The following is a 144,179-nucleotide window of genomic DNA, read 5'->3' on the forward strand; positions in this document are numbered from 1 at the left end:
ATGCTAGCATGCTAGTTAGCTATGGCGTCATAGGATATGGTGCCCTGGGCGGTTTTCACAGGAGAATACTGTACCAAGTTAGCTAGCTGAATAAACTAAGTTAGTCTATTCCTGGAAACCTTAAACTACTGTAGATTACAGCAATTATAATTTCTAAAGTGGAAGTTGGAAGAGTTGTATTTGAGTGTTTCAGTGAAAGGTTAGTGAGGGAGGCCTCGCTTCCCCAGATGTTTAGTTAATTTCATTCTGATCTCCTTTGCATTAGTGTAGCCTTTTCTGTAGCCTGCCAACTATGTGTCTGTCTATCCCTGTTCTCTCCTCTCCGCACAGGCCATACAAACGCCTCACACCGTGTGGCTGCTGCCTCTCTAACCTGGTGGTCCCTGCACGCACGACCCACGTGGAGTTCCAGGTCTCCGGCAGCCTCTGGAACTGCCGTTCTGCGGCCAACAAGGCAGAGTTCATCTCAGCCTATGCTACCCTCCAGTCCCTCGACTTCTTGGCGCTGACAGAAACATGGATTACCACAGAAAACACTGCTACTCCTACTGCTCTCTCCTCGTCTGACCATGTGTTCTCGCATACCCCGAGAGCATCTGGTCAGCGGGGCGGCACAGGAATCCTCATCTCTCCCAAGTGGACATTCTCTTTTTCTCCCCTGACGCATCTGTCTATCTCCTGATTTGAATTCCATGCTGTCACAGTCACTAGCCCATTCAAGCTTAACATCATTTATCGCCCTCTAGGTTCTCTTGGAGAGTTCATCAATGAGCTTGACGCCTTGATAAATTCCTTTCCTGAGGATGGCTCACCCCTCACAGTTCTGGGTGACTTTAACCTCCCTACGTCTACCTTTGACTCATTTCTCTCTGCCTCCTTCTTTCCACTCCTCTCCTCTTTTGACCTCACCCTCTCACCGTCTCCCCCTACTCACAAGGCAGGCAATACGCTTGACCTCATCTTTACTAGATGCTGTTCTTCTACTAATCTCACTGCAACTCCCCTCCAAGTCTCCGACCACTACTTTGTATCCTTTTCTCTCTCGCTCTCCTCCAACACTACTCACTCTGCCCCTACTCAGATGGTAATGCGCCGTCGCGACCTTCACTCTCTCTCTCCCGCTACTCTCTCCTCTTCCATCCTATCATCTCTTCCCTCTGCTCAATCCTTCTCCCTCCAATCTCCTGATTCTGCCTCCTCAACCCTCCTCTCCTCCCTTTCTGCATCTTTTGACTCTCTATGTCCCCTATCCTCCCGGCCGGCTCGGTCCTCCACTCCTGCTCCGTGGCTTGACGACTCATTGCGAGCTCACAGAACAGTGCTCCGGGCAGCTGAGCGGAAATGGAGAAAAACTAGAATCCCTGCCGACCTGTCATCTTTTCACTCCCTCCTCTCTACATTTTCTTCCTCTGTTTCTGCTGCTAAAGCCACTTTCTACCACTCTAAATTTCAAGCCTCTGCCTCTAACCCTAGGAAGCTCTTTGCCACCTTCTCCTCCCTGCTGAATCCTCCTCCTCCTCCCCCTCCCTCCTCCCTCTCTGTGGATGACTTCATCAACCATTTTGAAAATAAGGTTGACGAAATCCGATCCTCATTTATTAAGTCAAATGACACCGCTGGTCCTGCTCACACTGCCCTACCCTATGCTTTGACTTCTTTCTCCCCTCTCTCTCCAGATGAAATCTTGCGACTTGTGACGGCCGGCCGCCCAACAACCTGCCCGCTTGACCCTATCCCCTCCTCTCTTCTCCAGACCATTTCCGGAGACCTTCTCCCTTACCTCACCTCGATCATCAACTCATCCTTGACCACTGGCTATGTCCCTTCCGTCTTCAAGAGAGCACCCCTTCTCAAGAGTTGCACCCCTTCTCAAAAAACCTACACTTGATCCCTCCGATGTCAACAACTACAGACCAGTATCCCTTCTTTCTTTTCTCTCCAAAACTCTTGAGCGTGCTGTCTTTAGCCAACTCTCTTGCTATCTCTCTCAGAATGACCTTCTTGATCCAAACCAGTCAGGTTTCAAGACGGGTCATTCAACTGAGACTGCTCTTCTCTGTGTCACAGAGGCTCTCCGCACTGCTAAAGCTAACTCTCTCTCCTCTGCTCTCGTCCTTCTAGACCTATCTGCTGCCTTTGATACTGTGAACCATCAGATCCTCCTCTCCACCCTCTCCGAGTTGGGCATCTCCGGCGCAGCTCACTCTTGGATTGCATCCTACCTCACAGGTCGCTCCTACCAGGTGGCGTGGCGAGAATCTGTCTCCGCACCACGTGCTCTCACCACTGGTGTCCCCCAGGGCTCAGTTCTAGGCCCTCTCCTATTCTCTCTATACACCAAGTCACTTGGCTCTGTCATATCCTCACATGGTCTCTCCTATCATTGCTACGCAGACAACACACAATTAATCTTCTCCTTTCCCCCTTCTGATAACCAGGTGGCGAATCGCATCTCTGCATGTCTGGCAGACATATCAGTGTGGATGACGGATCACCCCCTCAAGCTGAACCTCGGCAAGACGGAGCTGCTCTTCCTCCATGATCTCGCCATCACGGTTGACAACTCCAATGTGTCCTCCTCCCAGAGTGCAAAGAACCTTGGCGTGACCCTGGACAACACCCTGTCGTTCTCCGCTAACATCAAAGCGGTGACCCGATCCTGTAGGTTAATGCTCTACAACATTCGCAGAGTACGACCCTACCTTACACAGGAAGCGGCACAGGTCCTAATCCAGGCACTTGTCATCTCCCGTCTGGATTACTGCAACTCGCTGTTGGCTGGGCTCCTTGCCTGTGCCATGAAACCCCTACAACTCATCCAGAACGCTGCACCCCGTCTGGTGTTCAACCTTCCCAAGTTCTCTCATGTCACCCCGCTCCTCCGCACACTCCACTGGCTTCCAGTTGAAGCCTGCATCTGCTACAAGACCATGGTGCTTGCCTACGGAGCTGTGAGGGGAACGGCACCTCCGTACCTTCAGGCTCTGATCAGTCCCTACACCCAAATGAGGGCAAAACTGTTCGCTGCTCTGGCACCCCAATGGTGGAACAAGCTCCCTCACGACGCCAGGACAGCGGAGTCACTCACCATTTTTCCGGAGACACTTGAAACCCCACCTCTTTAAGGAATACCTGGGATAGGATAAAATAAATCCTTCTACCCCCCCCCCCCCCCCCCCCCCACCAAAAAATATGTTTTGTTTTTATTTATATATATATATTGTAAAGTGGTTGTCCCACTGGCTATCATAAGGTGAATGCACCAATGTGTAAGTCGCTCTGGATAAGAGCGTCTGCTAAATGACGAAAATGTAAATGTAAATGTAAGTAAAGAGAGAGAGAGAGAGATAGAGTCGAAACAGCAGATCCAGGACAAGGTAGCATGACCGGTGAACAGGTCAGGGTTCCATAGCCACAGGCAGAAAAGCAGAGACTGGATCTGCAGCAGGACCAGGTGGATTGGGGACTGAGACAGCCAAGAGTCATCAGGCCAGGTAGTCCTGAGGCATGTAAACACCTTACTCTGCTTATCTTAATCGGCGTAAGGTCAAAATCGAAGTAAGCATATGACGATTAAAACACCTGGTTTCTGAGCAATCCTTTTGAATTATTAGCACACGTGAACGGCTTAATCGGCGTTCCAACTGTGTATTTCTCTGCGCATGTGCTAGCACCAGCGGAGCGAGCCTCTCTCTTTTGCGCGAGTGAAGTGTGTTCGGAACAACTGAATGTATGTGTCTTTTAGAAGTAGTTTTCACATACAAATTGTATATTACATTTACATTTTAGTCATTTAGCAGACGTATATGTCCGAACTCAGAATCAAATATGCTTCCCAAAAATAACATGTTCGCTGTAGTAGAACGTTTATTTTTATTGCCGATTTTCTACATTTTAGAGTGCCATTAGGTAGCCAGATTTCAGATGTGTCCATGTAAACAGAGATTATTAGGGAAATCTTTGTTCTTGCAATGCATGTAAACTTTTAATCAAACTATTATATTAATCTGACACTCCACAATAATCACATTTTTGTGTGCATGTAACCGCACCCAGTGATTGGTCAGAACCAGAGGGAATCATGTTGGATGACAACTTGCATCATAAAGAAGGAACGGATCAGAACAATGAAGTATTTAGTGATCTGTCAGAACCCGAGAGTGTCTATTTGACCTGCAACATTCTACAAGAGGAAAATGATCAAAATGGGTTGGTACCTCTTTAGGTGGCATGAAAATCTGAGCACCTGCATATCTCTTAGGGGTTGAGGTTGAAAATGTGAGCTTGAAATCGTACTAACATGTAGAATACACTATTCTATGAATGGAACACAATGGCGTCATTCAGAGTGAAAATTGAACTATTCTTGTCATTTGGTTTGTGATGGGCTAATTGTGCACTTTTTTCAGTGATGTGATTGTGAAGTCAGAGGATGAAGACGAGGATCCTGAGGTGCAGCCTTGCTCCTCTACCATGGCAGCTAATGGAACTGGGTCATTTAGAGCGAAAAAAATGAACTATTCTTCTCATTGGATTGCTGATAGGCTTTTTTATATTTTGAAGTGAAATAGTCAGAGGAGGAAGTCCAGGATACAGAAGCCCAGCCCGGCTCATTTACGTTTTTTGTCCTGGAACCCAAGGACTCTGTGCGTAAACGGCCAGCCCTCCTCCTCCTCCTCTCAGGCCAGGTCTTGCTCTCCACAGAAGAGCAGAAGTCTTTCCGCCCCGAATTCTAATCCTTCTGTTTATGATCATTCTTTGCCACACAGATTAGAATTGCGTGGGAAAAGGAAAATAATCATTTTCTCCTCTGCTAACAGTGCAGTTGAGCATGTGTGGAAGACAGAAAGGGACACTGATGCGGTTCCCAAACAATTGGGGTTCATTCCAGCCAGGCCGCCTGGGGTGCAGCTGGACCCTACCCACTGGGCACAGATGTCAGTTCAACGTCTAGTTTTGATTTACATTTGGTTGAGTTGTCAACTAATGTGAATTCAATGTGAAATCCCAAAACAATTTCACCATGTCACTGGGTTTGGGTTAAAAGTTGGGTGAAAAAAATAGGAAATCCAATTAGTTTCCCACATTGATTCAACGTCATCACATAGATTTTTGGGGTTGAAATTACATGGAAACAACACTGATTCAACCCATTTTTGCTTATTCAATCTGTTCTTCAGTGAACAGACCATGAGGATCTTATGTGACAACACCAACAAACAAGCGAGAGCGAGAAAATACGCCTGGACGGGCATCACTGTTCCAGAGTTGTACAAATTCCTAGGGCTTCTGTTCTACATGTCTGTGGTCAAGTTGAAACGTATGAGAGACTACTGGAAAGTGAACCGCGTTTTCTCCCTGTCCTATCCAGGGACAGTCATGTCCAGGAATAGATTCCAAATGTTGCTAGTGAACATTCACATGACCGACCCCGAGAAAGACTGTGTCAAGGATGCAAAAAGGCGAACACCTGAGTATGACAGCCTTTGATGGGTGCCATGCAGATTGCAAGTTGAGCGTATTACCATCCTTACAGAAATCTGTCCATCGATGAGCAAATGGTGGCATCCACGGCTAAATCTCAAAAGCCTCAGTGCATGAAGGCAAAGCTAGTCAAGTGTGGCTTCAAGCTCTTGGTGTTGGCTGACTCCAGCAATGGCTAAACTATTGACTTCAGTGCGTACACTAAAAAGTCAAACTTCTCCTCTGGCAACGGACACGCCTACGACGCTGTCATGAGTGTCATTCAGCCTTCCTACTTGGGCACTGGTTACCATCTCTACTGTGACAATTTCTACACAAGTCCAAACCTGTTCCAGGATTTATTATTGCAGAAAATTGGTGCTTGATGACCCTGCTCACGTCGAGACAAATGCCCTGACCATGAAATCCCAGAGTGGATCCATAAGGTGGAGGAGGGAAGGCAACCTGCTGTCTGTGAAGTGGAATGAAGCCAGCATGGTGTCGATGTGCGGTTGCCAACATTAGAGAAAAAGATTAACGACATGTTTTCATTAAAAAGATTAACGACATGTTTTCATTAAAACATTTATTTTAATGTGTAAATTTGTTTTATTTCATCCTTCCACCAGTTGTTAGTTATGAGGTTCTGAAGTTGCTAACCAAACAGGCTGGTCATTAATTATTTTGAGATGTTTTGACCCAGTTGTTCATTCTATTCATTCCATGTTACAAATTACCTCGACTAACCTGTACCCCGGCACATTGACTCGGTACCAGTACCCCTTGTATATAGCCTCGTTATTGTTATTTTATTGTGTTACTTTTTTATTTTTTACTTTAGTTTATTTAGTAAATATTTTCTTAACTCTATTTTCTTAACACTTCATTGTTGGTTAAGGGCTTGTAAGTAAGCATTTCACGGTAAGGTCTATACCTTTTGTATTCGGCACGTGACAAAATTTGATTCAATAAATAATAATTTAATAAATAATGTATAAATAAGCAAAAACCAGCTGATTATAAAGTCAATAAAACAACGCTAACGTTAGTTATGGATGATAGCTAGGCAACTACACACAATCACATCAAGCAGTTGAAATGACAGCAAACTGTGCATTTTTGTTTGTTTTACCTGCGTTTATATACTGAACAAAAATATAAATGCAACATGCAACGATTTCAAAGATTTTACTGAGTTACAGTTCATAGAAGGAAATCAGTCAATTGAAATAAATGAATTAGACCCTAATGACTGGGCAGGGGCGCAGGCAGCCATGGGTGGGCCTGGGAGGGCATAGGCCAACCCACTTGGGAGCTAGGTCCACCCACTGGGGAGCCAATCCCAGCCAATCAGAATTAGTTTTTCCCCACAATAGGGCCTTATTACAGACAGAAATACTCCTCAGCTCGCCTGGCTCAGAGAAGCTGTAAATCTTGTCACGTTCATATGCATGGCACGGTAGGGATCGAAAAAAAACAAAAAACAAATGCTAGGCAAGAAGCATGGGGAAATAATCTCTTGAAGCTTTTTCCTGGGGGAGATTAAGTTTATGAATGCCTGCCTCGGCTGCGGGACATTGGATGCGCATTGATACTTGAAATGGAATTATGGCATTATGGCATGGCATTTTGCGGGAATTATTGTGAATAACTCCCTGCTATCAACCAATCATCATCCAAGGATTCAAACAACCCGTTTTATAATTCTGGACCAATGATGACATTCTGTCACGGTGAACGAATGACCGTCAATGGTTGATAGCCTTCTGCGAGAGACCGGACTGGAGAAGCACCGAGGAGTCGACGGTTCCAAAATGGCAGCGTCCATGGAAATGTTGTTTGAATCTGAAAGTGTGGCAAGTGAAGTGTGTGACAATGAATGGAACATTTTTGCGGTGCATGACACCACTGATCTGGAGTGTCATTAGATCTAGATGACGAGTACCTTATACAGAAAATTCCAGGAGTGGTTAGTTCACGTCGCCTGACCCGTATGGTAAATGGAAAGAAGGAGAAAAGCCTATCATCACTATTGTTGTTTGAGGAGACTCTACCTACAAATGTGAAGCTTGGATATGAGAGGTATGCGGTGAGAGCATTTGTGTCCAAACCACTACAGTGTGGGAATTGCAAAATATATGGCCACGTCTCAGTTTGCAGACGGGAGAAGAACTGTATCTTATTGAATAATCTGTGAATAGAAAATGTTGCAACTGTGGTGGGGATCATACTCTGGACTTCCTTGAGTGCCCTGTTTGGATGAAAGAGGTCGCGGTGTCAAGCATCAGGGCCTGGTTTCCCAAAAGCATCTTAAGGCTAAGTTCATCGTTAGAACCTTAGTAGGAGCATCATTAAATTGAGCTGTTTCCCAAAACCATGGTTACTAAAGACTGCCTCAGACCACACAAAGAACAGCTAAGAGCGTCGTTAGATTAGTTTTTTCCCTACCGAGTCACTTTATACACAGAAGATCTCTGCTAAACAGAGAACCAAGATGTTGATCTCTCTGTGACCGCTGATAGCTTCACAACGAAGTTGACTATAAATACAAAGTCGCCAATGTCTTTGCAATTGTTACAAACAAGCGAAGGATAAAATTATGCTTCAAATGAAAACTGTGATGAGTGCATTAAAATATAGACAGACTATCTACAGTATAGGCTACATAGGCCTACAGTGCATTCGGAAAGTATTCAGACCCCTCAACTTTTTCCACATTTTGTTACGTTTCAGCCTTATTCTAAAATGTATTACATGAATACAAATCCTCAACAATCTACACACAATACCCCATAATGACAAAGTGAAAACAGGTTTTTCGAAAATGTTGCAAATGTATTAAAAATAAAAACCAGAAATACCTTATTTACGTAAGTATTCAGACCCTTTGCTATGAGATTCCAAATTGAGCTCAGGTGCATCCTGTTTCCATTGATCATCCTTCAGATGTTTCTACAACTTGATTGGAGTCGACCTGTGGTAAATTCAATTGATTGGACATGATTTGGAAAGGCACACGCCTGTCTATTTAAGGTCCCACAGTTGACAGTGCAGGTCAGAGCAAAAACCAAGCCATGAGGTTGAAGGAATTGTCCGTAGAGCTCCGAGACAGGATTGTGTTGAGGCACAGATCTGGGCAGCATTGAAGGTCCCCAAGAACACAGTAGCCTCCATCATTCTTAAATGGAAGAAGTTTGGAACAACCAAGACTCTTCCTAGAGCTGGCGCCTGGCCAAACTGAGCAATCGGGGGAGAAGTGCCTTGGTCAGGGAGGTGACCAAGAACTCAATGATCACTCTGACAGAGCTCCAGAGTTCGTCTGTGGAGATGGGAAAACCTTCCAGAAGGGCAACCATCTCTGCAGCACTCCACCAATAAGGCCTTTATGGTAGAGTGGACAGACGGAAGCCACTCCTCAGTAAAAGGCACATGACAGCCCGCTTGGAGTTTGCCAAAAGGCACCTAAAGACTTTCAGATCATGAGAAACAAGATTCTCTGGTCTGATGAAACCAAGATTGAACTCTTTGGCCTGAATGCCAAGCGTCACGTCTCGAGGAAACCTGGAAAAAGTGAAAGGGTCTGAATACTTTCCGAATGCATTGTACTTTTGGTTATGAGCTTTACTCCACTCCAGGCGACGCTTGGCATTGCGCATGGTGATCTTAGGCTTGTGTGCGGGTGCTCGGCCATGGAAACCCATTTCATGAAGCTCTCGACAAACAGTTTTTGTGCTGACATTGCTTCCAGAGGCAGTTTGTAACTCGGTAGTCAGTTCCAGACGATTTTTACGCGTTTCGCGCTTCAGCACTCGGCAGTCCCATTCTATGAGCTTGTGTGGCCTACCACTTCGCGGCTGTGCCATTGTTGCTCCTAGACGTTTCCACTTCACAATAACAGCAGTTATAGTTGACCGGGGCAGCTCTAGCAGGGCAGAAATTTGACGAACTGACTTGTTGGAAAGGTGGCATACTATGACGGTGCCACATTGAAAGTCACTGAGCTCTTCAGTAAGGCCATTCTACTGCAAATGTTTGTCTAAGGATATTGCATGGCTGTGTGCTCGATTTTATACATCCGTCAGCAATGGGTGAGGCTGAAATAGCCAAATCCACAAATTTGAAGGGGTGTCCACATACTTGTGTATATATAGTGTAGCTCCCCAATACCATCAGCTCCATGTATTCAATGTATTCCTTTTCAAATGTGGCTCCCAGTGCGGCTTTACTTCCGCGGTATTATGACGCATTTGGCAGTTCCTTCCCTGTATGTTCCTAGGATGGCATTTTGCTGCGTTCACGTGCTAGTCGGAACTAGTAAAATCTGAAATTTCCGACTTGCTGATTAGTTGAACGCTGCATGTGTATAACTACAACCAGTTAGCAACCAGAAGCAGTGATGGGTAAATTCACTGGGGAAGTCAAGCCAGAAAAAAAGCCATATTACAACCTATGTGTTGTGATCATTTCGTTGTTTGCTCTATTACCTGTTAGTTCATATTACTTGCGACCGTGATATATAGGTATAAGGCCAAGACAATAATAAGACACAGTGGCAGAATAAATTCAACCACATCTTTGTTTCATCACAAAACCGGAGAGCAACCTCTGTCCACAAAGCATATTGCGTGTAACAAACTGTTACATGACCTACAGCATTGTCAAGCGAGTTAATGTTTCCAACATTTTTGGACTACTAAACAACTATTTCCGCAGGTTGCAAAGAAAACAGGAGTTTTTGACGCCAATGCCTCCTCTCTTTCATGTTGATGAAACGGTCTAGGACTCTGTCATACAGTACACACTTTTATTTTTTGTTGTCCTAGGCTACCTGGCTAAAATGCTTGCTCGTTAGACTGACAATCTTTCATGGGCAACATTAGCTAGTTAACATTGGGCTTCTACATCTAACTACATATTGAACTTCCATCCTCTCAGTCCAGGGGCACAATGTATGAATTTATGGTTGGATCAGAATCGCCGTTATAATCATTGGCCAGTACGGATAATTAAGTAAAACCACAAGTCCAAACCCCTATCTCCAGCCATAGCTAATTTAGGAAAGGGCCCATTTTAGCTAGCTAGACACCGGAGGACAGCAACACAACAAGATGCAACAATTCAAGTTGTTTCTGTCAATGACATTTCTCTTGATGCGATGTGATAGGAGTGAAGCCAAATCCAAACTGGCTTCCCTTTACACTTTTTTTTGGTGCGCCAGGACCATTCACAGTTGAGCTCAATAATTTGATCTCAATGCTGATTGGCTATTATTTTATACTTTTTTTTATCAAGGGTGGCCAAATGCTCACTGGCTTCTCTTGCATTCAATGCTACAGGCTGTAACAGTGTATGGCCTACACATACAGAGACAGAGGAGAGCTGTTTCACTCGCTCGGATGCTTTCTCCGGTGAGATACATTCAGCCTCTTGCAAATTGAAGGAAAATTATGAAAACACAGAGAGACAAAAGATACATTATTTTATGTTTTTTTCTTTGTTTTTTTTGGGGGGAAGCCTAGTTTCCTAGTTCATTGTTTCCTAGTTCCAACTAGTATTTGAACCCGGCATACATCTACGACCGGGAGTGACTTTTCGTAGCAGGTTAGGAGAGCAATTTCGCTAACCCTAATGCTTTTCCTAACCTTAACCTCAGTCTCCTAACCTGCAATGTTAATTCTCCTAACATGCTGCGTAAATTCTCCTAACCCGTTACGAAAAAGTCACTTCCGGTCGTAGAACTATTCCAGTGGTGGAAAGTACTTAAATAAAAATACTTAAGTCGTTTTTGGGGGGTTTCTGTACTTTACTTTACTATTTATATTTTTTGAAAACTTTTACTTCACTACATTCCTTACTCCACACATTTTCCCTGACACCCAAAAGTACTCGTAAAAATGTTCATGCTTAGCAGGACAGGAAAATGGTCAAATTCACGCACTTATCAAGAGAACATCCCTGGTAATCACTACTGCCTCTGATCTGGCAGACTCACTAAACACAAATGCTTCGGTTTGTAAATTATGTCTGAGTGTTGGAGTATGCCCCTGGCTATCTGTAATTATAAAAAATTATAAAAATGTGCCATCTGGTTTGCTTAATATAAGGAATTTTAAATGATTTATAGTTTTACTTTTGATACTTAAGTATATTTTAGCAAATACATTTACTTTTGATACTTAAGTATATTTTAGCAAATACATGTACTTTTGATACTTAAGTATATTTTAGCAAATACATTTACTTTTGATACTTAAGTATATTTAAAACCAAAAACTTTTACTCAAGTAATATTTTTTACTGGGTGATTACTTAAGTCATTTTCTACTAAGGTACCTTTACTTTTACTCAAGTATGACAATCATGTACTTTTTTCCAATGCTGCTCTCTTCCACCTAGGCATAACCGCGTGGAACATTCCAGAGAAGAAGACATCCTATCATACCACCGAAATGCAACGCTCAGAGTTCATTGGCTAGAGAGGGCTGATGTCACGATGTACCTACCGATCCCCAGGGGGCGTGTTCGTAAATTCACTCTGGCTATCTACTTGATTTGTGAGCGCTCTCGTCTGAGTGTGCCAGAGCGCAGAATAACTGACGAATTTACGAACGCTCGACGCGACACCTGTTGAATATGACCGGTGTCAGTAAACGTCGGCAAAAAAGCGTAATTAAAATGTTGCCAGCAGCACAGTTACAGTCACCAACGCTCTGGATAATATGAAAACAGCCTAACCAGCTCTGCTAGGGCAAGTAAAACAGTCAGAGTGAGGTGTTCTCTCATATGTCTGGAAGTAGCTAGCAAGCTAGCCAACGTTAGCCAGTTAGATGGGTGCTTGACTGCCGTTGTGAGGCCAGAACGCTCGGATCAAACCTACTCCTCGGCCAGAGCGTCTAGTGTGCGTTCTGAACGCTCCAAGAGCACGAACCGACATTCTGACAACACTCTGAATTTACGAACGCCCAAATGGCACTCAGAGCGTTTCTGGCACTCCAGATTGAATTTACGAACGCACCCCCTGTCATAACACGGAAATGCAACGCTCAGAGTTCATTGGCTAGAGAGGGCTGATGTCACGATGTAGCTACCAATCCCCAGACCATTCTTCTTCCAAGTCTCCGCATTTCAACATGGCAGCCGTGGATGTCATCGTGAACAAGTTTGCGGCACTTTGGAGGATACGGTATATCCGTCTTACATTGCCGTTGATTTTCTTGGGTATTTCAATAGTGGGATCCGTTGTAAAGCACACACAGATCGTTCCGGAGACATATTTCAGCAACAGAAGAAATGTTGTCAATATGTAAGTACCGGTTAGCCATTTAGCAAGCTAGCTATCCACAATCACACGTACGACAGTTTGATTTAGACAGCTGGATAATCATTGGGGGTGAAGCCTATCTAGCTAGCTAGTTAGCTTGCGAAGTTGTAAACCCTTTCGAGCACAGCCATGAGTAAAAATAATAATTTTTAAAAAGTGTGTGTATATATATATATATATATATATATATATATATATATATATATATATATATACACATACATAGTATCTCACACAAGTGAGTACACCCCTCACATTTTTGTAAATATTTGAGTATATCTTTTCATATGACAACACTGAAGAAATGACACTTTGTTACAATGTAAAGTAGTGAGTGTACAGCTTGTATAACAGTGTAAATGTGCTGTCCCCTCAATAACACAACACACAGCCATTAATGTCTAAACGGCTGGCAACAAAAGTGAGTACACCCCTAAGTGAAAATGTCTAAATTGGGCCCATAGTGTCAATATTTTGTGTGGCCACCATTTTCCAGCACTGCCTTAACCCTCTTGGGCATGGAGTTCACCAGAGCTTCACAGGTTACCACTGGAGTCCTCTTCCACTCCTCCATGACGACATCACGGAGCTGGTGGATGTTAGAGACCTTGCACTCCTCCACCTTCCGTTAGAGGATGCCCCACAGATGCTCAATAGGGTTTAGGTCTGTAGACATGCTTGGCCAGTCCATCACCTTTACCCTCAGCTTCTTTAGCAAGGCAGTGGTCGTCTGTGGGATACTGCCCTGCGGCCCAGTCTCTGAAGGGAGGGGATCATGCTCTGCTTCAGTATGTCACAGTACATGTTGGCATTCATGGTTCCCTCAATGAACTGTAGCTCCCCAGTGCCGGCAGCAGTCATGCAGCCCCAGACCATGACACTTCCACCACCATGCTTGACTGTAGGCAAGACACACTTGTCTTTGTACTCCTCACCTGGTTGCCACCACACACGCTTGACACCATCTGAACCAAATACGTTTATTTTGGTCTCATCAGACCACAGGACATGGTTCCAGTAATCCATGTCCTTAGTCTGCTTGTCTTCAGCAAACTGTTTGCGGGCTTTCTTGTGCATCATCTTTAGAAGATGCTTCCTTCTGGGACGACAGCCATGCAGACCAATTTGATGCAGTGTGCGGCGTATGGTCTGAGCACTGACAGGCTTACCCCCCACCCCTTCAACCTCTGCAGCAATGCTGGCAGCACTCATACGTCTATTTCCCAAAGACAACCTCTGGATATGACGCTGAGCACGTGCACTCAACTTCTTTGGTCGACCATGGCGAGGCCTGTTCTGAGTGGAACCTGTCCTGTTAAACCGCTGTATGGTCTTGGCCACCGTGCTGCAGCTCAGTTTCAGGGTCTTGGCAATCTTCTTATAGCCCAGGCCATCTTTATGTAGAGCAACAATTCTTTTTTTCAGATCCTCACACAGTTCTTTGCCATGAGGTGCCATGTTGAACTTCCAGTGACCAGTATGAGGGAGTGTGAGAGCGATGACACCAAATTTAACACAACTGCTCCCCATTCACACCTGAGACCTTGTAACACTAATGAGTCACGTGACACCGGGGAGGGAAAATGGCTAATTGGGCCCAATTTGGACATTTTCACTTAGGGGTGTACTCACTTTTGTTGCCAGCGGTTTAGACATTAATGGCTGTGTGTTGAGTTATTTTGAGGGGACAGCAAATTTACACTGTTATACAAGCTGTACACTCACTACTTTACATTGTAGCAAAGTGTCATTTCTTCAGTGTTGTCACATGAAAAGATATACTCATATGTAAAAAAATGTGAGGGGTGTACTCACTTTTGTGAGATACTGTGTGTGTGTGTGTATATATATATATATATATATATATATATATATATATATATATATATATATATATATATATATATATATATATATATATATATATATATATATATATACACACACTCACACAGTGGGGAAAAAAATTATTTAGTCAGCCACCAATTGTGCAAGTTCTCCCACTTAAAAAGATGAGAGAGGCCTGTAATTTTCATCATAGGTACACGTCAACTATGACAGACAAATTGAGGAAAAAAAATCCAGAAAATCACATTGTAGGATTTTTAATGAATTTATTTGCAAATTATGGTGGAAAATAAGTATTTGGTCACCTACAAACAAGCAAGATTTCTGGCTCTCACAGACCTGTAACTTCTTATTTAAGATGCTCCTCTGTCCTCCACTCGTTACCTGTATTAATGGCACCTGTTTGAACTTGTTATCAGTATAAAAGACACCTGTCCACAACCTCAAACAGTCACACTCCAAACTCCACTATGGCCAAGACCAAAGAGCTGTCAAAGGACACCAGAAACAAAATTGTAGACCTGCACCAGGCTGGGAAGACTGAATCTGCAATAGGTAAGCAGCTTGGTTTGAAGAAATCAACTGTGGGAGCAATTATTAGGAAATGGAAGACATACAAAACCACTGATAATCTCCCTCGATCTGGGGCTCCACACAAGATCTCACCCTGTGGGGTCAAAATGATCACAAGAACGGTGAGCAAAAATCCCAGAACCACACGGGGGGACCTAGTGAATGACCTGCAGAGAGCTGGGACCAAAGTAACAAAGCCTACCATCAGTAACACACTACGCCGCCAGGGACTCAAATCCTGCAGTGCAAGACATGTCCCCCTGCATAAGCCAGTACATGTCCAGGCCCGTCTGAAGTTTGATAGAGTGCATTTGGATGATCCAGAAGAGGATTGGGAGAATGTCATATGGTCAGATGAAACCAAAATAGAACTTTTTGGTAAAAACTCAACTTGTCGTGTTTGGAGGACAAAGAATGCTGAGTTGCATCCAAAGAACACAATACCTACTGTGAAGCATGGGGGTGGAAACATCATGCTTTGGGGCTGTTTTTCTGCAAAGGGACCAGGACGACTGATCCGTGTAAAGGAAAGAATGAATGGGGCCATGTATTGTGAGATTTTGAGTGAAAACCTCCTTCCATCAGCAAGGGCATTGAAGATGAAACGTGGCTGGGTCTTTCAGCATGACAATGATCCCAAACACACCGCACGGGCAACGAAGGAGTGGCTTCGTAAGAAGCATTTCAAGGTCCTGGAGTGGCCTAGCCAGTCTCCAGATCTCAACCCCATAGAAAATCTTTGGAGGGAGTTGAAAGTCTGTGTTGTCCAGCGACAGCCCCAAAACATCACTGCTCTAGAGGAGATCTGCATGGAGGAATGGGCCAAAATACCAGCAACAGTGTGTGAAAACCTTGTGAAGACTTACAGAAAACGTTTGACCTGTGTCATTGCCAACAAAGGGTATATAACAAAGTATTGAGAAACTTTTATTATTGACCAAATACTTATTTTCCACCATAATTTGCAAATAAATTCATAAAAAATCCTACAATGTGATTTTCTGGATTTTTTTTCCTCATTTTGTCTGTCATAGTTGACGTGTACCTATGATGAAAATGACAGGCCTCTCTCATCTTTTTAAGTGGGAGAACTTGCACATTTCGTGGCTGACTAAATACTTTTTTTCCCCACTATATATACAGTGGGGAGAACAAGTATTTGATACACTGCCGATTTTGCAGGTTTTCCTACTTACAAAGCATATAGAGGTCTGTAATTTTTATCATAGGTACACTTCAACTGTGAGAGACGGAATCTAATACAAAAATCCAGAAAATCACATTCTATGATTTTTAAGTAATTCATTTGCATTTTATTGCATGACATAAGTATTTGATACATCATAAAAGCAGAACTTAATATTTGGTACAGAAACCTTTGTTTGCAATTACAGAGATCATACGTTTCCCGTAGGTCTTGACCAGGTTTGCACACACTGCAGCAGGTATTTTGGCCCACTCCTCCATACAGACCTTCTCCAGATCCTTCAGGTTTCGGGGCTGTCGCTGGGCAATACGGACTTTCAGCTCCCTCCAAAGATTTTCTATTGGGTTCAGGTCTGGACACTGGCTAGGCCACTCCAGGACCTTGATGCTTCTTACGGAGCCACTCCTTAGTTGCCCTGGCTGTGTGTTTCGGGTCGTTGTCATGCTGGAAGACCCAGCCACGACCCATCTTCAATGCTCTTACTGAGGGAAGGAGGTTGTTGGCCAAGATCTTGCGATACATGGCCCCATCCATCCTCCCCTCAATACGGTGCAGTCGTCCTGTCCCCTTTGCAGAAAAGCATCCCCAAAGAATGATGTTTCCACCTCCATGCTTCACGGTTGGGATGGTGTTCTTGGGGTTGTACTCATCCTTCTTCTTCCTCCAAACACGGCGAGTGGAGTTTAGACCAAAAAGCTGCTTGCCTATTGTCCTGTAGCCCATCCCAGCCTTGTGCAGGTCTACAATTTTATCCCTGATGTCCTTACACAGCTCTCTGGTCTTGGCCATTGTGAGGAGAGGTTGGAGTTTGTTTGATTGAGTGTGTGGACAGGTGTCTTTTATACAGGTAACAAGTTCAAACAGGTGCAGTTAATACAGGTAATGAGTGGAGAACAGGAGGGCTTCTTAAAGAAAAACTAACAGGTCTGTGAGAGATGGAATTGTTACTGGTTGGTAGGTGATCAAATACTTATGTCATGCAATAAAATGCAAATTAATTACTTAAAAATCATACAATGTGATTTTCTGGATTCCGTCTCACACAGTTGAAGAGTACCTATGATAAAAATTACAGACCTCTACATGCTTTGTAAGTAGGAAAACCTGCAAAATCGGCAGTGTATCAAATACTTGTTCTCCCCACTGTGTGTGTGTGTGTGTGTATTATATATATATGTATATGTATGTTTTATTGTCAAATACACTGGATAGGTGCAGTGAAATGTGTTGTTTTACAGGGTCAGCCATAGTAGTACCCAGGGCCGATCCTTGACATTCTGCCACCCACTCAAAACTAGAATAGTCCCAGTAAGCAAAATGACGTTGGAAGTACGTCTAAAATACGTATTGTAACGACCCTGGGTTTATAAGCGCGGATATCGACTCTGCCACGGGAGCATGCTTTTGGGGCACAGTTGATGGCGCACTGGACTTCGGGCTAGAAGGTTGAGGGTTCGAGACCTGCTCCCTGCCTGTTTCATTACAGTATTTTCCAGAGGTTGAAGTTAGGTTCAGTTTAGGTTATGAATGAAAGGTGAAAATATGTATTTTCCGTTCGTTTAAAATACATACTTTCCAGGACGTTGAAATCAGGTTCATTTTCGGTTCTGAATGAAAGTTGAAAATACTTATTTTCCAGATGTCGAAAATACTTATTTTCCAGATGTTGGTTCTGGGAGGTTATACATATGGAGTGTGGGACTCTCTTTATTTTTATAGCTTACTGAATGAAAGTAGAAAATACATAATTTATAAACATCTATGTTTGGGCCAAATCAAGGCTGGACCTGACAAAATCTGAACTAAACATAGACGTTTATGATTGGTTCAGATTTGGTCCGGACCGGACTGGGCTACAGTGTTGCCAGAAATTGAATGTTATGAATGCCCATCCATGTGGTAAGCCTACCGTTTGGAAAACAGGCCATTGCATTGGCTTTATTAGTCCTGATTCCTGTGACTAATCAATTTGGCTATTGAAGCTCTGAATATCAGCTACATTATTTATATATTTTTTCTCAATTTTTAGTCATTTAGCAGACGCTCTTATCCAGAGCGACTTACAGTAGTGAGTGCATACACTTTAATACTTTTTTCATACTACCCAGCTACCCAACTTTATCAGGAGTTATCATGAGCCTATTTTTCAATGTGTTTACATATTTTTTTATATGATCAGCTTGTCAAAAATGGACAGATACAAACTTGAAACCACTGATCATGACAATGGGGTGAAACTCCTGGACAACTGTTGTGATTGTCCATTCCATATTGTCCATTTTACTTTGACCTGTCCTGATTTTAGGATATGTTGTTAACATGATTTTTTTTTTGATTGGGCACCATTTAGGTTAGGCTTTTTGATCGGAGAAACATGCATGATGTAAAAAGTGTCAGTTTCATTACATTGTTATACATTTTATCTCCAGCCTGATACAGAAAATGCCACATACTCTTTCTACCATATCCTATATCTGCTACATGATTTATGCAACAACCAAAAAACTTGACGGAACGTTGGTGGAGCGTCTCCCCAACAGCACCCTGGAGAGGCGTGCTGGGAATGGACAAGCAAAATATTTTGAGCCACTGCCTTTGACAAAGTGGGCACTGCTTATCACAGGGCGGCATCAACGCTCACCTAAAAAGCCCTTATGCCACTGGTTGAGAGAAATTGTCATTGTTTTGGGGCAGAATTATGTGGCGTTTTATGTGTTGTTGTTGGAGGTTGGGTAAATGCCGCCCTCGTCAATCTTCCGCAATAGGCGGCTGCCTAAGAAGCGGGCTGGCCGTGGTGCTACCACAGAACAATGAGCCAGATATTTCACCAGATGTATAAATGTGAAGCATCTGGTTGGCGTTTCCACTCACTACCAAATATGGTCATTAGAGGATGCCCAGTGGGAGAAGATGTCCCGTGTAGCTCAGTTGGTAGAGCATGGCGCTTGCAGCGCCAGGGTTGTGGGTTCGATTCCCACGGGGGACCAGTATGAAAATGTATGCACTCACTAACTGTAAGTCGCTCTGGATAAGAGCGTCTGCTAAATGACAAAAAAAAAAAGATGGAGCGAGATGGATTTTGTCCGACATTCTACTAATTTTCTCACCGATTTAAACATTTTATCTCCATACAGTTTTCTGTTTTCAAAACTACAATCTGTAACAAACAGAGTGGACAGCGTTTTGTAGAATTTACCCTTTGCCAAAGTTATAAAAAAATATTGCGTTGTTTAGGAGTGCAAGGGCGATTTGAGTTATTACACACGTGCACTTCACGTAGTAGGCGTTCCCTGATGGAAATAATCAAATAAATGCAAAAACGCGCCAATAGGATCTCACTAGCTTGTGCTTGGCTCATCCCACTTCCATGCTTGTTCTGCCAACTATGATTAATTTGCTCCCATTGGAAATGACAGGCTCTGGTCTATCTTGGGTTAGTTATAAAACATATTTGGTTTAAGTGCCTTGCCCAATGGCACATCAACAGATTGTTTTACCTTGTCGGCTCTAGTGGGGGGGTCGACTCCAAAATAATCGATTCCTCATCTCCTTGCCCGTCGACTCCCATTTCTGGGTGTCAAGTAACGGAATCAACTCCTAAGATTCAGAGAGAGAGAGAGAGGGAGAGAGGGGCACAGCCAGGCATAGGTAGGCAGGTCGGCCACCAGGCAGACAGTCAGAACTGTGCGATAATCAAAATATGTATAGCCTACAGCATTGCGATAGCCTATCTCGCAATTTCTCGGCTTGCAATGTCTCTCAAATTCACTAAAGTAGGGGCTATCAATGAGTAGGCTGAAAGATTCTACACGCAACAGACTGAAGACTGAACCAAAGACAGTATAGTATGAAGATAGGATAAATCTGCTTCGCCAATAAAAATCCCAGATCATGCCTGTAGGCGATGTCATGGCAACGTTGGCTAGCTAAACTCATGCATAGAAACACATCATCGGGTCTAACAGTCATCTCACGCCAAACTGCGCATGTGCAGGCTGTCAAATCAAAGGCACTCCTTTGATATAAAGTTGTTTTTGACAAAAATGAAAAGGTGTCAGTTTGTCACTTTCACGAGGTTGGAGTAATAACATGTTCAACTACTTAAGACATTGGCCCGACTCTAGGTTGTGCCTTCAGATTTCAAGAAAATGAACAACTAGGGAATACTTTTCTTTTTACCTCTGTCATTGACTTCTCAAACCTCGGCCTGGTCCGTTTGGTCTGAAACAGAAGTCTTGCAATGTTGCGATTTAGAAACTCTGTGACTGAACACACACACACATTTCATAGAAAAGAGAAAGAGCAGGTGAGCCAGGAAGGGAGAGAGAGGAGTGGCAGGTAGACAGACAGTCAGAACCGTGAGCATAGGCTATATATCTTTTGATAATCTGTATCTCGCAGTGCCTTGTAAAGTCTTGTCTTGCAGTGCCTTGTAAATTCACCAAAGTATATTAAACTATAGATTAGGCTATCAATGAGTATGGCTAAGCTATAATACATAGTGCCAGTGGATTGAAGTTGAACATCGCCAAATGCGTCATATTAATTAGGCCCTAATGGACACCCTGGCTGGCTGTTGGTGTCCTAAAGCAATAGATCGCAAAGCAGGGCATCCCCGTTAAAATGTTTGGAAATGGCAAGTTCAGTTTCTCATCCATACACGCATCTCAAGTGCAAATACTGTTCAGCAGCTCAAATCAGCTGTATCGGGGTGCATTTATATTAGGAAGGACTTCTACCATGGATCGCTAAAATACCATGATGACACTAATTCAAATTCTGCACTATGCAGAAATCATTCCACCATTTCCTGGTTGCTAAAATTCTAATAGTTAGCCTAATTTCAGTTTATGTGACAAAACAAGCACGTAGAGAGTCATTGTACCATCTAAACCGCTGTGAAACATATTTTCCATAAACACAAATATTGTATTTTCAGTTGTTTGAAGCTGGTGTACAAAACTGAAAGTAAAAGATGCAAAAATTAAACTTAAGAACGGAAAGCATAGAAATATCGCACATAGAACAGATCTACCGCTTCTTAGACTTGCATTCAATGAGAATGACCGATCTATAAACTCAGATTTCTATGTGAATTTGGTCGGGGTCGCCCAAAAAGTGACATTGCAGCTTTAAATATTGCGGGGACAACTATAGGCTACATTTGGCAGCCAAGCACGCGTTATCAGTGTAGCCTATTATCATCTAGACACACGACGTTGAAATACCTTCATGCTTAGAATAAAAACCTCCAGGGTTCCGTCATAAAATGGAAATTAAATGGAAAATGGGGCAGTTTGGAAAAACAAATCCAGTGTGAATCGTCCTCTGGAATAACGCACATGCTTAGATAATAATTACATAACCAACGCCTCTAATACTAGTCCCGTCCGAATAGGGCTATATAACATGGCAAAGAATAGGCTTATCGGCATAGAGTGAGCCGCATCATCCTATGGGATCTGTCAAGGCTGCGCACAGCAGAAATATCACCACAATATTCTAGTTCCTACACATCACCTTCTATATTCAAACAAAATAGGCCTTTTATAGGCTAAATTGAAGAGCAAATGGGAAGCGTCAGACTCATGACAGTCCTTTCTATAACGCAAAATTAGTCTTCCTAGTAGGACTCAATAATGATGTGGTGTGTACATGTGCGCAGCCGTTTTGGTCGAGGAAGAGTTGACTCCAACCACAGGAGTCAAAGTCGACTCCAAATCCTGGAGTCGGTCACCCCTAATTGGCTTGGGGATATTTGAAACCGTGACCTTTCGGTTACTGGCCAAACGCTCTAACCGATAGGCTACTTGCCGCCAAATGTCTGTGTTTGTCAGTTAGCTAGCCAGCTACTTATAGCTGATGAGCATTATATTGTAAGTGTAAAGGAGTAACTCTGGTATGCCTAAAACATTTGGAACGCTGGTGCGCATTGCCTTTATAGGCCTGCAAAACTAAGCCTAATATTAGTGATACCAAACCATCACAAAAGTTTTGTAACTTTATTAGGATAATATCAAAAGTAGGCCTAAGTCAAGTCATTGTTTATAGGGAAAATACGAACAGGCTATTATATTGCAGCATTAAATTAAGTTTTGCATCTCGCCCGCTTTGGTTTTTCCTTTTCATGGTTTGAGTGCGAGTAGCCCTATAGGCCTACTAGTAATTGTATTATATTGTGGCAAACACAACATGAACTTAATTTGGCCAAAGAAAATGACTAAACAGAATAAAACAAAACACTTGTTGCATAGCCTATTTTTAAACAACTGGTTTAAACCTTCACAAAAGTTTTGAACAGGCTTATATTGGAAAAATTACCAACAAAGGCGAGTGCCTACCTACCCAACAAATGACAGCAATAGGCTAATTCTATTTATTTTACAACAGACCTATTTTTAACCTATCTCTAACTAAATATAGCACAAAATTAAAGACAGTTCGAACTTAATTTAGCCAACAAAAATGTATCAACAAAGTGACACACTTTTTGCATATATAAAGAACTGGTTTAGATTCTTGAATAGGCCCGTAATAATAACAACAACAATAATAATAATAATAATCAGAATAATAACAATAATAATCAGAATAATTCATTAATACAAAAATAAATAAAGTTAGAAAATTGCATCAAACCTGAATAGCGAGTTGCGCACACAGTCCATTTGGCCACACCAATGTTCTTATCTTTGTCCACTAAAACTTGTCCCTGAGGACATTCCACTCTACTCTTTCTCCTTCTTTTACTTCAATGAAAAAGGCCTCTGTCTTCACTATCAACAGTAGCCAAGGCTCCGCTCTCTCTCTCTCTCCCTCTCCTCAGCAGCAGGCGCACGTGACGTGAGCAATACGTTTTATTGTGTTCCAAAAGGCTGACACAGATAACAAGCTCACGCAGTTCTTATCAACTCACACACATGACATTAACAGAGAACAGGGCCAATCGGGTCCAGTCGGTAAATCAATTTTAATTGCTCATACCTGAAACTCTTGGCAATTATATCAGACCCGACCCATATCTGAGGCAGTCAGAATTTAGGACCCGGGTTGGATCTTGGAATTTCGGTTCTGTTGGACCTGTGAAGTCCTCTAAGTGCAGGGGCTCTCCCGGTCAGAAGATACTATTGTTAATAGGAACTAAAGCATTTAGCATCTATTAATGGGGTAGTATGTTCCTATCAATCTATGCAGTAAATGTCAAACAAGCACACAATAATAAAACATTGAGCACAGCAGTAGATATATAAAAACCATGTAAACATTGTTAAAGTGACCAGTGTTCAATTAATATGTACATAGGTCAGCAGTCCCTAAGGTGCCGGCTAGAGTAACCGGTGGTAGCCGGCTAGTGACTGTGACTAAGGGGCAAAGTCGGGTATAGGGCAGGGTACTGGACGGAGGCCATCTAGTGGTGGTTGTTTAACAGTCTAATGGCCTGGGGATAGAAGCTGTTTAACAGTCTCGGTTGTAGCAGGATGAACAGGGTGTGGCTCGGGTGGCTGAGGTCCTTGATCTGCTTGGCCTTCCAGTGACACCGGGTGCTGTAGATGTCCTGGAGGGCAGGCAGTGTGCCCGCGATGGTGTGTTGGGCTGACGCACCATCTTAACATTGTCAAGACGGAGCGACATGGGGCTAAGATAGCTAGCTACAACAACCACTTACCAAATTCCTCTTCTAGGCTCACGTTAGACTCATGTCAGCCAGAGTGTTTGCCTGTTGCTATGTATTTACCGACACCTGCAGTCTGGTTCTCAACTGTGTGTACCAGTGCTACCTACATGACCACTTCCTATATCTCTTCCAGGTATTTTGTCAAAGTGTCCTGGGGCTGGACCTTGCTGCTGTTGACCCCGTTCATCCTCTTCACATCATACAAGAGGTTGACCTTTGCCCTCCGGCGACTGAGCTCATTGGTGGTGGCCACAGCCATTTGGTACACCTTCACCGAGGCTTTTTCCTACATCGAAGGTACCACAGGTACATGTCACGTTCCTGAACCTGAAGCCATGGATCAAGTCCCTCATCATGATGAAATCACCTCAAAGTGGAGTTGCAGGAAGGCTGGGGGTCAATGGGATGGCTATGCCATCTCAGGACACTCGTTCATTCTGTCGTACTCTGCACTCATCATTGCCGAAGAAATGGCACCTATGGTGAACATGGAGAAGAAGAACAGGAATACTGTTTTGGATTTATTATACGTTTCCCTTAATTGGATAGTAGTCATCTGGATATGGATGTTTGTGTGTACCTCTGTGTATTTTCATGATTTCTCTGAGAAGTTTCTCGGGACAGTTTTTGGAATTCTGCCATGGTTTGTCACATATCGGATATGGTATCCAATGACCTTATCTCCTGGTCTCCCACTTCAGCCAAAAAAGCAGAGCGAACTAGCTTAAAACCAGCACTACTTAGCACTAGGCTAGACCTCCTACTCTCTCGTACTGCATTGGCTCTGTAACATGTTTGAATGCCACCTTCAAAACACTCAAGTTAAAAACATTGATATTCTTCTCAGGTTCCAAGTTGACCGTTGTTGCCATTTCAAAAGTTTTCTTTCCTTCAGAAAGGTCATTTTGGACAGCGGGCCAGGGTCGGTTTGCACTTGCGGGTCTCGACTCCCAATGTGGCTGTAGGCAGCTTGTGTTCTTAAAATGACACTGAAGTCTTAGATCAATGCAGTGCATGGCGTTGACGTATAGGCCTAGGCCTATCCACTAGCTAGTCGTCCCCAGGGTTGGGGTCAATTTCATTTGAATTTAGGCAGTAAACTGAAAGATTTTAAGAAAAAGGTATTCACCCTAACCTAAAGAAAAAGGAATTCACCACAACTCTGGTGGTCGTGTTATTTTTTTGTTTGCATAATTTTTTAAAAAGCCAATTGTGTTGTGAAAGCCTTTGCAATATGTGTATGTAGACTGCTGGTCAAACGTTTTAGAACACCTACTCATTCAAGGGATTTTCATTATTTTTACTATTTTTTACATTGTAGAATAATAGTGAAGACATCAAAAGTATGAAATAACACATGAAATCGTGTTGTAACCAAAAATGCCAAGAGTGTGCAAAGCTGTCATCAAGGCAAAGGATGGCTATATGAAGAATCTCAAATATAAAATATATTTTGATTTGTTTAACACTTATTTGGTTACTACATGATTCCATATGTGTTATTACATAGTTTTGATGTCTTCACTATTCTACAATGTAGAAAATAGTAAAAATTAAGAAAAACCCTTGATTGAGTAGGTGTTCTAAAACTTTTGACTGGTAGTGTATGGTTAGAGAGAGCTGTCATTTTAGTGTTAGTTCATTTTCAGTTTTCTTCGATTCTCATTATTTGATTTGTGTGGAAATATACACTGCTCAAAAAAATAAAGGGAACACTTAAACAACACAATGTAACTCCAAGTCAATCAAACTTCTGTGAAATCAAACTGTCCACTTAGGAAGCAACACTGGTTGACAATACATTTCACATGCTGTTGTGCAAATGGAATAGATAACAGGTGGAAATTATAGGCAATTAGCAAGATACCCCCAATAAAGGACTGGTTTTGCAGGTGGTGACCACAGACCACTTCTCAGTTCCTATGCTTCCTGGCTGATGTTTTGGTCACTTTTGAATGCTGGCGGTGCTTTCACTCTAGTGGTAGCATGAGACGGAGTCTACAACCCACACAAGTGGCTCAGGTAGTGCAGCTCATCCAGGATGGCACATCAATGCGAGCTGTGGCAAGAAGGTTTGCTGTCTCTGTCAGCGTAGTGTCCAGAGCATGGAGGCGCTACCAGGAGACAGGCCAGTACATCAGGAGACGTGGAGGAGGCCAACAACCCAGCAGCAGGACTGCTACCTCCGCCTTTGTGCAAGGAGGAGCAGGAGGAGCACTGCCAGAGCCCTGCAAAATGACCTCCAGCAGGCCACAAATGTGCATGTGTCTACTCAAACGGTCAGAAACAGACTCCATGAGGGTGGTATGAGGGCCTGACGTCCACAGGTGGGGGTTGTGCTTACAGCCCAACACCGTGCAGGACATTTGGCATTTGCCAGAGAACACCAAGATTGGCAAATTCGCCACTGGCGCCCTGTGCTCTTCACAGATGAAAGCAGGTTCACACTGAGCACGTGACAGAGTCTGGAGACACCGTGGAGAACGTTCTGCTGCCTGCAACATCCTCCAGCATGACCGGTTTGGCGGTGGGTCAGTCATGGTGTGGGGTGGCATTTCTTTGGGGGACCGCACAGCCCTCCATGTGCTCGCCAGAGGTAGCCTGACTGCCATTAGGTACCGAGATGAGATCCTCAGACCCCTTGTGAGACCATATGCTGGTGCGGTTGGCCCTGGGTTCCTCCTAATGCAAGACAATGCTAGACCTCATGTGGCTGGAGTGTGTCAGCAGTTCCTGCAAGAGGAAGGCATTGATGCTATGGACTGGCCCGCCCGTTCCCCAGACCTGAATCCAATTGAGCACATCTGGGACATCATGTCTCGCTCCATCCACCAACGCCACGTCGCACCACAGACTGTCCAGGAGTTGGCGGATGCTTTAGTCCAGGTCTGGGAGGAGATCCCTCAGGAGACCATCCGCCACCTCATCAGGAGCATGCCCAGGCGTTGTAGGGAGGTCATACAGGCACGTGGAGGCCACACACACACACTACTGAGCCTCATTTTGACTTGTTTTAAGGACATTACATCAAAGTTGGATCAGCCTGTAGTGTGGTTTTCCACTTTAATTTTGAGGGTGACTCCAAATCCAGACCTCCATGGGTTGATACATTTGATTTCCATTGATAATATTTGTGTGATTTTGTTGTCAGCACATTCAACTATGTAAAGAAAAAAGTATTTAATACGATTATTTCATTCATTCAGATCTAGGATGTGTTATTTTAGTGTTCCCTTTATTTTTTTGAGCAGTGGAGAGAAATATATAAAGTAATCCATTTTAGTGGCAAATGTAGTGGGGAACACTTGAGAATGTTTACAATGAAATAGTGTAAGGTATGTTGAATTATTTTGTGCTTTGCCAACTAATTTTATTGTAACACAACCCTCCAAATAAAAATTAGATCAGTTCTTATGTGGTTGTCCCACCTAGCTATCTTAAGATGAATGCACTAACTGTAAGTCGCTCTGGATAAGAGCGTCTGCTAAATGACTAAAATGCAAATGCCAAATGTCTTGAATGTCCAGCGGCTCTCAATCAATATTGAGGTTTACATACAGTCAGCCAAAATTATATCCTAATCGTTTATTTTCATTTGTTTACAAATCATCAAGGACAACATGCAATTATTTCCGGAACCAAAGGATTCAAATCATATTACGGCTACTACAAGCTGTAGGTGTGTTTATTCTTGGCTCTACCTAGGGAATATTGAGCATGATGTGCAAGTAAAATAAATAGTATTTTTAGTAGGTTGCCTGACTCTGCACTATAAAACTTAATAACCAGGAGATGTTTTTCTGTTTTGTTTGGCATTGAGAAAATCCATATAGTATAAAATAGAGAAAATGCATTACATTCAATCATGTTGAAATAATTCTGTAAACTGCAAGTTACATTTTTCATTTTCATAATTTATTTTTCATTGATGGCAACTGAATGAATTAAGGCTTATGAACAAACATCATAAAAAGCACTAAATAAATGCATATTTATAAATATAAAAATAAAAAATACTATTGTGAAATATAATGGCCACAAATAACTACTAGGATTACTCAACTTGTTGAATTCCTTGTCTTGAGATTTCTGTGAGCCATATGGAATAAATACCTAATTTGCAGGGACTCAGTTTTAAGAGGCAGTGAATTATTGGTAACAATGGTGCTTGTTATAATGAAACCTAGACAAACACTTACAATGATAGGCTGGTTATGGAAATGTGATTTCTCAATTGGTCTCTGACATTACACCCAGACAGTGTTACAGTTTATGTATCAGTGAAAGTCCCAGGAAAAAAAACACAAAATAAAGTGGATTGTAGACACACTTGAGTTGAATTACTGTATGGCTAATAATGAAAGCCAGTGTATTAGTTGAGTACTATGCTAAATGTAAAATGTGTTAACTTGCTTACTTCCAACTAAAGAAAAAGCTCAAACTTAAGATGTTCAAACCTGTGCCATTTTATGTTATTGTTCTTACACAGGCGACTACTGGAGTCAAATGTTCTTTCCATTACATAGATCTTGATTTGATTTGATTTGAAAGCTCAACATGAAGCCAACTCCAAACGGTTGGTTTTTACAGTTCTTCTGTTGTGAATATTTTCTTCTCACCAACACAAGGTGATGAGATTAACTGTGACTTCTCAACTTCCTGTTTTCAGACAAACTTGTAGGACCGGTTTCCCAGACAAAGATTAATCCTAGTCCTGGACTAAAAAGTAATGTCAATGGAGATTCTCCATGGAGCATGCTTCTTAGTCCAGGACTAGGTTTAATGTGTCCAGAAACCGGTCCCAGGTGTGTCTTGACAAGTATTCAAACTGAAACCTTTTTGTGAATCCAAAATGACACCTTATTCCCTACACTGTGCACTACTTTAGACCAAAGCCCTATGGTCCCTCATCAAAAGTAGTGCGCTACATAGGGAATAGGGTGCCATTTAGGACTCAAATATAGATGTCCCACACAGCTGACACGCTGTTAATGAAACATTGATCATTGTCTTTTTTGGTTAAGAATCCTCCACAGCCCCATCCCAGCAGTAATCAGCTATGCAGTCTGTTAACAACCATACGCACGGTTACTCTGTTCACTCAAAAATCTTTCCTTTTCCTGAAACCACACTGAAGAAAAATGTTCTTTGTCAAAGTCTGTGCTGCCCATGACTTCACAATGAGATGGAGCTGAAGATCCAAGGTTCCTCTTATCTTCTCCTTTAATGCTCTCCTGTCACCTCGCTTCCCTCTGCCATTTTGAAAAGGATGGGAGGAGGACATGAGGAAATACTATTGAGAAAGAGCTTCTATTTCAGTGGGAAACCAGAACTTCCTGTCTTGTATGTTGTCTTGTAGTTATGCATTGAGCGTCAAGTTACTGTATGTTGATTCATGTTTTTACCCAGACCTTATTTAAATGGCAATAAATCATTGTAGTTATACAATGTAAACCCTATTAACGTTCCACGGTCAGCTTTGTACATGCTAGCACTCCTGAACAGAGGGGAACATTGTATAGGTCAGTAAGACTCCAGAGAATTTGGGTCACAGTTAGGTTTGCAAAATTCCAGGAACTTTCAATAAATTCCCTGGTTTTCCAGAAATCCTAGTTGGAGGATTCCGGATTTCCTGTTTATTCTCTCCTAATTCCGGGAATCCTCCAACTGGAATTTTCTGGAAAAACCAGGGAATGTGTTGAAAGTTCCCGGAATTCTGCAACCCTAGTCACAGTTTTCTAAGAGGTTTAGATTGTAAGGATTTAGTTTGAATGGCTAGTCATACTAGTCTTGGAACAAACCCCCCCAAAAAGCTTGGATTATTGAACTAAAACTGGTGGAGCTCAATGTTCCTGGAATCAAGCCAACAACCATGTCAGCTATTTATGTGACTTTTTAACTGAACAATGTATAATTTCATAGTCACTCTATAGGGACACTGTCAAAAGCCACTGACTGATTCCTCGCTCAATATTGCGGAGGGCTCAATTGACCCTTTTAGTATTTCTCTGTCATACCCATCCTTTCTGACTTGAAAGTCAGAGATCACTTTATGATCAGCTCAAGACAGTGGTGCTGAGGTGTGTGAAATGACAATCACATTTTGATGAATTGATGGAGTGCATATGCTTTCATAGTGCTTTAAAGGGAGTGTCTGTATACAGTCCCAATTCACTCCTTACCCCTTTCCTTTGGCCAGATCCCTTCGATGTTTGCATATCTGAAGGGTCTGGATTGGTAGAAACAGTGGAGGACCTCACAGATCCGCAAACAAGAGTTCTGGTCAAGGGAAAAAGGAAAGGGAATGAATTGGGACCGACTGGACGTCTCGCTATCCTATCTTCTCATCTGGCAGCACAGGAAGTATCACAAGGATTTCATAAAATAAACCAATGGCCAACAGAGGCGTGAAGGGCAATAGGTGAATGCCAAAACAACTTAATAAAACTATAGTGACATGCAGGGTATGGATCAGCCCCACTTTGGGTATGGCGATGCAATGTCAAAACATTGTCTGGTGTGTAGGCAATATGACCATAATGATAATTAAAAACACAAATAAGTTTGTTCCCTTAATTAATATAACTGGATAATGCATGCCTCCAAAATGAGCTAATTAGAAAGTAATACTGTAGGTTGATAGATGAAGGCATTGGAATACCAGAAAAATGTGCTGTTAAGAATTCCTTTGTGTATGGAATGTTCTTATATTCTTTGTAATAGTGTTCCCTATATAGATTCATATTTTCCTGCTGTCGTAAAACATTACAGAAAAATTGAAACATCACACAAATACACAGACATTTAAGACAAGGAGGGGGGCGTTCACTACACGTATTTCTTTTTTAAAAACCAATAGGCAAAGTACCCCATCCCTCCCAGAGAGCCCATGAGGAAAGAGGCCCCGAAGAAAGATGGCGGCTTCTTTTTTACCATTCGAAATGCATTGGGAAGAACTGCTGACAGGAGGGTTGTGTGGATGTCGCCCAGAACCTTGCGGAAAGCGTAGCGTTTTTGCACCCGCTCGAAAAAGGACTGGAGGTTGGGTCGGCTGCCGTCCTCCCAGTATTTCTTTGAGAGTCCCAAGAACTTAAGCCTGTGCAACAAGGCTCCCAGGCAGACATCAGCTAGTGTAAATTCAGGTCCACATAGCCACAACTCACACTTTTGACCTGCCAAAATAAAACATGCTACTGTAGCGGTGTGGTACAAAGTAGCCTGGTCCCAGATCTGTTTGTGCTATCTTGCCAACTGCAACTCCTATGGTCATATAAGATAGGACAAACAGATCTGGGACCAGGCTAGGAAGATGAAACAGAGTGGTCATGTCCAAATACCCATAATAGAGTACTAAATAGTATAGGAAAAAATAACGTTTTATAGTACACCCCGAATGCGTCATCTAATGCGCGATTGCGTTGACTCCCACCATTCATTCATTTTGGTATAGCGCGTCAATTTATCTGATTATCAGCTGTTGTCAAACACGTGAGTCGGAAAAGAGGAATGAATTCTACTAGATCAAATGGTCTAAATGAGTATGCCGTTTAGGTATGTAGTGCGGTAGAATGGGTATTCGGACAAGGCCACCATGTTTGATAATGTTAATGAACTGTACGATATAAACATCAATAATAATCTGCACTCACCTTCATACTCGATTTTCCTCTTTTCCAACTCGGCCTCCACCTGATCTAGTACCATGGCCAACTCGCCAAGGATCTTCTTTAGGTAGGTCACATTGTCGTGGTCCAATATTTTTGCCTGTAAGCACAAGAACAAGCCCATGTCACATATGTGCATATATGTCTGTCTATGCAGTCTCGTATTGTCGCTATCCGCTCATAGGTGAAGACCTCTTGGAAGACCACAGAAAACAACATGGTGGACAACATCTGCCAAGAGACTGGTCTCAGATCAGCACCACAGAGAGCTGTAGCATGTCATTGTCTGGCGTAAGCAAGCATCTCTATGTCCCCTTGAAATACAATAACAGAGTAAAATAAACCTATTTGTAACAGTGGAACTAATAATAGTAGAAAATACAGGTACTGACTAAAGATAGGCCGAGCCAAGTTAAAAGGAAACCATTTGTTTTAGCCAGTAGATTGGCCCTGGCAGTGGCAGCTATCCATGTTGATGCATGATGGGTCGATACAGAACTAGCACCGACCCTGACACAAGCAATTAGGGTAATTTTGCTATATCTATCCTACATCACACTAAAACGTAAACAACAACCACGTTGGAATTGCTCTGCTTAGTAATAACTTACTCAATAACTCAAATACTTGATGTTGGTGTGAATATGAGTAGGACCATTATCAGCTCATCTTAACAATCTTGTGAGGCCATTAATGAAATATGCCTCTTAACACACAGAAACGCACGCACACACACACACAAATGGTATATAGGGCGACTGGAAAGGTCAATTGTTGGTAATGCATTATATCAATCACTGTTTCTCTCTTTTTAGGCTTCTCGTTCTGTGTGGTGCCATGCTACCAGTCTCACCATGAGTTTCTTCTGCTTGGAGAGGTATGGCTCTGTCAGCGTGGGTTCCTCGTGGTCCAGCTTCATCAGCTCAGACGCAGCGTTGGCTAAGTGTCCTAAGGACAGAGAAACAGAGACATCACTGACTCCTGGATGAAATACTGCTCTGAGGTAAGAGACAAGTCAGTGACTATTGGAGGAAATACTCCTTTTAAACCCTTCTGTGGTCTAAAGCAGTACCAAAAACAGAGAGTGGATGTTCAATAACAACAAATGATACTGTAACTAGTGTATACGTTCCTATCTGACAAGAATATCATGTGTTAGAAATACACAATTTACAAATGCGCAGAGACCCCATAGACTATTCTGTTTTCCTGCTAAATCTTAATTTCCCAGCGACAACCAATTTCAGTTATAAAATGTGAGAGATAAATCAATAAAGTGTTGTTCATAAAAACACATTAATGACTCTGATTAAAATATAAACATCATTGGTGAACTGCCACAAACAAATAAACAACAAATAAAGGATCAATTTGATTTAACAGACATCACACTGGGCAGGGGGCTCACTGGTTAATTTATTCCACTGCAGGGTTTTGGCCGGACCAGCCTTTTTCTTGATTTATACATGCACGTCCATGAAGGAGCAATGCAGTGCCTGCAGACTCAATTACCTTATATCTCCTACAAGGAATTAATGACATTGCTTCCATGACATTTGCTGTGATAAGGATTAAGGTCAAATTGGACAGCATAATTTGGTTGAGAGACAACATGTTAATACGAAAATGTTGTGAGAACGCTGAATAGTAGTGCATTTTAATGGGAAATTGCAGATACTATCAATCAAATGTATATTGAATAATGATATGCAATATCATATTATATTGAATGTTATTTACAATGTATATGCGACTTACATGTGTGTTTTCATGTCCTGCATATACTACGTCAATATTTTCTTGTGAATGGGGTATTCCCACTGTAAAACACTGAATTCTGACATGACTTACTACGTATTTCAGCGGTGGCGTACTTTGGGATCATGGAGTCGGTGGTGAGCTCTGGGTGCAGGATACAGCCGTGTGTGTAAGCGTCCATGGGCAGGCCGTCCAGCAACTCACGGTACTGCTGCACACGCTCGTAGAGAGGAGAGCCAGCATCGGGAATCAACTGGGCCACCGTTTCTACAAAGACACCAGGTACAAACAGACAGAGGTTCGTACAGCACTGTGACATAATTACACATATAGGAGTATACAGCATTCTAACATATTAGGCCTGTAACATAAAGACATAGCACTGTATACCAACTTCAGCCTTTACTTGATGTGCAACAGTCCACTTAACATATCACAAAGGATAACAATGGTGCATTAGGGGTATTTTCCTGTGAATGGAGTACACTCAGCTACAAAACTGTTTCTGAGAATGGGCTCCATAGGCCAATAGACAGAAATAGAAGCAAATGTTTCACAATATTAACAGATAGCTCTGTGTTTTGACTTTAGATTAGGACACCATAAAGGTAGGCTATGGGCTAGAGAGGGCTTACTGATGATGACTGATGATGGGGAGTGGGGACACAGGAAGGGCCCAGGGATATTCCAGTCTGTGCTGTTTCTCCGATCACATGGCTCTAGGGTGGAGCCGAAGGCCCGGAGCTGCACCTGGCAGAGGGCCAGACTGCTGACTAATCAGTCCAGGCCCAACACATCGACTTGGGCATGGCTGTGGCCGTACATGGCCTGGCTCTGGAGATCTGCTGGTGCGCTCTGCTGCAGCGCTAAGCAGCACAGGGGTGTGAGTATCAGAGCAGCCTCCTTAAATCAGTCCTTAGCACAAACAGGGGCATGGCCTTGGCTTGGGTACACAATACTGCTGCACCTTGCACCAACATGGTGATGGTGCACAATGAAATGTCACACAGGAGAGAACCCGATGGTCTCTGACTGTGTTACTGCTCAATCACATTTACACTCTTAGATAAAAGGGTTCCAAAAGGGTTCTTCGGCTGTCCCCATAGGAGAACCCTTTTTGGTTCTAGGAAGAGCCCTTTTTGGTTCCAGATAGAACCCTTTTAGGTTTCATGTAGAACCCTCTGTGGAAAGGGTTCTACATGGAACCCAAAAAGGGTTCTTCCTGGAACCAAAAAGGGTTCTTCAAAGGGTTCTCCTATGGGGACAACCAAAGAACCCTTTTAGGTTCTAGATAGCACCTTTTTTTCGAAGAGTGTATCAAGCAAATGGGATACAGCTGACAAAATATCAAAACAAGATTCTCCCTGAGAAAGCATAAGGAGAGCATACGGAGAGCTTAAGGCGACTCAGACCTGCAGCAGTACCTCATCCAAAGTAGACTTGGCCAGGGTTCTACATGGAACCCAAAAGTGTTCTACCTGGAACCAAAAATGATTCTTCAAAGAGTTCTCCTATGAGGACAGCCGAATAACCCTTTTAGGTTCTAGATAGCAACAAAAAAATTATCTAAGAGTGTATACTCTATTATCTGATTGGATACTGTCTGCTATTCAGTCACTACTGTAACATCGTGGATGAAAAGAGATGAGTAGTCTGAAAGGCAATACCTCTCCTAAATCAAGCAGCTGAATGACACAACATCCTCTTTAGAATGAGCATGAGGTCTGAGTCGTGTTCAGTAGGGAGAGAGCATTTTCCAACTAAGTGAAACGGGGAGGTATACCACTGTGTGAACTTGTCAAATAAGCAAACTGAGAGGAAGTCCTTCATCCATTGGCCATGTTCAATATCCCCTCCAGCCTTCCTGGGGTCATCCTCTCAGGACCTTACATAACGACCCACAACCACCAGCACCTAAAATGACCCATACGACCATGATAGGACAAACGACATACTGAGAAAAACACAGTATATAGTTCATAGACTCTGGGTTGAATTACACTTCCCTGATGAAAAACAGCAACACCTTACCAATGTTTAGAAACCTTAGGCTTAATAGAAACCTTCAAATATTCATCCTCTTTGCTATGCAGCCTCCAGCCAGTCACTAACTTCATGGGCGATCATTGATCCTTGAGCTGCAGTGAACCATATGATATGCCAATTAGATTTATCTCTGACATGGCTTTTGTTCACAACTGCACCTAATATGATGATTGATTGAAATAAATTATTGATAGAGATCAGTATTCTTCAAATGTGCATACTGTTTCCTATGCAGTCCCTCACTGACTATCATAATAAACAAAAGAGATCAAGTTAGTCTGAAAAGCAATACTTCTCCCAAAGTAACCGTGAAGACGGTATACTGTTTTACTATGCAGTCACTCACTAAACATCATGGACACCGAAAGAGATAAGTAGTCTGTAAAGCAATACCCCCCCCCCCCCCCCCAAAAAAAAAAAAGTTAGTCTCTATGGACTCAATGATCTGGTTGTAATAGCAAACTTAAAATGACAATAGATCAATAGTAATGTCAAAAGCAATACCTCCCCCAAATTCAGTCTCTATACGTATTCAATAACCTGCTAAATACTGCAGCAGTACCTCATCCAAAGTAGACTTGGCCAGGGTTCTACATGGAACCCAAAAGTGTTCTACCTGGAACCAAAAAGGATTCTTCAAAGAGTTCTCCTATGAGGACAGCCGAATAACCCTTTTAGGTTCTAGATAGCAAAAAAAAATTCTCTAAGAGTGTATACTCTATTATCTGATTGGATACTGTCTGCTATTCAGTCACTACTGTAACATCGTGGATGAAAAGAGATGAGTAGTCTGAAAGGCAATACCTCTCCTAAATTAACCTTAAAAAGAGCATGTGCAGTCACTAACATAATGGAAAGAAATCAAGTAGTCTAAAAGTCAATACCTCCCCCAAAGTTAGCCTCTAGGTACTCTATGATCTGGTTGTAGTCTGAGACGATGGTGTCTCCGTGGATGAAGACAGGCACCTCCTCCCCCAGGTTGAGCCTCATGAACCAGGGCTCCTTGTGCTCTGCTATAGGGAGACTCACGTCCCTCTCTTCACACAGCAGACCCTTCTCATTGATCACCAGACGCACCTTGAGGAAGAAAAACGCAGAGAAACACAGGGAACAGAGACACAAGTTACATATTCGTCTCATAGCTTGACTCTTGTTTATATGTGTTTTTGTGTTTTAGTGCAATCAGTACTCTAATGGTCTATGTTATTACAATCTTAGAACAAATATATGTGCTAGAGAAGTTATTCTGATAGAGAAACCCCTTCAGGTCTACAAGGGTTAATATTCAAAAGCAAATTGTATTTTGCTTTTCGCACTTTGGCTTATTGCTGCTACTTGTAGGCTACAATGTTTTGTTGAAGAACAATTTAAAAAGAAAACAATGATATCTCTATTTCTAACCAACAGCACACCCTAGAGCAGGGAACCCTGGGCACACAAGCACAGACAGGCATAAAACAGGCCATTAAAAGGCCTTAGAAAAAGTAATAGTCATGCAAAATTATGTTTTGTTGAGCTCAATATGAACCAAAAATGGCTTCTGTGAGGCAGACAGTATCCATTTTCAGTGTCTATTAAAAGCCATGCCAAGTTCCATGGAGATCCATGGAGGGTTATTTGCAGAAATAAGATTAATGAATGTACAGTCAGTGCTTGACTTGGGCAGGAGCTCACCGGAGCTGAGTATCGGCACCACACATTTTCTACAGTTTGAGTTCCTGTTCCTCTCATAGAATATTAGCTCAAAAGTATTGTGGAGTGCCTGCACCTAAATCTAAACAGTACCGGCACCCAAATTGAGTGCTGGCATCTATTTCAGTCAAAGTCAAGCACTGTGTACAGTAGATCACACTATGGAGGTGAGGGAGCTATGGAGCGAGAAACATGGGAGTTTTGTTGTAAAGGGCCAGACAAATGGCCAGACAACTTGTAACAAAACATCACAAAGTGTGAGTGCACCGACTGCGTAAACAGTTAGTGTAGGAATTTTTACCACTCCTGTCTAGTACAGGATAACCTTGCTATTGTGCACAGAGGGAGGAAGTCTGGTGCGCAAGACAGAACAGGAAGACCTTGTAGCTCGCTCATTTTACTGTAGAATTATTATTTTACCAAGAATACTGCAACAATTCCCATCACTGATTATTTATGTATTAGCATGAAACCTAAACTTAAACAGTGACTGGAGTAGATGACTGTAGAGAATGATTAGGGCATACAATCAACCAGACCAAGTGATTCAACAATGAAAAATATTTATGTCTTAATCAATGACATAATCTCAGGTTGCAGCAATTGTACCAATCTAACACTGCTAACCAGACAATTAATGGCACCCTAACATTAACTCCTCATCATAAACTGACATAAACTGGCAAGGATCCACTGACAACCTCTGACATCTTAGTTGGAACCACCAGAGTCACAGATAGTTATAGAGATCTCTATATCTGACTCAGGGAACTACTGACACCTGGGTTTGACTCACTGACATCTGAGTTGGACTCACTGACACCTGAGTTGGACTCACTGACACCTGGGTTGGACTCACTGACACCTGGGTTGGACTCACTGACTCCTACGTTGGAATCACTGACACCTGAGTTGGACTCACTGACACCTGGGTTTGACTCACTGACACCTGGGTTTGACTCACTGACACCTGAGTTGGACTCACTGACACCTGAGTTGGAATCACTGACACCTGAGTTGGACTCACTGACATCTGAGTTTGACTCACTGACACCTGAGTTTGACTCACTGACACCTGAGCTTGACCCACTGACACCTGAGTGTTGAGACCTACAGGCTCTGGGTAATACTGTCGTGAACGAAGGTGTAAATCTCCAACCTGCTGTAGCAGTTTAGAATGACAGACAGCGGAGTATCAATCTTCAATGACTTCCAAATATGCTGTTACATTAAGTTATCAAACTCCCACAACAGTATATCATTCCTCGTGTGCACAATCCATCATTAACTGTATGACAGATGGATCAGTGATCAAAATAACTATTCAGACGTAGTTTAGATATCTTGATGCTTTTCTAAAGACAGCAAGAAAAACATGTTTGTACAGGGTAGTGCAATGACACAGCCATTTTCTGTCTGTCTCATCTATATTTGCAGCATGTTGGACATCCGCATTAGTCCTCCTTAGTTTGATAAAAATCCATATATGGATCATGTGAATTGTGCAGGGACATGCACTACATGACCAAAAGTATGTGGACACCTGCTCGTCGAACATCTCATTCCAAAATCATGGGCATTAATATGGAGTTGGTCCCCCCTTTGCTGCTATAACAGCCTCCACTCTTCTGGGAAGGCTTTCCACTTGATGTTGGAACATTGCTGCAGGGACTTGCTTCCGTTCAGCCACAAGAGCATTAGTGAGGTCGGGCGCTGATGTTGGGCGATTAGGCCTGGCTCGCAGTCTGCGTTCCAATTCATCCCAAAGGTGTTCAATGGGGTTGAGGTCAGGGCTCTGTGCAGGCCAGTCATGTTCTTCCACACTGATCTCGAAAAACCCATTTCTGTATGGACCTCGCTTTCTGCAAGGGGCATTGTCATGCTGAAAAGGGCCTTCCCCAAACTGTTGCCACAAAGTTGGAAGCACAGAATCGTCTCAAATGTCATTGTATGCTGTAGTGTTAAGATTTCCCTTCACTGGAACTAAGGGGCCTAGCCCGAACCATGAAAAACAGCCCCAGACCATTATTCCTCCTCCATCAAACTTTACAGTTGGTACTATGCATTGGGGCAGGTAGCGTTCTCCTGGCATCCGCCAAACCCAGATTCGACCGTTGGACTGCCAGATGGTGAAGCGTGATTCATCACTCCAGAGAATGCGTTTCCACTGCTCCAGAGCCAATGGCGGCGAGCTTTACACCACTCCAACCGACACTTGGCATTGCGCATGGTGATCTTAGGCTTGTGTGAGGCTGCTCGTCCATGGAAACCTATTTCATAAAGCTCCCGACGAACAGTTAATGTGCTGACGTTGCTTCCAGAGGCAGTTTGGAACTCGGTAGTGAGTGTTGCAACCGAGGACAGACGATATTTACGCGCTATGCGCTTCAGCACTCGGCGATCCCATTCTCTGAGCTTGTGTGGCCTACCGCTTAGCGGCTGAGCCGTTGTTGCTGCTAGACACTTTCACTTCACAATAACAGCACTTACAGTTGACTGGGGCAGCTCTAGAAGGGCAGACATTTCCATGTAGAATCCTCTGTGGAAAGGGTTCTACATATAACCCCAAAGGGTTCTACCTGGAACCAAAAAGGGTTATCCTATGGGGACAGCAGAAGAAACCTTTTGTAACCCTTTTTTCTAAGAGTGTATGCATAAAATATACTGTATTTGCCTGTAGGCCACATATACAGCTGCTGAGAGGACAGAGGAACCAGGTGATCCTAACATTCCTTGTTCATTATCTCAACATGAATATCCATAACCATCATTAAAACCAACCTCAATGAGAAGACAGAGTAGACTTTGCTTAATGACAGTTTTAGGCTACTGTATTAAGGCGTCGCATTGTTTAACCTAAAGGAATGCAACCTCTCTAAATCCTGTATTGAGTGGAACCACGATAATGAGCCTGATATTTTACTGGTACTGTTGAGTGACAACAGGCACAGATCAAATGTAAATGTAAATCAGCAGTAGCTTCCAGAGAGGCTCGTAGCCAATATCCTAATGGTTGACAGACTAAATCCCACATCTTTGCCACATGGGGCGTGGAGCAAAGCTAGCTGAGCACAGTCCAACAGCTGTGAAGAGTGGATGTCTAATCAGGTGCAGAGCAACATGTTGTCTGCATTGCATGATATTTCACAATGATTAGTAATTTACCATATTATGTCATATTGATGCTAGGTGTCGATCCTGGTTTCACTATATCTGCATGTAGGGAAAGGTAAAGAATTCTGTCTCTACATTCAAAATGCGTAATATAGATTCGGTCTACACCTTTCATTGCCAATTTCCATGTCTTTCAGTGCTTGAAATGTAAGCGTTAAGCCCAAGTATCAGAACATACTGTATACCTATCTATACTGTAGGCCTATCTATTACATATACATTGAAAAAATAGAAAAGTGCATGCAAAGAGGATAGAATAAGATCAAATTTTAGATGCAATAACCTCAGACTTTGTCATCTGCCTGTTGGTTAGGTTTACAGTTAACTCCTAATCTGGAGAGCTGTTAATAATAATGACAGGAGAATGTAAGCTGTTATAATGCAAGATCTCTCACAGACGCTCCAAGGCTGTATGGTTTAAGTGGCACTAACTCAAAACGCCGAGATGTCAAGGCATTGCGCTATGGTGGTCTGCAGACAACATGAAGAAGATCATGCTCTACACATCTGAAGGGAAAGATCTCTGTATCATAAATACTCATGTGGGTTCTACATACTATTTGAATAAAAATGGCCAAGTCTATTAATATATTTCAGAATAACTTAAAAGCGCTGCATTGAGAGAAAGACACAGGGAGGGTTGAAATGTTGCCTTTTCACAGAGATACCTCATTTTACATCAATTATTTAGATTTGTCACGTCGGACCACATATGAGGTGTAGCCTGATTTCTCATCCATGAGGGGAAAACTGTCAAAACAGACGTCTTAATAGAATTAGACACCATCTTTTTCTCGCCGAATCATCCATTGTTACATAATATTGATCACCAATCCAGCTATAGCCTATCTAACTCGTATAAACCAATGTCAAGGAAAATGTCCACACATGCTGCAGACGATTCATAACGTCTCATATGGGAAATATTGCCAGAATTAAATAATTTCTAACACAAACGTGTAGGCCTATAACATTATATTTCAAATAATTCTTATAGAATAACACATTGAGCTCCTATAGCAGATATGACATGTAAGAGAGAGACCGGGTACACCTCCATTTCGTTTGCATGCTGTCTGTGTGTTACCTTTTGAGAGATGAAAGACTGCGTCCAGTGATACAAAACAAGCTTGTCTTTAGAGAAATTAGGTTTCGACTCTATAGCTGGCTCTTCGCTTTTCTCCCCGTCTGTAATTTCGCCGTCTTCATCCATGGCTGAGATGGGCCACCAGCTACAGTTGGTGGGGGTAACATTGTTGGAAGACGCCATGACAGAGGGTTTTGTGCGTATGAGAGAGAACCAAGGGAGGGAGAGAGGAGAGATGGATGGATGGATGGAGGGAGGGAGGGAGGGACAGACAGGAAAGGAAAAGACCGAAAGCGCAAAGGATTTCAGCACCACGAACTGAGCATCATCGATTCAACGCGACGTGGCAGAATCAGTTTCGGACAGTGCCCGTGCTGAAATCTAGATCTCTTTCGATAAAGGTCGCTTGCAAAAATTTTACCGCGTAATCCATAGAACGCTTACCCTTAACTCAAACATGTAAATACGCTTACGCTTAAATCAATGTGTAGCCTACATCACACAGGCACAAACATGCGCTGTGGAACCCCCTTGCCAGTGATGGGAGGAGGGAGCATTTGACAAGAAGGTCAAAGTGCTCTCTATGAGAACAGGGTGTCGGAGAGCTGTTAATGAAAGACCTTTGTTTTTCAAAATATTTTTGAACAAATAAATAATAGTGTCCGACGTTGATAGTTGTATTAAAACGCACCCAAAGGAAAATGTGTTTATGTGAAAATACGATACATCCCAGTCGCACAGATGATAGCCCATATAGCTCCATTGAATTTCTTGCAATTCATGTGTTAATTCCACATACACAAAACCCCAGAATGAATGCGCATGTATAAATCAATTGTTATGTTTTCTGTGTGTGTTTTTGAACAGCAAATATTGCAATGATTGATCCGTGACAGTAGAGGGGGCGACATAACATGTTTGGGCTGAGCAATCAGGATCCGAGTCGCTGTACCATAGTGCCAAAAGATATCCCAAGCAAGCCGCAAGGCGGCGTAAAGCTAAGTGCGCAAATCAAGTGCATAATGAACGAAGGGGTGTGCAGAATATGAAATGTTTCAAGAGAAATTCGGCTACTGTAAATGGCAGAAATTCAAGTTTTAAGATGGGTCAAATGAATAAGGAATACGAGTGTGGTTGCAGCTTAGTTTTAGTGCAATTTGGTTGATTATTTATAGCTTACTTATTTCCCATCCAATTCGTTGTCTATTGGTCCCAGTAAAGGAAATACTTAGCGTATTCTAGCAGTGCTACCTACTATTTAGCAATTACTAAGCTATATAGCCAAATTTTAAATATTTTGACATTTTACTTTCACCACACGTTGTTGATGGTGCACAATTGGTTGACGCGTTAAGTAGAAGATTGGGGCCTATTTTAAATGCACTAGACTAGAGTCTGTGACTGTAGATAGACCATATGCACGACCAACCCCGAAGTGGCAAGTGATCTGGCATGACTCCTCGCAGCAGAGTAAGGATTGGGTTGTATTTTTGGAACAGTGTGTGTGTGGATCTGGTCGCCTTGTTAGGTCTGCTAAAACATTTCCGACAGCACCAACTGTTTGGTGATAGCAGCGCCAGTGACGGGAGGCATGGACAGGGGAAAGGGGCTTTTCTATGGCCACCTTGGAAAGATCCCTGGCTCAACCAGAAAAAAAGAAGACATCCAAAAAACAGTTCAACTAAATAATCGCATATTAGTTTTACCTCTGGGGGAAAAACAACCGTAACAAATCTTACTAAGTCAGCACAGACTGAAGTTCATGACTCTGAAATCGAACACCGATCAACAGAAGAAGAGTACTGAAGTAATCCAAGGGAATGAGAGATCATAAAGTAGGCTAAAATGCGCGCCTGAAACAAATTGCTTTGACGTGTCTATAGAGTGCAAGGCTACATGGAAAAGACCCCAAAAATATTCAAGAAAAATACAAAGAACAGATTCTAAGCACAGTGCCAAGGATCTCCTAAATCGTTTTTGATGACAGGTGAAGGCGGATCCATTCTGATATTTTATCTTGACCAAGATTTTTTTTAAGTCATTGATTTGACTCTGCCTTTAAAACTATATTTTTTGTCTGCAGTCACAGAAGGGAAGGTATGAGTGGAGGTCGTTTTGAATTTGATGATGGTGGAGCTTATTGTGGTGGCTGGGAAGGTGGCAAAGCCCATGGGCATGGGATCTGCACCGGACCTAAAGGACAGGGCGAGTTCTCCGGGTCCTGGAATTACGGGTTTGAGGTGGTTGGAGTCTACACCTGGCCCAGCGGAAACGCCTATGAAGGCTTCTGGTCGCAAGGGAAGCGCCATGGTCTAGGAGTTGAGACTAAAGGACATTGGGTTTACAAGGGAGAATGGACTCATGGCTTCAAGGGGAGATATGGCTTGAGGCTGAGTGTTGGTAGTGGGGCAAAGTATGAAGGAACGTGGAATAATGGATTGCAAGATGGATATGGCACAGAGACCTATGCTGATGGTGGTATGTTTTTTATTCCTTTATGTATATGTTGTCCTGAATCTGGTGGAGCCAGGGCTTGTTCAGCCTCACTTAATCATGTACTTCCTATACACATCATGGGAATCTTGCATTTGTAATATGTAATAACACTGTTATGACATCTTTGCACATCCATTAGCATCATTGACATCTGTCTTACCTGACATTTAACATTTGAAGAAGGTAAAGGGTAGAGGTAATTAATTACATAGGACAGGTATGCATTTTTGGTTTATGCTGATATATCCAGATGCATCTGAGAATATAAGAGCAGGGATATGAGAGGATTATCTACAAAGCACAATGGGCTATACACTACAGTACAATACTAATGTTCCATTTGGGTGTTTTATGAGCGAATGAGTGACTCAAGCTTGCAGCAGTGAAACAAGGAGAGGAACCCAAGTGTTGCTGCAGATGGTCCATTAGGATCTTGCCCATTCCTAAGGACCTCTTGCCAAACGATAGTGGCAGTGGATGGCACATTAGCGGTGTGTGTCAATACGAAAGTGTGTGCTATGATGTGGAATGTTAAGCTGTGTTTTTACGTGGAAGATATTGTTTTAATTGCTGTCACACGAACGAATGAACGCGCGCGCAAACACACACTCACACGCACACACACAAGATGTCATGGGCCTAGAGTAAAAGTGCTGATCTAGGATCAGGTCCCCCGCTGTCCATGTAATGATCTAAAAGGAAAAACTGATCCTGGATCAGCACTCCTACTCTGAGACATTTTATGGGGCCCCAAAGAACCGGTGAGAGAAATGAAAGGAACAGGAGGAGAAACACTGATTGCTCTACTGTTGAATGAATGAATAGTCAGAGGAGTTGGCAAACATACATACAGTAGAGATCTAGGACCAAGCTATATTTTCTCATACTGTCACTGTACACTTGAACCTGCTGAGAGATCACACCAATAATATCGGTGGCAGTGCTGTCTGTTTAAAGACCCTGGTGCCCTCAGTAGCTGACTCATCAGATTTGGGCCCTTTTGAGTGGTTGATAGGGAGGTTCTGACACCATGTGTCAGGAAGTAATAATAGCCCAGCAGACTGCTGTGTCCTCTTGGCCTGACGGTCCAGCTACAGCCAATGGCATCCAGACAAGTGTCTGATTTTGCATGAGAGACCCATGATTAGTTTGGGTCACATTAATAACTTTAGTTGAACTACAGTCTTTCCAACTATACTGAACAAAAATATAAACGCAACATGCAACAATTTCAAAGATTTTGCTGAGTTACAGTTCATAAAAGGAAATCAGTCAATTGAAATAAATTCATTAGGCCCTAATCTATGGATTTGTTGGTCACAGATACCTTTAAAAAAAGGTAAGGGCGTGGATCAGAAAACCAGTCAGTATCCAGTGTGACCACCATTTGCCTCATGCAGCGCGACACATCTCCTTCGCATAGAGTTCATCAGTCTGTTGCTTGTGGTCTGTGGCCTGTGGCCTGTGTCCCACTCCTCTTCAATGGCTGTGCGAAGTTGCTGGATATTGGCGGGAACTGGAACAGGCTGTCATACATGTTGATCCAGAGCATTCCAAACAAGCTCAATGTGTGTTATGTCTGGTGAGTATGCAGTCCATAGAAGAACTGGGACATTTTCAGCTTCCAGGAATTGTGTACAGATCCTTGTGACATGGGGCCGTGCATTATCTTGATAAAACATGAGGTGATGGCGGCAGATGAATGGCACGACAATGGGCCTCAGGATCTCATCACGGTATCTCTGTGCATTCAAATTGCCATAGATAAAATGCAGTTGTGTTCATTGTCTGTAGCTAATGCCTGCCCATACCATAACCCCACCGACACCATGGGGCACTTTGTTCACAACGTTGACATCAGCAAGCCGCTCGCCCACACGTGGTCTGCGGTTGTGAGGCCACTTGGAGGTACTGCCAAATTCTCTAAAACAATGTTGGAGGCGGCTTTTGGTAGAAATGAACATTCAATTGTCTGGCAACAGCTCTGGTGGACATTCCTGCAGTCAGCATGCCAATTGCACGCTCCCTCAAAACTTGAGACATCTGTGGCATTGTGTTGTGTGACAAAACTGCACATTTTAGAGTGGCCTTTTATTGTCCCCAGCACAATGTGCACCTGTGTAATGATCATTCTGTTTATTCAGCTTCTTGATATGCCACACCTGTCAGGTGGGTGGATTATCTTGGCAAAGGAGAAATGCTCACTGACAGGGATGGAAACAAATGTGTGCACAAAATTTGAGAGAAATAAGCTTTTTGTGCATATGGAACATTTCTGGGATTTTTTATTTCAGCTCATGAAACATGGGACCAACACTTTACATGTTGTGTTTATATTTTAGTTCAGTGTATGATACCTACTGTATCAAACCATATAGGCTGACTGTGCCAAGTTCTGGTTACTTTATTCTACTTTCAAAACAAAACCACTCATCTTGTCTCACTGTTGAAGTGCTTGCAATTATATAAGAGTGATCATTTGGTGTGAGTTAAAGAGCCAGCCCAAACATTTTCAATCAAATCAGAGGCCGGTGAAGCTTATTGCCTATTTCTCCAGATGCTAACATATCTATCAATTCCCTCTCTTGTCTTTCCAGGCACATTTCAGGGCCAGTTTACTGGCGGCATGCGACACGGGTACGGAGTACGTCAGAGCGTGCCTTACGGCATGGCGGCGGTCGTTCGCTCCCCTCTCCGCACCTCCCTCACCTCCCTCCGCAGCGAGCAAAGTAATGGCACCCTGCTTCAGCAGGACGTCCCCGTCATCATCGCCACCAACGCCGCCGGCCAGGAGGCCCGAGTCTCCACACCCACCCAGCTGGGACCCTCCCGGGGCGGCTTCGCCCTCACGCTCCAGGTGGACCCAGACGCTGTCAAGCCCAAGAAGAAGGGCCTGTTCCGAAGGGGGTCTCTCCTGGGGAAACTGAAGAAGTCTGACTCCCGTACTTCCTTATCCAGTGTGAGGAGCAAGCTAAGCTTCCTGGGAGCGAGGAGCGAGTCAGCGTTGAGTTCGGCGGCCAGCGATGTGGCCAGCGATGCCAACTCCACCATCAGTCTGGGAGACGAGAGCCTGGCCGGGGCAGAGGATTTCCCCCCTGTGGAGGCCGACATCGACGCCACCACCACAGAGGTTTACATGGGGGAGTGGAAGAACGACAAGCGTTCAGGCTATGGAATAAGCGAACGTTCCAGTGGGCTAAAGTATGAAGGTGAATGGCTAGACAACCAGCGACACGGCTATGGATGCACCACCTTTGCGGAAGGAGGGAAGGAGGAAGGAAAGTATATGAACAACATGCTGGTGAAGGCCATGAAGAAGAGGGTTATCCAACTGAAGGGCACCAAGATCAGGCAGAAGGTGGAGCGCAGTGTGGAGGGAGCTCAGCGGGCGGCGGCCATCGCCAAACAGAAAGCAGAGATCGCTGCCTCCAGGTATGGAATAGACCATACACATACATATTCATCACTGGGATAGACTAGGTGATCATGATCAGACACATTTTCAGTAACACTTTAGTAGCACCAAAATAACAATCACACTATTTCAACCTATTTACTGTCTATGTATAAACTATCACTTACCTACTTTCAAAAAACATTTTTAAATCCTTCAAGTACACCACATTTGTTCTCTATAACAACTTCCCCTGTGCCTCTCCTTCCACTATTCTCTTTAACAATTCACCAATAAATGCACCCACAAGAGCAAGGGTCTGCTTCAATGTCAATGTTTAATGTTTTAGACACGGATGCCTACCTCTGCATAGCAGTACATGGACAAGAGGGCTACTGTATGGCACTGAATGGTAAAAAGAGGTTGATGATGGAAAATAAAGACGCCATTGAGTTAGATCAGAATCAGCAGTTGCAGGTGTTGCTCCCGTGACTTCTCTGGCTGCGGTCACAATAGGAGCCAAAGAGGACAGAGAGGAAAAGGTTCCTTCTTCTGTGTGGAGTCATTATATACAGCTTGTAACAGACTGGAGAGAAAAGGACAATGTCTGCGTGCCACCCTGTCTGATCTAGTCTTGTTTGAAATTCTTCTGCAGCTATTTTTCCTGCTTTTCTTGTGTGCTATACAGTGGGCAACAGTTGTAGTAGAAGGCTGTTCATTGATACATTGGCACCACTGTTTGTTGACAGCACGGTGCCTCAAACAATGACCATGAAGGCCATTCTCTTCCTGCAGTGTATGGGTCAAAGTCAGCCATGTCACACAGAAATGACTGTCAAATTCCACAGGGGAAGCAATGAAATGGTTTCAGTTTATTGTGCAGCCCCCTTGGCAAGGTAAGGGGAATGTCAGGGAATCAAACAGACTTTTTAGAGAAAGGCCCACGTCACCATTACACCAATGTCCCTGCTATTTGGGATCTTTGGGACGTCCCTACCCCATTGAAGTTGACATTTAAAATGGTTAGGTAAGGGTTATGGTTAGGGTAAGGGTTAAGGTTAGGGTTTAGGGTGGGGATGTACCAAGGATCCCGAATATCAAGGACCTTGGTGTAATGGTGACGTGGGCCTTTCTCTAAAAAGTATGTTTAATTCCCTGACATCCCTCTTACCTCTGTCGTTTGCATCGTGTGTGACGTTAGGTATTGTGACAGGAAATCAATCGTTTTCCGTCATAAAATTGACAATAAAAGTATATATTTTATATTCTATTGCCTTCCACTATGAGCCACCACTACTTGGCAGTAAGGGAACTTATCTGCAGTGCACTTCAATTTAGATCGATACAGTACACTTTTGAGAGAGGGTGTTGGTTGAGACTCCCCTATTTGTTTAAGCTGATAGGGAAGGAAATCTCTGAGGCATCTCTTTACAATTAAGTTTTGATATCTGACCAAGCATATCAGAATATGATTTTGTTCTTTGTTTACTGTAGGCCGCCTAGACCTAATTTGTCCTTACATGCTTAGGCTACCGACACAGAGAAACCCAGTCACTGACTTTCAAGATGACAGAGGTTTCTTTCGTGCCTCACCATAGAAGGCAGCAGCTTTTAGATCTACTGTAAGCCACAGCAGCACCTGAAATAAGCCCTGTGTTTACAACAGTAGGTCTACATCCCAAATGGCACCCTATTGCCTTTATAGTGCACTACTTTTGACCAGGGCCCATAGGGCTCTGGTCAAAAGTAGTGCACTATATCGGGAATAGGTTGCCATTTGAGACACATACTTAGGCTCTGGCTGATGAACTGCAGATCCTGTGCTGACTCCTAGGCAGATGGAAATCTAAATATTTTACCATAGAGACAAGCCGTATTACAAGAATTATGGGACAAACGTGTTTTGTATTGTTTTAAGGTTCAGATACATCTTCTACAGACAGGCCTAGTCCCGAAGACTCCATGAATAGACATCTGAAACAACCAGAAGCCTTTTGAGGACATACTGTGAAAACCGACACTTAGTGGATTAAGGACACCACAGTGGTTATAACCTGTCTGGTCTCTTGACTTTTTCATCAATGGATGAGGTCAAATCTGATTGTCCCATACATCCAGCTCATTTTAGTGGTATCTGGAACCTCCAACAGCCAGTAATGCAATATTGATGCAAAATATTTTTAGCTAGTTAATCATATTGCTACTCTGTAAACAGTCATGAGAAGATTGTCACTTTTATTAGAGAAATAGAAAAGTACACACAACCGGGAAGTGATTGAATCACCCGTATATCCAGAGGAGTTTTCCATTGAAGCCCTCTGCTCTGTTGTTGTGGGGTGGAGGACAGGGCAGGGCAGCTAGCCAGGATGGTATCCTTTTGCATGATGTGAACCATGTCCCTGACAGCAGAGCAGCAGTGCTCCCTGTCCACTGCTCAGGCAACAGCCAAGGTGCCAGGGCCAAACAACCAGCAGACATTGTGATTAAGTCAGGGGTTTATAAATACAACCTGTTTATTAAACCTGGTCTCATAGAGTAGACGTAACATAGTAAATGTAAATCCGGACACTCAAATTAGTAAGATATGTTACGTTTGGTATGGTTACATAAGACAGAAGGTTACTTAAGGCAAAAACGGACAACTTTAGTATTTTAGCTTATTAGCAACTTTTCAACTACTTACTACTTTTTAGCTATGTTGCAACTACTTACCATGTTAGCTAACCCTAATCCTAACCTTAACCCTTTTAGCTAACCCTTCCCCTAACCCTAACTGTAACCCTTTAACCTAACTCCTAACATTAACCCTAACCTTAACCCTAACCTTGCTAATGTTAGCCAGCAAGCTAATGTTAGCATTAGCCACCTAGCTAACATTAGCCAAAACAAATTGGAATTCGTAACATATCATACATATGTTGTGCAAATTTGTAACATATTGTACGTTTTTCAAATTCGTAACATATTGTACGAATTGCAATTCATAACATATAGAACAAATTGCAATTCATAACATATTGTACAAATTTCAATCCGTAACATATCATACGAAATGGATGATGGACATCCACAAATTAATACGTACCATACGAAATGTAACATATACTAAATGGGTGTCTGGGATTTACGCACAGAATAATATGAAATGCTCTGAGACGAGGTTGGTTTATTGAGACACCCAGCTGCCCTCAGGTTAGGTTAGCTAATGCTCCCTCTCTGCCCCCAATGCCTCCCTGCCCTGACTTTCAGTTAATATTTTGAGTTATCCCTGGTCTTGTGTGTGTGTGTGTGCGTGTGTGTGTGTGTGTGTGTGTGTGTCTGATGTGGGCTGAGTCTCTTCAGAGTATCTGAAGGCAGAAGAGGCCACGGCTGTCTGGGACTGTCTGGGTGTAAATGACGCACAGAGAGAGAGAGAGGCCTAGTGTCAGTACTCAGTACGAACCGGAGCCCTGACTGGCTGACTAAATAAGGGCAGGCACATACTGTTGCTGTATCACAATCACAAGGGAATGCAGGCAACAGCTGATTGCTGTTGCTCTCCCGTCTTCCATCAACTTTCCTGCCCAGTCACAGTCAGCCACAGCCAAAGGATATTTTCTCTGCTAAATAGTCTACACTCTGTCTGACACGGTAGACTAGTAACGTCACGCCATAGTTTACTGTAGAAGTAGTACTGCTGTAAAACAGCTCATCAATGAACTAAAACAACCAAGTCTTGCTTACTTAAATGACCACAGGCTTGCTTCTTAAGACCTAAAAATGTAATACGTTTATTGTGTTAGAAACCTTGACTAAACCTGAAGACAACTTTGTTGCCTGTTGAAACAGTTTGCTAACCAATCCCCATGCAGTGACAAGGCTCTCAAACAGGTTTTAGCACTTACTGACTGGTAGCTAGTGGACAAGAAACCAGACCTGGGTTTAAATAGTATTTGAAATAATTTAAAGGACTGTAGCTGGGCTTAAATGAGCTTGCCTGGCACAATACAAACCTCACCTATCTGGCATTGAAGGCAGGCTAAAGCAAACAATAAAAGTATTTGAACGATTTCAAATAGTGTTTAAACCCAGGTCTGCTAGCAACACATCATGGACACCACAGCAGTTAGTAGCCTAGCGGACAGGCAACACATCATGGATACTAGGGCAGTTAGTAGCCTAGCGTACAGGCAACACATCATGGATACAAGGGCAGTCTGTAGCCTAGCAACACATCATGGATACTAGGGCAGTTAGTAGCCTAGCGTACAGGCAACACATCATGGATACTAGGGCAGTTAGTAGCCTAGCGTACAGGCGACACATCATGGATACTAGGGCAGTCAGTAGCCTAGCAACACATCATGGATACTAGGGCAGTCAGTAGCCTAGCAACACATCATGGATACCAGAGCAGTCAGTAACCTAGTAACTCATCATGGATACTAGGGCGGTCAGTAGCCTAGCAACACATCATGGATACTAGGGCAGTCAGTAGCCTAGCAACTCATCATGGATACCACAGCAGTCAGTAGCCTAGCGGACAGGCAACACATCATGGACACCACAGCAGTCAGTAGCCTAGCGGACAGGCAACACATCATGGACACCACAGCAGTCAGTAGCCTAGCGGACAGGCAACACATCATGGACACCACAGCAGTCAGTAGCCTAGCGGACAGGCAACACATCATGGACACCACAGCAGTCAGTAGCCTAGCGGACAGGCAACACCTCATGGACACCACAGCAGTCAGTAGCCTAGCGGACAGGCAACACATCATGGACACCACAGCAGTCAGTAGCCTAGCGGACTGGCAACACATCATGGACACCACAGCAGTCAGTAGCCTAGCGGACAGGCAACACATCATGGACACCACAGCAGTCAGTAGCCTAGCGGACAGGCAACACATCATGGACACCACAGCAGTCAGTAGCCTAGCGGACAGGCAACACATCATGGATACTACAGCAGCCCTCCTTGCGTCAGCAGGGGTGTCGAATGGTTTCTTGGTTCTAAATATGACCAAGCTCATAAGTATGTGGAGGTAAGATGTTGGCGTATACATTTACCACTCCTAGACTTACAGACGGTAGTGCTGATATGTTCATTCCCACTGGTCAAAAACCAGTTGAATCAACATTGTTTCTACGTCATTTAATCAAAAATAATTCAGCGTGATGACGTTGAATCAAAGTGGAAAACTGATTGGATTTGTAAAAACTCATCAATGTAAGGGAATTTCGTCTTTTAACCTTAATCTAATGACATGGTGACATTTAATGTTGATTTCACGTTAAACTCACGTTAGTTGACAACTCAACCAAATGTAAATCAAAACGGGACATTGAAATGACACCTGTGCCCAGGGGTTTTGCCTCAATGCAGCCAATCATAAGATTCGTAAATATGAGTGTTTGGGATAACACTTTCTAATCTAACCTTTGATCCCAGAGATTTTCCAAACGAACAAAAAGCTTATTTCTCTCAAATGTTGTGCACAAATGTGTTTACATCCCTGTTAGTGAGCATATCTCCTTTCCCAAGATAATTAATCCACCTGACAGGTGTGGCATATCAAGAAGCTGATTAAACAGCATGATCATTACACAGGTGCACCTTGTGCTGGGGACAATAAAAGGCCACACAACACAATGCTACAGATGTCTCAAGTTTTGAGGGAGCGTGCAATTGGCATGCTGACTGCAGGAATGGCCAACAGAGCTTTTGCCAGAGAATTGAATGTTAATTTCTCTACCATAAGCAGCCTCCAACGTCGTTTCAGAGAATTTGGCAGTACGTCCAACAGGCCTCACAACCGCAGACCACGTGTAACCACGCCAGCCCAGGACCTCCACATCTGGCTTCTTCACCTGCGGGATCGTCTGAGGAGAGGGGGGTGGTGCTGAGGAATATTTCTGTCTATGACAAGTTTGTGACAACTGACTGAGTGTCTTGCATTCGCTGGCTTCTTGCCCTCAGAATATGGGGGGTATCCTTTGGGGGAGTCTAAAAGTGCATAGGTATTTAGGTCGCAGCTTCATATATCAGACTTTGTTCAACAAACCTTTTGAAGTTAACCAATGAGTAGAGGATCACTATGTGTGATAAAACTGATGATTCTGTAGCCTGGGCCCAGATCTGTTTGCGCTGTCTTACCAACTCCTATGGTCATTGTCGTGCAATAGGAGTTGGCTATACAGCCCAAAAATATCTGTGACCAGGCTACGTAAAACCATCAGTGTAGGCTGGTCCCAGATCTGTTTGTGCTATCTTTCTTGCCAACTCCTATGGTTATTACCGAACCATAGGAGTTGGCTATACAGCACCAACCGATCTGGGACCAGGCTACCATCTGTATTCCAGAAACAATATACTAGCATTGGTGGCCCTCTCCTCGACGGTTCACTTCACACAAACAGATCTGGGACCAGGGCCTACACTGATGGTTTACTTTACAAGCAATCTAAGAGGACTGTGAGGAGTACTGCAGGTAGTCAAGAAGCACCATCTGTCGTGACACTCCTCCCACGGCACGGCACGGCACTGCCTGGCAACGCAACAGAACGGCCATTTTAGGAATCTCTAAACACTACATACCAGATCATGTTTGTTATGTGTTCCTTGAAGGAGCCCGTCATATCTGTGAAATGTTGACATTTTAGGCACATACTGTTTGTTCATTGAAGTCCCACTACACTCACCATACTGTTATAACTGCTATACTTTTATAACTGCCATTCTAGTCTCTGCCATTCTAGTGAGTCTCGAGACCAAGCCTTGCATTCTAAACACTGCTAACAGATTGTGTATATGGGGGATTGGAAGTGATGCAGACAATTACATTGATGGAAGTTACAATCTGTCTGCAATATTAAAGCTGATCTACCCACACAAAAAAAAAGAATGGTTTGTGTGAAGAATTGTATTTGTTTGAGTATTCATTTTGAGTTTTAGTGTTCAAGAGTTTGTCTTATATTAAGCTACGTCATATCCTAGTTCTTAAGCTTGTAAACGGCAGATGGGCTTGTCAGCTGTTCAATCGAGCAGACTCCCTGCCTCTCTGTTTGCCATTTTATCAAAATCTCAGCCTGTCTGAGACTACTGTATAAGAAGCAGTGAAGAAGCCCTTAAAAGTGGGATTGTTGACTTAAGAGCAGACAGCCTCCTCAGCCTAATTGTTCCGTTGGGGAAGTGCTTCCCATAGAATTAGGAATTAGAATACTAGAATCTTCGGACCATTCTGGAACTTTGAGGGTTTATGACATAGTCCCTCTAGTGATTTAATAGGATCTCTCAACCTGGTCTCATAGACTAGATGTAACATAGTAAACTAAAACCAGGACACTCAAATTAGTATGATATGTTACGTTTGGTATGGTTACTTAAGGCAAAAACAAAAGTAGGGTGGTTGGTCGGGGTGGATGGGTGAGCGTATAACGCAAATGTCTAGCAACCCAAAGGTTGCGTGTTCGAATCTCATCAAGGACAACTTTTGCATTTTAGCAACTTTGCAACTACTTGCCATGTTAGCTAACCCTTCCCCTAACCTTAACCCGTTAACCTAACCCTAATCATAACTGTAACCTTAACCCCTAACCCCTAGCCTTGCTAATGTTAGCCACCTAGCTAATGTTAGCCATCTAGCTAACATCAGCCACAACAAATTGGAATTCGTAAAATATCATACGTTTCGCAAATTCGTAACACATTGTACAAATTGCAATTTGTAACATAAAGTATCATACGAATTGTAATTCGTAATAAACATATCATACGAAATGGATGATGGACATCCACAAATTAACACATACCATATGAAACGTAACATATCACACTAATTGTAGTGTCCCGGATGTACTTTTACTATGTTACATCTACCCCTGAGTCCAGGTTGGATCTCTACAGTGCTGCCTTCCCCTCAAAGTCTTCAAGTGGATGGATCTATTTAAAGCCCCAGTGTAACGTTACAATATGTAAAGTATTCACAGAGTAATCACAATCAGTAAGACTCAGCCCCAGCCTGAGCCTGGGCCTGGGGTAGAGATATGTAGCATTGAACCCTGAACACACTCAGTCCTTCACTAGGGTTTATAATAACACCCTCACTTCTTCACTAGGGTTTATAATAACACACTCACTCCTTCACTAGGGTTTATAATAACACACTCACTCCTTCACTAGGGTTTATAATAACACACTCACTCCTTCACTAGGATTTATAATAACACACTCACTCCTTCACTAGGGTTTATAATAACACACTCACTCCTTCACTAGGGTTTATAATAACACACTCACTCCTTCACGAGGGGTTTATAATAACACACTCACTCCTTCACGAGGGTTTATAATAACACACTCACTCCTTCACTAGGGTTTATAATAACACACTCACTCCTTCACTAGGGTTTATAATAACACACTCACTCCTTCACTAGGGTTTATAATTACACACTCACTTCTTCACTAGGGTTTATAATAACACACTCACTCCTTCACTAGGGTTTATAATAACACACTCACTCCTTCACTAGGGTTTATAATAACACACTCACTCCTTCACGAGGGGTTTATAATAACTCACTCACTCCTTCACGAGGGGTTTATAATAACACACTCACTCCTTCACGAGGGGTTTATAATAACACACTCACTCCTTCACTAGGGTTTATAATAACACACTCACTCCTTCACTAGGGTTTATAATAACACACTCACTCCTTCACGAGGGTTTATAATAACACACTCACTCCTTCACTAGGATTTATAATAACACACTCACTCCTTCACTAGGATTTATAATAACACACTCACTCCTTCACGAGGGTTTATAATAACACACTCACTCCTTCACTAGGGTTTATAATAACACACTCACTCCTTCACTAGGGTTTATAATAACACACTCCTTCACGAGGGGTTTATAATAACACACTCACTCCTTCACGAGGGTTTATAATAACACACTCACTCCTTCACTAGGGTTTATAATAACACACTCACTCCTTCACTAGGGTTTATAATAACACACTCACTCCTTCACTAGGGTTTATAATAACACACTCACTCCTTCACTAGGGTTTATAATAACACACTCACTCCTTCACTAGGGTTTATAATAACACACTCACTCCTTCACTAGGGGTTTATAATAACACACTCACTCCTTCACTAGGGTTTATAATAACACACTCACTCCTTCACTGGGGTTTATAATAACACACTCACTCCTTCACTAGGATTTATAATAACATACTCACTCCTTCACTAGGATTTATAATAACACACTCAATCCTTCACGAGGGGTTTATAATAACACACTCACTCCTTCACGAGGGTTTATAATAACACACTCACTCCTTCACTAGGGTTTATAATAACACACTCACTCCTTCACTAGGGTTTATAATAACACACTCACTCCTTCACTAGGGTTTATAATAACACACTCACTCCTTCACTAGGGTTTATAATAACACACTCACTCCTTCACTAGGGTTTATAATAACACACTCACTCCTTCACTAGGGGTTTATAATAACACACTCACTCCTTCACGAGGGGTTTATAATAACACACTCACTCCTTCACGAGGGATTATAATAACACACTCACTCCTTCACTAGGGTTTATAATAACACACTCACTCCTTCACTAGGGTTTATAATAACACACTCACTCCTTCACTAGGGTTTATAATAACACACTCACTCCTTCACTAGGGTTTATAATAACACACTCACTCCTTTACTAGGGTTTATAATAACACACTCACTCCTTCACTAGGGTTTATAATAACACACTCACTCCTTCACTAGGGTTTATAATAACACACTCACTCCTTCACAAGGGGTTTATAATAACACACTCACTCCTTCACTAGGGTTTATAATAACACACTCACTCCTTCACTAGGGTTTATAATAACACACTCACTCCTTCACTAGGGTTTATAATAACACACTCACTCCTTCACTAGGGTTTATAATAACACACTCACTCCTTCACAAGGGGTTTATAATAACACACTCACTCCTTCACTAGGGTTTATAATAACACACTCACTCCTTCACTAGGGTTTATAATAACCCTGTGAGGTAACCAGAGAAGAATAGAAGAGAAAGTGTTGGGCAGGAGGAGGAGTCTCTGTAAAGTATGTTTAAATACAGTATACATCTTGAAGTGCTGTCAAGGTCCAACATTTGATATACATTTATTTAATGCAATATTATGTAGCCATTATGCCACACAGACACATTGTGCAGACACGATATACTGTATATTATAAAAGTTTCACAAACCTCTGTACATGCATTTTATTTATTTTTAAAGTAGTACACAGCAAATAGGTAAACTTGTTTAATGCAGTACCAGCAGACTGTGAATACTAATTTATTACATTTGCCTCTTATACAGTATTCTAATTAATAAATAACTTAATTAATTAACATAAATTAATATAATAATAAATCTGTGAATATAACATACAGTACAGGATAACAGGGCCCCTGCAAACCCCCTGGCAGTATCTCGTTGTCTGGGTCGACGTGTTAAAAGAGTAATTTATTTCTGTTCCAGCTCTCCAACGGCAGAATAGGACACCCTCTCCAGCTAATACTAATAATAAACCATGTAACCAACTCAACTCCACACAACAGCCCTATAGCCTTTTAAATGATTAGTAAACAATAATCTATGTAGTATTTTGGTCCATCTGAGTCTGGTTTTGGCTTGTTACAGTAACGTTGGTTTTTACAGCACAACCCCTGAGTTGGTTTGTGCTTTTGGTTCGTACCAGTATTCATCTCTTGGACTAGAGGGCTAGCTGGCTATAAGGCATAGGAACAGTGTTGGGGATGTTCTCTATGATTTATATAATCCAGACAAAGTGCCAAAGTATCTTTCCAAATAAATAGGAGGGGAATGAGGTCTATGGGGTGCTTGGGTTTGCAATGACAACAGTGATCACCTAAAACCTAGTGAAAGTGTAGCAGAATTTCCCAATCATTTTCACAGACAAATATTGTCATGATCAACGATCAGAATCTGATTAACAATGTTTCAACTTTTAGGTCAGATCTGTTTATTTGAATATTTGAATATTTGATCACGATGACATAAGTAGCTACAGATTTAGCATGCCATTGTAAAGTTTAACAGACAGGGATCACTGAAGATGCACTGTTGAGGTCCTTTGCTCCGCTAGGAGCTTTAACCTCCTGAGACCCAGCAATACATTTTTGTCCTCTCTAGTGGACATTCGTTTTTGGTCCGTATATCTAAAGCCACACGTGCCACTGTGTACCTTTTGAGAGGACATTCTGGGCTTTTCATTGATATCTCATGTGTGGGGGTGGCACCTTGTGTAAAAAAAAATTTGTGAGTCAAATTGTTTCTAATAGGTAAATATCTCAGCAATAGTTTGGTGAGTTTTCAGAGCAGTGTAATACTTTTTTCACATTAAAAAGGGCTTAATAAGAGCTTGTTAATAAATGTCCTCTGTAGTGGACATCAGGATGCGCTAACTATTGTTTTATACTCACTGTCCCCATTTACTTTAATGCTAAATGTTTCATAATTACCATCAACTGAGTCCTAATGGCCAATACAGTGCACATACAATAAAAAATTAATACAAATATTTTTTCAATTTATTTTTCTTTGTAATATGTTTTTTTCACCCCAAACATTTATGTGAAGTTTAAAAAAGGTATATATATACAGTTCATTCGGAAAGTATTCAGACCCCTTGACTTTTTCCACATTTTGTTACGTTACAGCCTTATTCTAAAATGGATTGAATAGTTTTTTCCCTCATCAATCTACACACAATAACCCATAATTACAAAGCAAAAACAGGTTTTTAGAAATGTTGCAAATGTATTAAAAATAAAAAAATTGAAATATCTAATTTACATACAGTACCAGTCAAAAGTTTGGACACACCTACTCATTCAAGGGTTTTTCTTTATTTTTACTATTTTCTACATTGTAGAATAATAGTGAAGACATCAAAACTATGAAATAACACATATGGAATCATGTAGTAACCAACAAAGTATTAAACAAATCAAAATATATTTTGTATTTGAGGTTCTTCAAATAGTCACCCTTTGCCTTGATGACAGCTTTGCACACTCTTGGCATTCTCTCAACCAGTTTCACCTGGAATGCTTTTCCAACAGTCTTGAAGGTGTTCCTACATATGCTGAGCACTTGTTGGCTGCTCTTCCTTCACTCTGTGGTCCGACTCACACCAAACCATCTCAATTGGGTTGAGGTTGGGGGATTGTGGAGCCAGGTCATCTGATGCAGCACTCCATCACTCTCCTTCTTGGTAAAATAGCCCTTACACAGCCTGGAGGTGTGTTGGGTCATTGTCCTATTGAAAAACAAATGATAGTCCCACTAAGCCCAAACCAGATTGGATGGCGTATCACTGCAGAATGCTGTGGTAGCCATGCTGGTTAAGTGTGCCTTGAATTCTAAATAAATCACAGACAGTGTCACCAGAAAAGCACCCCCACACCATAACACCTCCTCCTCCATGCTTTACGGTGGGAAATAAACATGCGGAGATCATCCGTTCACCCACACCGCATCTCACAAAGACACGGCGGTTGGAAGCAAAAATCTCCAATTTGGACTCCAGACAAAAATACACATTTCCACCGGTCTAATGCTCGTGTTTCTTGGCCGAAGCAAGTCTCTTCTTCTTATTGGTGTCCTTTAGTAGTGGTTTCTTTCCAGCAATTCGACCATGAAGGCCTGATTCACACAGTCTCCTCTGAACAGTTGATGTTGAGATGTGTCTGTTACTTGAACTCTGTGAAGCATTTATTTGGGCTGCAATTTAATTATTTGGGCTGGTAACTCTAATGAACTTATCCTCTGCAGCAAAGGTAACTCTGGGTCTTCCAATCCTGTGGCGGTCCTCAAGAGAGCCAGTTTCATCATAGCGCTTGATGGTTCTTGAAATGTTCCATATTGACTGACCTTCATGTCTTAAAGTAATGATGGACTGTCGTTTCTCTTTGCTTATTTGAGCAGTTCTTGCCATAATATGGACTTGGTCTTTTACCAAATATCTTCTGTATACCCCCCTACCTTGTCACAACACAACTGATTGTCTCAAACGCATTAAGAAGGAAAGAAATTCCACAAATTAACTTTTAAGAAGGCACACCTCTTAATTGAAATGCATTCCAGGTGACTATCTCATGAAGCTGGTTGAGAGAATTCCAAGAGTGTGCAAAGCTATCATCAAGGCAAATGGTGGATATTTTAAGAATCTCAAATATAAAATATATTTTGATGTGTTTAACACTTTTTTGGTTACTACATGATTCCAAATGTGTTATTTCATAGTTTTGATGTCTTCACTATTATTCTACAATGTAAAAATAAAGAAAAACCCTTGAATGAGTAGGTGTGTCCAAACATTGACTGGTAGTGTAAGTATTCAGACCCTTTACTCAATACTTTGTTGAAGCACCTTTGGCAGCAATTACAGCCTAGAGTCTTCTTGGGTATGATGCTACAAGCTTGGCACACCTGTATTTGGGGAGTTTCTCCCATTCATCTCTGCAGATCTTCTCAAGCTCTGTCAGGTTGGATGGAGAGCATCGCTGCACAGGTATTTTCAGGTCTCCCCAGAGATGTTTGATCGGGTTCAAGTCCGGGCTCTGGCTGGGCCACTCAAGGACATTCAGAGACTTGTCCCGAAGCCACTCCTGCGTTGTCTTGGCTGTGTGCTTAGGGTCGTTGTCCTGTTGGAAGGTGAACCTTTGCTCCAGTCTGAGGTCCTGAGTGCTTTGGAGCAGGTTTTCATCAAGGATCTCTCTGTACTTTGCTCCATTCATCTTTACCTCGATCCTGACTAGTCTCCCAGTCCCTGCTGCTGAAAAACATCCCCACAGCATGATGCTGCCACCACCACCATGCTTCACCGTAGGGATGGTGACAGGTTTCCTCCACACGTGACGCTTGGCATTCAGGTCAAAGAGTTCAACCTTGGTTTCATCAGACCAGAGAATCTTGTTTCTCATGGTCTTAGAGTCCTTTAGGTGCCTTTTGGCAAACTCCAAGCTGAGGAGTGGCTTCCATCTGGCCGCTCTACCATAAAGGCCTGATTGGTGGAGTGCTACAGAGATGGTTGTCCTTCTGGAAGGTTATTCCATCTCCACAGAGGAACTCTGGAGCTCTGTCAGAGGCCCTGACCAAGGCCCTTCTCCCCCGATTGCTCAGTTTGGCCGGGCGGCCAGCACTAGGAAGAGTCTTGTTGGTTCCAAACTTCTTCCATTTAAGAATGATGGAGGCCACTGTGTTCTCGGGGACCTTCAATGCTGCAGACATTTTTTGGTACCCTTCCCCAGATCTGTGCCTCGACACAATCCTGTCTCGGAGCACTACGGACAATTCCTTCGACCTCATGGCTTGGTTTTTGCTCTGATATGCACTGTCAACTGTGTGACCTTATATAGACAGGTGTGTGCCTTTCCAAATAATGTCCAAGCAATTGAATTTACAACAGGTGGACTCCAATCAAGTTGTAGAAACATCTCAAGGATGATCAATGGAAACAGGATACACCTGAGCTCAATTTCGAGTCTCATAGCAAAGGGTCTGAATACTTATGTAAATAAGGCATTTCTGTTTTTTATTTGTAATACATTTGCAAACATTTCTTTAAAACCTGTTTTCGCTTTGTCATTATGGGGTAGTGTGTGTAGATTGATGAGGAAACATTTTTATTAAATCAATTTTAGAATAAGTCTGTAACGTAACAAAATGTGGAAAAAGTCAAGGGGTCTGAATACTTTCCGAATGCACTGTATATAGTATATCAGGAGGAGAAGGAATAAGTCAAGTAACTCATTGTAAGGTTGGGTTTGTGGATATTGAGTAAATTAGGCTTTGTTTGTTTCCCTGCAGGACGACCCATGCTAAGGCCAAGTCAGATGCTGCTGATCAGGCTTCCCAGGCCTCCAACCAGGAGTCCAGCGTCGCCAGGGTGGTGGCCAGGGAACTGTCCCCTTCCTTCTATCAGCCAGGTATGTGAAGTGGACTTCTCAACTGTAGGACCCAGGGCATGATACTGACAAGAGATACAGTACACAAGAACCTGGATGTCCAGGCTTTTTCACATAGCTTCCAATAGCCACGTGCTGTACAAGACTTGGAAGTACAGTAATGCAATACTTTCAAGAACAGTATTGAAAAGTGAATTGAACGATATTACAAGGTATCTTGCGTCTTGCTGTACAGACCGATAGATAGATCTGTCTTTCTGCTGTTGCTACTGCTCTTTGCTTGGCTGAAGTAGGCTCTCCACAAGGGTAGTCACCTTTGAATGTCTAAAAAAAGGACCGTCTTACTTGGGTAGAGAGATCATATCAGTTTCCTTACAGGTCTGTCAGGGGCCCTTGCCCACGCAGTCAGGCCCCAAAGCCTCCTTCAGTGTGCCCCTGCATTTCTTTCCCCTCTCAGTCACTCACTACCCAGCCAGGACCCTGTGGAGTGCTTAGCAGATCTAAAAAGACACTGATAACAAGTTGTCACTGACTGTTGAGTGTCTGCCTGAAATGTCTGTCTTATGGTACAAATGGGCATACCCCACTGTGCATTCCACAATTAACTATCACTCACACAAAGCTGACAGGGAGAAACAGTGCTTGAGGATATAATATTTCCCAGATTCTACCTGCAAGAATCTTCCTGGATCTTCTTGAATGAAAAATTGGGGGCTAAACAACAGTATGTGATCGATCTTTTCTCACTCCATCTATTAGTATTTTTGTCTGTGTCTATGTTTGCTTGCCTGCACTTTAGGTCAGATAGCAAGTGGTTACATCAGATCCTGTAAATAGAAGGCTCTGGGTCAAGTCAGTATTTCAAATCCTACCATGCAGAATTGTTATAGGTTGTACATCAAGAACCAGCTAGCAGTTCATATTTCATTAGGCCTATATTACAGACTCAACTTGTTTGGTTTGGCATATTGCAATTCAGCTGTTAAGTTTAAAAGTCCACTCTGTGATATTTACAGCCTAAAGTACCATGTTTTTTAATCAGACTGTGAAAATGAGAACTATGAATAATCAATCTTAATGGGATCTTTAATGGGATCAGTAGTTGGTCTGTTTTCTCAGTTCAGCCGTAATCACCCCACATTAGGTTTTCTAGCAAGACGTTCCTGGGGTGACTGGAACAGGACTGTGTTACAAGCAGACAGTGGCTCCAAATACAAATAGAGACCTTGGTGAAACCCCTCAAATATAGACCTCAGTGATACCCCTCAAATAGAGACCTTGGTGATACCCCTCAAATAGAGACATTGGTGATACCCCTCAAATAGAGACCTTGGTGATACCCCTCAAATAGAGACCTTGGTGAAACCCCTCAAATAGAGACCTTGGTGGTACCCCTCAAATAGAGACCTTGGTGATACCCCGGAAACTCTATCCTTCACTGTCTGCACTTCTTAGCTAATAACCTCCAAAATATCTCACAGTAATACATTTTTGATTAGCTAAACAAATTAGTCTGATCTTTATCTAGTCTGATCTAGTCTTACACCTTGGCCAAACCAGCACTGCGCGTGCGCCATCGTGCGCATGTTGATTTTGTCTGTCCCTACCAGACTTGTTCATGGCAAGAAGATTAAAATACCAAAAACAACTGTGAACCAACTATATTAATTTGGGGACAGGTCGAAACACACATTAAACATTTGTGGATATTTAGCTAGCTTGCTATTGCTAACTAATTTATTGGGTTGTTATTTTACCTGAAATGTATATAGTCCTTTTTTTTTGCTGGATCTTTGTAGAATTGTGACCCATTTTGAGTCATACAAAATCTTGTGTTTTCTACTCCGACAATTAATCCACAGATAAAAGAGGAAACGTAGTTAGTTTTTCTTTAATTAATCTCTCCTTGTTCATCTTTCAATCACCCACGTGGGTTAGTATGCTCTTGAAAACCAATGAGTAGATGGAAGAGGTGGGACTTGCAGCTTGTCAAGCGTCTCAAATAGAACCAAGTTCTATTTTAGCTCCTGGATACGCAATTGCCCGCGAGCAGTTTTGATAATATGATTGAATAACATGTATGTGTACATTTATTTTGCAACGCTCACGCACGCAAAATGTCCGGTCTAGTCAGGGTGTTACCTTGTTGTTGAGATTAGAATCTCATCAAACATAATATTTATTCATGTTGTTCCACAGGCCCAGAGTACATGAAGAAGAGAGCACTACAGGAGATCTCAGAGGCCAATGAGCACACAGACCCTATAATGCATGAGCCACTGTTAGCAGAGCAGCCACTGACACCTGCTGAAAGCCCAATGCTGCACGACAGGCCTGGCTCCACTCCAGCCCGCACGCCCTCCCCCAGCCCAGCCGTCACCCCTCCAGCATCCAGGCACTCCAAACAGGGCAGCGTCAGCAAAGAGGATCCCCATCTGCTCGGCCCTGCTGGCTGGAACGGGGACAAAGGTGGTGGAAGTAGGGGGAGCAGCCGTCCCAATAGCAGAACCAACAGCCGACCCACCACCCCCTCGTCCAATGTGGCCACCACCACTCCCGCCCCTCCCACTGCTCCCCCTGAAGAGTGCCCCACTTCTGCCCCCATCCTTAGCAGCTGGGGGAACTCCCGTGCCTCCAGCCGCCTGAGCAACAAGGTAGAGCAGGGCTCCGACCTGGAGATCAAGCCCCTGGAGAAGACGGCCTCTGAGGCTAAAGTGCCCGACGCTGCTCCCTCGGTAAGAACCAGTGTCGCCTACTCAGAAGAAGAAGAACCACCCCCTCATCCCGCCACCAAAGTGTCTTCCAAAGCTGCCGTCACCCCCGAGCTTAATGCGGCAGAGCCCAAACAAAGAACAGAGTCGGTCAATGAACGACCAGTGTCCGCCGTATCTGAGAGCAAACCAGAGTCCAGCGCTCAGTCTGTCAATAAAGTGTCACCCAAGCCATCGCCGTCACCCAAGCCATCGCCAAAACGAGAGGCCAGTCCGGCTTCAAAACCTGACACACCTGCACCCAAACCAGCACCTAAGGTTGAACCCAAAGCGGAGGCCAAGCTGATGAAGAACATGGTAAAGAGCCCATGTACAAGTGAAGTTACAGCGCTAAATGAATTTGAGCAGGTAAGGCAATTCAAACACTCAATATCGTATGTAATGTTTTGACAAAAGATTCAGTCAAATGAAGACTGTTCTTACATGTTCTGTAGTACATTCTCCCATGACCTGAGTTCTAAAAGTAGACTCAAAACATACAGTAGGTCCTCTCTCTCCTCTTAAGTGCAAATTTGTAACAAGATGTTACTCTGGAGACTGTTTACTGCCGTTGGTGTTGGTCCTTTTAACCACACTAACCAGACTCCCTATCTCAGTAACATCCCCTCCTCCTTTCCTTCGTTATGTTAATAATTACCCCTCTAGTTATGTTTGTACATATTCTCAACAGCATTTCCTTTTTGACGACCACACTCAAGGCAATTCTCCCATTTCTGGTTGGGAGCGTACAATGAAATTATGAACAGATTACATGACATACACTACCGGTCAAAAGTTTTAGAACACTAATTCAAGGGTTTGTCTTTATTTTTACTATTTTCTACATTGTAGAAACTATGAAATAACACATATGGAATCATGTAGTAACCAACAAAGTGTTAAACAAATCAAAATATTTTATATTTGAGATTCTTCAAATAGCCACCCTTTGCTTTGATGACAGCTTTGCGCACTCTTGGCATTCTCTCAACCAGCTTCATGAGGTAGTCACCTGGAATGCATTTCAATTAACATGTGTGCCTTCTTAAAAGATAATATGTGAAATTTATTTCCTTCTTAATGCGTTTGAGCCAATCAGTTGTGTTGTGACCGCCACAGGAATGGAAGACCCAGAGTTACCTCTGCTGCAGAGGATAAGTTCATTAGAGTTACCTGCCTCAGAAATTGCAGCCTAAATAAAAGCTTCACGGAGTTCAAGTAAAAGACACATCTCAACATCAACTGTTCAGAGGAGACTGTGTGAATCAGGCCTTCATGGTCGAATTGCTGGAAAGAAACCACTACTAAAGGACACCAATAAGAAGAAGAGACTTGCTTGGGCCAAGAAACACAAGCAATGGACATTAGACCAGTGGAAATTTGTCCTGGAATTCCAAATATGAGATTTTTGATTCCATCCGCCGTGTCTTTGTGAGACGCAGTGTGAGTGAACGGATGATCTCCGCATGTATATTTCCCACCATAAAGCATGGAGGAGGAGGTTGTATGGTGTGGGGGTGCCTTGCTGGTGATACTGTCTGTGATTTATTTAGAATTCAAGGCACACTTTTTTGTTTTGTTGTTGTTGGTATTTTACCCCTTTTTTCTCCCAATTCCATGGTATCCAATTGGTAGTTACAGTCTTGTCCCATCGCTGCAACTCCCATACGGACACGGGAGAGGCGAAGGTCGAGAGTCGTGCGTCCTCCGAAACACAACACAACCGAGCCACACTGCTTAACCCGGAAGCCAGCCGCACCAATGTGTCGGAGGAAACATCGTACACCTGGCGACCGAGTCAGCGTGCACTGCGCCAAGAACATCCCTGCCGGCCAAACCCTCCCCTACCCTGGACAATGCTGGGCCAATTGTGCGCCGCCCCATGGGTCGCCCGGTCGCGGCCGGCTGTGAAATAGCCTGGACTCTAACCAGGATCTCTAGTGGCACAGCTAGCACTGTGATGCAGTACATTAGACCACTGCGCCACTCGGGAGGCCTAGAATTCAAGGCACACTTAACCAGCATGGCTACCACAGCATTCTGCAGCGATACGCCATCCCATCTGGTTTGGGCTTAGTGGGACTATCATTTGTTTTTCAACAGGACAATGACCCAACACACCTCCAGGCTGTGTAAGGGCTATTTGACCAAGAAGGAGAGTGATGGAGTGCTGCATCAGATGACCTGGCCTCCACAATCCCCCAACCTCAACCAAATTGAGATGGTTTGGGATGAGTCGGACCGCAGAGTGAAGGAAAAGCAGCCATCAAGTGCTCAGCATATGTGGGAACTCCTTCAAGACTGTTGGAAAAGCATTCCAGGTGAAGCTGGTTGAGAGAATGTCAAGAGTGTGCAAAGCTGTCATCAAGGCAAACGGTGGCTATTTGAAGAATCTCAAATATAAAATATATTTTGATTTGTTTAACACTTTTTTTGGTTACTACATGATTCCATATGTGTTATTTCATAGTTCTGATGTCTTCACTATTATTCTACAATGTAGAAAAATTGAAAATAAAGAAAAACCCTTGAATGAGAAGGTGTTCTAAAACTTTTGACCGGTAGTGTACATTTTTCTCTAGCAACCAACAGCTACCATCAGTAGCTCTAAGTATAGCTAAGAAAATTCATATTTTGTCATCCAGATGACCAATTCCGATATATGAAAATATGGAAATATACGTAGGTGACTGTTACATAGCAACAGTTGTTTGTTCTGAATTATTATGGAGGTTTTAGATGCTGTGCAGACTAGGGGTTTGTCTGGTACGTGAGCCCTAAGTAGTCTGCCCTATAAGGCATGTACTCTAGGGGAGGTTTTTCCATAGCTCAGGCCCCCTGTGTTGAAAGAGGCATACTGCAAATGAGAACCTACCAGTCGGCCACAGCTGATGTAGACAGATGGTGTTTCTTATAATGCAGCAGCTTCTCTCCCCGTCACCATATTTAAAAATGGTTGTTACTAGAGTCATTACATAATTGCTACACAGGAATAGATGCAACTTAAATGTAAAATGTTACCATAAGGCTCAATGGGATTTTATATTCATCCCATTCATATTGCTGTTGTTTTATAGATCTATAGAAGTTTAAAAGTACTTTACTGGTATATTAATTGTTCTAACAACATCTGCTGCTATCTTGACTGCTACTATCTTGAACAGATTTATCTCAACATGACAAACCTGTATAAATAAAGGTTAAATAAAACATTAAATGTATCTACTGTACCTCTCTCTTTTCCAGGGTCCGAACACCATCATGATAACCATGGTGATTCTGCTCAACATTGGCCTGGCCATTCTCTTCGTACACATCTTGTCATGAAACTCTGTTGACCCAGGTAACTACCACAGCTCTCTGACTGTCCTGCCAATTACAGATATACACTGAAAGGTACCTGTTGCTTTCGTTTCAAGCAGTCAAAACACAATTGCTCTCAACTTCTTACCCTTGCAACATGTAAGGAAATGTCTGATTACAACAAGAGTTACTGTTTTGACTCCGAGGTACTTCAAGGTGATAATGTTGATGAGACATATTAACTTGTCTTCATATTTGTTTTGTCTGCTTGAACTTTTTCCCACAGGTCACCAGCTTGCATTAGTGTTGAGGTAAGATTGCCCACATTTTTAAGCAAGGATCATCCAGAACAAAGAGAAAATTCAAGCCTTATATGGAAGGAAACTGACAACAGCTTCTCCACACACAGCCTCTTGTGACTGTGTTGAGGATCTTTGTGGCTAAACTGATTTTCAGATGCTTGGAATATCTGGAGCCGAATTGAAGGACATATGAATCCATATGAATCAAGACTGAAGGACATCAATGAATCTGAATGTCAGGAAGAGGGTCTGAATGGACACTGTGCTTGTAAAGGGGGTAACCACTGGTGAGTTTCAGTATCTACACTGGAGATGGCATTGCGTGTTATACACTGGTGAAGTCTACGCTAACAAGGAAATGTCACTGTTTCTGAGTCCCAACTAAAGCACCGTGTGTCATGTTTTATCAAACACATTAACACCGACAGATTAGAGTGGTTGTTGACTGGACAGGTGAGGTTGTGTTCACACAGTCAGCTCATTTCTGATATTTTTTCCACTAATTGGTCTTTTGACCAATCAAATCAGATCTTTTCACATCAGATCTTTTTCAGAGATGATCTGATTGGTCAAAAGACCAATTAGTGAGAAAGAAAATCAGAATTGGGCTGCCTGTCTAAACTCAGCCTTGGTGTCAGGAAATGATTAGTTATGTAATTAGATATGTATTTAACCGATAGCTTGCCTATAGAAATGTAATCTCTTGGAAAATCTCAAATAAACGGGATATCCATCACTCATTTTTTCCTTGAAATTTAGTTTGATAGATCAGGGTTTTCCAAACTTGGTCCTCGGGACCCCAAGGGGTGCACATTTTGGTTTTTGCCCTAGCACTACACAGTTGATTCAAACAATCAACTAATCATCATTTGAATCAGCTGTATAGTGTTAGGGCATAAAACCAAAACGTTCACACCATGGGGTCCCGAGGACCGAGTTTGGGAAACGCTGAGATAGATGAAGACAGTAATGATTAGCTGTTTGGGGGGTAATACTCAGTGTTCCAATTTATAATAAAAAAATTATATATATATATATATATTATGCCACTATTAGTTGATCTGTTTTCTTTTTTTTGCGATATTCTCAACTTTCTTCAGTAGACATCAGTAAAGACATCTCACAGTCTCGTTGACGCCGTCTCTTTGACGGGACAGGGCTCTTGTAAGACATGAAATGCAGAATCTTGATTCGACAACGCCTGAGAATCAGTGATTCTTTTAACCGCAATGACAATGCAACCCACCACAGCAGTGCAATGTAATGTACAGCTATGTTTTCACATCAAATATTTTCTTTCCAAGGCAAATGATTGAGTGAGTCACACTGGACTTGTGTTTTAAAGCAATATCTGTAACGGGAGTGGTACTGCACTAATGACGTGCGCTGTATAATTCAGTAAGAGGCTTTCAAATGACACAGAATAGAGGATACATTTTAGGACTTTAACCAGTGTGTGTGGTATTGAATTTCTGGTGTGATGTCTACTGTATGTACACTGTTTTCTGTATGTCTGATCAAAAGTAAAGTAAAGCACCCTATTGTATGGTTTGATTTCAATAAAAACATGACTCAATTGAGAGTCACAGTGACAAATATGGGTGGGTGGGGGGTCAATTCTGTCAAAACAATTGGGGAACATTTTGTGTAGATTTTGAGAGGGTAATTATTTGAACAAATGGGCATGCATTGTTAGAATGTAATTGTGAGCAGTTGTTTGGGGATTTTGTTGGTCTGTATGTTTGAGTAGGTCACACTATTTAAAATGCATTTCATTCAGAACAAACAGTTTGCGCTTCAAAATCAATTAAGCTGATTTTCCTTCCAACTTTTGTAAGCATGTGGGCGCTGTTTGTGTGTTTTTGTACCTTTTTGAAGTACACATATTTTAATCTATGAAAGTGTTCTGTTTTTGTGAGTAATAACCAATCCCACATATATTTTTAGTTTTCGCTGTAGAGTCAATGAGATTATACCTCATGTTTGGGAGACAGAGGAAAATGTAGTGTATTTTAATGGAGAGCACTCTGAGATTGTGCACTGTCTAAATCATTATTTATAACTTTATTTTCCCTATTGTCCCAAAAGGTTGTCTTCCGCTCAAAAGATGATTGATAAATAAGTGGAAAAATTAATTTGAGATAAGGTACTCTTGCCAGTTTCCTGGCAATGTAAAAGAGGTCTCAGATCTATTTCCTTACTATTTCAACTCCCCCCTATGGTCATAGCTACGTAAGACTCCCTACCAGTTTCCTTACTCTCCATAACATATTTTCGTTGCAATAATACACTAAAGAGGCCCACAATCAGAAGTGACTTTGGTTTAACCCAGGAGCCGACATGTATTTATTTAAAAAGCTCTTAAATGTAATGTCCCCTGTTTAGGGGACCTGCGTGGTTCTGGTACCGGTTTCGACCAACATTTTCACGTATAAATCGATCTGTGGACAATGTAGATCAAAATGGCTTGCATTGAGTAATAGCCCTGGTTCCCACGGACACAGTAGTATATTTTCTGAGCATATGTGATGCAGGATGTGAAATCTGAAACCACTTGTATCTGGGATGTCCCTCCTACAATTTAATTCGCTCTTCTGACTGTCTATCAACTCCTGGCTGAACCTTATGTCAAAGCAACTGACAAAGCAAATGCTTGCAATCCTTACATCATAGCGCAGCAGGAGAGAGTGGTTTCATCACTGTAGCACACTCACAGATCGATTTATAGCCATTCATCTAAAATAATTCATAGATTTTAAACATAAAAACATTATCTTTGTGATAGTCAAATAGTAATATGAGAAGAAAGACAAGTTCCTAATGAGTTCAGGAAGCCAAGCTAGAGCTCTGTGAGACGTTCACAGTGATGGGGGCAGACATTTTGATCAAGAGAGACCTTTAGCGCATTTTCTCTAACACTAAACATACAAATACTGTACACTACATGACCAAAAGTATGTGGACACCTGCTCGTCGAACATCTCAATCCAAAATCAAGGTCATTAATATGGAGTAGGTCCCTCCTTTGCTGCTATAACAGCCTCCACTCTTCTGGGAAGGCTTTCCACTATGGAACATTTCTGCTGGGACTTGCTTCCATTCAGCCACAAAAGCATTAGTGAGGTCGGGCACTGATGTTGGGCGATTAGGCCCGCAGTCGGCGTTCCAATTCATCCCAAAGGTATTCGATGGGTTTGAGGTCAGGGCTCAGTGCAGGCCAGTCAAGTTCTTCCACACCGATCTTGACAAACCATTTCTGTATGGACCTGTTTTTATGCACGGGGGCATTGTCATGCTGGAACAGGAAAGGGCCTTCCCCAAAGTTGGAAGCACAGAATCGTCTAGAATGTAATTGTATGCTGTAGCGTTAAGATTTCCCTTCACTGGAACTAATGGGCCTAGCCCGAACCATGAAAAACAGCCCCAGACAATTATTCGTCTTCCACCAAACTTTACAGTTGGTACTATGCATTGGGGCAGGTAGCGTTCTCCTGGCATCCGCCAAACCCAGATTTGCCCGACTGCCAGATGGTGAAGCGTAATTCATCACTCCAGAGAATGCGTTTCCACTGCTCCAGAGTCCAATAGAGGCGAGCTTTACACCACACCAGCCAATGGTTGGCATTGCGCATGGTGATCTTAGGCTTGTGTGCGGCTGATCGGTCATGAAAACCCATTTCATGAAGCTCCTGATGAAAAGTTATTGTGCTGATGTTGCTTCCAGAGGCAGTTTGGAACTCGGTACTGAGTGTTGCAACCGAGGACAGATTATTTTTACGCACTACACGCATCAGCACTCGGCGGTCCCGTTCGGTGAGCTTGTGTGGCCTCCCACTTCGCCAGCCATTGTTGCTCCCAGACGTTTCCACTTCACAATAACAGCACTTACAGTTGACCGGGACAGCTCTACCAGGGCAGAAATTTGACGAACTGACTTGTTGGAAAGGTGGCAACCTATGACGGTGCCACATTGAAAGTCACTGAGCTCTTCAGTAAGGCCATTCTACTGCCAATGTTTGTCTATTGAGATGGCATGGCTGTGTGCGCAATCTTATACACCTGTCAGCAATGGGTGTGACTGAAATAGCTGAATCCATTAATTTGAAGGGGTGTCCTCATACTTCTGAATATATAGTGTGTACTAGTGTTTTATTTTTCATTAATAAAAAAATTAAGTATTTTGTGTAGATCTTATTTTTTTAAGACATCCATTTTAATCCCAGTTTGTAACGCAACAAAATGTGTAAAAAGTCAAGGGGTGTGAATATTTTCTGAAGGCATTCGGATAGTATTCAGACCCCATGACTTTTTCCACATTTTGTTATGTTACAGCCTTATTCTAAAATGGATTAAATAAAATGTTTTCCTTATCAATTTACACACAATACCCCATAATGACAAAGCAAAAACTGGTTTTTAGACATTTTTGCGTATTTACATAAGTATTCAAGGATGACCCTTTGCTATGAGACTCGAAATTGAGCTCAGGTGCATCTTGTTTCCATTGATCATCCTTGAGATGTTTCTACAACTTGATTGGAATCCACCTGTGGTAAATTCAATTGATTGGACATGATTTGGAAAGGCACACACCTGTCTATAAAAGGTCCCACAGTTGACAGTGCATGTCAGAGCAAAAACCAAGCCATGAGGTCGAAGGAATTGTCCGTCGAGCTCCGAGACAGGATTGTGTCGAGGTACAGATCTGGGGAAGGGTACCAAAAAATGTCTGCAGCATTGAAGGTCCCCAAGAACACAGTGGCCTCCATCATTCTTAAATGGAAGATGTTTGGAACCACCAAGACTCTTCATAGAGCTCACCGCTTGGCCAAACTGAGCAATCGGGGGAGAAGGGCCTTGGTCAGGGAGGTGACCAAGAACCCGATGGTCACTGACAGAGCTCCAGAGTTCCTCTGTGGAGATGGGAGAACCTTCCAGAAGGACAACCATCTCTGCAGCACTCCACCAATCAGGTCTTTATGGTAGAGTGGCCAGACGGAAGCCACTCCTCAGGAAAAGGCACATGACAGCCCGCTCGGAGTTTGCCAAAAGGCACCTAAAGGACTCGCAGACCATGAGAAACAAGATTCTCTGGTCTGAAGAAACAAGATTGAACTCTTTGGCCTGAATGCCAAGCATCACGTCTGGAGGAAACCTGGCACCATCCCTATGGTGAAGCCTGGTGGTGGCAGCATCATGCTGTGGGGATGTTTTTCAGCGGCAGGGACTGGAAGACTAGTCAGGATCGAGGGAAAGATGAAAGGAGCAAAGTACAGAGAGATCCTTGATGAAATCTTGCTCCAGACCGCTCAGGACCTCAGACTGGGGCGAAGGTTCACCTTCCAACAGGACAATGACCCTAAGCACACAGCCAAGACAACGCAAGAGTGGCTTCGGGACAAGTCTCTGAATGTCCTTGAGTGGCCCAGCCAGAGCCCGGACTTGAACCTGATCGAACGTCTCTGGAGAGACCTGAAAATAGCTGTGCAGCGACGCTCCCCATCCAACCTGACAGAACTTGAGAGGATCTGCGGAGAAGAATGGGAGAAACTCCCCAAATACAGGTGTACCAAGCTTGTAGCGTCATACCCAAGAAGACTTGAGGCTGTAATCACTGCCAAAGGTGCTTCAACAAAGTACTGAGTAAAGGGTCTGAAACGTATGTAAATGTGATATTTTATTTTTGTATACATTTGTAAAAAAATATATATATAAAAACGTGTTTTTGCTTTGTCATTATGGGATATTGCGTGTAGATTGATGAGGGGGGAAAAAACAATTGAATCCATTTTAGAATAAGGCTGTAACATAACAAAATGTGGAAAAAGACAAGTGGTCTGAATACTTTCCGAATGCACTGTATATGTTATTTTCTTCACAGGGCAGATTCTTGCACATGACTAATGATCTACAGTATATACTGTTTTTTGCATCCTTCTGGTCTCATGACATTAAATTAAGGGGATAGCCTTGACCGGGACCTGAACACAGGTCCAAGCGACTGTCAAGCCAACACCTTAACCATTACACAACGAGGTTTGAACCTCTTTACGAGGTTGCTAGGCAGGTGACTACAAAATAATTGTAAACGAGCCTATATCATGTTTTGCGTCTGCAGCCATCCAGTTTAGGTCCAATCTAGACACATTGGGAACAGTATTTATAAACCCCACCTGTCCTGTCCGCCAGCTTGACAGATCTCCCCCATGACAGGGCAGGGTATGAATACCAGGACCTATTTTAGATCAGGGCTGTGAACTAGGACTGGGCTCTTCTCAGGCTTAGCTGGCTTTCACATGGTAAATTGGAGAGTACATTTCACAATTCACATTTCCAATTTCACAATGAATGTAGTATTCTGCATGTATTATTCGTTTGCATTCTGAAGGTGAGAAAATGCAGCATCTAGGTCTACCCTCTGTGCAGTTATGGCTGTGATTTTCTAAGTGTGTTGTTTTAATACTACCTTCGTGATATTTTGTAGCGTTCAGGAAAGTATTGATCTATTGGGGTATGTATTGGGAATTTTTGCCCATTCATGTTCACGGAAGGACAGGAACATGTATTTATTGCCCAACACTGCCCTCTAGACATGAAAGTTGTTAGGTACCAGAGAAAACCAACAAACACAAGCACCACTCTGCTACTCTTTTAAAGAAAAGATCTCATGACAAAGTTCAATATTGAAATGATTTAAACTTGAAGTTCTTTAAGTTAGTCGTTTTAAAATGGTTAATTGTTTGTTTATAGATGATTATGAATCCATAATAGACAGCAGCGCTGAGGGGAGAACGGCTCATAATAACGTCTGGAATGGAATCAATGGAATGGTATCAAACACATCAAGCAGGTGGTTTCCATGTGGTTGATACCATTCCATTGACTCCATTCCAGACGTTATTATGAGCCGTCCTCCCCTCAGCAGCCTCCACTGTAATGATAACACATTATTTGAAATACTGTGATTGTTAACAGTGTTCCTAGAATCCAATGAATCTGTCTAAGCCACCAGTATAGAAATACACATAATGAAGAGGATTGTAAACTAATGGTATGAACACCTCTAAAGGGGAACCTTAAAATTACAACAAGTAGTTGTAGTTTTCCATACAATGTCAATTTATTGTCAACATGAAAGTGCTTTTTGATTGAGGTTAGGAGTTTTGGACCAGTGTAGGGATGGAAATAATGGAACATGTGGATCAATAGAAAGGGGGGATGAAAAGAAACAGGTGGATATATGGAAAAGGGAAATGAAAAGAAAAGAGTGGATCTATGATAAAGAGTTTGAAAGACAGAGAAAGAAAGACAGCCATTTCTAATACTCTTCTCCGTCCTCATCTTCTTCACCGCTGTCACGTCCCACCTCTTCATAATCCTTCTCCAGGGCTGCCATGTCCTCTCTGGCCTCAGCAAACTCTCCCTCCTCCATACCCTCACCCACATACCAGTGCACAAAGGCACGTTTGGCGTACATCAGGTCAAACTTGTGGTCAAGCCGAGCCCAGGCCTCTGCCACAGCAGTGGTGTTGCTCAGCATGCACACAGCCCTCTGGACTTTAGCCAGGTCTCCACCAGGGACTACAGTGGGCGGCTGGTAGTTGATGCCAATCTTGAAACCAGTTGGACACCAGTCAACAAACTGAATGGAACGTTTGGTCTTGATGGTGGCAATGGCAGCATTGACATCTTTGGGCACCACATCACCACGGTACAGAAGGCAGCATGACATGTACTTGCCGTGGCGAGGGTCACATTTCACCATCTGATTGGCCGGTTCAAAGCAGGCATTGGTGATTTCAGAGACAGTTAACTGCTCATGGTAAGCCTTCTCTGCAGAGATAACTGGGGCATAGGTGGCCAGAGGGAAATGGATACGGGGATAGGGCACCAAGTTGGTCTGGAACTCTGTCAGATCAACATTGAGGGCACCATCAAATCGAAGGGAAGCAGTGATGGAGGAAACGATCTGGCTAATGAGCCTGTTGAGGTTGGTGTAGGTAGGACGCTCAATGTCGAGGTTCCTACGGCAGATGTCATAGATAGCCTCATTATCCACCATGAAGGCACAGTCAGAGTGCTCTAGGGTGGTGTGGGTGGTCAGGATGGAGTTGTAGGGCTCCACCACAGCTGTGGACACCTGGGGAGCTGGGTAGATGGAGAACTCCAGCTTGGACTTCTTGCCGTAGTCAACCGACAGGCGCTCCATCAGCAGGGAGGTTAAACCAGAGCCGGTGCCACCTCCAAAGCTGTGGAAAACCAGGAAGCCTTGAAGGCCTGTGCACTGGTCAGCCTAAGGAGAAATAGAAACACGTCAATAGAAGGACATTTATTTGATAACATATTTTACTGATATATTAATTCATCAAACCAACCAGTTTGCGGATCCTGTCCAGCACCAGGTCAATGATCTCTTTGCCAATAGTGTAGTGTCCACGGGCATAGTTGTTGGCAGCATCCTCTTTGCCAGTGATGAGCTGTTCAGGATGGAATAACTGGCGATAGGTCCCAGTTCGCACCTCATCTGAGGAGAGAAAATTAGCAGCTCATGGAGGAGCTCAATACCATAAAAGCAAAAAATAATATCTAACAAACACCTTTGACTCAATGTAGGAAACATAAATCTGTCAGAGTGCTGTGTGTGGATGAGTGTAGGGAATCAAGCGCAGGAACCAGGATGACTTCAACAGACTTTAGTAAATCCAAAATCAGGTAAAGAGTCGCCAACCCAACCGGGCGGCGCGAACAATTACGCACAAACACAGTGCGGAAAACAAGAAAAAGCGCACGCAGTGCGAACTCTCGAAAATGACAACCAACGAGAGAGAACAAACTCCTCTGTGGCAAGCTGACAAAATACAATCACGCATAACACCTGACCCAAACAAACGAAACTAAATAGGGAACATAATCAAACACAAACAAGGGACAGGTGTTACAAAGAGACAAAACCAAACGAACATGAAACATAGAACGGTGGCAGCTAGTACTCCGGAGACGACGACCGCCGAAGCCTGCCCGAACAAGGAAGAGGAGCAGCCTCGGCCGAAACCGTAACAGTACCCCCCCCTTGACGCGCGGCTCCAGCCGTGCGCCGACCCGGGGCTCGGGGACGACCCGGACGACGCGGAGCAGGGCGCGCAGGATGACCCCGATGGAACTCGGTCAGCAGGGACTGGTCCAATATGTCCCTCCTTGGCACCCAGCACCGCTCCTCCGGGCCGTACCCCTCCCACTCCACGAGATATTGAAGACCCCCCATCCGGCGTCTCGAATCAAGGATGGACCTCACGGTGTACGCCGGAGCCCCCTCGATGTCCAACGGGGGCGGAGGAGTCTCCTCTATCTCATACTCCTGGAGTGGACCAGCTACCACCGGCCTGAGGAGAGACACATGGAACGAGGGGTTAATATTCCTATAGTCAATAGGCAGTTCTAACCTGTAACACACCTCGTTCAACCTCCTCAGGACTTTGAATGGCCCCACAAACCGCCGACCCAGCTTCCGGCAAGGCAGGCGGAGGGGCAGGTTTCTGGTCGAGAGCCAGACTCGATCTCCAGGTGCGTACACAGGCCCCTCACTGCGGTGGAGATCGGCGCTCGTTTTCTGCCGACGGATGGCCCGCTGCAGATGTACGTGGGCAGCGTTCCATGTTTCCTCCGAGCGCCGTACCCATTCATCCACCGCAGGGGCCTCGATCTGGCTCTCGTGCCAAGGTGCCAGAACCGGCTGGTACCCTAACACACACTGGAAAGGGGTTAGTTGGGTGGAGGAGTGGCGGAGAGAGTTCTGTGCCATTTCGGCCCACGGAACGTATCTTGCCCACTCCTCCGGCCGGCCCTGGCAATAAGACCTCAGAAACCTACCCACCTCCTGGTTAACACGTTCAACCTGCCCATTACTCTCCGGGTGGTAACCCGAGGTAAGGCTTACCGAAACCCCCAACCGTTCCATAAACGCTCTCCACACTCTGGAGGTGAACTGGGGGCCTCGGTCAGACACTATATCCTCGGGTACCCCGTAATGCCGGAAGACATGGGTAAACAGACCCTCAGCGGTCTGTAGGGCAGTGGGTAGACCCGGCATGGGAAGGAGACGACAGGCCTTCGAGAACCGATCCACAACGACCAGGATGGTAGTATTCCCCTGTGAGGGGGGAAGGTCGGTAACAAAATCCACCGAGAGGTGGGACCAGGGTCGTTGTGGAATAGGCAGGGGTTGTAGCTTACCCCTGGGCAAATGTCTGGGCGCCTTACACTGGGCACACACCGAACAGGAGGAGACATAAATCCTCACATCCCTAGCTAACGTTGGCCACCAGTACTTCGTGCTAAGGCAGTGCACTGTCCGGCCGATACCCGGATGGCCAGAGGAGGGGGACGTATGAGCCCAACAAATGAGGCGATCGCGTACCTCGAGCGGAACGTACGTCCGACCCACTGGACACTGTGGAGGACTTGGGTCGGTGCGTAACGCCCGCTCGATCTCGCCATCAACCTCCCACACCACCGGTGCAACCAGACAAGACTCTGGTAGTATGGGCGTGGGCTCAACGGACCTCTCCTCCGCGTCATACCGCCGAGACAGAGCATCTGCCTTCCCGTTCTGGGACCCAGGGATGTATGTGATTTTAAACACAAACCGGGCTAGAAACATAGTCCAGCGAGCCTGGCGAGGATTCAGTCTCCTAGCTGCCCGGATGTACTCCAGGTTACGATGGTCAGTTAGAATGAGGAAAGGGTGTTGAGCCCCCTCGAGCCAATGCCACCACACCTTTAGGGCCTGTACCACGGCTAACAGCTCCCTGTCTCCTACGTCATAATTCCGCTCCGCCGGACTGAGCTTTTTAGAATAAAACGCACAGGGACGGAGTTTAGGTGGAGTGCCAGAACGTTGGGAAAGAACGGCCCCTATACCGGCCTCTGACGCGTCCACCTCTACCTGGAACAGTAAAGAGGGATCCGGATGCGCCAACACCGGCGCCGAGGTAAACAGGTCCTTCAGTCTCCCAAAAGCCCTGTCCGCCTCAGCTGACCACCGCAAGCGCACCGGACCCCCCTTTAACAGAGACGTTATGCGAGCTGCCACCTGTCCAAAACCCCGGATAAACCTCCGGTAATAATTCGCAAAACCCAAGAACTGTTGCACCTCCTTCACAGTGGTTGGGGTCTGCCAATTACGCACAGCTGACACCCGGTCTACCTCCATCTTCACCCCTGACGCAGACAACTGGTAACCCAGAAAGGAGACCGACTTCTGAAAAAACAGACATTTCTCTGCCTTGACATATAGGTCATGCTCCAACAGCCTCCTCAATACTCGGCGCACCAGGGCTACATGCTCTGCTCGGGTAGGACTGTACACCAGAATGTCGTCGATGTACACGACTACTCCCTGTCCCTGCATGTCCCGGAAAATCTCATCGACGAAGGATTGGAAGACTGAGGGAGCATTCATTAACCCATATGGTATGACTAGATACTCGTAGTGTCCGGAAGTCGTGCTAAACGCTGTCTTCCATTCATCGCCCTCTCTAATGCGCACCAAGTTATATGCGCTCCTGAGATCCAATTTTGTAAAGAACTGCGCACCGTGCAGTGACTCCGTCATAGTCGCAATCAGAGGAAGTGGATAGCTGTACTTCACCGTAATCTGATTGAGACCGCGGTAATCAATACACGGGCGCAGACCTCCATCCTTTTTCTTCACAAAAAAGAAACTCGAGGAAGCGGGTGAAGTGGAGGCCCGTATGTATCCCTGTCTCAGAGACTCAGCGATGTACGTCTCCATTGCCTTCCTCTCCTCTTGAGACAAGGGATACACATGGCTCCGCGGGAGAGCTGCTCCTGACTGGAGATCTATCGCACAATCCCCCCGTCTATGAGGCGGCAGCTGCGCCGCCCTAGTCTTACTAAACACCAGTTTCAAATCCTCATACTCGGGGGGAATATGCAGTGCTGTCATTAGATTCGGACTCTCCACCGAGGTCGCCCCTATGGAAACACCCAGACACCGCCCCTCACACTGGGCAGACCACCCTTTAAGAGCTTTCTCTCGCCACATAATAGTAGGGTCATGGGTCATCAACCAGGGAAGGCCCAGCACTACCGGATACGCAGGAGAGTCAATCAGATAGAGCTGAATCGTCTCCTCATGACCCTCCTGCGCCATCATTTGAAGGGGCGCTGTGACCTCCCTAATCAACTCAGACCCTAACGGACGGCTATCTAGGGCATGAACAGGGAAAGGCTTATCAACTGGAAGGAGGGGAATCCCTAACTCTATACAAAACTGGCGATCTACAAAATTCCCAGCTGCGCCTGAATCTACCAGCGCCTTATGCTGGGAACGAGGTGCAACCTGTGGAAAACAAACAGGCAAGGTTAGGTGCACGACAGAAAGCTCTGGGTAAGTAGGGCGCCTACTCACCTGGGGGGACCCCCCAATGCGTGACCTGCCTTCTCCTCCACCGGGGGACCCTCCCCAACACCTAGCCGCGGTGTGCCCTCCACGGCCACAGTTAGTGCAGGGAACGGCCCCCCTCGGGTTCCTACTCCTCCGTTCTCTAGCGCCAGCACCCCCGAGCTCCATAGGGCTCGGCTCGGAGGTGCTGGAGAGTGGAATGGGCGAACCCCACCCGGGACGTCCACGGGTGGCGAGCAGGGTATCCAGCCGAATGGCCATGTCGACAAGTTGGTCAAAGGTCAACGAGGTGTCCCTGCACGCCAACTCTCGCTGGACGTCCTCCCGGAGGCTGCAACGGAAGTGGTCTATATGGGCCCGCTCATTCCACCCTGCATCGGCCGCTAGAGTCCGGAATTCCAAGGCAAAGTCCTGGGCGCTCCTCATCCCCTGTCGGAGGTAGAACAGACGCTCCCCCGCCGCCTTCCCCTCTGGTGGATGGTCAAACACAGCACGGAAGCGGCGGGAGAACTCCGCATAGGTAGTGGTAGCGGCGTCCATTCTCCTCCATTCGGCGTTGGCCCACTCCAACGCCTTGCCGGTGAGACAGGAGATGAGGGCTGAGACGCTCTCGTGTCCCGAGGGCGCCGGGTGTACGGTGGCGAGGTAGAGCTCCACTTGCAGCAGGAACCCTTGACACCCGGCAGTGGAGCCGTCGTACGCCCTCGGGAGCGAGAGCCGAATCCCACTGGGTTCCGGAGATGGGACAGGAGGACTGACCGATGGGGATGGTTCGGTAGGTGGGGTCGTGGGTACCCCGCTGGTTTCCCATCGGTGGAGAGTGTTCATCGCCCCCTCCAGGGCATGACAGACCTGGTTAATCCGATCCTCCTGCCCACGAAGACGTTCCTCCATACCTGCTGTTGGCGCGGTCGCTCCTGCTGATTCCATGGAATGATGCGTGATTCTGTCAGAGTGCTGTGTGTGGATGAGTGTAGGGAATCAAGCGCAGGAACCAGGATGACTTCAACAGACTTTAGTAAATCCAAAATCAGGTAAAGAGTCGCCAACCCAACCGGGCGGCGCGAACAATTACGCACAAACACAGTGCGGAAAACAAGAAAAAGCGCATGCAGTGCGAACTCTCGAAAATGACAACCAACGAGAGAGAACAAACTCCTCTGTGGCAAGCTGACAAAATACAATCACGCATAACACCTGACCCAAACAAACGAAACTAAATAGGGAACATAATCAAACACAAACAAGGGACAGGTGTTACAAAGAGACAAAACCAAACGAACATGAAACATAGAACGGTGGCAGCTAGTACTCCGGAGACGACGACCGCCGAAGCCTGCCCGAACAAGGAAGAGGAGCAGCCTCGGCCGAAACCGTGACAAAATCTTACCAATAACTGTGGGCTCCAGGTCCACAAACACAGCCCTGGGGACATGCTTTCCAGCCCCAGTCTCACTGAAGAAAGTGTTGAAGGAGTCATCTCCTCCTCCGATGGTCTTGTCACTGGGCATCTGTCCGTCCGGCTGGATCCCATGCTCCAGGCAGTAGAGCTCCCAGCAGGCATTGCCAATCTGGACTCCAGCCTGACCCACGTGGACGGAGATGCACTCACGCTGGGGAAAGAGAGTTCTTTACAACTTTCTCAAACCAATAACTACTTTTAATTAGAAAATCGATCAAGTATGAACTATACACATAGGCCTAGTTACAGTCAAAACGAAAATATCTCCTTCAAGTTCTACTGTACAATCTCCTGAAAGAACTCACTGGGCATAGACATCAATTCAACACCTATTCCACGGTGGTTCAACGTAATTTCATTGAAATTATGTGGAAACAACGTTGATTCAACCAGTGTGTGCCCAGTGGGAAAACGGTTATACCTGAGTACATCTTTGGGCACAATAGACAATTGTACCAAAACATTAATCTAAAACTGGAATAGCAACAACAATATTTAAATTGTTCAAAAATGGCAATAGGATTGTTTGTTCTACTTTATTCATAGCAACTCTGTAGGGGAGGAGAGGGAGGAGAGGTGTGGGCACGGGGTATTACAGAAAATGCTTTCATTGTAGAAGAAGATAGGCTACCAGCTTAAACCAGAACACATGGGGACACATCACCTGACTGAAGAAACAAGTGATCAGCTGTTGAACAGACAAACAGACAGTGTGTTTGAAGCCAAATGTCAGACATAGCTTACTGTGGGTGGCTAATTTGACAAATCATTCCCATCTGACCAACACATTTCAAGGAATGCATTTTACTTCAAATGGATTTAGTAGACTTTTAATGCTAACCAAATCTATTTTAATATGCAATGTTAAATCAAGGTATTTAATGTTGCACTAAGAAATGTAATAGCATATCAGCAAAGCAGTTTGAACTTTGATATAATCAGAAATTCTGAAATAGCTCATGAAATATTTGAGTTCTAAATACATTTTACAGGATAGACCTGCCTACTCATTACTTTCAGCCTCGTTCATAAACGAGGCAATTATTTGAATATATTATGAGTGCCAATGACTGAGTTTACATTCGCCTCTACAATAAGTAATCATCCCTGGTTCGCTTCTAATGCAGACAATCCAGACATCAAAGCAGAGAGAGAGATGTCACTGACAAATCTGCCACTGAGCAGAGACATCCGTTTTGACATTAAGTTTTGTTAGAGTAGTTGACTGGAATTATCAAAATAATTGGGATTGATTAGCATTTTGGTTTAGGTTGGCTACAAAACGAAATCTCTGTAAGAGTATGACTTTAAAAATCATTTTAGTCTAATTGACGAATTGTGTTGAAGAAATTAAATAGAATCAGCTTTGATCCAAAACACTGATACAACATGATTGAAAGCAACAATAATATTATTTGTTTTATACTCACCATGTTAAAGTTGAGAAGATTCAAGATGTGGTGCGGAGAAAATGAATCTTCTTTTAGTTCAACACTTACAGGCAGACCTTTAGGAGTCTGTAGTAAGAAGTCAGTGTGATACCAAATTCGGTGGGTGGGGCCATTTATACTTCCACGATACAGTGGACAGGCTTTGTCGAAACTGATTGGAAGATCTTATCATATGCTTTGTCCCAATTGGCTATAAGAGGAGAATACTTGAAAGTACCTCATATGCTTGTTGAAACTATGCATGAGGGTTTTTCTCTGATATAAGCATAAGCATCTTTAGCGCCTACTTGTGCAAGTTGAGGTAACACTGTATAGCTGCAGTTATATGTCCAAAATATTCCCATTCACTGTAGTATGCTGCATCCAGTGATTTTGCCCTTCAACTGCAGTACTACAATTTCAGAATTCATGTCACCAAATTATTACTATTTTACTACGTTGTAACTGCAGTATATTTTTTACATATTAGTTATTCAGCAGATGCTCTTATCCAGAGCAACTTACAGGAACAACTAGGGTTAAGTGCCTTGCTCAAGGGCACAATGATACATTTTTGCCTAGTCAGCTCTGGGATTCAAACCAGCAATCTTTCACTTAGTGTCCCAACGCTCTTAATCGCTAGGCTACCTGCCACCTAGGTCTACCGAATACAGATTCCTCTACTTCTGGTGAATATGTTGGAGTTTTGAAAACATGGATAAGTAACTGATGAAATAGTATACAATAAAACATATACATGGGAATCAATTTAAACACACTTTCTTGGTGAATCTTCAATGAGACACTCATTTCCCCCCTGTGACTGTCACTACAACAGGCCAGTTGTGCTTTAAACCTAAACAAGCAACAATAAAATATGAAACCGTAAACATAAATGCATTGCATCTTTTATTGTGCTTTTTTAAGATATGGGAGCCAGGGGCATCCTGGCATGAACACTCAGTATTCCTCTCCCTCCTCCTGTCCATCACCCTCGACAGTGTCAACCCCCACTTCTTCATAATCCTTCTCCAGGGCTGCCATGTCCTCTCTGGCCTCAGAGAACTCTCCCTCCTCCATACCCTCACCCACATACCAGTGCACAAAGGCACGTTTGGCATACATCAGATCAAACTTGTGGTCAAGCCGAGCCCAGGCCTCCGCAATAGCTGTAGTGTTGCTCAGCATGCAAACAGCCCTCTGGACTTTGGCCAGGTCTCCACCAGGGACTACAGTGGGGGGCTGGTAGTTGATGCCAACCTTGAAACCAGTTGGACACCAGTCAACAAACTGAATGGAACGTTTGGTCTTGATGGTGGCAATGGCAGCATTGACATCTTTGGGCACCACATCACCACGGTACAGAAGGCAGCAAGCCATGTACTTGCCGTGGCGAGGGTCACATTTCACCATCTGATTAGCCGGCTCAAAGCAGGCATTGGTGATTTCTGCCACAGATAGCTGCTCATGGTAAGCCTTCTCTGCAGAGATAACTGGGGCATAGGTGGCCAGAGGGAAATGGATACGGGGATAGGGCACCAAGTTGGTCTGGAACTCTGTCAGATCAACATTGAGGGCACCATCAAATCGAAGGGAAGCAGTGATGGAGGAAACGATCTGGCTAATGAGCCTGTTGAGGTTGGTGTAGGTAGGACGCTCAATGTCGAGGTTCCTACGGCAGATGTCATAGATAGCCTCATTATCCACCATGAAGGCACAGTCAGAGTGCTCTAGGGTGGTGTGGGTGGTCAGGATGGAGTTGTAAGGTTCCACTACAGCTGTGGACACTTGCGGAGCTGGGTAGATGGAGAACTCCAGCTTGGACTTCTTGCCGTAGTCAACAGACAGGCGCTCCATGAGCAGGGAGGTGAAACCAGAGCCGGTGCCACCTCCAAAGCTGTGGAAAACCAGGAAGCCCTGAAGGCCTGTGCACTGGTCAGCCTAAGGAGATAGAGGAACACGTCAATAAAAGGAGAACACAAAATACCCACATTCTGATCAGTTTGTTGATAAAATATTTAATTGATTAATTATGTGGTACCCACCAATTTGCGGACCCTGTCCAGCACCAGATCAATGATCTCTTTGCCAATAGTGTAGTGCCCACGGGCATAGTTGTTGGCAGCATCCTCTTTGCCAGTGATGAGCTGTTCAGGATGGAATAACTCGCAGTATTAGACTTAAAACGAATCACCCAGCGATCATACACTGTTTACCAGGGGGCAGGGCTACCGACGTTAAGGCTAATCTAAAGATGGTGCTGGCTAAAGCTAAAACTGGCGAGTGTAGAGAGTATAGAGATATTGTTATCCACGTCGGCACCAACGATGTTAGGATGAAACAGTCAGAGGTCACCAAGTGCAACATAGCTTCAGCGTGTAAATCAGCTAGAAAGATGTGTCGGCATCGAGTAATTGTCTCTGGCCCCCTCCCAGTTAGGGGAAGTGACGAGCTCTACAGCAGAGTCTCAGCACTTAATCGCTGGTTGAAAACTGTTTTCTGCCCCTCCCAAAAGATAACATTTGTGGATAATTGGCCCTCTTTCTGGGACTCACCCACAAACAGGATCAAGCCTGACCTGCTGAGGAGTGACGGACTCCATCCTAGCTGGAGGGGTGCTCTCCTCTTATCTACCAACATAGATAGGGCTCTAACTCCTTTAGCCCCACAGTGAAATAGGGTGCAGGCCAGGCAGCAGGCTGTTAGCCAACCTGCCAGCTTAGTGGAGTCTGCCAATAGTATAGTCAGTGTAGTCAGCTCAGCCATACCCATTGAGACTGTGTCTGTGCCTCGACCTAGGTTGGGCAAAACTAAACATGGTGGTGTCCACCCTAGCAATCTTATTAGGATAAAGACCTCCTCCATTCCTGCCATTATTGAAAGAGATCGTGATACCTCACATCTCAAAATAGGGTTACTTAATGTTAGATCCCTCACTTCAAAGGCAGTCATAGTCAATGAACTAATCACTGATCATAATCTTGATGTGATTGGCCTGACTGAAACATGGCTTAAGCCTGATGAATTTGCTGTGTTAAATGAGGCCTCACCTCCTGGTTACACTAGTGACCATATTCCCCGTGCATCCCGCAAAGGCGGAGGTGTTGCTAACATTTACGATAGCAAATTTCAATTTACAAAAAAAAAAATGACGTTTTCATCTTTCGAGCTTCTAGTCATGAAATCTATGCAGCCTACTCAATCACTTTTTATAGCTACTGTTTACAGGCCTCCTGGGCCATATACAGCGTTCCTCTCTGAGTTTCCTGAATTCCTATCAGACCTTGTAGTCATAGCAGATCATATTCTAATTTTTGGTGATTTTAATATTCACATGGAGAAGTCCACAGACCCACTCCAAAAGTCCTTCGGAGCCATTATCGACTCAGTGGGTTTTGTCCAACATGTCTCTGGACCTACTCACTGCCACAGTCATACTCTGGACCTAGTTTTGTCCCATGGAATAAATGTTGTAGATCTTAATGTTTTTCCACAAAATCCTGGACTATCGGACCACCATTTTATTACGTTTGCAATCGCAACAAATAATCTGCTCAGACCCCAACCAAGGAGCATCAAAAGTCGTGCTATAAATTCTCAGACAACACAAAAATTCATTGATGCCCTTCCAGACCCCTTCTGCCTACCCAAGGACGTCAGAGGACAAAAATCAGTTAACCACTTAACTGAGGAACTAAATTTAACCTTGCACAATACCCTAGATGCAGTTGCACCCCTAAAAACGAAAAACATTTGTCATAAGAAACTAGCTCCCTGGTATACAGAAAATACCCGAGCTTTGAAGCAAGCTTCCAGGAAATTGGAACGGAAATGGCGCCACACCAAACTGGAAGTCTTCCGACTAGCTTGGAAAGACAGTACCGTGCAGTACCGAAGAGCCCTCACTGCTGCTCGATCATCCTACTTTTCCAAATTAATCGAGGAAAATAAGAACAATCCAAAATTTCTTTTTGATACTGTTGCAAAGCTAACTAAAAAGCAGCATTCCCCAAGAGAGGATGGTTTTCACTTCAGCAGTGATAAATTCATGAACTTCTTTGAGGAAAAGATCATGACCATTAGAAAGCAAATTACGGACTCCTCTTTGAATCTGCGTATTCCTCCAGGGCTTAGCTGTCCTGGATCTGCACAGCTCTGCGAGGGCCTGGGATCGGGAGAGACACTTAAGTGTTTTAGTACTATATCTCTTGACACAATGATGAAAATAATCATGGCCTCTAAACCTTCAAGCTGCATACTGGATCCTATTCCTACTAAACTGCTGAAGGAGCTGCTTCCTGTGCTTGGCCCTCCTATGTTGAACATAATAAACAGCTCTCTATCCACCGGATGTGTACCAAACTCACTAAAAGTGGCAGTGATAAAGCCTCTCTTGAAAAAGCCAAACCTTGACCCGGAAAATATAAAAAACTATCGGCCAATATCGAATCTTCCATTCCTCTCAAAAATTTTAGAAAAAGCTGTTGCGCAGCAACTCACTGCCTTTCTGAAGACAAACAATGTATACGAAATGCTTCAGTCTGGTTTTAGACCCCATCATAGCACTGAGACTGCACTTGTGAAGGTGGTAAATGACCTTTTAATGGCGTCAGACCGAGGCTCTGCATCTGTCCTCGTGCTACTAGACCTTAGTGCTGCCTTTGACACCATCGATCACCACATTCTTTTGGAGAGACTGGAAACCCAAATTGGTCTACACGGACAAGTTCTGGCCTGGTTTAGATCCTACCTGTCGGAAAGATATCAGTTTGTCTCTGTGAATGGTCTGTCCTCCGACAAATCAACTGTACATTTCGGTGTTCCTCAAGGTTCCGTTTTAGGACCACTATTGTTTTCACTATATATTTTACCTCTTGGGGATGTTATTCGAAAACATAATGTTAACTTTCACTGCTATGCGGATGACACACAGCTGTACATTTCAATGAAGCATGGTGAAGCCCCAAAATTGCCCTCGCTAGAAGCCTGTGTTTCAGACATAAGGAAGTGGATGGCTGAAAACTTTTTACTTTTAAACTCGGACAAAACAGAGATGCTTGTTCTAGGTCCCAAGAAACAAAGAGATCTTCTGTTAAATCTGACAATTCATCTTGATGGTTGTAAAGTCGTCTCAAATAAAACTGTGAAGGACCTAGGCGTTACTCTTGACCCTGATCTCTCTTTTGACGAACATATCAAGACTGTTTCAAGGACAGCTTTTTTCCATCTACGTAACATTGCAAAAATCAGAAATTTTCTGTCCAAAAATGATGCAGAAAAATTAATCCATGCATTTGTTACTTCTAGATTAGACTACTGCAATGCTCTATTTTCCGGCTACCCGGATAAAGCACTAAATAAACTTCAGTTAGTGCTAAATACGGCTGCTAGAATCCTGACTAGAACCAAGAAATTTGATCATATTACTCCAGTGCTAGCTTCCCTACACTGGCTTCCTGTTAAGGCAAGGGCTGATTTCAAGGTTTTACTGTTAACCTATAAAGCGTTACATGGGCTTGCTCCTACCTATCTTTCCGAGTTGGTCCTGCCGTACATACCAATACGTACGCTACGGTCACAAGACGCAGGCCTCCTAATTGTCCCTAGAATTTCTAAGCAAACAGCGGGAGGCAGGGCTTTCTCCTATAGATCTCCATTTTTATGGAACAGTCTGCCTACCCATGTGAGAGACGCAGACTCGGTCTCAACCTTTAAGTCTTTACTGAAGACTTATCTCTTCAGTAGGTCATATGATTGAGTGTAGTCTGGCCCAGGAGTGTGAAGGTGAACGGAAAGGCTGGAGCAACGAACAGCCCTTGCTGTCTCTGCCAGGCCGGTTCCCCTCTCCACTGGGGTTCTCTGCCTCTAACCCTGTTGCAGGGGCTGAGTCACTGGCCTGCTGGTGCTCTTTCATGCCGTCCCTGGGAGGGGTACGTCAATTGAGTGGGTTGAGTTACTGACGTGATCTTCCTGTCTGGGTTGGCGACCCCCCCCCCCTTGGTTTGTGCTGTGGTGGAGACCTCTGTGGGCTATACTCGGCCTTGTCTCAGGATTGTAAGTTGGTGGTTGGGGATATCCCTCTAGTGGTGCGGGGGCTGTGCTTTGGCGGAGTGGGTGGGGTTATATCCTTCCTGTTTGGCCCTGTCCGGGGGTTTCTTCGGATGGGGCCACAGTGTCTCCGGACCGCTCCTGTCTCAGCCTCCAGTATTTATGCTGCAGTAGTTTATGTGTCGGGGGGCTGGGGTTAGTTGGTTATACCTGGAGTACTTCTCCTGTCTTATCCAGTGTCCTGTGTGAATTTAAGTATGCTCTCTCTAATTCTCTCGTTCTCTCTTTCTCTCTGAGAACCTGAGCCCTAGGACCATACGTCAGGACTACCGGGCATGATGACACCCTGCTGCCCCCAGTCCGCCTGGCCTTGCTGCTATTCCAGTTTCAACTGTTCTGCCTGCGGCTACGAAACCCCTACCTGTCCCAGACCTGCTGTTTTCAACTCTAAATGATCGGCTATGAAAAGCCAACTGAGAGACCTGAGCCCTAGGACCATACGTCGGGACTACCGGCCGTGGTGACTCCTTGCTATCCCCAGTCCGCCTGGCCTTGCTGCTATTCCAGTTTAAACTGTTCTGCCTGCGGTTATGGAACCCCTACCTGTCCCAGACCTGCTGTTTTAAACTCTAATGATCGGCTATGAAAAGCCAACTGAGATTTATTCCTGATTATTATTTGACCATGCTTGTCACTTATGAACATTTTTGAACATCTTGGCATGGTTCTGTTATAATCTCCACCCGGCACAGCCAGAAGAGGACTGGCCACCCCTCATAGCCTGGTTCCTCTCTAGGTTTCTTCCTAGGTTTTGCCTTTCTAGGGAGTTTTTCCTAGCCACCGTGCTTCTACACCTGCATTACTAGCTGTTTGGGGTTTTAGGCTGGGTTTCTGTACAGCACTTCGAGATATTAGCTGATGTAAGAAGGGCTATATAAAATAAAATTGATTGATTGAATAACTGGCGATAGGTCCCAGTGCGCACCTCATCTGAGGAGAGAAAATCAGTAGCTCATGAGAAGCAGAACACTCAGAGAAAGGAGTGTTCTAAAATAGTTATTCTACAGGGGCAAGGGTTCTACATGGAACTTTTTTCATCTGAGAACATTCTCTATGGAAGACAGGGTTCTAAAAGGGTTATTTCTTGTTGGAAAAGGCTTTGGAACCAGCGTTCTTCTACAGGGACAATCCAATGAACCCTTTATTGTTCTAGGTATAACTTTTTTGCCTGAGAGGGAAAGCTTACCAATGACTGTGGGTTCCAGGTCCACAAACACAGCCCTGGGGACATGCTTTCCAGCCCCAGTCTCACTGAAGAAGGTGTTGAAGGAGTCGTCAGCTCTTCCGATGGCTTTGTCTGATGGCATCTGTCCGTCCGGCTGGATCCCATGCTCCAGACAGTAGAGCTCCCAGCAGGCATTGCCAATCTGGACACCAGCCTGACCCACGTGGATAGAGATGCACTCGCGCTAGGGTGAAGGGGGAGCCATTTTTTGTCTGATAATTTCAGATGTACACCCCCTTGTGATAGGAGGACCACAATGGCTCAAAACAGTCTATACTCTATACCAGGGGTGTACTGTATAATCTACTGTAAAATAAAGTGTGTGAATAGAATAACAAAGATGATACCTGCAGCCAAGTGTTACATTGTTCTGATGTGGACATTTCTTTATTGCTGTTCTATCTATTCTATTCTATTATTCTATTATGGAATAATAACATATTTTTGTTCTGCTGATGTGTTCTAGTGTTGTGTTCTACTGTTGTGTTCTAGTGTTGTGTTCTACTGATGTGTTCTATACTGTTGTGTTCTACTGATGTGTTCTAGTGTTTTGTTCTACTGATGTGTTCTAGTGTTGTGTTCTACTGATGTGTTCTACTGTTGTGTTCTAGTGTTGTGTTCTACTGATGTGTTCTATACTGTTGTGTTCTACTGATGTGCTCGACTGTTGTGTTCTGCTGATATTTTCTAGTGTTGTGTTCTACTGATGTGTTCTAATGTTGTGTTCTAGTGTTGTGTTCTACTGATGTGCTCAACTGTTGTGTTCTACTGATGTTTTCTAGTGTTGTGTTCTACTGATGTGTTCTAGTGTTGTGTTCTACTGATGTTTTCTAGTGTTGTGTTCTACTGATGTGTTCTAGTGTTGTGTTCTACTGATGTGTCCTAGTGTTGTGTTCTACTGATGTGTTCTAGTGTTGTGTTCTACTGATGTGTTCTAGTGTTGTGTTCTACTGATGTGTTCTAGTGTTGTGTTCTAGTGGTGTGTTATAGTGTTGTGTTCTACTGATGTGTTTTAGCAGTGGAGGCTGCTGGGGGGAAGACGGCTCATAAAAATGTCTGGAACGGCTAGAATGGAATGTTGTTGGTACTGTTCCACTAATTCCGCTCCAGCCATTATCAAGTGCCCATCCTCCCCAATTAAGGTGCCACCAACCCCCTGTGTGTTCTAGTGTTGTATTCCTCTGACAGTGCAGCATATGGAGAGGATTATCTAGGTCAGACAGTTTTAGGGCTGCTGTCTCTTTAAAATGTTATGAAACTTGTCAGACCACTTCCACATTTCTGCTGAAATTAATTTACAGTGTTTGATTATATTCTGATTTGTAGGCTACAATAATACGTATTTTTCCAATATCAATAATTACAGCAGGCTGATAGGAGAAACCAAACAGTTATCTGCAATTATTTATGTATTTATCCAAAATCTCACAGCAAGTGAGGAAATGATTTATTCTAAATAACGGTGGAAAATATTTGCAAATAGTCTAAAAAGTTGTATTTCTTTTTTTGTCTGCGATATGGCAGCTCAGTGAACAGACTGTCCACGTTTACCAGAGTTAAGCATGTCTAATCTGATTTACTGTCTGCACTGACACTGACCAAAGGATTTTGGAGAAGTACCGCGCAGCCTCCATTCAATTGCCGGTCCCCACAATTATTTTTATTTTGGATCAACCCCATAATATTTCCCGGCTTTCAACTCCGAACATTTTTTGAAACACAATATTTGAGAAATGAAATATCTAGTCAGTTGATGAGCTATAACTTGTTCCTATTGACAGGTGGGATCTATGGCCTACCGGGTGCAGGACTTCCACACACACAAAATTCACAAAAATATCTGAATAAAATTGTTGAAGTTTTACGTTCGATAATACACCACAAAAAATAAATAGAATATTGCTCACCATGATATGTCTTTGTGCAGGGGATTAGGAGAAGTAATAAAAACAAGGAAGAGCTCGATTCAGAAGCTTGCAGCTTGAGGTGTGCGATGTCTGAAGATTATTTTATGACGCAACCGAGTCAACTACAGTATTATGTCTGGGCTGGGGAAAAGCTCCCATAGACTTGAGCATTGATTTCTTGCTAGAGGCATTTTTTTATTTGAATAGGTTATTTTTTCCAAAAACGTTATAGGCTATTTTGAAGCTGTACACCTGAATGTGTTTGAAGGCAGACACGTCCGGTGGACAGGACAGGAGGATTACATTATGTGATTCATTCATTGTAAGAAAATCCAAATGTACAGTCAGGGTAGTAGGGTAAGTCATCTTCTCACTCACCCAGGGTAGCTTTCGAATTGATTACCCTTCTAGGAAATTATAATTACGTTTCTAAATAATTATGTAACAAAATGTTAACACAATATTGTTTTACAGTGTAAATAAAGTGTTATTACAGCGTTATACATACATGTAGGTATAAGAACAAATTCATGTAAAGTGTTACCAAAGCCTGATTAACATCTCTCTGCTTTATCTACTGTAGCTGAAATGCAATTAGTAAGAATATAAAAAAGAGAAACAACATAATGCAAATTTGTCCTCAATAACTTTATTCTCTCAATTAGTTGATACACTTGCATTTCGCTAGAAATGCTTTTGGAATCATATCCAGAACAACTTCTGCTTCCTGAAAAAGTAGCACCTAGTACTCTTCTCCCTCCTCCTCTCCCTCACCCTCAATGGAGTCAACCCCCACCTCTTCATAATCCTTCTCCAGGGCTGCCATGTCCTCGCTGGCCTCAGCAAACTCTCCCTCCTCCATACCCTCACCCACATACCAGTGCACAAAGGCACGTTTGGTGTACATCAGGTCAAACTTATGGTCAAGCCGAGCCCAGGCCTCTGCCACAGCAGTGGTGTTGCTCAGCATGCACACAGCCCTCTGGACTTTGGCCAGGTCTCCACCAGGGACTACAGTGGGGCGCTGGTAGTTGATGCCAACCTTGAAACCAGTTGGACACCAGTCAACAAACTGAATGGAACGTTTGGTCTTGATGGTGGCAATGGCAGCATTGACATCTTTGGGCACCACATCACCACGGAACAGAAGGCAGCAAGCCATGTACTTGCCGTGGCGAGGGTCACATTTCACCATCTGATTGGCCGGCTCAAAGCAGGCATTGGTGATTTCAGAGACAGAGAGCTGCTCATGGTAAGCCTTCTCGGCAGAGATAACTGGGGCATAGGTGGCCAGAGGGAAATGGATACGGGGATAGGGCACCAAGTTGGTCTGGAACTGTCAGATCAACATTGAGGGCACCATCAAATCGAAGTGAAGCAGTGATGGAGGAAACGATCTGGCTAATGAGCCTGTTGAGGTTGGTGTAGGTAGGACGCTCAATGTCGAGGTTCCTACGGCAGATGTCATAGATAGCCTCATTATCCACCATGAAGGCACAGTCAGAGTGCTCTAGGGTGGTGTGGGTGGTCAGGATGGAGTTGTAAGGTTCCACTACAGCTGTGGACACTTGGGGAGCTGGGTAGATGGAAAACTCCAGCTTGAAACCAGAGCCGGTGCCACCTCCAAAGCTGTGGAAAACCAGGAAGCCCTGAAGGCCTGTGCACTGGTCAGCCTGAGGAGAGAGGAACACATAAAACAAGGACAACACAAGATTCATAATCCATAATATTATTATATTATATATTTAGTTAATACAAATAAAATGCTGTAATTCACTTGTTCATTAAACCCACCAGTTTGCGGATCCTCTCTAGCACCAGGTCAATGGACCTCTTTGCCAATAGTATAGTGCCCACGGGCATAGTTGTTGGCAGCATCCTCTTTGCCTCTGATGAGCTGTTCAGGATGGAATAACTGGCGATAGGTCAGAGTTCGCACCTCATCTGAGGAGAGAGCATGAGCAGCAGATCAATAAGGGATTTCTACAACCCCGCTTTGACTCAATTCATATTAAATGAGAAACATCTTACCGATGACTGTGGGCTCCAGGTCCACAAACACAGCCCTGGGAACATGATTTCCAGACCCAGTCTCACTGAAGAAGGTATTGAAGGAGTCGTCTCCTCCTCTGATGGTCTTGTCACTGGGCATCTGTCCATCCGGCTGGATCCCATGCTCCAGGCAGTAGAGCTCCCAGCAGGCATTGCCCATCTGGACTCCAGCCTGACCCACATGAACTGAGATACACTCACGCTGGGGAGAAAACATAGGCCTATTTAGTAAAAATCAATACTAAAATAATAGTCTGGACAACTATTCTATACATTCAGAACATCTTCTAAATATTGAAAAGAATCACCCAGAGGTTTAATGTTTTCAAAGGAAGTTGTAAGAGAGTTATGTTTTCTTGTAGGTTTGATTTGAAAGAAAGGCAACGCCTTAGGAATTGCTCTGTGCTAGCCATTCATGTATCAGTGTATACTTGATATGGTAGTTACATTGTTACAGCCTTCACAGTATCAGAATCTCTCAAATAATGTTGTATGTATCTAGCTCTATAATAATATGCTACATTATCCTGAATAATGTTTCTCTCTAGCCTATTTAATTATATTGTTGGCACCTCCCAGTGGTTGGCACGTTCTATGGAATTCCGTTCACATCACAACCTTCCTAAGCCCCTTTTTTGTCTGGGACATTGCGCCATTGCGCCATTATTCGACCCTGTACTCGAATCTGGTATTTCATGTTATATCAGGTGCAGACATAAATTGAGCAGAACAGAAGTCTGCCTTGGATATCTATTTAAGACTAATGCTATAATTAAAATAGCCTACAAAATCAAATTAAACACTTAAAAAATAGCTGTTTAGGCATAAAAGGTTCTAAATCAGGTTCTTATTAAATAGTTGATATAAATGTCACATTGTTCAGATATACAATTTCAAATGATTCAGTAAACAAATGTAAATAAAATAAAAACTATCTTACCATTTTTTTTTTGTCCGCTCCTCGAAAGGGCGTCTTACAATAGGACCGCAAGGGAGTCGATGTAAGATTCTATGCAAATGACTACTTACAGCTCAATATATATACAAGTGTTGGCCTAACGACTGCGTCTCCTTTATCGCTATTGGGCAAGTCATGGTAAATCTGCCCAGTAAAGAAAACTCTGCATTTTTCCATTGGATAAACTAGAGCATCGTAAAAAAAAAAAAGCACCTATCCCTTACCGTACCCAGCTGTTATAAATGCCTATGCGCACATTGTGCGTCAAATTCAGTATTTTAATATTTCCAGCCTCAAACAGATTAATTGCAACAACTGACCACATACACCAGTAGCCTTTATTGCATATCCCTGTTTCAGTAATGGAATTTTCATTTTCATATACAGTAGATTATTTTATTATCTCATTAAGCCTACAGGCATATCCACACAAAACATATATATATTTATGCTCACTGCTGACTGAATTTGAGTTTCATGTTAACACTGATTTGAACTCTGTAGCCTAATCTAATGTAGCATATATCCTGCATAGAGAATGCCTTGAAAACGTTTCCATCGTAGCCTACTCCATTCATATTGATCTGCAGAAAAAGTCGCATATATCCTGCATAGAGAATGCCTTGAAAACGTTTCCATCGTAGCCTACTCCATTTATTTGATCTGCAGAAAAAAGCATGACAAATACAATGTTACACTCCATCTGTCACGTAACCTAATTATCTTCTCACCACCTCCAAGCTGCTTCAAAGAAACACATCTAATGAATATGCCTAGCATTTTACTGAAGAATGTGTTTGGTTTCTATAATTGTGTTTTGCATTTCGTGAATTGATGTGAATATTGATGTATATATTTATGTGTTGATGTGTATACAGGGCTCATCTGTGAAAGAGGCCTTGGTCTCAGCATGACTCCCTGTCCAAATAAAGATTAAATAAATAAATAGAGCACACCATATAAACCCTGTGGCAAATATGTAATGTAGAATACTTGTATTTGTATTCGTATTTATTATGGATCCCCATACTCTTCCTGACGTCCAGCAAAATTAAGGCAGTTATACATCTTTTAAAACATTACAATACATTCGCAACAGATATCACAACATATTAAGTGTATTCTTGTGATACAATCAACCTTGCAGAATGCAGGCATCCCGGTCCTATCCACTGAGAGAGATCCACTGACATCTTCATGGATTGTTAGTGAAATGTAGGCCTATGTAGTACACAAGTGTCATTGTGATGATTTATATTCATTTCAAGCTATGAAGTTATTTGTTTTAATGTTTAGTGTCTGTTGCAGCATGACCACATCCAGCTGTAAAAATTATTATTCAATAGGGGTAGAATCTTCAAATGGGGTAGATTTCAATAGCTGACATTATTGATAAAATGTTACAGACTGCACCAACTTAACGTGAGTTCTTGCTTGTCATAGAACTACTGTCTGTGATAGAGGTCAAATGACTCAATTCTAGATCTAGGACAGGGAGCAACAGACACTCAACCCCCATTCCTCCCTGGCTCCATCCGTTGCTAGGTAATGAATAAGTTGCGTGGATACAGGCCTAGTATCCACATAAAGCCTCTTTATCTCTTAGTCACATGACCAAGATTGAACAACAGCAGTCATTGGGAGGAGGACGCAGCTGTCTCAGTGGGGCTTGTGACTGAGGCTTCCCTCCCAGACAGTCCCTGCTCCATTTCTTGTTTTCATTTTCTCTCATCCTGTGTTCAATGAAACAGGGACAATCCGGTTTTCTCTACATAGTATGTGCTGGAAAAGAACAAAATGTAGTGAAAAACAAGCATGCTAGCAGATACCCATAGACTTCCAGTCATTGCGCTAACGCTAGTTAGCATTGGCTTGCGAAACTACCTCTTACTTCCTTCATACTGGGCACAGAGACATACAACATTTATCCACAAGATCCTCTGACTCTGGATAAGTAGATAAAGGGCTTCATTGTCAAAATCCAGAAGTATCCCTTTAAGATTTATGCCCTGCAGTGGAATGACAACAATCAGTAAGCAAATAAACATTTTCACAGCCAACAATATGCTTCTTTTTCAAAAGTGGCTTGTATCATTCTGTCTTTTCTGGTGAGAATTCAATAGAGAAGCTTCAACTTGTTCACAGAGATCATCAGTAGGCCCAGAGGCGTCATGCCCATAAGGGACACAGGGGCACGTGCCCCCTCAGATTTGTCCTGTTTAATAATATATATTTTTTTTTTTTTGCTGTTGTTGTTTCTCTGTAATCCTACTAGCCACCAGGCAATTTTATGAAGAAAAGTAATCTAGATTCTAGACTCTTCAGCTCTTAGCAATTTTTCGGCCAATCTCCAACCTTCCATTCTTAAGCAAAATTCTGGCAAAATTGTTTTTTAAACAGCTAAATTGTTTTTTTAAGTGCCAACTGTATTTTAGAAAACTCCAATCTGGTTTTCGGGCCCAACACAGCACAGAGACAGCCTTAGTTAAAGTGGTAAATGATCTTAGAGCCAACACAGATGCCAAACAGCACTCTGTCCTTGTACTCTTAGATTTAAGTGCTGCATTCTACACTGTTGACCATGATGTCCTTCTGGACAGGCTGGAGAGGTGGGTTGGCCTCTCCAGTCCAGTTCTAAATTGGTTTAGGACCTATTTAACAGGTCGAGAGTGTTTTGTCACCCTTGGTGAACATAGCTCAGAGAAAATAAATATCACATGTGGTGTTCCACAAGGTTCGATTTTGGCTCCGGTACTGTTCAGTTTATATACAGTTGAAGTCGGAAGTTTACATACACTTAGGTTGGACTCATTAAAACTTGTTTTCCAACCACTCCACACATTTCTTGTTAACAAACTATAGTTTTGGCAAGTCGGTTAGGACATCTACTTTGTGCATGACACAAGTAATTCTTCCAACAATTGTTTACTGACAGATTATTTCACTTATAATTCACTGTATCACAATTCCAGTGGGTCAGAAGTTTATAAACACTAAGTTGACTCTGCCTTTAAACAGCTTGGAAAATTCCAGAAAATGATGTCATGGCTTTAGAAGCTTCTGATAGGCTAATTGACATCAGTCGAGTCAATTGGAGGTGTACCTGTGGATGTATTTCAAGCCTACCTTCAAACTCAGTGCCTCTTTGCTTGACATCATGGGAAAATCAAAAGAAATCAGCCAAGACCTCAGAAAAATTTTTGTAGACCTCCACAAGTCTGGTTCATCCTTGAGCGCAATTTCCAAACGCCTGAAGGTACCACGTTCATCTGTACAAACAATAGTACGCAAGTATAAACACCATGGGACCACGCAGCCATCACACCGCTCAGGAGGGAGACACGTTCTGTCTCCTAGAGATGAACGTACTTTGGTGTGAAAAGTGCAAATCAATACCAGAACAACAGCAAAGGATGCTGGAGGAAACAGTTACAAAAGTATCAATATCCACAGTAAAACTAGTCCTATATATCGACATAACCTGAAAGGCCGCTCAGCAAGGAAGAAGCCACTGCTCCAAAACCGCCATAAAAAAGCCAGACTACAGTTTGCAACTGCACATGGGGACAAAGATCATACTTTTTGGAGAAATGTCATCTGGTCTGATGAAACAAAAATAGAACTGTTTGACCATAATGACAATCGTTATGTTTGGAGGAAAAAGGGGGTTGCTTACAAGCCGAAGAACACCATCCCAACCGTGAAGCACAGGGGTGGCAGCATCATGCTGTGGGGGTGCTTTGCTGCAGGAGGGACTGGTGCACTTCACAAAATAGATGGCATCATGAGGAAGGAAAATTATGTGGATATTTTGAAGCAACATCTCAAGACATCAGTCAGGAAGTTAAAGCTTGGTCGCAAATGGGTCTTCCAAATGGACAATGACCCCAAGCATACTTCCAAAGTTGTGGCAAAAATACTTAAGGACAACAAAGTCAAGGTATTGGAGTGGCCATCACAAAGCCCTGACCTTAATCCTATAGAAAATGTGTGGGCAGAACTGAAAAAGCGTGTGCGAGCAAGGAGGCCTACAAACCTGACTCAGTTACACCAGCTCTGTCAGGAGGAATGGGCCAAAATTCACCCAACTTATTGTGGGAAGCTTTAGGAAGGCTACCCGAAACGTTTGACCCAAGTTAAACAATTTAAAGGCAATGCTACCAGATACTAATTGAGTGTATGTAAACTTCTGACCAACTGGGAATGTGATGAAAGAAATAAAAGCTGAAATAAATAATTATCTCTACAATTATTCTGACATTTCACATTCTTAAAATAAAGTGGTGATCCTAACTGACCTAAGACAGGGAATTTTTACTAGGATTAAATGTCAGGAATTGTGAAAAACTGAGTTTAAATGTATTTGGCTAAGGTGTATGTTAACTTCCGACTTCAACTGTATGTTACCCCTTGGCAACATTATCAGAAGCACAGCATTGATTTTCACTGCTGCGCAGACGATACACAACTTTATATTTCTTTGTCACCAGAGGATTTTAGTTCTACGGATAAATTATTAGACTTTTTTAGTGATTTAAATACTTGGATGGCTCACAACTTCCTCCAGATAAATCAACACAAGACCGAGGTACTTATTGTTGGAGCCAAAGCACAGAGAGAGAATCTGGCCGGCACGTTTTAATTCACAGGCAATAAAGATAAACACCAGGTATTAAACCTAGGTGTTATTTTAGATTCTGAACTCAATTTCGAATCACACATTAGTAATTTGACCAAAATAACTTTTTGCCACCTGAGGAACACTGTGAACATTTTTTAAAGAGATCTTAAAACACACCTTTTAAGCTTAGGGTGCTTTTTAGTCATTCAGTTTGCGTCCCTGAGTAGGCCTATAACTGCTTTGTGACTGCATTGAAGGCTTTGTATTCCATTAAAGGCCCAGTGCAGTCCAAAACATGATCTTCCTGTGTTTTATATACTGTATATTTCCACACTATAAGGTTGGAATAATACTGTGAAATCGTGAAAATTATGATAATGCTCTTTTAGTGTAGAAAAGACCACCTGAAATTTCAGCCTGTTTTGGTGGGATAGAGTTTTGGCCTGCCTGGTGATGTCACCAGGCGGTAAATTCATTAATAGACCAATAAGAAAGAGAGTTACAAACCTCTCTGCCAATAACAGCTCGTTTTCAGGTTTCCCTGCTCAGACCACTCCCAGACAGTCCTAGCAAAATTCTTGCTTGATAAATTGCTCTATCTAAGAAGCCATTTTTGTTAATTTTTGACCATTTTAATTGAAAACAATCCCTTACTGTGATTGTTTTCAATTAAAATGGTCAAAAATTAACAAAAAGACTTAAGTGTTACCCAGAAATGATTTGATATTGAGATACTAAAAACGTCTGCATTGGACCTTTAAAGGAAAAGTGTGCTCATTCTTGGAGGACCACTCCCATCTCAAACACTTCCACCATCTTCTCGCCTGCAGCTGTTTAATGTCAGGCTCCTCCTTGTCCCTCAGCTGTTGGGGAATGAGGACCTCCTGGAACAGTCGGCATGGGGCCATACATCTTGTTCAGCCCCTTCTACAGTAGGCCTAAATCACACTCACACTTACTGTATTACCCCACAATTGACATCTTTGTTCCTTGGTAACCCACCCAGTGAGCAAAACGGATTGAAAAGACGTCATTTCAACCAGTTTTGCTCACTGGGTGGGCTATATTTAGAATATTTCAAAATAAAGCTCTAAAGACCTATACAACTAGTATAGTTTGTGTCACAGATGCTTTTGAGTGGATTTTGCAGAGAGACTGTATCGAGGCGACAATTCACTTTGTAGTACATGACTTTGTAGCACAAGCTGATGTAAGCTTTAATTTAAATAGCTGCCAGACAAATTCCAGTATTCAGGATAGTCTGACAAAATGCAGGCTTTTCAAGCATCGGATGTTGTGTAATCCTTCATCGGAACATGAGTATGGTGATGTACGCTCTGGCTTTATCAGGAAGCTTAGATTACCAAAATGCACTTGCAGAGACCTGAGCCCTAAAAGTCAATACATGTTTGGTCATCATGGGTATTCAATTGGATAGATGGGTTGAAAGAAAAACGGCTTACTTCCTTAATATGCTTACACTAAGGCCAGCACAGTGCATTCAGCAGCAAGACACTGTGATCATGTGATCAGCCCAGATGGATGACATCATCATTGCAGAGAATCTAAGACAAAGAGGAAGGAGAGATAGGAGGAGGATAGTGAGAAGGATTAGCTCCTACTTCTGCCATTCTACATGATTTATCTGGTACTGTTCCACAAAATGACTTTGGACATAAATCTACATATAACCATACTTGAAGATGTGGGTATGTGTTTTAGGTATGGTGATATTGGCAGGGTTTTTTGAGCATTCTGACATGGCTTCCACGGTCACTCCCATTGATTTGTCATCAATTATAATGATAAAGCTGTCCCTACATCTAAATATTGGATTGCTCACTTTCAGTGTTATCCATGATAAGATGCATTTTTAATTGGGGTGAACTATCCCTTTAAACGAGGTGACAGAGGACATCCTTTAAGGTAAATCCACTACCATCCCATGCATTCCCTGAATTGGAGAAAATATGTTTTCTCCTTACATAACATTTCTTACTTTTTTCAATCGCAATGCAGAATGAAAAAAATATCAACTGAACAAATAAGCTTCGTTTTAAAAACGTACATTCAGCCTCATATAGGCGTATTACACAGTGTGCACTGGCTGTGCATAAATCTGGGAGCGCCGCCCCTCTCCATCAGCAGTTGTTGCGTCGACTCTGACGGGCAGAGCATACAGTACACCCATTCATTCAGACACAAATAGAGATCTCTCTGCGTAGACTATTTCTTTGTATTTTCCCATATTGTTCGATCCTCCTCAGAAAATATGGTAAGTCATGTAGTTTTTCAGCAATAATAAGCCTGAAATAATTACGTGTTTGATGTTTTCTGTTGAGAATTTCTCAAATGATGAGACAATCACTACACGACCGTATGGTGGCTGTTATGGGTCGATTTTTAATGTATAGGTCAATGAATTCGAGATAGGGGCGAATTTGGAACATCTTGGTGTTGTTAACCCATTTTCAAATGAGGAATTTGCTTAGACTGAATTAACGCGTTTGGAATAGGTATTGCATGCTATTTCGGTTTATTACAAGGCTATTACATAAATTGGTAGGCTAATTGTATGGGAATGGAATGAAAGAACAAAGCACTATATTTAGAATGCATACTTTTTGGTAGCTATTGAACACAGATGAATTGTACAATATTCATCACAGACAGCAGCATTTATTTATTCAGGTAATGGATATAAAATTGGAATAAAATGGGATCATATTCTTAAGGTCATCCATTGTGTTGCTAGATGGGGGAAGGCAGACTAGGTGGGGACAGAAGGGGAATATATGTATCTCTACAGTTGTACACCTTAACATATGTCAATATTAATATGTCTAGTTTAACCCTGAAAATAAACCTATTCCACTCCAGCTGCCTTTTAATTCCTTAGTGATGTAATATGACCTCCTTGTCAGCTAAGTAATGGTCATAGGTGTAAATGGCTGATTCCTGCACATCAGTTGATTTGTCTATATTGTGACTGTTCTTCAGTCTACATGTAACCTACCCGTTCTTCCACTAGGTGGTGTTTTTGACAATTGTACATTTTTGTCAAATTAAATGTAATTCTGTTACATTCAATATTTTTCCATTTATTTTACAGCGTGAGTGCATCTCCGTCCACGTAGGTCAGGCTGGAGTCCAGATTGGCAATGCCTGCTGGGAGCTCTACTGCCTGGAGCATGGGATCCAGCCAGATGGACAGATGCCCAGTGACAAGACCATCGGAGGAGGAGACGACTCCTTCAATACCTTTTTCAGTGAGACTGGGGCTGGAAAGCATGTCCCCAGGGCTGTGTTTGTGGACCTGGAGCCAACAGTCATTGGTAAGATTTCTGTTTCTCATTTAATTGAAATAAAAGTATGTCAAAGAGGATTTCCTCTGCTTTCTTGCTATTGAGCTCCTTAACGAGCTGTTAATTTTCTCTCCTCAGATGAGGTGCGCACTGGGACCTATCGCCAGTTATTCCATCCTGAACAGCTCATCACTGGCAAAGAAGATGCTGCCAACAACTACGCTCGTGGACACTATACTATTGGCAAAGAGATCATTGACCTGGTGCTGGACAGGATCCGCAAACTGGTGGGTATTTCAGAATGAATAAATTCAATATTTTATCAACTATCTGATCATAATGTGGACATCTTCTTCTGTCCATTTATTGACATGTTCCTCTTTCTCCTTAGGCTGACCAGTGCACAGGCCTTCAGGGCTTCCTGGTTTTCCATAGCTTTGGAGGTGGCACCGGCTCTGGTTTCACTTCCCTGCTGATGGAGCGCCTGTCGGTTGACTACGGCAAGAAGTCCAAGCTGGAGTTCTCCATCTACCCAGCTCCCCAGGTGTCCACAGCTGTGGTGGAGCCCTACAACTCCATCCTGACCACCCACACCACCCTAGAGCACTCTGACTGTGCCTTCATGGTGGATAATGAGGCTATCTATGACATCTGCCGTAGGAACCTCGACATTGAGCGTCCTACCTACACCAACCTCAACAGGCTCATTAGCCAGATCGTTTCCTCCATCACTGCTTCCCTTCGATTTGATGGTGCCCTCAATGTTGATCTGACAGAGTTCCAGACCAACTTGGTGCCCTATCCCCGTATCCATTTCCCTCTGGCCACCTATGCCCCAGTTATCTCTGCAGAGAAGGCTTACCATGAGCAGCTCTCTGTCTCTGAAATCACCAATGCCTGCTTTGAGCCGGCCAATCAGATGGTGAAATGTGACCCTCGCCACGGCAAGTACATGGCTTGCTGCCTTCTGTTCCGTGGTGATGTGGTGCCCAAAGATGTCAATGCTGCCATTGCCACCATCAAGACCAAACGTTCCATTCAGTTTGTTGACTGGTGTCCAACTGGTTTCAAGGTTGGCATCAACTACCAGCCCCCCACTGTAGTCCCTGGTGGAGACCTGGCCAAAGTCCAGAGGGCTGTGTGCATGCTGAGCAACACCACTGCTGTGGCAGAGGCCTGGGCTCGGCTTGACCACAAGTTTGACCTGATGTACGCCAAACGTGCCTTTGTGCACTGGTATGTGGGTGAGGGTATGGAGGAGGGAGAGTTCTCTGAGGCCAGAGAGGACATGGCAGCCCTGGAGAAAGATTATGAAGAGGTAGGGGTTGACTCCATTGAGGGTGAGGGAGAGGAAGAGGGAGAAGAGTATTGAGATGCCCCTGCAGGCAAGCCATTGTTAAACACTGTTACTGTTGCATGATCTTATTATGATACCTAATAAAACATTGAATTAAATTAGCTATTTGTGCTCTTGGACTTTATTCACCACCTTATCTTGACAAAAAGAAAGACACTAGTACAATTTTGGGAGGATTTTAATGGGGAAAAGACATACAAATGTCAAATGTTTCCAATATTATTCACTGATAAAACTTCCAGTATAAAAATATGAGGATGCACATATGCGCTTAGAAAAAAAATTGTTTGAGGGAAATAAGCCAAATTATACACATTCATGAACTTTCAGTTAAAAAATAAATGTATAAAAAACTATAAAAGAAAAAGCAAAACATTTTGGATGACTATATGCGAAAATAAGATGTTTCTATGCTGTTGTGTATTGTGTATTTGGTTTTTGTCCATTCACACCAGCCTGTCATCGAGCAGTGGGCTGTTCTCTACAAGGCCCCGTTGTCGACTCAGAAGGTTCCAGAACAGTAGAGGCCCATAGCTCCAACCAGGACTGCTCTCAGCGCTCTGGGAGGCGGAGCCAACCTCAGACTCCTCCTTCAGAGGAAGGTAGGCTTTGAACCGTCTGTGGAACAAAAGGAGAACAATTATTTACATTAGTTTTTTCCAAGGCTCACTTATAAATATGTAAATCTCAATGTGACTCCTCTGGTCAAATAAAGGATAAAACTGTTATCAATGGTACAATATGCTGCATACAGTTGCCATGTACACAGGCACCATAAGGGTCATGTCTCAAGCAAGCTGAAAAGGTTATTGTGGTGATATGGAACTCTTCAGAGAGCTGTGACTAGAGTAGACCAATGTTGATTTGTGACTCACTTGTAAGTGTAGGCCACGGTTCCTGAGACCAGAGCAACGATCAGGACCCCCATTGCTATGGCTACAGTGCCCGCTGAGGACAGACTGGAACCTGCCACCAAAGAACCCAGACAATAATTTATGTAAAACAACTTCATATAACATCATATTACAATATATTAATTATATTCTAAACAATAACAATAGGTGTTGGACTGATTGTCCCAGGGACCCAGGTTCGAGACGTGGCGGGGCAGATGTGCAGAGCAGACATCTTACAGTACATACCCACAGTCACGCTAACTTTGGCGCTGGTGATTGCCAGACTGACATCGTTGGTCATGGACACGTTGATACAGAAGATGCCGGAGTCATTGAAAAAGTGACGCAGTACCAGCTGGCACTCAGAAGAGGGCGCCACTGTGTTACACATGGTGTGGAAGGGCATAAAACAGTCCGCGTTGGACACCACCATACATACCTCTGTGGGAAGGCTGGGTGGAGAACAGACACAGGGTCAGAAACACTCAGTGAAACACTAAGGGCCAGACTAATCCTGGACTAAAATGCAATAATAATTTTTAATCCAGGACTAGGATTAATCTGAGGCACAAACAGCTGGTTGCACCTTAAATCGGGGAGGAAGGGAACATAGTAATTACATTTGACATTTTACTCATTTAGCAGACGCTCTTATCCAGAGCGACTTACAGTTAGTGAGTGCATACATTTATTTATTTTTCATACTGGCCCCCCGTGGAAATCTAACCCACAACCCTGGCGTTGCAAGCGCGATGCTCTACCAACTGAGCTACACGGGACCACAAGGTTTCCATGTGGTTGATACCATTCCATTTACTCCATTCCAGACGTTATTATGAGCCGTCCTCCCCTCAGCAGCCTCCTGTGATATGGGCAATGAAACTGATCCTAGTGCCTAAATGGTGGAATATAGGCCTACATACCTAGTGGATTTGTCTGTGGATCATGATTCTGCTAAGGGAAATAATAAATGGTGTGATTGTCTGAGAAGTCTCCCTTTAATTGGGTCTGGAGAAGGAATACTCACCTCCCTTGGCAGGTGACAGTTAGATCCACCACGTTTCGTTCAACCTCAGATTCATCTGTCTTGATCACAGCATTGTCCACTTGCACTATCTTCAAACTCTCAATGCCCTCTGAAGAAAAACACAAAAAGACGGGCCGTAAAATAATCCTCAATTTAAATCAAATACAGTATTAGGATGGAGATTTACATGTTATTTAGACAGTGGACTTACCAACAATGTCAATGCCAGTGCAGAAGGACCCATAGCGATAGATCACACAGTCATCATCCTTGCGTTTGTCACCGGCTTCACGCTTAACAACTATCACCACGGGAGCTTGGCCTGTAGCGGTCTGTCCTGTATCAGGAGAAACAACAATGGATTCCAGTTACTAAATTGAAAATCCAACAATCTAAAGCACATTAGATGTACAGTTAATTCGCTTAATTAATCAATTAAAATGAATATGTTACATGTTTAGAACATACAGTACCTGCTGGCTCTACTTCCTCAGAGGAAGCTGTTGCCATGGCAGCAGGGACAGTTGGAGTGTCAGGGTTAACTGGAGAAGGTATCTTTGTGTCCTGAGCGGTGGAGGCTCCCTCATCAGTCATGTCCTCTGTGTCAGTCTCAGCGGGAGCTGATGGGCCTACATTTATTGTAGCTTCCTGTGTGGCCACCATCACTGGAGCAGCTGACGCATCAGCAGCAGGAGCTCTCACTGGAGGGAGAAACAAGACAATTCAATTTTCTATTTTCTTTGTCAATTCTGGCATAGCCTACATATTGGGTGAATCTCAAAAGTATTTTCCATGATTCCCCACATCCTCTCTTCTTGAGGACACTAAGGATGCAAGGAATCCAAGTTAAGACTTTAGAAATTGCCTTGTGGACTAAAGCGCTTCAAGATGGGAATGACCTGTTGTGCCGGCCGGGTCTGCGGGCCCGATGGTGACAGCATTACCAGTGGGGTCGACACCAGCTGGTGTGGCACATGCTTTATCAGGGATAAAGGCCTGTACGACCACCTTGGGCTTGAAGCCACCAGCCACTATATAGGTGTGGGTGACAGTCAGCTCTCTGGAGATGAGAGCCCCGCTGCTGTCACCAAAGTCCCAGTTGTAGGTGATGTCGGCGTCACTCATGTACTCGCTGGGGTCGTGGAGGCTGATGGTGAAGGCTATGGCTCTGTTCTGGACGAAGCTCAGGTCTGCCTCGTTGATGTCATTCACTTGGGTCATCGAGACTGCGAAGGGGATTTGATCTAAAGATATAGAGATAGAGAAAAACACTCAGACACTTATCTTCTTTTTCAAGACAGCTACTCATTCATTCATCCATTCATTCATTAGTTCGTCCATTCATTCATCCATTTATGACACTAACCAGTGATGGAGAACTGTGTTGAGGCGTATCCCAGAGGGATGAACTTCTCATGGCTACGGTAGTGGTAGATGACAATGTCCACGATGTAGGAACCCAGAGGGACATCGTCTGTCCCAATGGTGAGGGAGGAGGATGGGCCATCAGACACCTGCCAGTACTGACCTGTAAAGCAAAGCAAAGAAATTGGCTTATTACATGCTTATTACAGTGTTATTACATGCTTATAACATGTTATTACAGGTTTATAACAATATCATTAGCAGACAAAGTAAAACATTAATAATGTAGGCCCTAATAAGTGAGTGCTTGCAGCTGCACTTTACCCCATGTCTTCCATACAAACACATATGCAGGGGGCTTGTCACCGCCCTTCTTGAAGGGTGTTCCGTCGGGAAAGACACCATTCCACTCCATGTTTTGTGCAGGATACACTGGCTCAGACTGATGGTAATTTGTTCCTGGAGGAAAACAGAGCGAGTGTTGGTTTCTGCTTCGTCTTTAGACCGAGGAGTATGTACAGTGAGGAAAAAAAGTATTTAGTCAGCCACCAATTGTGCAAGTTCTCCCACTTAAAAAGATGAGAGAGGCCTGTCATTTTCATCATAGGTACACGTCAACTATGACAGACAAAATGAGAAAGAAAAATCCAGAAAATCACATTGTAGGATTTTTTATGAATTTATTTGCAAATTATGGTGGAAAATAAGTATTTGGTCACCTACAAACAAGCAAGATTTCTGGCTCTCACAGACCTGTAACTTCTTCTTTAAGAGGCTCCTCTGTCCTCCACTCATTACCTGTATTAATGGCACCTGTTTGAACTTGCTATCAGTATAAAAGACACCTGTCCACAACCTCAAACAGTCACACTCCAAACTCCACTATGGCCAAGACCAAAGAGCTGTCAAAGGACACCAGAAACAAAATTGTAGACCTGCACCAGGCTGGGAAGACTGAATCTGCAATAGGTAAGCAGCTTGGTTTGAAGAAATCAACTGTGGGAGCAATTATTAGGAAATGGAAGACATACAAGACCACTGATAATCTCCCTTGATCTGGGGCTCCACGCAAGATCTCACCCCGTGGGGTCAAAATGATCACAAGAACGGTGAGCAGAAATCCCAGAACCACACGGGGGGACCTAGTGAATGACCTGCAGAGAGCTGGGACCAAAGTAACAAAGCCTACCATCAGTAACACACTACGCCACCAGGGACTCAAATCCTGCAGTGCCAGACGTGTCCCCCTGCTTAAGCCAGTACATGTCCAGGCCCGTCTGAAGTTTGCTAGAGTGCATTTGGATGATCCAGAAGAGGAATGGGAGAATGTCATATGGTCAGATGAAACCAAAATATAACTTTTTGGTAAAAACTCAACTCGTCGTGTTTGGAGGACAAAGAATGCTGAGTTGCATCCAAAGAACACCATACCTACTGTGAAGCATGGGGGTGGAAACATCATGCTTTGGGGCTGTTTTTCTGCAAAGGGACCAGGACGATTGATCCGTGTAAAGGAAAGAATGAATGGAGCCATGTATCGTGAGATTTTGAGTGAAAACCTCCTTCCATCAGCAAGGGCATTGAAGATGAAACGTGGCTGGGTCTTTCAGCATGACAATGATCCCAAACACACCGCCCGGGCAACGAAGGAGTGGCTTCGTAAGAAGCATTTCAAGGTCCTGGAGTGGCCTAGCCAGTCTCCAGATCTCAACCCCATAGAAAATCTTTGGAGGGAGTTGAAAGTCCGTGTTGCCCAGCGACAGCCCCAAAACATCACTGCTCTAGAGGAGATCTGCATGGAGGAATGGGCCAAAATACCAGCAACAGTGTGTGAAAACCTTGTGAAGACTTACAGAAAATGTTTGACCTCTGTCATTGCCAACAAAGGGTATATAACAAAGTATTGAGAAACTTTTGTTATTGACCAAATACTTATTTTCCACTATAATTTGCAAATAAATTCCTTAAAAATCCTACAATGTGATTTTCTGGATTTTTTCCCCTCATTTCGTCTGTCATAGTTGACGTGTACCTATGATGAAAATTACAGGCCTCTCTCATCTTTTTAAGTGGGAGAACTTGCACAATTGGTGGCTGACTAAATACTTTTTTCCCCCACTGTATTATGAATTACACTATATATACAAAAGTATAAGGACACCCCTTCAAATTAGTGGATTCGCCCTTCAAATTAGTGGATTCTGCTATTTCAGCCACACCCGTTGCTGGCAGGTGTATAAAATCGAGCACACATCCATACAATCTCCATAGACAAATATTGGCATTAGAATGGCCTGTGCTGAAGAGCTCAGTGACTTTCAACGTGGCACCATCATAGGATGCCACCTTTCCAACAAGTCAAATTTCTGCCATGCTAGAGCTGCCCTGGTCAACTGTAAGTGCTGTTATTATGAAGTGGAAACGTCTAGGAGCAACAACGGCTCAGCCGCGAAGTGGTAGGCCACGCAAGCTCACAGAACAGGACCGCTGAGTGCTGAAACGCATAGCGCGTAAAAATCGTCTGTCTTCGGTTGCAACACTCACTACCGAGTTCCAAACTGCCTCTGGAAGCAACGTCAGCACAATAACTGTTCGTCTGGAGCTTCATGAAATGGGTTTCCATGGCCGAGCAGCCGCACACAAGCCTAAGATCACCATGTGCATTGCCAAGCGTCAGCTGGAGTGGTGTAAAGCACGTTCTCTCGAGTGATGAATCATACTTCACCATCTGGCAGTCCGACGGACGAATCTGGGTTTGAAAATCTTTGGAGGGAGTTGAAAGTCTGTGTTGCCCAGCGACAGCCCCAAAACATCATTGCTCTAGAGGAGATCTGCATGGAGGAATGGGCCAAAATACCAGCAACAGGTGTGAAAACCTTGTGAAGACTTACAGAAAATGTTTGACCTGTGTCATTGCCAACAAAGGGTATATAACAAAGTATTGAGAAACTTTTGTTATTGACCAAATACTTATTTTCCATAATTTGCAAATAAATTCATAAAAAATCCTACAATGTGATTTTCTGGATTTTTCTTTCTCATTTTGTCTGTCATAGTTGACGTGTACCTATGATGAAAATGACAGGCCACTCTCATATTTTTAAGTGGGAGAACTTGCACAATTGGTGGCTGACTAAATACTTTTTCCCCCCACTGTATACACTGCTCAAAAATATAAAGGGAACACTTAAACAACACAATGTAACTCCAAGTCAATCACACTTCTGTGAAATCAAACTGTCCACTTAGGAAGCAACACTGATTGACAATAAATTTCACATGCTGTTGTGCAAATGGAATAGACAACAGGTGGAAATTATAGGCAATTAGCAAGACATCCCCAATAAAGGACTGGTTTTGCAGGTGGTGACCACAGACCACTTCTCAGTTCCTATGCTTCCTGGCTGATGTTTTGGTCACTTTTGAATGCTGGCGGTGCTTTCACTCTAGTGGTAGCATGAGACGGAATCTACAACCCACACAAGTGGCTCAGGTAGTGCAGCTCATCCAGGATGGCACATCAATGCGAGCTGTGGCAAGAAGGTTTGCTGTGTCTGTCAGCGTAGTGTCCAGAGCATGGAGGCGCTACCAGGAGACAGGCCAGTACATCAGGAGACGTGGAGGAGGCCGTAGGAGGGCAACAACCAAGCAGCAGGACTGCTACCTCCGCCTTTGTGCAAGGAGGAGCAGGAGGAGCACTGCCAGAGCCCTGCAAAATGACCTCCAGCAGGCCACAAATGTGCATGTGTCTGCTCAAACGGTCAGAAACAGACTCCATGAGGGTGGTATGAGGGCCCGACGTCCACAGGTGGGGGTCATGCTTACAGCCCAACACCGTGCAGGACGTTTGGCATTTGCCAGAGAACACCAAGATTGGCAAATTCGCCACTGGCGCCCTGTGCTCTTCACAGATGAAAGCAGGTTCACACTGAGCACATGTGACAGACGTGACAGAGTCTGGAGACGCCGTGGAGAACGTTCTGCTGCCTGCAACATCCTCCAGCATGACCGGTTTGGCGGTGGGTCAGTCATGGTGTGGGGTGGCATTTCTTTGGGGGGCCGCACAGCCCTCCATGTGCTCGCCAGAGGTAGCCTGACTGCCATTAGGTACCGAGATGAGATCCTCAGACCCCTTGTGAGACCATATGCTGGTGCGGTTGGCCCTGGGTTCTTCCTAATGCAAGACAATGCTAGACCTCATGTGGCTGGAGTGTGTCAGCAGTTCCTGCAAGAGGAAGGCATTGATGCTATGGACTGGCCCGCCCGTTCCCCAGACCTGAATCCAATTGAGCACCTGGGACATCATGTCTCGCTCTATCCACCAACGCCACGTTGCACCACAGACTGTCCAGGAGTTGGCAGATGCTTTAGTCCAGGTCTGGGAGGAGATCCCTCAGGAGACCATCCGCCACCTCATCAGGAGCATGCCCAGGCGTTGTAGGGAGGTCATACAGGCCCGTGGAGGCCACACACACTACTGAGCCTCATTTTGACTTGTTTTAAGGACATTACATCAAAGTTGGATCAGCCTGTAGTGTGGTTTTCCACTTTCATTTTGAGGGTGACTCCAAATCCAGACCTCCATGGGTTGATAAATTTGATTTCCATTGATAATTTTGTGTGTGATTTTGTTGTCAGCACATTCAACTATGTAAAAAAAAAAGTATTTAATAAGATTATTTCATTCATTCAGATCTAGGATGTGTTATTTTAGTGTTCCCTTTATTTTTTTGAGCAGTGTATATATATATATATATATATATATATATATATATATATATTTATTACACACACACACATATATATATATATATATATATATATATATACATACACACACACATATCCTTTCTCCTGAACTTCCTCTACTCTCAACCTCTCCGATCATTTTCATGATGTCCATCTGGTTTGCTTCTATATGCCATATCTTTCTAACTGTGCTCTTTCACAAAAGCTCCAAACCTACAACCTATATACTTATTATGGACACAGTATGCTTACATTATTAGTTATCTTGTTATTATTTGTTGTTATTAGTCCCATCCTTCAATTCCATTCAACACCTCCCATCTATCTTTTAACACCATCCATATAGGATTTCTATTTGCCATATATATTTCAACTGTACTGTGATGTCTTACAAAATTTCTGAACCTTTCTATTCTCATTGTTTCTACAGATTGTGAATTGAAAATACAAATTTTTGCTAAAAGTATTATTATGTTATTGATCGATTGACTATGACTTTTCAGATCACCCAGTAATGCTATCTGCAAGGTTAGCTCCAGGTAAATATTGCAATCCTTTAGCCATTCCTGGACCTGTGTCCAAAAACAAGCTACAAATGGACAGTACTAAAACAAATGATCTAATGATTCTGTCTCTTCGCAGCAAAATCTGCAGAGCTGGGAAGATAGTATCCCCCATATAAATAACATTCTATTGGTAGCAAGAATTTTATATAATAATTTAAATAGAAAGATTCTACGTTTTGAATCCGGTGTCGTTTTGCGTATCAGTTCATAAACACTATGCCATGGGATCGGTACGTCAAAAATCTCTTCCCAACTATTTTGCAATCTATATGGGACGGCTGTCAATCCTTTGGTCCTTAAATGAAACTGATATACTTTTTTATTTATCACAGTTTCCTTAACCAATTATGTTCTTTAATGCAAGGCCGACAGACAAGTTCCTTACTTTCTCCCCCTTCCACTTTCCTCTTCCATTTTTGCGGTAAGGCTGCAATTATTTGGTTGTAATTTTGGGTAGAGCAGACATTTCCATATGTTTTTGTTAGCTGCATGTGCGACATAACTCCACCAGTCCTACCGATGATATAATTTACGAAGATTATACCTTTTTTAGTCAATTAGTGTTGTCATGTGTTGCTGCCATGCTGTGTTGTTGTCTTAGGTCTCTCTTTATGTAGTGTTGTGGTGTCTCTAGTCGTGATGTGTGTTTTGTCCTATATTTGTATTTTTAATCCCAGCCACCATCCCCGCAGGAGTCCTTTTGCCTTTTGGTAGGCTGTCATTGTAAATAAGAATTTGTTCTTAACTGACTTGCCTAGTTAAATAAAGGTTAAATAAAACATTTACAAAATATTTATAAAAATGCCCCCGTGGTCCATACAGAAATGGTTTGTCGAGATCAGTGTGGAAGAACTTGACTGGCCTGCACAAAGCCCTGACCTCAACCACATCGAACACCTTTGGGATGAATTGGAATGCCGACTGCGAGCCAGGCCTAATCGGCCAACATCAGTGCCCAACCTCACTAATGCTCTTGTGGCTGAATGGAAGCAATTCCCCGCAGCAATGTTCGAACATCTAGTGGAAAGCCTTCCCAGAAGAGTGGAGGCTGTTATAGTAGCAAAGGGGGGAACAACTCCATATTAATGGCCATGATTTTGTAATGAGATCTTCCACGAGCAGGTGTCCACATACGTTTGGTCAGGTAGTGTATGTAGAAAAAGAGTACGTAGTATTTAACCTCAAAATGCACTGTAGTCTCCAAAGGGAAAGAACAATACAAATACTGTAGTCTCTCCCGTGACATACTTAATTAACAATAGCTGGCCAGAAACCAGCATTCGTGCAAAATTTAGTTCAGGGAGCCAAGATTTCTGTATAAGTGACAAAAGACCCTCATATGGCCAAAACTCTGATTTTGTTCCCAAGACACTTCCTCCCAATTAGCTTGGGAATGAGGTTACCAAAACCCTGATCTTGTTCACCAGACATGGGATGAGGTTACCAAAACCCAGTCAGTTCTCGAGGAGGACTTACCATTGACAGTGCAGTTCTCAGCCCACACCACCTCTCCATCCGGCATGATCTTCTGGTTGTGTGGGAACTGCAGCTCGATGGTAAAGGTTACCTTGGCTCCAGTCAGGGTTGGTGCGTCATTACCCACAATGAATTTCACCTTGCCACCTGTTGGGAAGAATGTACACTTTGAAGTGAATATCATTAGTATAATATTTCACAGAGATATTTGACTTACTTTACGTCAAGTGAGCAGAGGTCATCCACAAATGTCCACACATTTCACAGTATTATTCCAACCTCATAGTGTGGAAATATATATAAAACACAGGAAAAATCAAATGTTGGACTGCATTGGGCCTTTACACCCTTTTACTATATGAGGAGCAGAGGTCATCCACAAATGGCCACAAATTTCACAGAGATATTCCTGATAAATAAGATGAAAATGTTATGTAACCATCAGAGTATACACATTGTGTTGAGACAGAGGATAATTGTGCATACCTTTCCAAGAGTATTTGTACTGAGGATCTTCATCTTTCCAGACCGGATACATTTTCGTATTCCATGATGGATATCGTGTGAAGCGACTTTTGGGCTCTGGAATATAATCATAGAAATGACATAAGTAAGCAGAGCATGCATCCATTAGAGTTGAAAAGGAAGGAGCTGGCCACACTTTAGGTTGCAACCTTAAAGGAGGGTGCTCAGCTCTAACCTAGGGGACTGCTTATCTCAAAAACTATACAATCTCCCTCAATCCTACTCATGTGAATGGCAGCTGAATTTGTACCATACATTTACTACAGATTAGGTCTAAGGGTGGGAGGGGATTGTCTTTGACATAAGGACCATGGAGGTCAAACAATTAATATTCCATTGCACTGATAAGCACTGATTCTTTTCATATATGCAGTAGTAGTATGTTTTATTTTTAATCCTGAGTTGGGATTGAACCCCGGTCATCCATACACGGCACCCTAGTCAAAATCACAATACTTATATCCCGTAAGGCGCTTATCAAGAGTATGATTGTTACAATAGGCTACTGTATTGTGCAATGATCCCACCAACGGTACAATTTACTGTTAAATTAAGAACTAACAGCCGCTGACTGATACTCTCTACATTGTTTGGAATTCATGCAAACTGCTTATTGGTGACAAATGAGACTCTTGTGCTTTTTAATAATTCATTTAAATCTCATGCCATCTCATGCTACTTGCACGATGTTGAAGATAGTGTGCATTACTGCATTTAATCTTACTACAGGCCCTATGACTGCAATGATGCTTCCCCATAAAATTAAGAGTGTCAATTCATGTTTGATTCAAATTTGTGCTGTGTTTGCAAAGCATTTCGTTATCAAAACAGATAATCTCCATTGAAAGGGTTTTAGTCCAGGACTATGCTTAATCTGTGTCTGGGAATCTGACCCTTGGTCATGCAAAGGGCACATAGTGCTGCACTGTGGTGCCTCTGTCATAAGAGCATCTAAGACAAAACCAAATGCAGTGTTCCTCAATACACATCATTACTGAAAGGTTTGAATAAAACAAGTGTTGCCTGAAATGCCAGATGGGCTGGTCCATTTTTTGCCCAGTGGGCCTGTCTAACTTGATTTATTTTTTTGTGCAATATGATCATTATCTGGCTAATAATGGGGGCCTCAAGGGGGAAAAAAATGGTCCAGTGTGGGGGCCTCAAGGGGAAAAAATGGGCAGGTGTGTTAGAAATGCCAGGGCAAATTTTTTGTCCCGTCCGCCCCTGCTAAAATTATTATCATATTGGGAAATCCTGGTGCACCACAGCCTGAAGTGAAGAATAACTCCCTTTTGTAACATCAAAAGACAATTTTTGAAAATTTTGAAAATATATTATCTAGATATTCCTGCATTATCTGGTATACATTATGATATCCAGAGTGGCTGTACTTACTTGCTGTAGCAGATGAAAAAAGTGTCAGCACCAACACTGCAAGAGCTGCCCCTGTCCTCATGTCCTAAGTGTGCACACTTCCTTTCCACCTTAAATATGGAATATCCCTTTTCTTCTCCTCCACTGCAGGTCAGAACAAACTCACAAAAGCATTGTTATTCCTGGCTTTATAAATGCTCTAATCTGACCTCACAGCAGTAGTACTAAACCCCTCCTAAACCCACTGAAACCGTGATCCCACCTCCCCAAAGGCCCTTGTGACCTATGGGGTTTTCCTAGAACAGTAAATGAGGGCTCACTTATGTAAGGCACACAATGAAATGGAGATTCAAATGTATTTTACATGCACATTTTGGGTTGATCTTTGTAGACCATTTCAGAAGATACCTGAGTGTAAGAAAGAAGTTTAACTTGTCTGGTGACACAGAGAGTGATATTATCTGGGGAGTGATGTCCACCAATCGAGTTAAAAAATAAGACATGAATAAAAAAAGACCACACCTGTTGTGATTATTTCCCATTAGGCTGTGCAAAGACTTGGGAATTATTTCTGTCTTCTTTATCTTAGTTTGTTTCCATACTGTAGCCTCAAACTCACTATTACCTACACATCCTCATGAGTGAACTTAGACTCATACAGTATTTGTTACTCTGATTACGGATGGGTGCAACAACTTGTGAAATCAGCAGTCTACCTTCCCAAGGCTGTGGGGCTTTGCTAGTCTCAGGTTAGGGCGCCAAAGGGTGGCATAAGGGTCATGCTATGCTGCCTTGTGAATGAATTGTGACGGGTCGCCACTGGGGGTAATACTGTCATTCAGGGCAGGTGGGGCAGAGCCTGTTTTGCATGTTATTTGGGCATTAATACGTGTCACATAACAGTTTGCAAACAATATAAAAAAACATTGAGTTAATAAAGTCGCGTACAAAAATTGTCTCTTTTTTGATTTCTTGATTAAGACAGCTCCAAAATGCAGGTGTTTCAGCCTAGCTCAGTGCTTTCTGTGGTGGAGGGGCAGCGAGTGGAAAATACAGAACGTAGGGGTTTGTAATCTTCTCTAGTTGTGCCGTGATTGGCTCAGTGTTCTGTCACTCATGGGGACACTACGTCATCGCAAAATCTACAGGGAGAGCTAGAAAGTTCAAACCCCCTTGGGTGCTGCCATAGATTTACATTAGAAGTGCTCATCCAAGAAGGCTCAAGGTCATTGGCCACAGAAAAAATTACGTCAAATCACGTTATATATATTTTTTTCAAAATGATTTTTACCCCTTTATTCTCCCCAATTTTGTGATATCCAATTGGTAGTTATGATCTTGTCTCATCGCTGCAACTCCCCAACAGACTCGGGAGAGGCGAAGGTCGAGAGCCATGCGTCCTCCGAAACACCGCTTGCTTAACCCAGAAACCAGCCGCAACAATGTGTCGGAGGAAACACCGTCCAACTGACGACCGAAGTTAGCTTGCAGCCGCCCGGCCTGCCAAAAGGTGTCAATAGAGCACGATGAGACAAGGAAATCCCCCCGGCCAAACCCTCCCCTAAACACGCTGTGACACAGCCTGGGATTGAACCCGAGACTGTAGTGGCGCCTTAGCACTGCGAAGCAGTGCCTTAGACCTCTGCGCCAAAATCACGTTATATCTACCTTAGCTTTAATTGGACTGATCATGTCAACATCATACTTTCAAAATCTTAGCTAGCAAGCTAGACAAGCAGTCATCATCATGAATCACGTCGACAATCTACTGGCAAATCCTTTTCAATCCTTGTCATATGAAGATAAATTATAGATAAAACGTATCAGTGCTCATCGGCCATTGGACATAAACATTACACAGCAAGTTGGAAATCACAAATTCAACATGAGTGGTTTGGAAGGAATCAGTGGACATCTGCAAGCGTTGCAAAGCAATCACTATTTACTTCCCCTGCTATTCGTGGAGAGGGTGTGTGGTCCAAGTCCGGGTTTAAGGGTCTCTTTTCCAAGCTTAAAAGGATAAACATACAGCATGACTTCTGCCGCGTTCAAGACAACTGAGAACTCGGAAAAGAACGAGCTCCGACTAGGAAAATACGTTTCGAACGGTCATCCAACTCGGAATTCCAAGTCAGGAACTCGGGCCTACGGTTCTGACTTGGTGTACAGGGAGAATACTGTACGAACGGCCCATGTTATGAATTCTGTTGCTGTACATTTTAAAAGTGCTGAACAAATAGTTATATTGACTACGTCCGTCTTAGCTCGCTCATTAATGTCTTAATCAAAATTACGGATTGCCTCTTATCCGCTCATCGTTCCCTTATGCCATAGTTTGTACATCTCAATTGTCAGTAGAAACCACATTTGTTTAAGCAAGTCAGCCATATCAGCTATGTTTTTTTAAAAGGCAGTAATTGAGGCTGAATGAATTGTTTCGCTGCCAGACAAGGCTCTGCTGATAGCCAGGTGTAGCAGTGGTAAGGATTCACTCCATGGTGCTGAAAAGAAAGCTCTGCTGTTGGGACAGCTTTATGCAGGCCCTAACAGTTTGTGGGCACCGTTTGTCACCGTTATAGTGCAATTAATGTATTGTTTAGTGTTGTGTAGTGGCTTTGCATGCATGCATTAAAAACAATTGGGGGGAGTTTGCCCCACAAAGATTTACATGCTAAAATCGCAACTGATTACCCCATATCTACTATGGTATGTACAGTAGATGTACTTCTTATAGGGTACTGTAAGAAGTCTAGTGAAACTGCTGTAGTGTTGAGAATTAGGGCTGCACGATATATCGTTTCAGCATCGACATTGCGATGTATGCATCCGCAATAGTCACATCGCAGAACGTGTGATTTAGTAAGGTAAACATATATCAGTCTACAATATATATTTTTTTTACATGTTAAACTAGCATTATATCTGTCTGATATAACGTAATTTACACCGATTTATGGGTTATTGGATACACAGTTTATTATTATTATTATTATTATTATTATTTTAAACACGGAGTTGGTTGCTGCACGTGGTTGCCATGCAGGCTCTGCTTGCCGTGACGAAATGATGAGCGAGGAACAGACAAAAAAGACAGAAATTGAGAATTTGGTGGCAAAAAGAAATGCATCGTCAATTATATGGAAATATTTCGGCTACAGATAGGATGATGTTGACCAAAAACAGGTACTTTGTCGAGAGTGCCTTGCAATTGTTGCCACAACACGAGGCAACACGACCTATTTGTTCGATCATTTAAGGCGGCACCACAAATCTCTGTATGACGAGTGCAAAGCATCTCAATGCCCTCCAAAGCAAAAATCTATTTCGGATGCCTTTGCCAGTATTACACCATACGAGAAAGGTTCCAAACGGCAGAGAGAAATCACATTTACATTACATTTACATTTTAGTCATTAAGCAGACGCTCTTATCCAGAGCGACTTACAGTTAGTGAGTGCATAATTTTATTTATTTATTTTTCATACTGGGAATCGAACCCACAACCCTGGCGTTGCAAACGCCATGCTCTACCAACTGAGCTACATCCCTGCCAGCCATTCCCTCCCCTACCCTGGACGACGCCGGGCCAATTGTGCGCCGCCCCATGGGTCTCCCGGTCGCGGCCGGCTACGACAGAGCCTGGATTCGAACCAGGATCTCTAGTGGCACAGCTAGCACTGCGATGCAGTGCCTTAGACCACTGCGCCACTCGAGAGACAGTCAGCTAGAATCACAGATTCAATAACATTTCACGTCGCCAAAGACATGGTACCAATTAACACGGTTACCAAAGAGGGTTTTAAAAACATGATCCGGTCGCTTGACAAGCAGTATGTAATGCCATCACGCAACTATTTTTCTCAAGTTGCCATCCCAGAGTTGTACGAGAAATGCAAGGCACAAGTTGAAACAGAGATGTCACAATTGGAATATTATACAGCAACAACGGACTTGTGGTCCAGCCGGACAACAGAGCCCTACATAAGTCTGACCATACACTTTATTAATGAGGACTTCCACCTGAAAAGTCGCTGTTTGCAAACTGCATTTTCCCCAGAGGATCATACAAGTGAAAACATCACAACATGGGTGAGAGAAGCTTTAGCTGATTGGGGCCTAGAGGAGTCGTCTAGTCTGTATAACACCAGACAATGCTGCGAACATGGTGGAGGCTGCCGCCCTGAACAAGTGGACCAGATCGCAGTGCTTTGGCCACAGACTGCATCTTGCAGTTGGTAAGTTATGCCCAATTGCGCATTCTATTTTACTACTCTGCTATTGCTATACTATTACTGTTACATATTATTACCTAGCAACCTGTTCTGAAATATAACAATTTTCATATATATTTTTATTGTAGAGGATGGGGCTGGGGAAGAATGAAGGACACAGACTGTCAGGTTGATAGCCAAAGCTCTGAATGACAGGGCTGATATCCTATAGCATTAATGTTTCATATCTATATATCTCTGCTATATTTGTTATGTTTAAATGTTGCATTTGTTTACAATAACAAACAATGGAATTAAATGCCCCTATATTTTGGGTTATCATTAAGTAAAATAGTTAGTGCTAAACTCATGAGATATAAGTTATATGAGAATGAATGTGTTTTATTATAGGTCTTTAAACATAAAGAAAGCATGCTGAAACTCTAAATTGTATCTGTAAATAACTAATTGTGTAATCATTTGCAAAACAGTTTTATGAGCAATTTATTTTTATAAATAATTTATTAAAGTAAATGTATTAAATGTGTATAATAATAAGTACTTTATTTTGTCTTTGTTTTTTCCCTTAGAAAATGCAGTGAAAAGGGATGGACGCATTGACCGTGCTGCAGGTGTCTGCAAGAAGCTGGTGAGTCACTTCTCTCACAGCTGGAAGGCCAGAAGTGCTCTTGAAAGAGCCCAGAAGGAACTCAATCTACCTTCACATTCCCTCATATCAGAATGCCAAACAAGATGGGGTTCCAGGCAGAAGATGATCAGCAGGATACTAGAGCAGCAGAAGGCTATAACTCAGGTCCTGTCTGAGGACAGGAAGACACGGCATCTAATTCTATCCTGGCAAGATATGGATGTCCTGGAATCTGTCAGTAAGTCACTGGGCCCACTGCTGGACTTCACAGATGCACTCTCAGGAGAAGACTATGTTAGTGTCTCATATGTGAAGCCAGTTCTTCACCTGTTCAACACTTCAATGCTGCTAATACAAGAGGGAGACACAGACTTGACCAAGACCTTGAAAACTGAGATGTTACACTACATCAACGAGAAATATATAGATGAAGCTACTCAGCAGCTGCTAGATGCGGCTTCTTGTTTGGACCCCCGGTTCAAGATGGACTTCATCAGTGAAGACAACAAGCCCCAAGTCAAGGCCAGAGTGGCATCAGAAATGATGGAATGCCAGGAGGAGACGTCAAGCAGCAGCACTGAAGTGGAGCCTGAAGTTGCTGATACGTCCCATGCAAAGAAAGCCAAGAAGTCCTTGGGAAGTTTCTTTAAACAGAGCGGAGCTGCAGCAAAGGGTGATTCCTCTCTGACCCACAAGGATGCTGTGGAAGCAGAATTAAACAACTTCCTGCTAACACCTTCCTTAGACAAAGAGGAAGATCCACTTGCATGGTGGAAAACACATAGAGTAAGCTTTCCACATCTCGCCAAGCTTGCCCGCAAGTATCTATCCATTCCCGCTACAAGTTCCCCCTCAGAGAGGCTTTTCAGTGGCAACATTGTCACTTGCCAACGGTCATGTCTCAAGCCTGTAATGGTGAATAGACTGGTATTCTTGGCCAAAAACCTTCAAGTTTGAGTGAGCAATGTATACATGCTTAAAGTCAAGTTATTATATTTGAATAGAATTTAGATTTACTATATTATTCTACAGTTGTGAGAAATACATTTATTTATTTTACTAGGTACTCTGTTTAGAAAGAAACCAGATTTTATACAGTTGAAAAGTTTAATTTAAAATCGGCATTTGTCTAGCCATGATGATCAACACTGTTTTCCTTTGGCACTGTTGCTAAGAAAAGTTTATTTTAAAAACAAGTTTGTGAAATACAAATGGTTCTGTGTTGATATTTGTTATTCATGTTAAGTTCATTGGTATTTATTAGTTAGGTTTTGCTTTTATTATTACAAATGATTTGTTTTATAAACACTGTATTTTGTTTTTGTAAACCACTCAGGATTGGTGTATAGCTGCTCTTTTTACATTTAAGTCATTTAGCAGACGCTCTTATCCAGAGCGACTTACAGGAGCAATTAGGGTTAAGTGCCTTGCTCAAGGGCACATCGACAGATTTTTCACCTAGTCAGCTCTGGGATAAGAACCAGCGACCTTTCGATTACTGCCACAACGCTCTTAACCACTAAGCTACCTGCCGCACCTCTATTTTTCTAATGGTTTAAATTCAAATATATATGTTTCTATTTTCAAAAAGGAGGTTTGTAATTTAATTTGTAATGTATTAAAATGTTGACTTTTTGATTTGATTTTGTCATTCACATGAATTCCCTATTGTGATAATGAAACTTCCTCCGTAGAGAATGATCTGTTTTAACCTGGTTGGAGTACGGAGATACAGCCTCCTGTAATCTCCTGGATCCCTTATATACACCACACCTCTTCATTCACAAAGGAGCCCCTTTATTTTAGGGTAAGCAACATGCATTATTAATATCATAACATGTTAGATCATTGACTTTAGCCTGAGTTGATAGAAGAGTATTACATGAATACAATAGAACCATGGTGAATTAAACAGTGTATTAATTAATATAATGAATTAAACTACCCAAAATAAGTCAAAAGGTAAAAAGTCATTTTCAGTTTCATTTTTTCATTTTTATTTTCCATGAAGATGCAGTTCCCTACAAAATCACCCCAATCATTCTAGAATAATTAATTATTCTCAAATAGAGCTTTTCAAGTCATCTGGTGAAGACATCCTGTATTTTTTCATATCGCAATATATATTGCAGAAAAACAAAATATCACAATGTCAGTTATTTCCAATATTGTGCAACCCTATTGAGAATGTTAATAGCTTTTATTAAAATTGGGTAATTACCAAAGATGTATACAGTGAGGGAAAAAAGTATTTGATCCCCTGCTGATTTTGTACGTTTGCCCACTCACAAAGACATAATCAGTCTATAATTTTAATGGTAGGTTTATCTGAACAGTGCGAGACAGAATAAAAATTTAAAAAATCCAGAAAAACGCATGTCAAAAATTTTATAAATTGATTTGTTTTTTTAATGAGGGAAATAAGTATTTGACCCCTCTGCAAAACATGACTTAGTAATTGTTGGCAAAACCCTTGTTGGCAATCACAGAGGTCAGCCGTTTCTTGTAGTTGGCCACCAGGTTTGCACACATCTCAGGAGGGATTTTGTTCCACTCCTCTTTGCAGATCTTCTCCAAGTCATTAAGGTTTCGAGGCTGACGTTTGGCAACTCGAACCTTCAGCTCCCTCCACAGATTTTCTATGGGATTAAGGTCTGGAGACTGGCTAGGCCACTCCAGGACCTTAATGTGCTTCTTCTTGAGCCACTCCTTTGTTGCCTTGGCCGTGTGTTTTTGGTCATTGTCATGCTGGAATACCATCCACGACCCATTTTCAATGCCCTGGCTGAGGGAAGGAGGTTCTCACCCAAGATTTGACGGTACATGGCCCCGTCCATCGTCCCTTTGATGCGGTGAAGTTGTCCTGTCCCCTTAGCAGAAAAACACCCCTACAGCATAATGTTTCCACCTCCATGTTTGACGGTGGGGATGGTGTTCTTGGGGTCATAGGCAGCATTCCTCCTCCTCCAAACTCGGCGAGTTGAGTTGATGCCAAAGAGCTCGATTTTGGTCTCATCTGACCACAACACTTTCACCCAGTTCTCCTCTGAATCATTCAGATGTTCATTGGCAAACTTCAGACGGCCCTGTATATGTGTTTTCTTGAGCAGGGGGACCTTGCGGGCGCTGCAGGATTTCAGTCCTTCACGGCATAGTGTGTTACCAATTGTTTTCTTGGTGACTATGGTCCCAGCTGCCTTAAGATCATTGACAAGATCCTCCCGTGTAGTTCTGGGCTGATTCCTCACCGATCTCATGGTCATTGCAACTCCACGAGGTGAGATCTTGCATGGAGCCCCAGGCCGAGGGAGATTGACAGTTATTTTGTGTTTCTTCCATTTGCGAAATATCGCACCAACTGTTGTCACCTTCTCACCAAGCTGCTTGGCGATGGTCTTGTAGCCCATTCCAGCCTTGTGTAGGTCTACAATCTTGTCCCTGACTCCCTTGGAGAGCTCTTTGGTCTTGGCCATGGTGGAGAGTTTGGAATCTGATTGATTGATTGCTTCTCTGGACAGGTGTCTTTTATACAGGTAACAAACTGAGATTAGGAGCACTCCCTTTAAGAGTGTGCTCCTAATCTCAGCTCGTTACCTGTATTAAAGACACCTGGGAGCCAGAAATCTTTCTGATTGAGAGGGGGTCAAATACTTATTTCCCTCATTAAAATGCAAATCAATTTATAACATTTTTGACATGTGTTTTTCTGAATTTTTTTGTTGTTATTCTGTCTTTCACTGTTCAAATAAACCTACCATTAAAATTATAGACTGATCATGTCTTTGTCAGTGGGCAAACGTACAAAATCAGCAGGGGATCAAATACTTTTCCCTCACTGTATAAACCCTGGATTGCTGATGCTATGTATTGGCTATTGAGAGGCTTTGAAGCCACCGGTCGGCCATATTGGTACTCCCCAGTAGAAGCAATCCTCCATAGGAATGAATGGAGATAAGGACAAAATTACATGTATTTAAGTATTCTGTAGTGGGGACAGTAACCTTCGTAATCTCTAAAAATTATACTTGAGGTAAAAAGAAAATGTGTATGTTTAGCTCACATAATATAATTTAAAAGTATGCATTAAGGTGTCTGTAATAGAATAAACATGTCAGAAACTAATGTAGACATTAATAAATGCATTTCTATAGCTTTCAAAATATGTTTTACAATGGTGAGGGAGTGCCAAGATGGAGGCACAGTGGCTTCAACACAGCACCCCTTATTAGTCATCTAGTGTAGCCTATATGTAAATCATTGGTGATTACAGTGTCACATGTGAAAACTCGTGCTAATAAGTGAATAGCCATCTTAAAATACCACCTAACCCATTGCATTTAGGCCAATCGGGACTCAATCTGTCCCAAAGTAGTCCTAATGATTTGGGGATTTACCCTCAAATACTTGCAGCTCTATTCTAATGAGGCTATTCAGTATTTAAAATATTCTGACAATCTGAGCAATAATGATCAAATCTTGCCAGAATAAACAGTGAATAAAATACCAAAACACTCTTGATGTATAAATTCAACTACCTGAGGTATAATACCTGGAATACAGAGGAAGTTGTACTGATTAGTGAAGCGTTTCTGTGTCAACAGAACAATAGGTTCTGTTAAGAGAGACTGCTTACAGGCAGGAAAAATGGCAGGAATGTAAAGTTAATAAGGATTACTGGGGCGCTTGTGACTCCTAAATTCATCCAGCTTTGTCCTCCCCTCCCTTTAGAACCATAAGTCACAGTGTTAAACTTTTTTTGTATTAATATTTTATGGTCAAATTGTGAGACTGTTGGGCCTCCCGAGTGGCGCAGCGGTCTAAGGCACTGCATCGCTGTGCTAGAGGCATCACTACAGATCTGGGTTCGATCCCGGGCTGTGTCGCAGCCGGCCGCGATCGGGAGACACATGAGGCGGCTCACAATTGGGCCAGCGTTGTCCGGGTTAGGGGAGGGTTTGGCCGGCTGGGATGTCCTTGTCCCATCGCGCTCTAGCGACTCCTTGTGGCGGCCGGGTGCATGCACGCTGACTTCGGTCGCCAGCTGTACAGTGTTTCCTCCGACACATTGGTGCGGCTGGCTTCCGGGTTAAGCGGGCAGTGTGTCAAGAAGCAGTGTGGCTTGGCGGGGTCGTGTTTCGGATGACGCATGGCTCTCGACCTTCGCCTCTCCCGAGTCCGTACGGGAGTTGCAGCGATGGGACAAGACTGTAACTACCAATTGGGGAGAATAAGGGGTAAAAAACTAAGTACAATAAAATAAAATAGCCTGTTTAAACAATGTCACCATTCAGAGCAAAGCTATATAATTACTCTCTCCTAACTTTCAATGTATTATTCCTAACTTAACCCTCACATCTAAGAAAAACTACATAGTGTAAATGCTTATGTCTTTTTTAGAAAATAAATGCATTCTTTAATAGCTCAATGCGATTCAAAATAATGTAAGCAAATGCTTCTATCATGTATGTCCAAGTAAACATGTGAATCTCTCTTCAGTTATCACTCTTGCTGTGAGGAGAGGTGTTGGAGGCAGTTGGTGAATCGGCGCGGGGTGTCCTCCGAATCTGAGCCAAAGTGCTGGGCATCTCATTGTCAGACGACAGCGCAGCCAAATGTCCGGCTAATTCGCTCCGCTTTGCCTCAACAACATCCTCACGAACAGACAGCATTATCTCTGCGACGAGTCTTTCGGACGAGTCTATCTTAAAGATGGACTCCTTGTCTGAGCTGTCGACCACTCTTAATAAAAAATAAAAAATGCATTTAATTTGTACAGCGCTTTTCATAACAGAGTTCTCAAAACTCTACTTAAAATACCAAAATAAAAACATTTAGAATCAAGGCAGTTAAAATATCAACAGTGGGGCTAGGTGCTAAAAAGCTTTTCAGATTAGGACTATGAGAAAGACAGTCTTACCTTGGCCTCTGGGACTCTGGAGTTGAGGAGTCTCCCTCGGATGACGATGGACTGGTCGATCGCATTGTCTCAGGGGGGAAATGAAAAGGATCCCTGTAAACTGTGTAAATGTGCATCTTGTTGGGGGGCTGCTGTGGAACCTTCTTAAGGCAAAGCACTGGGCGCCATGGCAGCCTCACCTTCGGCTTTCCCTCTGGAGGAGTAGGGACGAGGCTAGAGACATTGAAGACTGATTTGGAAGAGGTCAGGAGGATTGGTACTGGGGATTTGGACACACCGTCTTCTTCGTCTGTGGAGGAAATCCTTTCGGCCTCTTCGTAAATTGGGATATCAGACACACTGGAGGTATACTCCAATGCGCTCCAACAGTTGCTCATGGCATAAAGTGAGGATGATGCAGAGACATCCTTTCGCGACTGAGTCAGTTTCAATTCTGTGCCATATGAAACTTCCTCTAAGGTTGAAGTAGGCACACCAATTACGGAGAGAGAATCAAGGCTTCTACTGTGGTGAGTAGCATTGTCAGTGTCTTCAGGATTCTTCAAAGCATCAAGGTAGGACATTGACAGGCATCTTTTGACAGGCATGGAATTGACTGGGGATGCTGGTTTTGAAGTAATTACCTTCTGAAGATCAAGGTCTTGCTGTGAGGATCTTGCACCAGCGCTCCATCTGAGGAAACCATCCTCATCCAGTAGGTCCTCACAGATAGTGTCCATGAGGCCTGAGGCAATATATTCCATCTTCGGGGATGACATCCAGATCCCTGGATATCCCTCAAAAGCTTCAGTTGAGTAAGATTGTACATCTAGGTCAGGCTGGAGTCCAGCCACATCAGGAAAAAACGATTTGTTGCTTGCCATGAGAGAGGTTCCCATAGCACCCAAAATGTTGCTGACAGCATTGATGGCAGTCTGGCTTGCCTTGGGGGAAATCGCCCTGTTGGGAGAATCTTGTCTAATGATATCGATTATTTTAGTCTTGACATGCTCCAGAACATTGATGATTAGGTCTTTGGCAGTAGACTGTAGTTTGGGGGTAGGTGAAATGGCATTTACATTGGCATTCATGGGCTCACTGGCTTTCTTGGTCGGCTGACAGGCCTGGTCTTTACTGAGTTTTCTGGATACACTCTTCAACATATCCTCAATAATTTCTCTCTCTGAGCAATCCTTGCTTTCGAGGTTCACCGATCCAAATTGAGGCAAAGAGAAAGAACGTCTTACCTCATTCCTCACAGATTGGGCCAGGATTTCTTTGAAAGGCTCTGTGCTAATTTGGTCCAGAACTCCATCCACAAGGGTGACATAGAGGTTAGGGAAAGTGGTGCTTCTGGTGGCCTGGTGAGCTTTCCTTCTAGGGGATGAGTCAAATACATAACTTACTCTAATGACTCTTTTCTCATCAGTATTCTTCTCACCTGGAGATATGAGCGTTGGGTCTTGGATCAAAATTGGCTTTACCTCATGGTCTTCAATCTTTACTGCAGGGACCTGTGATTTTGTGTGGCATTCATCAGATCCAGACAGGCTGCTCTGAATTGGTCCAGGAACAACAACATTTGATGGACCTTCTTCAGGATCATCATGTAGTAGGCCTAGTGGCTGGCCGTCTAAAATCATTTCACTGCACATATCAATGACATCTTCCACTAAATCATCAGCAATCAACTCAACTTTTGCAGAGGCCATTGATTTCGCTGGGTGCTCGCCTGATGCCTCAGAGAGCATTCCTTCCATACCTGCTCTGGAAGTAGTATGAGACCGTGGAACACTGGCCATCACAGTTGTCTCCATGTCACCCAGAAGACTGCTCACAGCATTGATGGCTGTTCTGCTTGCCTTTGGAGATAGAATCAGAATACTTTATCGCCATGTAACAAATGCAGTGGTGTAAAGTACTTAAGTAGTACTTTAAAGTATTTTTACCTAAGTAGTTTTTTTGAGTATCTGTACTTTACTAACTTTTACTTCACTACATTTCTAATGAAAATAATGTACTTTTTACTCCATACATTGTCCCTGACACCCAAAAGTACTCGTTACATTTTGAATGCTTAGCAGGACAGGAAAATTGTCCAATTCACGCACTTATCAAGAGAACATTCCTTGTCATCCCTACTGCCTATGATCTGGCGGACTCACTAAACACACGATTCATTTGTAAATTATGTCTGAGTGTTGGAGTGTTCTCCTGGCTATCCGTAAATTAAAATAACAAAAAAATTGTGCCATCTGGTTTGCTTAATATAAGGAATTTGAAATGATTTCTACTTTTACTTTTGATACTTAGGTATATTTAAAACCAAATACTTTTAGACTTTTACTTACTTAAGTAGTATTTTACTGGATGACTTTCACATTTACTTGAGTCATTTTCTATTAAAAAATGTATCTTTACTTTTACTCAAGAATGACAATTGGGTACTTTTTCCACCACTGAACTAATGACACTAGGAATTTATCTTGGTGTTGAACATAGAAGCATCCACATCAACAATCACATCAACAATCCAAATACACTGCTCAAAAAAATAAAGGGAACACTAAAATAACATCCTAGATCTGAATGAATGCAATAATCTTATTAAATACTTTTTTCTTTACATAGTTGAATGTGCTGACAACAAAATCACACAAAAATTATCAATGGAAATCAAATTTATCAACCCATGGAGGTCTGGATTTGGAGTCACCCTCAAAATGAAAGTGGAAAACCACACTACAGGCTGATCCAACTTTGATGTAATGTCCTTAAAACAAGTCAAAATGAGGCTCAGTAGTGTGTGTGGCCTCCACGTGCCTGTATGACCTCCCTACAACGCCTGGGCATGCTCCTGATGAGGTGGCGGATGGTCTCCTGAGGGATCTCCTCCCAGACCTGGACTAAAGCATCCGCCAACTCCTGGACAGTCTGTGGTGCAACGTGGCGTTGGTGGATGGAGCGAGACATGATGTCCCAGATGTGCTCAATTGGATTCAGGTCTGGGGAACGGGCGGGCCAGTCCATAGCATCAATGCCTTCCTCTTGCAGGAACTGCTGACACACTCCAGCCACATGAGGTATAGCATTGTCATAGCTATGTCTCCTGAGTGGCGCAGTGGTCTAAGGCACTGCATCGCAGTGTTAACTGTGCCACTAGAGATCCTGGTTCGAATCCAGGCTCTGTCGCAGCCGGCCGCGACCGGGAGACTCATGGGCGGCGCACAATTGTCCCAGCGTCGTCCAGGGTAGGGGAGGGAATGGCCGGCAGGGATGTAGCTCAGTTGATAGAGCATGGCGTTTGCAACGCCAGGGTTGTGGGTTTGATTCCCACGGGGGGCCAGTATAAAAAAAAAAGATGTATTCACTAACTGTAAGTCGCTCTGGATAAGAGCGTCTGCTAAATGACTAAAATGTAAAATGTAAATGTCTTGCATTAGGAGGAACCCAGGGCCAACCGCACCAGCATATGGTCTCACAAGGGGTCTGAGGATCTCATCTCGGTACCTAATGGCAGTCAGGCTACCTCTGGCGAGCACATGGAGGGCTGTGCAGCCCCCCAAAGAAATGCCACCCCACACCATGACTGACCCACTGCCAAACCGGTCATGCTGGAGAATGTTGCAGGCAGCAGAACGTTCTCCACGGCGTCTCCAGACTCTGTCACGTCTGTCACATGTGCTCAATGTGAACCTGCTTTCATCTGTGAAGGGCGCCAGTGGCGAATTTGCCAATCTTGGTGTTCTCTGGCAAATGCCAAACGTCCTGCACGGTGTTGGGCTGTAAGCACAACCCCCACCTGTGGACGTCGGGCCCTCATACCACCCTCATGGAGTCTGTTTCTGACCGTTTGAGCAGACACATGCACATTTGTGGCCTGCTGGAGGTCATTTTGCAGGGCTCTGGCAGTGCTCCTCCTTGCACAAAGGCGGAGGTAGCAGTCCTGCTGCTTGGTTGTTGCCCTCCTACGGCCTCCTCCACGTCTCCTGATGTACTGGCCTGTCTCCTGGTAGCGCCTCCATGCTCTGGACACTACGCTGACAGACACAGCAAACCTTCTTGCCACAGCTCGCATTGATGTGCCATCCTGGATGAGCTGCACTACCTGAGCCACTTGTGTGGGTTGTAGACTCCGTCTCATGCTACCACTAGAGTGAAAGCACCGCCAGCATTCAAAAGTGACCAAAACATCAGCCAGGAAGCATAGGAACTGAGAAGTGGTCTGTGGTCACCACCTGCAAAACCAGTCCTTTATTGGGGGTGTCTTTCTAATTGCCTATAATTTCCACCTGTTGTCTATTCCATTTGCACAACAGCATGTGAAATGTATTGTCAATCAGTGTTGCTTCCTAAGTGGACAGTTTGATTTCACAGAAGAGTGATTGACTTGGAGTTACATTGTGTTGTTTAAGTGTTCCCTGTATTTTTTTGAGCAGTGTACATCAACAATCAATCAGATCACCATCAACACAGATAAATACATCAACATCAATACAAATACACACTGAGTATAGAAAATATTAAGACAGACTGACCAGGTGAATCCAGGTGAAAGCTATGATCCCTTATTGATGTCACCTGTTAAATCCACTTTAATCAGTGTAGATGAAGGGGAGGAGACATGTTAAATAACTATTTTTAAGCCTTGAGACAATTGAGACATGGATTGTATGTGTGTGCCATTTAGAAGGTGAATGGGCAAGACAAAACATTTAATTGCCTTTGAATGGGGTATGGTACTAGGTGCCAGGCACACCGGTTTGTGTCAAGAACTGCAACGCTGCTGGGTTTTTCACGCTCAACAGTTTCCCATGTGTATCAAGAATAGTCCACCACCCAATGGACATCCAGCCAACTTGACAACCGTGGGAAGCATTGGAGGTGTTCCTAATGTTTATTATACTCAGTGTACATGACTTCCCTTGTAGGAAAAGTGTCATAGCATCACACAGCACATACAAAATGTTGCATACATTTCACAGTACATACAACATATTAATATATTGGCTTACTTTTGGGGATAGACATCTCTTGGGAGAACCCTTCCTGATCTTGACGACAAACTTTGTCTTGACCTCCTGGATAACTTTCTGTATCAGTTGTGCTGCAGCAGATTCTAGTCTGGAGAACTCTTCTTCATCTGTAGCGTTTTCAGCCACGGTGCTAGAGCTTTGTCCTCCGCACTTTCGGGATACTTCCTTCAGCATATCCTCTAGTATTTTCCTCTCAAAGTAATTATCAATTTCAAGGTTTAACAATCCAAATTCAGGCATAGAAAGGGTGCGTCTCACCTCATTCTTCACTGATTGGGCCAGTCTGTCTCTGAAGGGTTCTTTGCTGAAGTGGTCCATAACTGCATCCACAACAAGTCCATACAGGTTAGGAAGAGAACCGCCTCTGGTGGCTGCATTTTCTTTCTTCACCTTGTGTATGAGAATAGGCCTTGAAACAACTTCTTCAGTATTGACTGAGGGGACAGAAAGGGCGTTGTCTGTATCACTGGTGTTACCATTCTCTATTCTTTCTTCTTTGCATTCCACAGTGGTTGTGGTATACGTCTCCTGGGACGAGGTTGATGCAACTGCAGAGGCCTCTGGTATGCTTGTCTTACTGTTGTTTTCTGCAACCTCTGAAGTGTCAGACGAAAACACCATTCCATAACTGGGAGAGTTGGAGAAAGATGAGATCACTGGCTCCGTGGGAAGTATTTCCAGAGTCAGGGAAGGAGCTTTTTCTACAAAAGAGATTTGTATGTTACTTCTGATAGCCCTTGAGGTACTTGGTTGTTCATCTCTTTCACCCTGAAGCTCAGGAAAAGCCAGCTCGAATAGGAGGCTGTCATATGCAGTGCTAATAAGGTCACAGGCGACACCTTCTAGTTTTGAACAGGAATCTGGGCGGTTCTCGGGGTCTGCCTTTTTTAATGCAGTCATTGCAGGTGGCTGGCTGTCTGAAAGCCCTGAGGTGCCTTCTTCAGCATCACTGTCTAGTGCAAGCTCTTCAATGTTTTCCTCATTTAATAAGTCTCTAATGTCTTCCAAAACATTGCTTACCACATCAATGGCTGTTTGGCTGGCCTTTGCAGAGACAACTCTGAATTGGGTAGGGGAGTCTTTTCGGATCATTACGATAACCTGCTCCTGGACTTCCTCCAGAACGTCAGTGATCAACATTGTCACATATGTGTTTATGTCTTCTCCGTTGGGCATCTGCTCCTCTGGTTCTGGATCATCTGCTTTAGCGTTGGGTTTGATTGGGTTTCCCCCACGGAGTCTGCAGGCAGGTTCATTGCTAGGATTGGCCGCTCGAGAGACGCACTTCAACACGTCGTAAGCGATTCTGGCACTCCGAGCCCTTTGTGCCGCTGGCGTAGACCCTGGAATCGTCAGTTTGACCTCATCCCTGATCGACTCCGCCAGCTGCTTCCTGACAAGCTTGGAGCCCAAGTGGTCGAGGATCACAGATTTCAGCTGAGCTCTGTCTGGGATGCTTTGTCCCTCGATAGCTTTGAAGATCCTCAAAACAGGTTCTTGGAAACCCTTCAGCGGTGCCAGACCATCCAGGCATGGTCTCCTCTGGAGTGGTGCAAGGCTTGGTCTCCTCTGTAGCATGGCTGGCTTTTCCTTAGATTTCCCTGTTACTAACACACACAAAATATTAAATTGGATTTAATATAGCATTCACTGTCTATGAACAAACAATACTCCGAAAGATCTTTCGTAATGAAATGATGGTTCTTTAGTAAGGAAATGTACTTACCTGACAAATAAACTGTTTTCTTTACAGTTTTGGAGTGAGCAGGTGGGAGAGCAGGCTGAGCAGAAGCTATAATTCAGAAAAAAATACAAAATGATATACAGCACAACACATTCAACTGCTCCTTGTATGCTGCATTTGGCATAGTCATTTAAACATTGCTTAACTGTGTGATGAATTCAAATGAAATCTTACCTGTTTTTTCAAATATTTCTTCCAGCAGCTTATTTGGTTTGATAGTGGCCTCTCTCAACTTCTCAAAATCCTGGAGGTTTTTCAATTCCTCTTCCATTTTCCTCAACTGAATAGCCTGTTTTTGTTCAATTATGCTAATTTTCTGTGAAGAACATAATATAGAATCCCAAAATAGCAAAAATAGCAACTTAGCACCCACAAATGTTGAGGTAAAATTATTTCTTAATTTTCTGAATTATTCAAACTTGAAAATAATTGTTGGTAGTTTTGTGAAGTATGATGAAAGTGTGACATTTGTACCTTTCTGATGCGCTTTTCTTTGGCCTCTTTCAGATACTTGGCCTTGTTGATGTCGTGCCTAACATCCTTTTCAATGAGTTTCAGCCTGGATCGCTCCTTAAAAACCCAATCCTCTTTACATTTACATGCAGTTTGCAGGGCATATTTCTGTCCCCTGTCCCTATCAATACATTAAACAGATGAGTCATGACATTGCCAACACAGAGTGAGCCTATATAACTCTACGTTATTACCTCATGCACTTCTTGCCTACCTGGAACCAATGGTTGACTGCAGATGCTTCAGGTTCTGAGCTCCTTCTTTCAGTAAGTACTCTCTAATAGCTTCCAGGGTAACATCCTTAGGGATATGGCCTTCCTCTTGCAACTGAACCATTCTCAGCATCTGTTTCTTCTTAAATAGGATAAATAACATTTTTGTACATTTTAAACACTTATCTACTTGATTAAATACATGTTACATTAACATTGCTTTTAGAGTGATGAGTGATCATTTCACATTTCCTCGTGAAAATAATGTGTGATCTCAACGTTTGACCTTCACAGAAATTCACATTTAAAAACACAGTCATACTGCCCACATACCATATTTTTGCTGTAGGTTTTGTGATGGTCAGTCTTGACCGTATCTAGGTAATGTTTGTATGTGTTATACTCCTTTAATGAGCATACAACCTTGAGAAGAGAGAGAGAATCAAAATGTATCCTGCTATAATACTATTTCCTGGAGTTAACTATCAGTAAAGTTTACAGTCTTCAACTACACTGTTCAGAAACAACATTATTAACTTAAAACTTACATTGTCTTCTTTAGTGATGAAGTTTCGCTTCTTAAGCTTGTCATGCATTTCCTTCTGATGGTAGTATTCATTGAGGTTTGGGTCATGCAAACTGTTGTATGTCGGCCTCATAATGTGACAGTTTGGGTCACTGAGGTTGAAATCAGATGTAGGCTGATACAACTGAAGGAATCAGGATAACAATGGTTCAAAAATAAACATTCCACTGCACCATTCTACTGGACCCTTCTTCCATTCTACTGGACCCTTCTTCCATTCTACTGGACCCTTCTTCCATTCTACTGCACCATTAGACTGGACCCTTCTTCATTTCTACTGTACCATTCTACTGGACCCTTCTTCCATTCTACTGCACCATTCTACTGGACCCTTCTTCCATTCTACTGGACCCTTCTTCCATTCTACTGCACCATTAGACTGGACCCTTCTTCATTTCTACTGTACCATTCTACTGGACCCTTCTTCCATTCTATTGGACCCTTCTTTCATTCTACTGGACCCTTCTTCCATGCTACTGCACCATTCTACTGGACCCATCTTCCATTCTACTGCACCATTCTACTGGACCCTTCTTCCGTTCTACTGGACCCTTCTTCCATTCTACTGCACCATTCTACTGGACCTTTCTTCCATTCTACTGTACCATTCTACTGGACCCTTCTTCCATTCTACTGCACCATTCTACTGGACCCTTCTTCCATTCTACTGCACCATTAGACTGGACCCTTCTTCATTTCTACTGTACCATTCTACTGGACCCTTCTTCCATTCTACTGCACCATTCTACTGGACCCTTCTTCCATTCTACTGGACCCTTCTTCCATTCTACTGCACCATTAGACTGGACCCTTCTTCATTTCTACTGTACCATTCTACTGGACCCTTCTTCCATTCTATTGGACCCTTCTTTCATTCTACTGGACCCTTCTTCCATGCTACTGCACCATTCTACTGGACCCATCTTCCATTCTACTGCACCATTCTACTGGACCCTTCTTCCGTTCTACTGGACCCTTCTTCCATTCTACTGCACCATTCTACTGGACCTTTCTTCCATTCTACTGTACCATTCTACTGGACCCTTCTTCCATTCTACTGCACCATTCTACTGGACCCTTCTTCCATTCTACTGCACTGTTCTACTGGACCCTTCTTCCATTCTACTGTACCATTGTACTGGACCCTTCTTCCATTCTACTGTACCATTGTACTGGACCCTTCTTCCATTCTACTGTACCATTGTACTGGACCCTTCTTCCATTCTACTGCACCATTCTACTGGACCCTTCTTCCATTCTACTGTACCATTCTACTGGACCCTTCTTCCATTCTACTGCACCATTCTACTGGACCCTTCTTCCATTCTACTGGACCCTTCTTCCATTCCACTGTACCATTGTACTGGACCCTTCTTCCATTCTACTGCACCATTCTACTGGACCCTTCTTCCATTCTACTGCACCATTCTACTGGACACTTCTTTCATTCTGCTGCAACATTCTACTGGACCCTTCTTCCATTCTACTGCACCACTCTCCTGGACCCTTCTTCCATTCTACTGGACCCTTCTTCCATTCTACTGTACCATTCTACTGGACCCTTCTTCCATTCTACTGGACCCTTCTTCCATTCTACTGCACCATTCTACTGGACCCTTCTTCCATTCTACTGTACCATTCTACTGGACCCTTCTTCCATTCTACTGGACCCTTCTTCCATGCTACTGCACCCTTCTTCCATTCTACTGGACCCTTCTTCCATTCTACTGGACCCTTCTTCCATTCTACTGGACCCTTCTTCCATTCTACTGCACCATTCTACTGGACCCTTCTTCCATTCTACTGTACCATTGTACTGGACCCTTCTTCCATTCTACTGTACCAGTGTACTGCACCCTTCTTCTATTCTACTGCACCATTGTACTGGACCCTTCTTCCATTCTACTGCACCATTATACTGGACCCTTCTTCCATTCTACTGCACCAATCTACTGGACCCTTCTTCCATTCTACTGGACCCTTCTTCCATCCTACTGCACCATTCTACTGGACCCTTCTTCCAATCTACTGTACCATTCTACTGGACCCTTCTTCCATTCTACCGTACCATTCTAATGGACCCTTCTTCCATTCTACTGTACCATTCTACTGGACCCTTCTTCCATTCTACTGGACCCTTCTTCCATGCTACTGCACCCTTCTTCCATTCTACTGGACCCTTCTTCCATTCTACTGGACCCTTCTTCCATTCTACTGGACCCTTCTTCCATTCTACTGCACCATTCTACTGGACCCTTCTTCCATTCTACTGTACCATTAGACTGGACCCTTCTTCATTTCTACTGTACCATTCTACTGGACCCTTCTTCCATTCTATTGGACCCTTCTTTCATTCTACTGGACCCTTCTTCCATGCTACTGCACCATTCTACTGGACCCATCTTCCATTCTACTGCACCATTCTACTGGACCCTTCTTCCGTTCTACTGGACCCTTCTTCCATTCTACTGCACCATTCTACTGGACCTTTCTTCCATTCTACTGTACCATTCTACTGGACCCTTCTTCCATTCTACTGCACCATTCTACTGGACCCTTCTTCCATTCTACTGCACTGTTCTACTGGACCCTTCTTCCATTCTACTGTACCATTGTACTGGACCCTTCTTCCATTCTACTGTACCATTGTACTGGACCCTTCTTCCATTCTACTGTACCATTGTACTGGACCCTTCTTCCATTCTACTGCACCATTCTACTGGACCCTTCTTCCATTCTACTGTACCATTCTACTGGACCCTTCTTCCATTCTACTGCACCATTCTACTGGACCCTTCTTCCATTCTACTGGACCCTTCTTCCATTCCACTGTACCATTGTACTGGACCCTTCTTCCATTCTACTGCACCATTCTACTGGACCCTTCTTCCATTCTACTGCACCATTCTACTGGACACTTCTTTCATTCTGCTGCAACATTCTACTGGACCCTTCTTCCATTCTACTGCACCACTCTCCTGGACCCTTCTTCCATTCTACTGGACCCTTCTTCCATTCTACTGTACCATTCTACTGGACCCTTCTTCCATTCTACTGGACCCTTCTTCCATTCTACTGCACCATTCTACTGGACCCTTCTTCCATTCTACTGTACCATTCTACTGGACCCTTCTTCCATTCTACTGGACCCTTCTTCCATGCTACTGCACCCTTCTTCCATTCTACTGGACCCTTCTTCCATTCTACTGGACCCTTCTTCCATTCTACTGGACCCTTCTTCCATTCTACTGCACCATTCTACTGGACCCTTCTTCCATTCTACTGTACCATTGTACTGGACCCTTCTTCCATTCTACTGTACCAGTGTACTGCACCCTTCTTCTATTCTACTGCACCATTGTACTGGACCCTTCTTCCATTCTACTGCACCATTATACTGGACCCTTCTTCCATTCTACTGCACCAATCTACTGGACCCTTCTTCCATTCTACTGGACCCTTCTTCCATCCTACTGCACCATTCTACTGGACCCTTCTTCCAATCTACTGTACCATTCTACTGGACCCTTCTTCCATTCTACCGTACCATTCTAATGGACCCTTCTTCCATTCTACTGTACCATTCTACTGGACCCTTCTTCCATTCTACTGGACCCTTCTTCCATGCTACTGCACCCTTCTTCCATTCTACTGGACCCTTCTTCCATTCTACTGGACCCTTCTTCCATTCTACTGGACCCTTCTTCCATTCTACTGCACCATTCTACTGGACCCTTCTTCCATTCTACTGTACCATTGTACTGGACCCTTCTTCCATTCTACTGTACCATTGTACTGCACCCTTCTTCTATTCTACTGCACCATTGTACTGGACCCTTCTTCCATTCTACTGCACCAATCTACTGGACCCTTCTTCCATTCTACTGGACCCTTCTTCCATCCTACTGCACCATTCTACTGGACCCTTCTTCCAATCTACTGTACCATTCTACTGGACCCTTCTTCCATCCTACTGCACCATTCTACTGGACCCTTCTTCCAATCTACTGTACCATTCTACTGGACCCTTCTTCCATTCTACCGTACCATTCTAATGGACCCTTCTTCCATTCTACTGTACCATTCTACTGGACCCTTCTTCCATTCTACTGTACCATTCTACTGGACCCTTCTTCCATTCTACTGCACCATTCTACTGGACCCTTCTTCCATTCTACTGCACCATTCTACTGGACCCTTCTTCCATTCTACTGCACCATTCTACTGGACCCTTCTTCCATTCTACTGGACCCTTCTTCCATACTACTGGACCCTTCTTCCATTCTACTGGACCCTTCTTCCATTCTACTGCACCATTAGACTGGACCCTTCTTCATTTCTACTGTACCATTCTACTGGACCCTTCTTCCATTCTATTGGACCCTTCTTCCATTCTACTGGACCCTTCTTCCATGCTACTGCACCATTCTACTGGACCCATCTTCCATTCTACTGCACCATTCTACTGGACCCTTCTTCCGTTCTACTGGACCCTTCTTCCATTCTACTGCACCATTCTACTGGACCTTTCTTCCATTCTACTGTACCATTCTACTGGACCCTTCTTCCATTCTACTGCACCATTCTACTGGACCCTTCTTCCATTCTACTGCACTGTTCTACTGGACCCTTCTTCCATTCTACTGTACCATTGTACTGGACCCTTCTTCCATTCTACTGTACCATTGTACTGGACCCTTCTTCCATTCTACTGTACCATTGTACTGGACCCTTCTTCCATTCTACTGCACCATTCTACTGGACCCTTCTTCCATTCTACTGTACCATTCAACTGGACCCTTCTTCCATTCTACTGCACCATTCTACTGGACCCTTCTTCCATTCTACTGGACCCTTCTTCCATTCCACTGTACCATTGTACTGGACCCTTCTTCCATTCTACTGCACCATTCTACTGGACCCTTCTTCCATTCTACTGGACCCTTCTTCCATTCTACTGCACCATTCTACTGGACACTTCTTTCATTCTGCTGCACCATTCTACTGGACCCTTCTTCCATTCTACTGCACCACTCTCCTGGACCCTTCTTCCATTCTACTGGACCCTTCTTCCATTCTACTGGACCCTTCTTCCATTCTACTGGACCCTTCTTCCATTCTACTGCACCCTTCTTCCATTCTACTGGACCCTTCTTCCATTCTACTGGACCCTTCTTCCATTCTACTGGACCCTTCTTCCATTCTACTGCACCATTCTACTGGATCCTTCTTCCATTCTACTGTACCATTGTACTGGACCCTTCTTCCATTCTACTGTACCATTGTACTGCACCCTTCTTCCATTCTACTGCACCATTGTACTGGACCCTTCTTCCATTCTACTGCACCATTATACTGAACCCTTCTTCCATTCTACTGCACCAATCTACTGGACCCTTCTTCCATTCTACTGGACCCTTCTTCCATCCTACTGCACCATTCTACTGGACCCTTCTTCCAATCTACTGTACCATTCTACTGGACCCTTCTTCCATTCTACCGTACCATTCTAATGGACCCTTCTTCCATTCTACTGTACCATTCTACTGGACCCTTCTTCCATTCTACTGGACCCTTCTTCCATTCTACTGTACCATTCTACTGGACCCTTCTTCCATTCTACTGCACCATTCTACTGGACCCTTCTTCCATTCTACTGCACCATTCTACTGGACCCTTCTTCCATTCTACTGCACCATTCTACTGGACCCTTCTTCCATTCTACTGGACCCTTCTTCCATACTACTGGACCCTTCTTCCATTCTACTCGACCCTTCTTCCATTCTACTGCACCATTCTACTGGACCCTTCTTCCATTCTACTGTACCATTGTACTGGACCCTTCTTCCATTCTACTGTAGAATTGTACTGGACCCTTCTTCCATACTACTGCACCATTGTACTGGACCCTTCTTCCATTCTACTGCACCATTATACTGGACCCTTCTTCCATTCTACTGCACCATTCTACTGGACCCTTCTTCCATTCTACTGCACCATTCTACTGGACCCTTCTTCCATCCTACTGCACCATTCTACTGGACCCTTCTTCCATCCTACTGCACCATTAGACTGGACCCTTCTTTAATTCTACTGCACCATTAGACTGGACCCTTCTTCCATTCTACTGCACCATTCTACTGGACCCTTCTTCCATTCTACTGGACCCTTCTTCCATCCTACTGCACCATTAGACTGGACCCTTCTTCCATTCTACTGCACCATTAGACTGGACCCTTCTTCCATTCTACTGTACCATTCTACTGGACCCTTCTTCCATTCTACTGCACCATTCTACTGGACCCGTCTTCCATTCTACTGGACCCTTCTTCCATTCTACTGCACCATTAGACTGGACCCTTCTTCCATTCTACTGCACCATTAGACTGGACCCTTCTTCCATTCTACTGTACCATTCTACTGGACCCTTCTTCCATTCTACTGCACCATTCTACTGGACCCGTCTTCCATTCTACTGGACCCTTCTTCCATTCTACTGGACCCTTCGTCCATTCTACTGCACCATTCTACTGGACCCTTCTTCCATTCTACTGCACCATTCTACTGGACCCTTCTTTCATTCTACTGCACCATTCTACTGGACCCTTCTTCCATTCGACTGTACCATTCTACTGGACCCTTCTTCCATTCTACTGCACCATTCTACTGGACCCTTCTTCCATTCTACTGTACCATTCTACTGGACCCTTCTTCCATTCTACTGTACCATTCTACTGGACCCTTCTTCCATTCTACTTCACCATTCTACTGGACCCTTCTTCCATGCTACTGCACCATTCTACTGGACCCTTCTTCCATGCTACTGCACCATTCTACTGGACCCTTCTTAATTTCTTCCATTCTACTGCACCATTCTACTGGACCCTTCTTCCATTCTACTGGACCCTTCTTCCATTCTACTGGACCCTTCTTCCATTCTACTGAACCATTCTACTGGACCCTTCTTCCATTCTACTGGACCCTTCTTTCATTCTACTGTATGCTTGTTCTTTTTTTAAATGCTATACTGTATCCTGTTAAATGTATGTTCTGCTTACCTTTTTACCCAGGCTGGCTCTAAAAAATGTAAAGGCAACCCCAGGTAGGACCGGAAGCTTTGTCATCGCAGGCAATTTGCTGCTCACTAACGGATTTGTCTCTATCATGATCTGAGGAGGCTTTCCTTTCGGTGGAAGAGGTTGCTTCTCTGGTTGCGAGGGTATCTGACTCGGGGGCTCTGAGGTCTTCTCCTGAAAACAGCAACATAGCAATAATGTATTTCTTACTAACTCACCTGTGATAGTCCACCTGACCATTATGACATGGCGCAAGCCTGATATGTCATTTTACATTTACATTTTAGTCATTTAGCAGACGCTCTTATCCAGAGCGACTTACATTATTCTATTTTTTTTTTTTTTCATACTGGCCCCCCGTGGGAATCGAACCCACAACCCTGGCGTTGCAAACGCCATGCTCCATCAACTGAGCTACCTCCCTGCCGGCCATTCCCTCCCCTACCCTGGACGACGCTGGGCCAATTGTGCGCCGCCCCATTGGTCTCCCGGTTGCGGCCGGCTACAGCAGAGCCTGGATTTGAACCAGGATCTCTAGTGGCACAGCTAGCACTGCGATGCGCCACTCGGCCTCTCTCATCTTTTTAAGTGGGAGAACTTGCACAATTGGTGGCTGACTAAATATGTCATCATAGGTTGACGCCCAATGAACTACTGT

The 144,179-nt window shown here is 43.4% G+C and overlaps 7 protein-coding genes and 1 pseudogene across 8 annotated transcripts; 3 read left to right on the forward strand and 5 right to left on the reverse strand.

The window, feature by feature from the left end:
- The first annotated feature begins 12,581 nt into the window (after nt 1-12,581).
- Nucleotides 12,582-25,807, forward strand: LOC311148019 (acyl-coenzyme A diphosphatase FITM2-like). Its single transcript, XM_084184902.1, has 2 exons — nt 12,582-12,766; nt 24,221-25,807. Exons 1-2 carry the CDS (start codon nt 12,594-12,596, stop codon nt 24,813-24,815), a joined length of 768 nt encoding a protein of 255 aa, XP_084041028.1. The 5' UTR covers nt 12,582-12,593; the 3' UTR covers nt 24,816-25,807.
- A 5,108-nt stretch (nt 25,808-30,915) lies between these two features.
- On the reverse strand, nt 30,916-41,700 carry LOC311147539 (ganglioside-induced differentiation-associated protein 1-like 1; the record flags this gene model as incomplete). Its single annotated transcript, XM_084184289.1, has 6 exons — nt 41,509-41,700; nt 36,440-36,632; nt 33,603-33,776; nt 32,605-32,699; nt 31,737-31,851; nt 30,916-31,259 (listed from the first exon to the last, which is right to left on the reverse strand). The coding sequence occupies exons 1-6, from the start codon at nt 41,689-41,691 to the stop codon at nt 30,916-30,918; spliced, it is 1,104 nt and encodes a 367-aa protein (XP_084040415.1). The 5' UTR covers nt 41,692-41,700.
- A 1,907-nt stretch (nt 41,701-43,607) lies between these two features.
- On the forward strand, nt 43,608-68,785 carry LOC311147687 (junctophilin-2-like; the record flags this gene model as incomplete). The annotated part of the gene is made up of 6 exons (XM_084184442.1): nt 43,608-43,986; nt 46,602-47,436; nt 62,319-62,437; nt 64,616-65,535; nt 68,413-68,509; nt 68,756-68,785. 5 exons carry the CDS (start codon nt 43,608-43,610, stop codon nt 68,491-68,493), a joined length of 2,334 nt encoding a protein of 777 aa, XP_084040568.1. The 3' UTR covers nt 68,494-68,509; nt 68,756-68,785.
- A 7,083-nt stretch (nt 68,786-75,868) lies between these two features.
- LOC311147405 (tubulin alpha-1C chain-like) lies at nt 75,869-84,189 on the reverse strand. Its single transcript, XM_084184105.1, has 4 exons — nt 84,088-84,189; nt 82,586-82,808; nt 77,147-77,295; nt 75,869-77,064 (listed from the first exon to the last, which is right to left on the reverse strand). The coding sequence occupies exons 1-4, from the start codon at nt 84,088-84,090 to the stop codon at nt 76,090-76,092; spliced, it is 1,350 nt and encodes a 449-aa protein (XP_084040231.1). The 5' UTR covers nt 84,091-84,189; the 3' UTR covers nt 75,869-76,089.
- An 858-nt stretch (nt 84,190-85,047) lies between these two features.
- Nucleotides 85,048-91,598, reverse strand: LOC311147485 (tubulin alpha-1B chain-like; the record flags this gene model as incomplete). Its single annotated transcript, XM_084184213.1, has 4 exons — nt 91,382-91,598; nt 91,097-91,125; nt 86,133-86,252; nt 85,048-86,028 (listed from the first exon to the last, which is right to left on the reverse strand). Exons 1-4 carry the CDS (start codon nt 91,500-91,502, stop codon nt 85,048-85,050), a joined length of 1,251 nt encoding a protein of 416 aa, XP_084040339.1. The 5' UTR covers nt 91,503-91,598.
- Nucleotides 91,599-94,069: 2,471 nt separating this feature from the next.
- Nucleotides 94,070-95,596, reverse strand: LOC311147671 (tubulin alpha chain-like; annotated as a pseudogene). Its single transcript has 3 exons — nt 95,359-95,596; nt 95,122-95,271; nt 94,070-95,000 (listed from the first exon to the last, which is right to left on the reverse strand). The product of its transcript is annotated as a tubulin alpha chain-like (transcript).
- A 7,533-nt stretch (nt 95,597-103,129) lies between these two features.
- LOC311148020 (tubulin alpha chain) lies at nt 103,130-105,720 on the forward strand. The gene is made up of 4 exons (XM_084184903.1): nt 103,130-103,233; nt 104,071-104,293; nt 104,402-104,550; nt 104,655-105,720. The coding sequence occupies exons 1-4, from the start codon at nt 103,231-103,233 to the stop codon at nt 105,633-105,635; spliced, it is 1,356 nt and encodes a 451-aa protein (XP_084041029.1). The 5' UTR covers nt 103,130-103,230; the 3' UTR covers nt 105,636-105,720.
- A 346-nt stretch (nt 105,721-106,066) lies between these two features.
- Nucleotides 106,067-117,680, reverse strand: LOC311147540 (melanocyte protein PMEL-like; the record flags this gene model as incomplete). The annotated part of the gene is made up of 12 exons (XM_084184290.1): nt 106,067-106,238; nt 106,496-106,586; nt 106,763-106,968; nt 107,544-107,652; nt 107,755-107,875; nt 108,012-108,244; nt 108,443-108,787; nt 108,910-109,066; nt 109,228-109,367; nt 115,700-115,846; nt 116,186-116,281; nt 117,620-117,680. The coding sequence occupies 12 exons, from the start codon at nt 117,678-117,680 to the stop codon at nt 106,067-106,069; spliced, it is 1,878 nt and encodes a 625-aa protein (XP_084040416.1).
- Nucleotides 117,681-144,179: the final 26,499 nt, after the last annotated feature.

This window comes from Coregonus lavaretus (assembly GCF_964263955.1).
Source record: "Coregonus lavaretus genome assembly, chromosome: 20".
Lineage (NCBI taxonomy): Eukaryota > Metazoa > Chordata > Actinopteri > Salmoniformes > Salmonidae > Coregonus > Coregonus lavaretus.

What these genes read in the sequence shown, in the direction of transcription:
- LOC311148019 (XM_084184902.1), top strand. Translation starts at nt 12,594, where the DNA reads ATGGCAGCCGTGGATGTCATCGTGAACAAGTTTGCGGCACTTTGGAGG. An exon ending in AGAAGAAATGTTGTCAATAT is followed by an intron (nt 12,767 to 24,220) that starts GTAAGTACCGGT and finishes TATCTCTTCCAG; the next exon opens with GTATTTTGTCAAAGTGTCCT.
- LOC311148020 (XM_084184903.1), top strand. An exon ending in CCTGGAGCCAACAGTCATTG is followed by an intron (nt 104,294 to 104,401) that starts GTAAGATTTCTG and finishes TTCTCTCCTCAG; the next exon opens with ATGAGGTGCGCACTGGGACC. An exon ending in TGGACAGGATCCGCAAACTG is followed by an intron (nt 104,551 to 104,654) that starts GTGGGTATTTCA and finishes CTTTCTCCTTAG; the next exon opens with GCTGACCAGTGCACAGGCCT.
- LOC311147405 (XM_084184105.1), bottom strand. An exon ending in CCTGGAGCCCACAGTTATTG is followed by an intron (nt 77,296 to 82,585) that starts GTAAGATTTTGT and finishes TTCTCTCCTCAG; the next exon opens with ATGAGGTGCGAACTGGGACC. An exon ending in TGGACAGGATCCGCAAACTG is followed by an intron (nt 77,065 to 77,146) that starts GTTGGTTTGATG and finishes ATTTCTCCTTAG; the next exon opens with GCTGACCAGTGCACAGGCCT.